General features: G+C 44.7%; 5 protein-coding genes across 8 annotated transcripts; 4 read left to right on the top strand and 1 right to left on the bottom strand.

The window, feature by feature from the left end:
• Positions 1–11,633: 11,633 nt before the first annotated feature.
• On the top strand, positions 11,634–20,195 carry LOC103277495 (oocyte zinc finger protein XlCOF6). Its single transcript, XM_062968783.1, has 2 exons — positions 11,634–11,711; positions 18,193–20,195. Exon 2 carries the CDS (start codon positions 18,208–18,210, stop codon positions 19,822–19,824), a length of 1,617 nt encoding a protein of 538 aa, XP_062824853.1. The 5' UTR covers positions 11,634–11,711; positions 18,193–18,207; the 3' UTR covers positions 19,825–20,195.
• Positions 20,196–28,007: 7,812 nt separating this feature from the next.
• On the top strand, positions 28,008–51,004 carry LOC100552095 (zinc finger and SCAN domain-containing protein 2). The gene is made up of 2 exons (XM_008121320.3): positions 28,008–28,234; positions 41,731–51,004. The coding sequence occupies exon 2, from the start codon at positions 41,913–41,915 to the stop codon at positions 43,236–43,238; it is 1,326 nt and encodes a 441-aa protein (XP_008119527.3). The 5' UTR covers positions 28,008–28,234; positions 41,731–41,912; the 3' UTR covers positions 43,239–51,004.
• Positions 51,005–53,152: 2,148 nt separating this feature from the next.
• LOC134295667 (zinc finger protein 850-like) lies at positions 53,153–127,445 on the top strand. Its single transcript, XM_062968793.1, has 5 exons — positions 53,153–54,269; positions 54,712–56,227; positions 77,106–89,708; positions 108,001–115,903; positions 121,876–127,445. The coding sequence occupies exons 1-3, from the start codon at positions 54,111–54,113 to the stop codon at positions 78,191–78,193; spliced, it is 2,763 nt and encodes a 920-aa protein (XP_062824863.1). The 5' UTR covers positions 53,153–54,110; the 3' UTR covers positions 78,194–89,708; positions 108,001–115,903; positions 121,876–127,445.
• LOC103282701 (zinc finger protein 420) lies at positions 71,807–127,445 on the top strand. Of its 4 annotated transcripts, XM_062968790.1 has the most exons (4): positions 89,593–89,708; positions 99,044–101,443; positions 108,001–115,903; positions 121,876–127,445. In XM_062968790.1, exon 2 carries the CDS (start codon positions 99,226–99,228, stop codon positions 100,588–100,590), a length of 1,365 nt encoding a protein of 454 aa, XP_062824860.1. In that variant the 5' UTR covers positions 89,593–89,708; positions 99,044–99,225; the 3' UTR covers positions 100,591–101,443; positions 108,001–115,903; positions 121,876–127,445. The 4 variants fall into 4 exon arrangements, with proteins under 4 accessions (XP_062824859.1, XP_062824860.1, XP_062824861.1 ...); XM_062968789.1 differs by lacking the exon at positions 89,593–89,708 and adding an exon at positions 71,807–72,014 and having other exon boundaries at positions 99,044–115,903; XM_062968791.1 differs by having other exon boundaries at positions 99,044–108,196.
• Positions 127,446–134,340: 6,895 nt separating this feature from the next.
• Positions 134,341–140,964, bottom strand: LOC100551782 (oocyte zinc finger protein XlCOF6-like). Its single transcript, XM_062968782.1, has 2 exons — positions 140,866–140,964; positions 134,341–136,463 (listed from the first exon to the last, which is right to left on the bottom strand). Exon 2 carries the CDS (start codon positions 136,278–136,280, stop codon positions 134,514–134,516), a length of 1,767 nt encoding a protein of 588 aa, XP_062824852.1. The 5' UTR covers positions 136,281–136,463; positions 140,866–140,964; the 3' UTR covers positions 134,341–134,513.
• Between the last annotated feature and the right edge of the window lie 3,215 nt (positions 140,965–144,179).

Raw genomic sequence — 144,179 nt, 5'->3', positions numbered from 1 at the left:
TTTGGGCTGGGGTCACATAATGAATCTGGAAGTTGAAACGTTCAAAGAATAAAGCCCAACGTTGCTGCCTTTGATTTAGCTTGCGGGCAGTTCTTAGATGTTCTAGATTCCGATGATCAGTGTGGACTTCAATGGGAAATTTGGCCCCTTCTAGCCAATGTCTCCAAGTTTCAAAAGCTGCCTTTATGGCTAATAGTTTTTTTTCCCAAATGGTATAGTTCCTCTCTGGTGCGGTTAGTTGACGAGAATAATAAGCACAAGGATGAAGGTGATCTCCCACCGGTTGTAGGAGCACAGCCCCAATTGCCACATCAGAGGCGTCCGCTTGCACCACAAAAAGGGTTTCAGGATCTGGATGCTGAAGGATTGGCTGGGATGTGAATAATTTCTTTAGTTGCTGGAACCCTTTCTCTGCTTGATCAGTCCAGCGGAAGGGCCGTTTTCCACGGATGCAGCTAGTGATTGGGTCAGACCAGCGGGCAAAATCTGGAATGAACTTGCGGTAGTAGTTCGCGAACCCCAAGAATCGCTGCACCTCCTTCTTGTTAGTTGGCGCCCGCCATTCCAATACTGCGGAAACCTTGGCTGGATCCATGGAGAGCCCTAGAGGCGAGATACGGTATCCAAGGAAATCTACCTCTTGTAGATCAAAAGCGCATTTTTCCAGCTTGGCATAAAGTCCATGATCCCGCAATCGTTGTAACACCATTTTGACGTGGTTCTCATGTTCTGATTGTGATCTAGAAAACACCAAAAAATCGTCCAGGTAGATTATCAAGAACCTATCTAGATAGTCCTGGAAAATGTCATTGACAAAATGCTGGAACGTTGCGGGAGCTCCGCATAATCCATAATTCATAACTCGGGACTCGAATAATCCGAATTTAGTCTGGAAGGCGGTCTTCCACTCGTCCCCTTCTCTGATGCGAACTAAGTTGTAAGCTCCCCGAAGATCCAGCTTGGTGTAAACCTTGGCTCCTCGAAGTCGGTCTAGTAGATCCGAGATTAAGGGCAGGGGGTAGCTGTTCCGCTTGGTGATATTATTCAATGCTCTGTAGTCCACCACCAAGCGTAATTCCCCTGACTTCTTCTTCACAAACATCACTGGGGAGGCGGCTGGGGATTGAGAGGGTCTGATGAATCCCTTGCGAAGGTTTGTCTCTATGAATTCCCTGAGAGCTTCTTGCTCTGGTTCAGTCAGGGAGTAGAGATGCCCTCGCGGGATCGGGGCCCCCTCCACCAAGTCAATGGCACAGTCATAAGGTCTATGTGGGGGTAACCTTTCGGCTTCTTTTTCATTGAATACATCCCAATACTCGGAGTACTTCTTTGGCAAGGTGATAATGGGCTCGGTGTCTGTGGCATGGCAGACCTTGGCTACGAGGCAATGATTTTGGCAGTACTTTGAAGCAAACTGCAGTTCTCTGTTGGACCAGGAGATGCTTGGGTCGTGAAGTGTCAGCCATGGAATCCCCAAAATCACAGGGAAATGGGGAACCTCAGTAACAAAGAAGGAAATCTCTTCCATATGTTCCCTTATCCACATCCTGGTGGGTTCCGACCACTGGCTTACGGGGCCCGTCTTGAGAGGGCGACCATCAATGGCTTGCACCACACGGGCATTCTTGAAGTCATGATATTGTAATCCCAGAGAGTCGGCATACTCTCTATCAATGAAATTGTTGGTAGCTCCTGAGTCTATCATGGCGTGGATCATGACGGGTCCCCTTTTTGCTGACCATAAGGTGACCACTAGAAGGAACAGGACCCCGGTTGGCGGCTCTTGAACGGGTTTCTTGACCGGGTTGGCGAGCCTCTCTACGCCCGGTCGTTGGCTTCCCCCGCCGGCTGTGTGCCAGCCGCCTCAGACGCCTTCGTCTCCGTGGAGGACGCCGCCGCAAGACGGGCGGCGGGCTTCCCTTTGGCTGGGCACTCTCTGGTGAAGTGGCCCCCATTCCCGCAATACCAGCAGAGATTTAGGCGTTGGCGGCGGGCCTTCTCGGCGGCATCTAATCTGGGACGCACATTGCCCAACTGCATCGGCACCTCCTCGCTCCCTCTGGGGTATGGGGATGGTGGTGGGGGTCTCCACACTGGACGCGGCTGAACGCTGGCGGGAGCGGAGGGTTTTGCCCCAGCTCTACCGCTCTGGCCTCGGACCCACTGTTTTCTGTTGGCAATCATGACTTCAGCCCGTAAACATTGATCGATGAGTGCTTCCAGCGTTTGGGGAGGATCCACCTTGGAGATTTCCTCCAGCATTTCAATGTTGAGACCCTCCCGAAATTGTCCTCTGAGGGCAACATCGTTCCAGCCGGTGTTGTGGGCCAGCACTCGGAACTCGGCTATGTACTGAGACATGGGTCTGTCTCCTTGGAAGAGGCGGCGGAGTTTGTGCCCGGCGGCCTCCAAATTGTCCTCGATTCCCCAGGTCGCCTTAAGGTGGTCCAAGAAATGTTGCGCTGACCTTAGATGTGGGGAGGCTTGGTCGAACAGAGCCGTCGCCCAGTTAGCCGCTGGCCCGTCTAGGAGACTGTAAATCCACGCCACCTTGATGTCTTCCTGGGGAAACTCGGCATCACGGGCCTCTAGATAAGCTTGGCATTGGCGACGGAAAACATGAACCTTAGAAGCTTCTCCAGTAAATTTGGTTGGCAACGCCATGGCCGGAAGACGGATTCCGCGTTCCTTCAAACCCTTTATTTCCCCATCCTGTGCATTGAGCTTATCACGGATTCGGTCCACCTCATCCTTGTCGATGGTGTAGGTAATCGGCTGGCCGCCCGGTCCAGGTCCGGCTCCGGTAGACATTCTGGCCGAGGTTAATTGGTGCTTAAGGTGGCGGAGTCAAACTGTCACGACCCAGGCTACAGAGCACCAATAACCATACGCAGAGGCCAGATTCTATCTAATATCTTTATTAAGGAAATATATAAAGTTAGTAAAAGCAAATGTAAAAGTTAGTCCAGAAGCAGACCTTTCAGGAAAGGTCAAAATTAGTCCAAAGAAACAATGTCCAATATGAAATATTAAGGTCCAAAGTTGTAATCCAATAACCGAAACACTCACTTTGCCAGGCAAAGTGAGGGGAGATGACAAGGTCCTTTAGTCCATGAGCTTGAGCAAGGCTAGAAAATAACTTGATACTTGAAACAAGGCTTGAAACGTGGAACAAGGTAACGAGGAACAAGAACAAGGTCCGTGGAATAACTTGGTAAAATCCGTGAAACAAGGCAAGGGTTAGTCCTGGGAACAAGGCAAGATCCGTAGGTAAACAAAGGCTGGGAAACAGGAGCGGAGGCTGGAAACAAGGCAAGGCTTGAGCAGGAACGAGGCTTGAATCGGAGCGCGCTGTCCAGACACAACTCGCTCCGGAGGCTGACGAATTGACTCCGCGAAGTTACTGCGCGGGTAAAACACCTATATAGAGTCTAACTTTCCCGCCGAAGCAGTTCTCTGGGAACCAGAAACGAAAGCTAAACTCTGAGACCAGATGTCTGACTCCTTAAAGATTCTCACGAAAAGCAGACTTAATTGGGTACATTCTTAGCTGCTATCCTCGCACTCCTGCGCGAAGCTGCTTCCAAACCCCTCTGTTGTTTACAAAACTCATGGCGAGAGAACACGGGAGATGTAGGCTCAGGGTTTGTTTGACATACTTCTGGGACACAACTTTCTTGCAGGTGCAAGGTTCCCAGATCTGCCTGGGAAAGATCTGGCTGAGAAGATTCCAGTTCTGACTGGGAAGGTAAAAAACCCAAGTTTTCTTCTTCATCAGGCATTACAATGTCATGAGCAGGACTACAAGGCCCATGAGTCATCACACCACATTCTGGTGGGTTCCGACCACTGGCTTACGGGACCCGTCTTGAGGGGGCGGCCATCGATGGCTTGCACCACACGGGCATTCTTGAAGTCATGGTATTGTAATCCCAGAGAGTCGGCATACTCTCTATCAATGAAATTGTTTGTAGCTCCTGAGTCTATCATGGCATGGACCATGACTGGCCCCTTTTTAGCTGACCACAAGGTGACCACTAGAAGAAATAGGACTCCGGTTGGCGGCTCTTGAGTGGGTTTTTTGACCGGGTTGGCGAGCCTCTCTACGCCCGGTCGCTGGCTTCCCCCGCCGGCTGTGTGCCAGCCGCCTCAGACGTCTTCATCTCCGTGGAGGACGCCGCCTCCAGACGGGCGGGGGGCTTCCCTTTGGCTGGGCACTCTCTAGCGAAGTGGCCCCCGTTTCCGCAGTACCAACAGAGATTTAGGCGTTGGCGGCGGGCCTTCTCGGCGGCATCTAACCTGGGACGCACGTTGCCCAACTGCATCGGCACCTCCTCGTCCCCCCTGGGGTATGGGGCTGGTGGCGGAGGTCTCCATACTGGACGCGGCTGGACGCTGGTGGGAGCGGGAGGTTTCACCCCAGCTCTACCGCTCTGGCCTCGGACCCATTGTTTTCTGTTGGCAAGCATGACTTCAGCTCGTAAACATTGATCAATGAGTGCTTCAAGAGAATGGGGGGGATCCACTTTGGAAATTTCTTCCAACATCTCGATGTTGAGACCCTCCCGAAATTGTCCTCTGAGGGCTATATCATTCCATCCGGTGCTGTGGGCCAGCACTCGGAACTCGGCTATGTACTGGGACAAGGGTCTGTCCCCCTGAGAGAGGCGCCGGAGTTTATGGCCGGCTGCCTCCAAATTGTCTTCGATCCCCCAAGTCGCCTTAATGTGATCCAAGAAATGTTGCGCTGATCTTAGGTGTGGGGAACCTTGGTCGAACAGCGCCGTCGCCCAGTTGGCCGCTGGCCCGTCTAAAAGGCTATAGATCCACGCCACTTTGATGTCTTCTTGGGGAAACTCGGCATTGCGGGCCTCTAGATAAGCTTGGCATTGGCGACGGAAAACATGAACCTTAGAAGCTTCTCCAGAAAACTTGGTTGGCAATGCCAAGGCTGGGAGACGGATTCCGCGTTCCTTCAATCCCTTTATTTCTCCCTCCTGCGCATTGAGCTTATCACGAATGCGGTCCACTTCATCCTTGTCGATGGTGTAACTGAGTGGCTGGCCACCCGGCACGGTTCCGGTAGACATTCTGGCCTAGGTTAATTGGTGCTTAGGGTGGCGGAGTCAAACTGTCAGGACCCAGGCTGCAGGGCACCAATAACCATACACAGAGGCCAGAATCTATCTAATATCTTTATTGAAGGAGTATATAAAGTTAATAAAAACAAGTGTAGAAAATAGTCCAGAGTTAGACCTTTCAGGAAAGGTCAAAATTAGTCCAAAGAAACAATGTCCAATATGAAATATTAAGGTCCAAAGTTGTAATCCAATAACCGAAACACTCACTTGCCAAGCAAGTGAGGGGAGATGACAAGGTCCTTTAGTCCATGAACTTGAGCAAGGCTAGGAAATAACTTGATACTTGGAACACAAGGCTTGATTCAAGACAACAAGGTAACGAGGAGCAGGAACAAGATCCGTGGAATTACTTGGTAAAATCCGGGAAGCAAGCGAGGCTGAATCCTGGAAAACAAGGCAAGGTCCGCGAAGGTAAACAAGGCTGGAAACAGGAGCGAAGGCTTGGAATCAGGGACGAGGCTTGAAACAGGAACGAGGCTTGGAAACGGAGCGCGCTGTCCACACACAACTTACTCCAGTAGCTGACGAATTGACTCCGCAAGATGTCTTTGTGGGTAAAACACCTAAATAGGGTCTAGTTTTCCCACCAAAGAGCAGTTCTCTGGGGAACTAGAAATGAAAGCTAATCTCTGAGTCCAGATGCATGACTCCTTAAGGTTTCCCATGGAAAGCAGGCTTAATCAGCTGAATTCTTAGCAGCTATCCTAGCACTCCTACGAGAGGCCGCTTGAACAGCTCTCTGATGTTTACAAAACTCGTGGCGAGAAAACACAGGAGATTTAGACCCAGGGTTTGTTTGACAGATTTCTGGAAGACAAATCTCTTGCAGGTGCAAGGTTCCCAAATCTGGCTGGGAAGGTTCCAATTCTGACTGAGGCGGTGAAAAACCCAAGTTCTCCTCTTCATCTGGGACTACAGTGCCTTGAACGGGACTACATGGCCCATGACTCATCACAAAGAGAAAATAAATTAGAACATGAAACAATTAAAGGAACAAAAAGTGATATTTATAAATTACTAGCTTGGGTTTCTGGCGATGCCCAGGGTATTTGAAAAGGGCCTTGTTTATTTCGCAGTGTTGGGTCTGTGTGCTAAATTTGGTCCAGATCCATCATTGGTGTAGTTCAGAGGGCACACGGAATACAGGTGAACTATAGCTCTCAGAGATAAAGGTCAATCACCTCCAAAGTGCACCAGTATTCCCAGTTGGCCATGTTGAATTTGTGTGCCAAGTTTGGTCCAGATCCGTCATCAGATGGATTAGTGTTCTCTGAATATGGGTGAACTCCTGGATGTCAAGGTCAATTACACCTAAGTCCTGCCAGTATACAAATTTGGCCAAGTTGGGTCTGTGTGCCAAATGAGTTCCAAGTCCATCGTTGGTGGAGTTCCGAGTGCTCTGACATTGCAGGTGAACTATACATCCCTGTCCCTACAACTCCTATAAATCATGGTGAATTCTCCCCAAACCTCTCCAGTATGTTCAGTTGCTGATCAATTCCTCTGTTTGCTGTGTGCCATAGGAAAGGGTAGAGAAGGGTTAAGGGAGAGGGAGTGGGCAGGGTCATGCAAATAAAAGAGAAAGGAACACTGGGATGTGCTTGCTGTGACCTGCAATGTCATAGGAGGGAGTGACTTGGTGGCTCCTCTCCACTGGGAATTATAACCTGTTTGTGGAGGGAAGAGGCTGTCCGTGTGAGTGGACACCCGTGCCACATGCACACATACACATTGTTCACTTTTATTATGTGTATAGATGGCTAGGAGATTAACAGAATCTGGAACTCTACTGTACTATTATGGGCTGTGAGATAGACAGTTGCAAAGAATTGTAAAGGTAAAAGGGAAATCCATTTAGAACGGTGGTTCTCAACCTGTGGGCTGCAAGAACGAAAATCCAGCCCGCAAACCTCCTTCCCCTTTATTTTTATTTTATTCTCCTTTCCGCAGAGCTGACCCATTGCATAGGATAGACCACATCAGCTCTAGGTTATTAAATATGGTTTTCTGTGGGCAAGCAGATGGTGACTACTGGATGGCATATGCTTGGTAGCAGAAACGAGCTGATATGGTCTATCCAGTGCAGTTTTCTGAATCAGCACCCTAAATAACCAAACCGATCTAAAGTTAACCAAATGCTGATTCGTAACCCTTTTGGTACTAATGTTGGAGAGTGGATCCTGGTCAAAGTGGTCCCTGGTCAAAAAAAAGGTTGGGAACCAATGATTTACAAGAATGGTATAGAAAAATTTGGAATATAGCTGTCAATGATAAACTGACTTGTGAAAATTAAAAAGGGTATAAGGAAACAGATTTCTTGAACATATGGGGTAAATGTATTGAGTTTATATTCATTGAAGGAAAGGGGAACAAACCTGCAACAGAAACAATGAAATTTTGGAATTAAAAGATGAGTTGGTCCGGGTGGAGGTGGCACAAGAAAAGGGTATGGGATAAGGGGGTGGGATATAAAATAATAATGATGACGATGGTGATGATGAATTCACTAAAACAGATAGAAAATTGCAATAGAATTATAAGCATAACATGTTTCAAGCAGGGAAAGTTCAAAACTAGATGGGAAGCATTTTATTATCATGTTTATTGTTATTTTAGATTTGTTACTATGCAAAATGTTAACATGCTCAATGATTTTATGTATAAGCTGTACTAAGACATCAAAAATCTTTTTTTCTTTAAAAATATTCTGTACGTTTCTGATTTAGATACTGTTTTTTATTTTTGAAAAAATTGTTAATTCTATATTCTGATCAATAAATAAATAAAGATTGTTGCCAACAGCAGATGTGTACTCACATAGGTTTATACAAAGCAGTATTTCTCAACCTGAAGCTTGGGACTCCTGGGGGGAGGGGTGTCGCCAAAGACCATTGGAAAACACATGTCTGATGGTCTTAGGAACCCAAATACCTTCCGAATTTTTTGTTCGTAAAGGGGTTCTGTGTGGGAAGTTTGGCACAATTCTATCGTTGGCAGGGTTTGAGGGGCTCAAGTGCATTATAAATCCGAGCAACTACAACTCCCAAATATCAAGGTCTTTTTTCCCCAAACTCCACCAGTGTTCAGATTTGGGCATATTGAGTATTCGTGCCAAGTTTGGTCCAGAACCACCACTGTTTGAGTCCACAGTGCTGTCTGGATGTAGGCGAACTACAACTCCAAAACATAAGGTCAGTGCCCACCAAACCCTTCCAGTATTTTCTGTTGGTCATGGGAGTTCTGTGAGGGAAGTTTGCCGCAATTCTATCGTTGGCGAGGTTTGAGGAGCTCTTTAATTGCCAGTTAACTATAAATCTCAACAACTACAACTCCCAAATGATAAAATCAACCCCTCTCAACCCCACCAGGTATTTGTGCCAAATTTGTTCCAGTGAATGAAAATATATCCTGCATATTAGATATTTACATTACGATTCATAACAGTAGCAACATTATAATTATGAAGTAGCAATAAATAATTTTATGTTTCGGGGTCACCACAACATGAGGAAGTGTATTAAGGGGTCACGGCATTAGGAAGGTTGAGAACCACTGATGTAAAGGGAATAGAATAGTAAGGGATACAAACAACTCAGTGTGAAGTTCACACAATTACACCCAGGTAATTGTTTGTTCGTGTACATTGTAGTTTTGTTTTGTTGGTGTGTTTCTTCTCATTTACAGTAGAGTCTCACTTATCCAACATCTGCTTATCCAACGTTCTGGATTATCCAACGCATTTTTGGAGTCAATGTTTTCAATATATTGTGATATTTTGGTGCTAAATTCATAAATACAGTAATTACTACGTAGCGTTACTGCATATTGAACTACTTTTTCTGTCAAATTTGTTGTATAACATGTTTTGGTGCTTAATTTGTAAAATCATAACCTAATTTGATGTTTAATAGGCTTTTCCTTAATCCCTCCTTATTATCCAACATTTTCGCTTATCCAACGTTCTGCTGGCCCGTTTATGTTGGATAAGTGAGACTCTACTGTATTTTTGTTTGTGGTGGCTACTCAGTGTACTGTACAATTTTAGCATTATATAGATATATATGTTATAAAATTGCTATGTTTCTCTTATACTTAATTTAAAATGTGTTTGCAAAAAGGGAATTAAGAAGGGTCAAAAATATCAAACTGGAAAGGCAGATAGAGCTGGGATTTAACACATAATTTAAGGTCCTTTTGGATGCTGTTTTCCACTATATGTCGGTCACATGGCTCTGGGTTTGATTTTATGCTTCAATTAGAATAATAGAATCATAGAATAGTAGAGTTGGAAGAGACCTCATGGGCCATCCAGTCCAACCCGCTGCCAAGAAGCAGGAAATCGCATTCAAAGCATTCAAACACGTATAAATATTAATAATTTCTATGGAATCATTATTCTCAAAGTATTATTACACTATGTAATAAAATGTGGAAAAAAATCTGTTCCTGCTTTGAAATTGTTATTTCCTCTTTAATTTAGTGGTACTTGCCATACTTAGAAATTAGTTGGTATGCTCCAGAAACTTTGTTTTTGCGGCTGCCACGAACCGTATTGAATTGGTTGAGTCTCAGTGAGATATTCATTGCAAAACTAGCAAAATGTGCTGCAGGATGCCCCTCCCGCAAGAACAAAGGTTTTTCATTTTTTATGATAGAAATAATTAGGAAATGGCAATTATAACCTAGGAACAAAAATAGTGTTACATAGTCTAATAGGTGTGTTTTCATGAACGGATGAACTTACATCCTCTCTAAATACAAAGGAACATGCATGGGAAAACTGATATAATTTCTTGCAGTCTAGTTAGTGTCCTATATATAGAGTTAAGTCTTGGGGGGTCTGCAGCTGTTTGTATACCTGCTCTCAGGGAAGCAGGATGTTTACCTCTGAAGCAGAGACCAAAAAGACTTCAATGGCCCTGTGGCCAAGAAAAGCCAAGAGGGGATCAAAGGGAGGGATAGAAAGAAGGAAGGCGCATTGAACACTCTGCAAACGGCGAAAGTGGCACCGACCAAGAACAACAACGCTGATTTATATCTGCTGAATATCAGCGGCACTGAAGCTTTATTTACACCAATACTTACAGTGCTAATTACCAAAGCGGTCAGGACACATGTTGCATCCACAAGATCAAACATGGCTTCATGAGGGTATGCTGGATACAGCTCAAAAAAAGGACAAAACTGCATTGCTACATCATCAAAGTGGGGTGGAAACTGGCTAGCAGGAGGAGGAAAGACAAAGCCCTTTCTGGATAGGAACGTGTGTCTGTGTGTGGAATCCCTCAGCCTGACCCTATGTCTAGCCTAGCTACTCATTGAGGACTGGAAACCTGATGACACAAATTGCTTGTGGTTTATACTGTTTTAATTGTTTTAATTTGCCTTTTGTTTGTATTACTACATTGTGTGTTGAGGCCTTGGCCTTTGTAAGCCGCATCGAGTCCTTCGGGAGATGCTAGCGGGGTACAAATAAAGTTTAATAATAATAATAATAAAAGAGACTTGTGCAGTTCAGGGATGACACCCAGCAACTTCTAATGCTTAGCAAATATAAAGGTTTTCCCCTGACATCAAGTCTATTTGTGTCCAACTCGGGGTTGACGCTCATCTCCATTTCTAAGTCCAAGAGCCGGCATTGTCCGTAGACACCTCCATGGTCATGTGGCCACTGGCATGTCTGCATGCAGTGCCGTTACCTTCCCGTCAGGGCAGTACCTATTCATCTACTCACATGCACATGCTTCGAACTGCTAGGTTGGCAGAAGCTGGGGCTAACAGCGGGAGCTCACCCCGCTCCCCGGATCTGAACCTCTGGACTTCCGATCAGCAAGGAGGATAAGGGACACTGGGGGCCCTTCTCCGTCTAGAAATACTTAACCTGGGCATTGCGGGACACCTCGGCTAGTTCAGAATACAGTAGAGTTTCACTTATCCAACATAAACGGGCCGGCAGAACGTTGGATAAGTGAATATGTTGGATAATAAGGAGGGATTCAGGAAAAGCCTATTAAACATCAAATTAGGTTATGATTTTACAAATTAAGCACCAAAACATCATGTTATACCACAAATTTGACAGAAAAAGTAGTTCATTACACATTAATGTTATGTAGTAATTTCTGTTTTTACGAATTTAGCACCAAAATATCACGATGTATTGAAAACATTGACTACAAAAATGCGTTGGATAATCCAGAACGTTGGATAAGCGAGACTCTACTGTAATGCCAAAAGCCGCTGTTTGGTCCAAGCCATTCCTCTAGTCATGTTGGAAAGAGCGTTAATCCTATTTTTTAAAAAATCAAACGGCTAACGGTTTCAAAAAAGCATAGACTCTGAGAAACTCTTCTCATGCGCAGGCGCACTGCCTCCCCTGCTCAGTTCTCCCCAGTTGAGGACAGGCCCCGCCCCCTTCCTTCCTCGCGGGCGGGAAAGTCCTTTTGGTAGGCCCTGTGGCCACGCCCCCTTTGCTGACCATTGGGTGGGAGGCGTTACGTCACCAAGGCCCCGCCCCCTTCGCCGCCGCCATTTCTGTGAGGAAGGAAAGAAAGACCAAAGAAGAACGAGGTGAGGAGAGGGTGCCTTTTAATATCTATTTTATGGAAACACGTTTGGATTAGTTATTATTTATTGATTTCACATACAGTAGAGTCTCACTTATCCAAGATAAACGGGCCTGCAGAACATTGGATAAGCGAAGATCTTGGATAATAAGGAGGGATTAAGAAAATAGCCTATTAAACATCAAATTACATTATGATTTTACAAATTAAGCACCAAAGCATCACGTTTTACCAGAATTTGACAAAAAGGCAGTTCAATACACAGTAATGTTATGTAGTAACTAGCTTTGGCCGGCCACGCGTTGCTGTGGCTTATGGGAATTACTTGTTGGCCAGGTGGAATAGCAGTGAATAGCTTTGCAGCCTCAAAGCCTGGCCGTTTTCTGGAGTAGCTAGAGTCAATCAAAGAGCCGCTGTGAAGCCTGGCTACTTCCTTTGTAGGGGAATCATTGTTTGGCCAGATTGAATTGCACTGAATAGTCTTGCAGCTTAAAAGCCTGGCCGCTTTCTACATAGGGCATCCTTGCTAGGCCAGGTTGTATGGGACGGAGTAGCCTCGTGGCTTCAAAGCTTGGGTTTTTTTCACCTAGGGGAAATCTTGGTTGGCCAGATTGAAAAGCACCGAATAGCCTTGTTGCTTGCAAGCCTGGCCGCTTTCTACCTTGCTGAATCCTTGGTTGGCCAGGTTGAATAGCAATAAATAGTCTCGTGTGGCAGGTATGAATGCTGCAATTAGGCACCTTGATTAGCATTTAATGGCCTTGCAGCTTCAAAGCCTGGCTGCTTCCTGCCTGGGGTAATCCTTTGTTGGGAGGTGTTAGCTGGCCCTGGTTGTTTCCTTTCTGGAATGCCCTATTTCCCTGCTTTCAGGGTGTTGCTCCTTATTTACTATCCTGGTTTTAGAGATTATATTGTTCTGTATTATTATACCACAGTAATTAATTCATATTATATTTATAATGTAATATTATCTGCTTAGAAGTGGATTATATGAGGCCCCTTCTACACAGCTGGATAAAATGCACACTGAAGTGGATTATATGGCAGTGTGGACTCAAGACAATCCAGTTCAAAGCAGATAGTATAAGATTATAAATGGATATTACAGCTGTGTGGAAGGACCTTGAGTCTACACTGCCATATAATCCAGTTCAAATCAAATAATCTGTATTTTATAGGTAGTGTGAGTCAGGCCTAAGTGCACTCTGCCTGTGCCCTGGGCGCCATTTTGGCTGAGGGAGTTGCTAGGATATGAAGGAGGTGGTGGGGGGGGGGGGGCTAAAGGCAGCAGAGCCTACCTTTCTAACTGGCAGTTAGGGGGAGAAAGGCTTGTCCTCATCTTCTGTAATTTGGACTACAGACATATTTTGGATGACTGCGTCTTTTGTGGCCAAATTTGGTGTGCTTTAGTTCAGTGGTTTTGTTGTTTACTCCATAGTAAAACGAACATTACATCTATATATATAAAAGAGTGATGGCATCAGGGCAGCGGACAAAACAACAAAACTACTGGCCCCCCAACCTCGAAATTTGACAACACAACCCATCATCCACGGCTCTACGTTTATACAACATAAACAAAAGAAAAATAAAATCCTAATTAGAGGGACAGGAATAACTGTTTTTATCCAATTGCTGCCAGTTACAAGGCTAAGTTCCACCCACTTGGTCTCCTAGCAACCTACTCAGCCAAGGGGACAGGCACAGTTAGGCCTAACTTAGGCCTTTTCCACAGATCATCTGATTTTAACTGGATTATATGGCAGTGTAGACTCAAGGCCCTTCCACAGAGCTATATTACCCGTTTTTAAACTTATCTTATCTCCTTTGAACTGGATTATCTTGACTCCACACTGCCAGATAATTCACTTCAGTGTGCATTTTATACAGCTGTGTAAAAGGGGCCTCATATAATCCAGTTCTAAACAGATAATATAAGATTATAAATATACAGTAGAGTCTCACTTATCCAACATAAACAGGCCGGCAGAATGTTGGATAAGTGAATATGTTGGATAATAAGAAGGGATTCAGAAAAAGCCTATTAAACATCACATTACGTAATGATTATACAAAATATCACAATGAATTTAAAACATTGACTACAAAAACATTGACTACTAAAAGGCAGACTGCGTTGGATAAGCGAATGTTGGGTAAGTGAGATTCTACTGTAATATGAAATAATTACTGTGGTAATCCAGTCCAACCCAATTCTGCCATGGAGGACACAATCCAAGCACACCCAACAGATGGCCACCCAGCCTCTTAATAATAATAATAATAATAATAATAATAATAATAATAATAATAATAATAATAATAATAGTATAATACAATCATAAGGTTAGGAGACACCCCTAAGGATCATCCAGTTCAACTTCCTTCTACCATGCATGACGACACAAACCAAGCACTCCTGACAGATGGCCATCCAAGATCTGCACAGTAATTATACAAATCGAATCATACAACCACACAGTTAGGAAAGACCCTTAAAGGCCATCCAGTCCTACCCAACTCTGCCAATGGACGATACAATCCAAGCACTCCCAACAGATGGCCAGCCAACCTCTCAATAATAATAATAATAATATCATACAATCCTAAGGTTAGCAGATACCCATAAGGATCATCCAGTTCAACTTCCTTATATCATGCAGGAGGACACAATCCAACCACTCCTGACAGATGGCCATCCAATATCTGCACAATAATAATACACATCAAATCATAGCATCAGACACTTAGGAGACACCCCTAAAGGCCATCCAGTCCAACTCAATTCTGCCATGCAGGACACAATCCAAGCACTCCCAACAGATGGCCACCCAGCCTCTCAATACTAATACTACTACTAATAATAATAATAACCTACTCATCATACAATCCTAAGGTTTGGAGTGACGCCTAAGGATCATCCAGATCAAGTTCCTTCTACCATGCAGGAGGACACAATCCAAGCACTCCTGACAGATGGCCATCCAGCCTCTACATAATAATGATGATGAAGATGATAATAATAATGATAGAATCCAAGTTTGGAGAGACCCTTAAGGGCCATCCAGCCCAACACTTTCTACTATGCAGCAGGACACAATCCAAGCATTCACAACACATGGACAACGTATAACTACTATACAATACTACAGAGGGACCTAGACCCCCCCTACCCTCACCACTTTCACAGTACACAAACAACCAAATGCATACTAAACATAAAAACAACCATACAACAGACATTCACTACCACCACTACCTCAACAAGTTCTCACCAACACCACCAGACAACGCCACAGCAACGCGTGGCCGGGCACAGCTAGTACTTTATATAGATGACATAAAAGGGAGATTGGTCGGTAGTTCCTGGCATTGGAGGCATCTTTACCAGGCTTATAATGGCAATGATCTTAGTTTTCCTTCATACTCTGGGAATCTGTGTGCCAAGCATTGATTGTAGAATTTCAAAAGCCAGTTTTCAACTTTGGGCCCCAAGTGTTTGATTTGCTCCATCATTAAGTCATCTAGGCCAGGTGCTTTACCAGTTTTACATTGCTTGATGGCTTCTCTGTTCAATGTATACATTTGCAGCCAAGTTGGCAAGGTGGCACTACCTGGAGGAATCCTCCACCTTGTGTGACTGTGGAGCAGAACAAACAACTCCGCATATGTATGCTTGCCCACAATGTCCTGCCTCATGTACGTAGGAGGAGTTATTTAAAGCTATGGACAGTGCGGTTGCTGTTGCCTGCTTTTGGTCTAAAATTACTTAGCTGCTGGTGATTTCCTTTATTTCATCACTTTTTAAATTTATTTATTATGCAATGCTTTTGACACAAAATAAATAAATAAATTTGCAGTGTATATTGATGTATATAACAACTTCAGACCACCAAAAGAAGGCCTGGAGAAATGTCAGGACGTGATAGCCCAGCATTCATAACAACTGTACTTTCCACGTCCTGCCAGAGCAATAGGGGGTGGGAAATAATCTAAATGATAAGGGCCATCTGGCCCGGGATGGGTTTCATGGCCAGCTCTGGTTTTTGAAGCCGGGGAAAAGGGTCATATAACAGATACGTGTGAATGTGGGGAGGGGGAAATTAGGAAGCGGATATACTCAGGGTTTGGTGGGAACACGTCAGTTTCAGCTTGTTTTCATTTTGAAATAAGGTCCTCAATAAAGCGTTTCCACAGAGCTGCCTGTGTGAACCTGTTTGAATCTGATAGCTTTCAAGAACTGACAAGAAAGGCCGAAACCAGTCGTGGGCGGCTGATTCATGTTCAAGTCGTCATAAGAACACAGTGTCGTTACCATTTCAGAGAGACTGTACAAAACCCATATATTGTTTGGGATTAATGTGAATTCGAACAATATAATAAGTTTAACATTTAACCTATCTGCTTATTTATTTTCTTTTTTGTATATAAGTGGGCTATTTGTGTTAAGCTCTTTGGTGGCCTCCCATCCAAGTCCAAACCAGGGCCAGCCTTTAGGGAAGTGAGGCCAAATATTGAATATTTTTTTCTTTTCCTTTTTTGCATTACAAACAAGATATGTGCATTGTACATGGGGATTTGTTAATGTTTTTTTAATCACTTCACAAAAACATTCTATATCTATCTGCCACTGGATTGGCCCATCTATCAAATTTCAAAAGGCAATGTGGACCCTGTGCCCAGCAGTTTCTTCCTCCAGCAGCCTCCATGGCTCATGGCTCTGGAAATGATAGGAATTGTAGTTTCGCAAGGTGGTTAGCCTTCTCTGAAACACAACGCCAGACATTCTAGAGCAGGGGTCCCCAAACTTTTTAAACAGGGGGCCAGTTCACGATCCTTCAGATTGTTGGAGGGCCGGACTATAGTTGGCCACCGAGCAATAAATAAATAAATAAATAATAACAACAACAATAATAATAATAATAAAAAAGAGGGTTGGAAGAGACCCTTTGGGCCATTGAGTTTAATCCCCTTCTGCCTTTGTGCACCGAAAGCACAAGCAAAGCATCCCTGACAGATGGCCACCCAACCTCAATGTTAATAATAATAATAATAATAATAATAATAATAATAATAATAATAAAGAGGGTTGGAAGAGACCCCTTGGGCCATTTAGTCCTATCCCCTTCTGCCTTTGTGCACCAAAAGCCATTAGTACTGCCCCTGATAGATGTCCACCCAGCCTCAATGTTAATAATAATAATAATAATAATAATAATAATAATAATAATAATAATAATAAAGAGGGTTGGAAGAGACCCCTTGGGCCGTTTAGTTCTATCCCCTTCTGCCTTTGTGCACCAAAAGCCATTAGTATTGCCCCTGATAGATGTCCACCCAGCCTCAATGTTAATAATAATAATAATAATAATAAGGGTTGTAAGAGAAAAAGAGACCCCTTGTGTCATTTAGCCCAACCCCCTTCTGCCCTTGTGCCATGGGGGCCGGATAAATGGCTTCGATGGGCCGCATCCGGCCCCTGGGCCTTAGTTTGGGGACCGCTGTTCTAGAGCATTGGGCCACAGCAGTTGAGGTGTGAGTTTGCATTCATTCTACAGTGAAGATGTGCCCCTTTCGGAAGCAGAGAACATTTGGGGCCTTTGGAGACCACTTGAAGGCGTTTTTCCAAAAGGCATCCAGGGAACACCCCCTCCCTCCACCATCTTAGGATTTCCTTTTGGGAGGCCAGACATATAGGCCCATGTTCTTGCACGGGGGAAGTCTGGCTGACCTGCTTTCCCCCTTTGTCAGGTTGTTTTGCCCATGCTTAGTAAGGCATTTGTGAGGCGGCTTCTATGGGAGAATTGCCCAGAGTAGAGGCCCATTCTTCCAAGGGTCTGGATTTATTGCGTTGGCCGCTGCAAAGACATTCCTAGGACCCTGTATGAAAAACCTGTGTTTCTCTAGCTCTCCTTCAGCTGCTGAAAATCTTTCCCTGGAGAGAGGACAAGGAAGGAGAGGGGGAAGTGGGCAAAGGTCCAAGAGGTTGGCAGGGGGAAAAGCCCATGTGGATGGAGCTGCGCTTGTCTTTGCATCTGAGAGAGTGAGTGGCCAAAGAGGGCTTTCTTCAGCAGAGACTCATTTTGTGAACATCCCAACAAGTCACAATGTGGTTTTGAATTAGACGGATGAGGCTTGGCTGTAGGATTCCTTTGGGAGAAGACAGGAATTTTGATGGCAGCAGGCGTCTAACTTGGGATGCTCAGGAAGCAGACCTGGGACCCCTTCTTTCCCCCTCTTTCCTTCCATCATTCTTTTCTTCCTCTCCCCCCTTTCTTTTTCTTCTTTCTTTCTGGAGTCATTCCCTTCTTTTTTAAGATAAGTGATTGCCTTTGCTGGTATCTGTGTATGCGCTTGAGACCCTGATGTCTGCATTTCTTGGTATTTCCATTTCAACATGACCCAGGAAGGGAAAGGGGGAAAATATTGGAGGTAAAGTAGGTTTCTGGCTTTCATTACTGATCTTTTGTTTCTTTTTTGAATAGGGAAAGGAGAATTCTATGAAGCCACCTCTTGGATGCAATAAGGAAGCCAATCATATAGGAAGAAGAAATCTCCTCGATGTGATGTTCTTGTTGAATCCTTGCTCTTACTTACAGATAAAGAAGGGGGTAAAAGAGCCAAGTGTATGCATTTTTCCAAAGGAATACGACAGCCATATCACTGGTGACATGAAGGGAAAAGCATTTAAATGCCTGGAGTGTGGAAAGAGTTTCAATAGGAAGGATCATCTGCAGCGACATGAAAGGACTCACACTGGGGAGAAGCCCTATGAATGTTTGGAGTGTGGAAAGAGTTTCACTACGAAGGATCAACTGCAGCAGCATCAAAGGACTCACACTGGGGAGAAACCCTATAAATGCTTGGAGTGTGGACAGTGCTTCACTCAGAATGCAAGTCTCCGTTCACATCAAAGAACTCATACTGGGGAGAAACCCTATATGTGCCTGGAGTGTGGACAGAGCTTCACTCGGAGTGCATACCTACGTTCGCATCAATGGACTCACACTGGGGAGAAACCCTATAAATGCCTTGAGTGTGGAAAGAGCTTCACTCAGAATGCAAGTCTGTGTTCACATCAATGGACTCACAATGTGGAAAAACCTTATAAATGCCTGGAATGTGGGAAGAGCTTTATTCGGAGTTCTGCTCTTTATTCACATCAAAGGGCTCACACTGGAGAGAAACCCTATACATGTCTGGATTGTGGACAGAGCTTCACTAATAAATCAAGTCTAGATTCACATCAGTGGACCCACACTGGGGATAAACCTTTTAAATGCCTTGAGTGTGGACAGAGTTTTACTCGTAGTTCAAGTCTACGTTTGCATCAAAGGACTCACACTGGGGAGAAACCCTATACATGCCTGGAGTGTGGGCAGAGCTTCACTCATAGTACAGGTCTACGTTCACATCAAAAGACTCACACTGGAGAGAAACCCTATACATGCCTGGAGTGTGGGCAGAGCTTCACTCATAGTACAAGTCTACGTTCACATCAAAGGACTCACACTGGAGAGAAACCCTATACATGCCTGGAGTGTGGAAAGAGCTTCACTCAGAGTTCAGGTTTACGTTCGCATCAAAGGATTCATACTGGGGAGAAACCCTATACATGCCTGGAGTGTGGACAGAATTTCACTCATAATTCAAGTCTCCGTTTACATCAAAGAACTCACACTGGGGAGAAACCCTATAAGTGCTTGGAGTGTGGAAAGAGATTCACTCGTAGTGGAAAACTACGTTTGCATCAAAGAACTCATACTGGGGAGAAACCCTATAAGTGCCTGGAGTGTGGACTGAACTTCACTACTAGATCAAATCTACGTTCACATCAAAGGACTCACACTGGAGAGAAACCCTATACCTGTCTGGAGTGTGGACAGAATTTCACTCATATTTCAACTCTCCGTTCACATCAAAGAACTCACACTGGGGAGAAACCCTATAAGTGCTTGGAGTGTGGAAAGAGATTCATTCATAGTGGAAATCTACGTTTGCATCAAAGAACTCATACTGGGGAGAAACCCTATAAGTGCCTGGAGTGTGGACGGAAGTTCAGTGTTACTTCATATCTACATAGACACCAAAGGACTCATATTGGGGAGAAAGCCTAGAAACATATGTTGTGTGGAAAGAGCTTCTTTGACTGTTCAAATTTACATAGACATAGAATTCACATAGGAGAAAACAGTGGTATTTGACCCCAAACACTCTCTCTACACAGCCCTTTCACACAGTCTTGTAACCCAGAATATCAAGGTAAAAAATCCCACAATATCTGCCTTGCACTGGGTTATCTGAATCTACACTGCCATGTATTCCAGTTCAAAGCAGATAATGTAGGATTTCATTTAACTGTGTGGAAGGGGCCCAGGATTTCCAAACTTTTCATGTTGGTGACACTTGTTCATCCTTGACATAGTAATTCAGTTTAACTATCATAGCAGAGGTTAAACCCATCTCTTGGAAGATTTTGAATATATATAATATAATATAATATAATATAATGCACCCATATATACTGTAGATTTCACATAATCTTTAATATATAAACAATTCTTTTTTAGTTTCCTTTATAGCCGATCCATGTAGTTCAAGGGTCCTCAAACTTTTGAAGCAGAGGGCCGGTCCACAATCCTTCAGACTGCTGAGGGGCCAAATTATCATTTGGGGGAAAAAACCAAACAAATTCCTATGCACACTGCACATATCTTATTTGTAGTGCAAAACAACAATAACAATGAAAGAACAATACAATATTTAAAAATGAAAATAATTTTAACCAACATAAACCTATCAAGATTTCAACAGGAAGTGTGGGCCTGCTTCTGGCCAATGAGATAGTCAGGTTAATTAGGGTTGTTGTTGTTGTTGTTGTTGTTGTTGTTGTTGTGTGTCTTCAAGTCATTTCAGACTTTGGGCGAGCCTAAGTCCAAAATTATTTATTTATTCATTTACTACATTTATTTACTACATTTATATCCCACCCTTCTCACCCCAAAGGGAACTCAGAGCAGCTGTATGTACATACAATACATTATATTATTAGCATAGCACAATATTAGCATTATACTATATTGAACTATACCACTATACTGTAATATTATATGTAATATATAACATATAATTAATATTATTATATGGTATTATTGTTAGCATTATATTGTATAAAATGATAATATTCTTATTAATATTATATGTATATACAATATATTATATTATTAAAACTGATATAAAAATATTATATTATAAATGAGGGCGGGGGCCAGGTAAATTACCTTGGAGGGCCGCATCCGGCCCCCGGGCCTTAGTTTGGGGACCCCTGATGTAGTTCATCACAAACACCAACAAATTTAATTTTGAAATTAGAAAGTATCCATTTAGTGGCAATTAGTGGAACTCAATTGGCAAAAAACAAAAGTTATAAGAGAACCTACACTTGAACACACCGGCGCTCCCCTTCTGTAGTGATTAAACCCCAGTGGCCGAAGCAGAGTCTGTGGAGGAGGAACAGTTCGACTTCCCCGAGAAGGATACTACTGGCAGGAGCAAGTCTGTGTTGGGGCAGTTGGGTTATGGCAGGATGAGTATCTCCAGGTGAGAGGGCAGGATTTGCCACGCTCTGCCCGGATGCAGATGAGAGGAAACTCTTTCCAGCTGCGCCGGTCAAAGAGATGGGCTCAACGGAGAGAAGACCAGCTGTAGAGAGGCGAGGAAGGCAGCAGAAAAGAAGGACGCTGAGAACAAAACACTGTTAGGAGGAATAGTTGCAGTAGATGCCTTTGGCCAATGACTTGGATCCTTGACCCTTCATTATGCTACAGGGAGCCCAGTTGGATAGGTGTGTTTGACCTGAGACTGAATTCTTGGATGATGTCTTCTGCCTGAGACTGTGTTTGGACTGCCTTTCGTGAATGACTTTGGACTGCTTTTGGATTTGTTGGCGAGTGTCCTGTATCTTGACATCATACGGGTTTTGGCATTCCTTGTTGCTTAAATATCCGAAGAGGATCTTTCTGTGTCTGACTGTACACTGTCTTCCTACTCTGCCAAGTCACTGAAGCAGCATCTCGACAACGGACTAGATACCCTTTGGGGGTCTCTTCTAACCCCTGGGGGTCTGGAGTATGGATTTACGATGAGACCAGAGTTTTGTTGTATAGGAATGCTGGACAGTCATCTAGAAAGAAAGTTTGGAAGATGCCTGGAATATCTGATAACTGCAGCATTTATCCTCAGATTGGAGGAAATCATTATCCCACAGAATGCTTGGTAATAAATCTATCTAAATAATAATTTAGAGATAATCAATCTTATTAAACAAAGAAAGGATAGAAATATGAAATCATTAGAATATGCTACACTTAAATTATCATGATTTGGCTGGATAGCATTGTTCAAAATGAAGATATTACCTATATTAATTAATTGGAGTCATGATGGCGCAATGGGTTAAAACCTTGTGCTGCTGAACTGCTGACCTGAAGGTTGGAAGTTTGAATCTGCAAGATGTGGTGAGCTCCTGCCTGTCAGCTCCATCTCTTGCCAACCTAGGTTGGCAGAAGCTGGGCTGACAGTGGGAGCTCACCCTGCTCCCTAGATCCGAACTGCCAAACTTTCGGTCAGGAAGTTCAGCAGTTTAACCTGCTTCCTCACCAGGGGCTCCCCAATATATGATGAGATGATATTATCACAAGAAGTAAAAGAATAATAATAAAACTTTATGTTTTTGAATCATGTGATTTTAATGCTTATACCAGGATGTTTTAATGTTTAAATGTTGCTTATGTTTAATGGTCTTAATTTATTTTAACTATTATTAATAATAAAACTTTATAGTCCGCTCTCTCTCCCTGAGGGAACTCGGTGGTTTACAGCACAAAAATGCAACCATTCAATTCCCACAAATGCAAAAAAAAACAAAACAAAACAAACCAATTACAATAATGCAATATAATAAGTACTAGCTGTGCCCAGCCACGCGTTGCTGTGGCGAAGTCTGGTGGTCTGGGAAATAAAGCATTGAGGAATTGGTAGTAGTTAAGGTAAAGGGTAAAGGTTTTCCCCTGACATTAAGTCCATTATAAATGGATTATATAGCTGTGTGGAAGGGCCTTGAGTCTACACTGCCATATAATCCAGTTCAAATCTGATAATCTGTATTTTATAGGCAGTGTGGAAGAGGCCTAAGTGAGGCCTAACTCTGCCTGTCCCCTGGGCTGAGTGGGTTGCTAGGAGACCAAGTGGGCGGAGCTTAGCCTTCTAACTGGCAGCAATTGGATAAAAACAATTCTACCTCTCCTTCTAATTATGACTTTATTTTTCTTTTCTTTTTGTTGGATGAACGTAGAGGCATGGGTGAGGGGTTGTGCTGCCAAGTTTAGTGTTTCTGGGATGTGTAGTTTTGTTGTTTTGTCCTAGGCCGAAATTTCATTACCCTTTTATATATATAGAAAGCTTTGAGTCCCCCCCAGGGGTAAGAAAAGAGGCATATAAATACAGTAAGTAAATAATGTTCAAAATTAGATGTGAAGCATTTTATTATGTTGGTTGTTATTTTAGATTACTGTAGTTACTATGCAAAATATTAACATGCTCACTGGTTTTATGTATTAGCTGTATTAAGACATCAAAAATCTTTTTTGTCTTTTTTAAATGTTATGTACTTTCCCAATTTCAATATTGGTTTTTTTTACTTTTGAAAAAATTATTAATTGTATACTCTGCTAAATAAATAAATAAATAGTTTTGTCAAAAGCAGATGTGTCCTCACACAGGATTATTTAAAAGCAGTAGAATACAATCAACTCTGTGTGAAGTTCTTACAATTAGACCCGGGTATGTTTCTTGTTTGTTAAGTGTACGTTGTTGGCTATGTTTTATTGGGATGTTTCTTCTGATGTATTTTTGTTGTTTGTTGTGGTGACGTCTCAGTGAGCTGTACAATTTTAGCCATATATATACATTACTACGTTTCTCTTATACCTAATTAAAAATGTGTTTGCAAAAAGGGAAAGGTGAAAATATCAGAGACTGGAAAGGCAGATAGAATTTGGGTTTAATGCAGCATTGAAAGTCCTTTTGGATATAGTTTTCCACCTTTATTTTGGTCGCATGGCTCTGGGTTTGATTTTTATGCTTCAATTATTAAACTTAGGAGTATAAGGTAAAGGTAAAGGTTTCCTCTGACGTTAAGTCCAGTCGTGACCGACTCTGGGGGTTGGTGCTCATCTCCATTTCTGAGCCAAAGAGCCGCCATTGTCCATAGACATTTCCAGGTCATGTGGCCGGCATGATTGCATGGAGCGCCGTTACCTTCCCGCCGGAGCTGTACGTATTGATCTACTCACATTTGCATGTTTTCAAATTGCTAGGTTGGCAGGAGCTGGAGCTAACAGCGGGCGCTCATTCCACTCCCGGGATTTGAACCTGGGACCTTTCGGTCCACAAGCTCAGCAACTCAGCGCTTTAATGCACTGTGCCACCAGGGTCCCCTACTTAGGAGTATAATAATTATTTCATAGAAATTATTATAACTTAGGAGTATAAATAATAATAATTTCTATGAAATAATTATTATCAAAGTGTTATAACACTGTGTAACAAAATTTGGAAAAAAAATCTGTTCCTGGTTTGAAATTGTTATTTCCTGTTTAATGGTGTGGTACTTACTTTGAAATTAGTGATATACTCCAGAAACTTTGTTTTTGCGGCTGCCACACACTGTGTTAAACTGACTGAGTCTCAATGAGATATTCATTGCAAAACTAACAAAATGTGCTGCAGGATTTCCCTCCCGCATGAACAAAGTTTTTGCCATTTAATAAACTGTTTTCCATGTTTTTATGACAGAACCAATTAGGAAATGACAATTTTAACCCAGGAACAAAAACAGTGTTTCATAGCCTAATGTAACTGCACCCAGTGTGCCCATCACCACTGGGACCACCTTGACTGGCTTGTGTCAGTCTTTGTAGTTCGATCTATAAATCCTCATATCGTGTCAGCTTTTCCAGTTGTTTCTCCTCAATCCTGCTGTCACCTGGGATTGCAACATCAACAATCCATATTTTGTTGGGTTGTTGTATGTTTTCCGGGCTGTATGGCCATGTTCCAGAAGTATTCTCTACTGATGTTTCGCCCACATCTGTTTTATTTATTTGCTACATTTATATTATTATATCATATTATTATATTATATTATATACATATTATATATTAAATAATAATATATTATATATAATAATATATATAATAATATATACAACACATCTATGGCAGGCATACTTTGTTTTTTAACACGATTGTGAGGCCAGGAGTATTGTGCTCCAAAACTATTATTGTTATTTAAATTATTATTTAAATTATTAGTTTTTATTATTGTAAGGCAATTTATCTCAAAAAAGAGTTCTAGCACAGGAGGCAATCAGTCAGAAAATCTAGTCTCGTGAGAGTACAAAAGCAAAGTTTATTTTCATCATAGCTATGAGAAGGCAAAACAGCCGTACACACATCAAAGGGTCTGTACTTGCAAATGGCTGCCGCGAAGCGTGGCGTAGTAAACAAAGAATATATATCTTGGCTTATCTAAACTTGACCAATTGCTGAGGGTCTTCTTCACCTCCCCACCTCTTTGGCACAGAGTGCTGTCTGTGATCTCACTTGTTTACTCGAACTAACTTCTGTCCTTGGAACGTTCTAGAGAAAGGTACCAGGTCGAAGAGAAAGGGAGGGACACAGGTCCTTTGTTACTTTGGCTCATACAAAGAGCTTATTGTCCATATAAAAGCTAATACGATATATGCAGAGGCAAAGCTATATATGCAATATATATTTTCTGGCTTATGGTCCCTTCATCATCATCATCATCATTATTATTATTACTCGGTTGTTGTATGTTTTCCGGGCTGTCTGGCCATGTTCTAGCAGTATTCTCTCCTAACGTTTCGCCCACATCTATGGCAGGCATCCTCAGAGGTTGTGAGGTATGGAGAAAACTAAGCAAGGAAGGTCCAGGGTGAGAGAAGAACGCTTTGTCAGTTGGAGGCCAGTGTGAATGTTGTAGTTAATCACCTCAATTAGCATTGAATAGCTTCATCTCCTGGCTTCTTCCTGCCTGGGGGCATCCTTTGTTCAGAGTCGTTAGCTGTCCTTGGTTCCCATGTCTGGTTTTCAAAGTGTTGCTTCTTATTTACTGTTCTGATTTTTGAGTTTTTTTAATACTGGTAGCCAGATTTTGTTCATTTTCATTGTTTCCTCCTTTCTGTTGAAGTTGTCCACATGCCTGTGAATTTCAATGGCTTCTCTGTGTAGTCTGACATGATAGTTGTTGGAGTGGTCCAGCATTTGTGTGTTCTCAAATAATATACTGTGTCCAGATTGGTTCATCAAGTGAACAAAGGATGCCCCCAGGCAGGAAGGCAGGAGATGAAGCTATTCAATGCTAATTGAGCTGATTAACTCCAACATTCACACTGGCCTCCAACTGACAAAGAGTTCTTCTCTCACCCTGGACTTTCCACAGATATATATATAAACCTTCCTAGTTGAGTTTCTCCATTTACCTCACAACCTCTGAGGATGCCTGCCACAGATGTGGGCGAAACGTCAGGAGAGAATACTTCTAGAACATGGCCATACAGCCCGGAAAACATACAACAACCCTGTGATCCCGGCCATGAAAGCCTTCGACAACACAATATTATTACTATTACTCCAAACCGTTTGGAATGCAAACAAAATAACACATGGCTAATGAGTGGTATAAGTATGGAGGAACACCTGGCACGTGGTGCCCTTTGTGTCCCTCTCTGTGGCGGAGGATTTCCTGGAAAAGGAAGCCGTGGATAAGAGTGAATGTACACCTCCCATGGTTCTGTACCGCGGCAGTTAAAGCAGCATTGAGGTGCATTCATTCTGCAGTGCAGACGCAGCCCGGGAAGCTGAATTCTGCCAACGCTGGGTGTGTGGAGGCCTTGATGGTGCGGAGCTGGCAAGTAGGTGATGACGTCACACAGGCCACGCCCCCTCGCGTCCCACTGGGAGGGAGAGAGGCATCGACGTCACCCAGGCCACGCCCCCTTTGCTTCCCACTGGGAGGGATAGAGGCGTCGACGTCGCCCAGGCCACGCCCCCTTCGCGACCCACTGGGAGGGATAGAGGCGTCGACGTCGCCCAGGCCACGCCCCCTTCGCGACCCACTGGGCGGGATAGAGGCGTCGACGTCGCCCAGGCCACGCCCCCTTGGCTTCCCACTGGGAGGGAGAGAGGCGTAGACGTCACACAGGCCACGCCCCCTTTGCTTCCCACTGGGAGGGATAGAGGCGTCGACGTCACACAGGCCACGCCCCCTTCGCGTCCCACTGGGAGGGAAAGAGGCGTAGACGTCGCCCAGGCCACGCCCCCTTGGCTTCCCACTGGGAGGGAGAGAGGCGTAGACGTCACACGGCCCACGCCCCCTTCGCGTCCCACTGGGAGGGATAGAGGCGTAGACGTCGCCCAGGCCACGCCCCCTTCGCGTTCCACTGTTAGGAAGAGGCGTAGACGTCGCCCAGGCCACGCCCCCTTCGCGTTCCACTGTTAGGAAGAGGCGTAGACGTCGCCCAGGCCACGCCCCCTTCGCGTCCCACTGGGAGGAATAGGCGTAGACGTCGCCCAGGCCACGCCCCCTTCGCGTCCGCCTGGGAGGGAGAGAGGCGTAGACGTCGCCCAGGCCACGCCCCCTTCGCGTCCCACTGGGAGGGATAGAGGCGTAGACGTCGCCCAGGCCACGCCCCCTTCACGTCCCACTGGGAGGGAGAGAGGCGTAGACGTCGCCCAGGCCACGCCCCCTTCGCTCCCCTCTGGGAGGGAGAGAGGCATCGACGTCACCCAGGCCACGCCCCCTTTGCTTCCCACTGGGAGGGATAGAGGCGTCGACGTCGCCCAGGCCACGCCCCCTTCGCGACCCACTGGGAGGGATAGAAGCGTCGACGTCGCCCAGGCCACGCCCCCTTCGCGTCCCACTGGGAGGAAGAGGCGTAGACGTCGCCCAGGCCACGCCCCCTTCGCGTCCCACTGGGAGGAAGAGGCGTAGACGTCGCCCAGGCCACGCCCCCTTCGCGTCCCACTGGGAGGAAGAGGCGTAGACGTCGCCCAGGCCACGCCCCCTTCGCGTCCCACTGGGAGGAATAGGCGTAGACGTCGCCCAGGCCACGCCCCCTTCGCGTCCCACTGGGAGGAATAGGCGTAGACGTCGCCCAGGCCACGCCCCCTTCGCGTCCCACTGGGAGGAATAGGCGTAGACGTCGCCCAGGCCACGCCCCCTTCGCGTCCCACTGGGAGGAATAGAGGCGTAGACGTCACACAGGCCACGCCCCCTTCGCGTCCCACTGGAAGGAATATAGGCGTCGACGTCACACAGGCCACGCCCCCTTCGTGTCCCACTGGGAGGGAGAGGCGTAGACGTCGCCCAGGCCACGCCCCCCTCGCGGCCGCCGCCGCCATTTTGTGAGGAAGGACGAAGGAACAAAGAGGAAGAATGAGGTGAGGGAGGGGCGGCCTTGGGGGTGGGCACGAAGAGGAGGGGGCGAGGCCCAGCCCCGAACACATCTCCACCCGGGACCGGTTTCGGGTCTGGAGCAGGAGGCCCAAAGGGAGCCAGGGAGGGAGTGAGGCCTTTCCCTCAGGCGCGGCCTCCTTTTTCCTGAGGGATTTCCCCACTGAAGGCCAGGCCTGAAGGACGCAGGCCCTTCTGGAGTTACTGACCTGAAAGTTGTGGGTTCGAATCCAACCCGGGGAGAGCGTGGATGAGCTCCCTTTATCAGCTCCAGCTCCCCACGCAGGGACATGAGAGAAGCCTCCCACAAGGATGGTAAAAACATCAAAACATCTGGGCAATGTCCCGTGGGTAACGACCTTACAAACAGCCAATTCTCTCACCAGAAGCGACTTGCTGTTTCTCAAGTCGCTCCTGACATGAAAAAAAATATATGGCCAGAGTCATTGGGTTGCTGTGAGTTTTCCGGGCTGTGTGGCCATGTTCCAGAAGTATTCTCTCCTGACGTTTCGCCCACATCAATGGCAGGCATCCTCCTAGGTTGTGAGGTATATTGGAAACTAGGCAAAGGGAGGTTTATATAACTGGAAGGTCCAGGGTGGGAGAAAGAACTCCTTTCTGTTGGAAACAAGTGTTAGCATTGAAAAGCCTTGCAACTTCCAAGGCCTGGCAGAATCCTGCCTGGGGGAATCCTTTGCTGGGATGTGTCAGCTGGTCCTGATTGTTTCAGATGTGTCGTATGTATTTTAGAGAACAAGTTTTAATGTGCTTCTTTTATAATTTTAGTTATAGGTTTTTTTTTCGTGTCAGGAGCAACCAGAGTTGCTTCTGGAGTGAGAGAATTGGCCGTCTGCAAGGATGTTGCCTAGGGGACGCCCGGATGTTTTTTGATGTTTTTACCATCCTTGCGGGAGGCTTCTCTCATGTCCCCGCATGGAGCTGGAGCTGATAGAGGGAGCTCATCCGCGCTCTCCCTGGGTGGGATTCGAACCTGGCAGCCTTCAGGTCAGCAACCCAACCTTCAAGTCACAAGGCTTTTATCCCCTAGGCCACCGGAGGCTCCTTGTGTTATAGTTATGATGTAACTTGTCTCAAGACACAAGGAGAGGCAGATAAGAAATGAAATTATTATGGTTGTTTTTATTACTGTATTATCAAAGGCTTTCCTGGCCAGAATCACTAGGCTGCTCTGAGTTTTTCGGGCTGTATGGCAAATGTGTTCCAGCAGCATTTACTCCTGATGTTTTCCTGTATCTGTGACTGGCATCTTCAGAGGATCTGATGATCGTCAAGCAAGTGGGCTGTATATAGGAGCCCCCAGTAACGCAGTGGGTTAAACCCTTGTGCTGGCAGGACTGCTGACCTGAAAGGAGGGGTTTGGTTGCTAACCCAAAGGTTGCTGGTTCAAATCCAGGGAGAGCACAGAGCTCCCTCTGTCAGCTCCAGCTCCTCAATGCGGGGACTTAAAAGAAGCCTCCCACAAGCATGGTAAAACATCAAAACATTCGGGCATCCCCTGGGCAACATCCTTGCAGATGGCCAATTCTCCAGAAGCGACTTTCAGTTTCTCAAGTCGCTGCTAACATAGATAAAAAAAACCTGTGGAATATTCCAAGCCCACTCCCCATTCCCAACCCCTCCTTTCCCACTCCTCAGATCCAAGACGCCCTCCCTTCCCACCCCCCATACGCAAGCCCTCTCCTCTTCCACTCCTCACACCCAACCCTCCCTCTCCACATTCTCCCCAGGCCCAAGGCACCCTACATATGCCAAAGTTTGCAAGGCCTCTCCACCAGCATGTTGTAGGTGCATTTACTGCATGGCAATAGCAGATTCAACTGGATGGCCAGCAGCATTGCTTCTGTTGTTGTTGTTATTATAGTTATTATAATTATTTCAAAGGCTGGATGGCCATCTGTTGGGGTGCTTTGATTTGTGCTTTTTCTGTATAGCAGAAGGCGATTGGGTGGCCACTTGGTTTATCCTATTTATTATTATTATCATTATTGGCACAAAGACACAGTATGACACAGCAAATGAGATCTACGAGGGCCCGGGCTGTGGCGCAGGCTGGAGAGCAAGCCAGCTGCAACCAGCTGCAATGAATCACTTTGACCAGGAGGGCATGAGTTCGAGGCCCGCTCGGAGCCTATGTTTGTTTTGTCTTTGTTCTATGTTAAAAGGCATTGAATGTTTGCCTATATGTGTAATGTGATCCGGCCTGAGTCCCCTTCGGGGTGAGAAAGAAGGGCGGAATATAAATGCTGTAAATAAATTAATCTATATGCTGGATTTTGTATCACAAAATCACAAGTCGAACATTTCCCAAGCGTTTAGGACTGTGTGATGTATTTTTGGATGATGCATGCAGATCCCAGTCAGGTGGCCTTTTGCAGTTGGCAGATTGTAATTTTGTCCATGTTTATTGTTTCCAAATGCCAGCTGAGATCATTTGGCACGGCACCCAATGTGCCGATCACCACCGGGACCACCTATACTGGTTTCTGCCAGAGTCTTTTCTGCCAGAGTTTTTTACTGCTGGGAAGGGGTACTTTTGACATAAATTCCAATGAATCATTTGGGTTGTTGTTGTTGTTATTATTTCAAAGACTGGGTGGTCATCTATTAAGGATGCTTTGACTGCTTTCACTGCATGGCAGAAGGGGGTTGGATTGGATGGCCCCTGGGGTCTTCTACTAAAATAAAGTTAAGTTTATTTTGGATAAAAATATTCTTTATTATAAATAATCTCTACTGTATAAGTGATCACTCATGGCCCATTCGTCTGGTTATCTTCCAAGGATAGCATTTTGGTGATTGACTTAGATATCTATTATTCTGAATACGCATCGGGGTTTTTTTCACAAGAGGACATACATTTCTAGATGGAAAGTGATCCCGACAAGGGTTTCTTTAAGGTGCCTTTTTCTTTTCAGGCCTTTTCTTCCTCCATTGGTGCCTCTTTGTAATCCACGGCACTGTTGGCCATGAATCATAGAATCATAGAATAGTAGAGTTGGAAGAGACCACATGGGCCATCCAGTCCAACCCTGTCACGACCCAGGCTGCAGAGCACCAATAACCATACACAGAGGCCAGAATCTATCTAATATCTTTATTAAGGAAATAAGTAAAGGCAATAAAAATAAGTGTAGAATATAGTTCAGAAGATGACCTTTCAGGAAAGGTTAAATATAGTCCAGGAAAACAATGTCCAATATGATATAGTAAGGTCCAAAGTTGTAATCCAGTAACCGAAACACTCACTTGCCAAGCAAGGTGAGGGGAGATGACAAGGTCCTTTAGTCCATGAAACTTAGGCAAGGCAAGGAAATAGCTTGATTCTTGGTACACAAAGCTTGATTCAAGGCAACGAGGAACGGGGACAAGATCCGTGGTAAACACTTGGCAAGGTCCGGGAAGCAAGGCAAGGTCCTGGAAAGCAAGGCTGAGTCCTAGGTAGCAAGGCAAGGTCCGCGAAGCAAAACAAGGCTGGAAACAGGAACGAAGGCTTGGAAACGGGAGTAGCGCTGTCCACACACAACCTACTCCGGTAGCTGACGAATTGACTCCGCAAGATTCCTACGGGGCAAGGAACCTAAATAGGGTCTCGTTTTCCCACCAAAGAACACTTCTCTGGGGAACCAGAACCGAAAGTCAATCTCTGTGTCCAGATGCATGACTCCCTAAAGGTTCTCATGAAAGCAGTCTTAATCAGCTGAATGCCTGGCTGCGATTCTCAGGCTTCTGCGATTAGCCTGTTGAACTCCTTTTTGTTGTTGATAATAACTACGGCGAGAAAATGGGGGAGATTCTGACTCAGGGCTTGTTTGGCAGATTTCTGGAAGGCAAACCTCCTGCAGGTGCAAGGGCTCCAATTCTGGCTGGGAAAATTCCAATTCTGGCTGAAACGGTGGAAAAACCAAGTTTTCCTCTTCATCTGTCTCAACAGCGCTAGGAACGGGACTACATGGCCCATGAGTCATCACACTATCCCCCTCCTCAAGCCCCCTCTCAAATTGGGACTCTCTCCCCGAGGCGCGAGGCCGCGGCTTGGCGGGATAGGTCTGATGGAAGCGGCGGGTTAAATTGGGGGCATGGACAGTGGAAGCGTCTTCCCAAGAGCGTTCCTCGGGACCAAAACCCACCCAGTCAATGAGATATTGCAGGCGGCGGCGGTGAAAGCGAGAGTCCAAAATGTCCTGAACCTCGAACTCCTCCTCTCCGTCCACCAAAACAGGGGCGGGGGCCGGCCGGTCTACATCAGGGCGCACACCATCCGCCGGAAGGAGCAGAGAGCGATGAAACACTGGATGAATGCGCATAGAGCGCGGGAGTTGAAGTTTGAAAGTCACGGGGTTAAGTTGCGCCACCACTGGATAGGGGCCAATGAAACGAGCATCTAGCTTCCGGCAAGGGCAATGGGAGGGCAAAAAACGAGTGGACAGAAGAACCCGGTCTCCTACCTTGATTTCGGGGCCCGGCTGGCGATGATTGTCAGCGTGGCGTTTATAGTCCTCCTTGGCTTGGTCTAGTTGCTGGAGTAAAAGTTGTTGCACCGCTGTGAGTTCCTGCAGCCAGTCCTCTGCTGCGGGAACTTCTGAGGTTTCAATGACAGAAGGAAAGAAACGTGGATGGAAGCCGTAGTTTGCAAAGAACGGGGTTTCTTTAGTTGAAGCCTGGACACCATTGTTATAGGCGAACTCCGACAGCGGTAACAGGGAAGCCCAATTGTCCTGCTGGTAGTTCACATAACAGCGAAGGTATTGTTCCAAAGTGGCATTGGTGCGCTCAGTTTGCCCATCCGTTTGGGGATGGTGCGCCGAAGATAAACGAGAGTCTATGCCCAATAGTTTTTGTAGTGCTTTCCAGAAACGAGAGGTGAATTGGGACCCATGGTCTGTGACCAAACTCTTGGGCAACCCATGCAATCTGAAAATATGTTGAAGGAATAAATCTGCAGTCTCTTTGGCCGTGGGGAGGCCATCGCAGGGAATGAAATGGGCTAACTTGGTAAAAAGGTCCACCACCACTAGGATCGTGGTGAATCCACAGGAAGGTGGTAGATCAGTGATAAAATCTGCAGAGATTATTTCCCACGGGCGAGATGGGGTAGGAAGGGGATGCAGAAGCCCTGAGGGCTTTTCCCTTCTTGTCTTGGAGCGCTGGCATACTGGGCAGGTATTGACATATTTTTCCACATCCTTGCGGATCTTGGGCCACCAGAAATCTCTTAGGATCAAATGCATGGTTTTAAATAGTCCGAAATGCCCTGCTGGCTTGCAGTCATGACACAGACGAAGTGCTTTTTCCCTGCCCGGTCCTGGAGGGATGTAGACATGATTTCTATAGCAAAGTAACCCATCCTTAAGCGAAAAGGGGAAATGTAGTCCTTGGCGAAGTTGGTCCTGAGCCCAGGCATCTGCTTGCTGACTAGCCCTGATTTCCTGAGCACAAAGGGGTCCTGGAGTAGAGGGAGTTGATTCAATTGGAGTGGATTTGGTGTTTCCCACTGTGAGCGTGGCAAAGTTCTCGGGCTGCAGCAGTTGGGACTCAAAGGTCTCTTTGCGCCCTGCAGCATATTCCGGTTTCCGTGACAGAGCATCTGCTTGCTTGGTCTGGGCTGGGGTTACATAATGGATTTGGAAGTTAAAATGTTCAAAGAATAAAGCCCAGCGTTGTTGCCTCTGATTTAGCTTGCGGGCAGTTCTTAGATGCTCTAGATTCCGATGATCAGTATGGACCTCAATGGGAAATTTGGCCCCTTCTAACCAATGTCTCCAAGTTTCAAAGGCTGCCTTTATGGCCAAAAGTTCCTTTTCCCAAATAGTGTAATTTCTCTCTGGTGCGGTCAGTTGACGGGAGTAGAAGGCACAAGGGTGAAGGTGATCTCCCACTGGTTGTAGGAGTACAGCCCCAATCGCCACATCTGAGGCGTCCGCCTGCACGACAAAAGGGGTTTCAGGATCTGGGTGCTGAAGGATTGGCTGGGACGTGAATAATTTCTTTAGTTGCTGGAATCCTTTCTCTGCTTGTTCTGTCCAGCGGAAAGGCTGTTTCCCACGGATGCAGCTGGTGATTGGATCAGACCAGCGGGCAAAGTCTGGAATGAACTTGCGGTAGTAGTTCGCGAACCCCAAGAAACGTTGCACCTCTTTCTTGTTGGTTGGCGCCCGCCATTCCAATACTGCTGAAACCTTCGCCGGGTCCATGGTGAGCCCTAGTGGCGAGACACGGTATCCCAGGAAGTCTACCTCTTGTAGATCAAAAGCGCATTTTTCCAGCTTGGCATAAAGTCCGTGATCCCGCAATCGTTGTAACACCATTCTGACGTGGTTCTCATGTTCTGATTGTAATCTAGAAAACACCAAAAAATCGTCCAAGTAGATAATCAAGAACCGGTCTAGATAATCCTGAAAGATGTCATTGACAAAATGCTGGAACGTTGCGGGAGCTCCACATAAACCGTAATTCATGACCCGGGACTCGAATAAACCGAATTTAGTCTGGAAGGCGGTCTTCCACTCGTCCCCTTCCCTGATGCGAACTAGATTGTAAGCTCCTCGAAGATCCAGTTTGGTATAAACCTTGGCCCCTCGAAGCCGGTCTAAGAGATCCGAGATCAAAGGCAGGGGATATCGATTTCGCTTAGTGATATTGTTCAATGCCCTATAGTCCACCACCAAGCGTAGGTCCCCTGACTTCTTTTTCACAAACATCACTAGGGAAGCGGCTGGGGATTGAGAGGGTCTGATGAACCCCTTGCGGAGGTTTGTCTCTAAGAACTCCCTGAGAGCTTCTTGCTCTGGTTCAGTCAGGGAGTAGAGGTGCCCTCGCGGGATCGGGGCCCCCTCCACCAAGTCAATGGCACAGTCATAAGGTCTATGCGGGGGTAGTCTCTCGGCTTCTTTTTCACTGAATACATCCCAAAAGTCTGAGTATTTCTTGGGCAAAGTGATGATGGGTTCAGCGTCTGTGGTATGGCAGACCTTGGCTACCAGACAATGGTTTTGGCAATATTTTGAAGCAAACTGCAGTTCTCTGTTGGACCAGGAGATGTTTGGGTCGTGAAGGGTCAGCCATGGAATTCCCAAAATCACTGGGAAATGGGGAACCTCGGTAACAAAGAAGGAAATCTCTTCCATGTGTTCCCTTATCCACATTCTGGTGGGTTCTGACCATTGGCTTACTGGACCTGTCTTGAGGGGGCGGCCATCTATGGCCTGCACCACACGGGCATTCTTGAAGTCGTGATATTGTAATCCCAGAGAGTCGGCATACTCTCTATCAATGAAATTGTTTGTGGCTCCTGAGTCTATCATGGCATGGATCATGACGGGTCCTTTTTTCGCTGACCACAAGGTGACCACTAGGAGAAATAGGACCCCGGTTGGCGGCTCTTGAGTGGGGTTTTTGACCGGGTTGGCGAGCCTCTCTACGCCCGGTCGCTGGCTTCCCCCGCCGGCTTCGCGCCAGCCGCCTCAGACGTCTTCGCCTCCGTGGAGGACGCCGCCGCCAGACGGGCGGCGGGCTTTCCTTTGGCTGGGCACTCTCTGGCAAAGTGGCCCCCGTTTCCGCAGTACCAACAGAGATTCAGGCGTTGGCGGCGGGCCTTCTCGGCAGTGTCCAACCTGGGACGCACATTGCCCAGCTGCATCGGCACCTCCTCGCTTCCTCTGGGGTATGGGGCTGGTGGCGGGGGTCTCCACACTGGACGCGGCTGGATGCCGGTGGGAGAGGGAGGTCTCGCTCCAGCCCTACCGCTCTGGCCTCGGATCCATTGCTTTCTGTTGGCCAGCATGACTTCAGCTCGTAAACATTGATCAATGAGTCCTTCAAGAGAGTGTGGAGGATCCACCTTGGAGATTTCCTCCAGCATCTCGATGTTGAGACCCTCCCGAAATTGTCCTCTGAGGGCTATGTCGTTCCAGCCGGTGTTATGGGCCAGCACTCGGAACTCGGCTATGTACTGGGATAAAGGTCTGTCCCCTTGGGAGAGGCGCCGGAGTTTGTGGCCGGCCGCCTCCAAATTGTCCTCGATTCCCCAAGTCGCCTTAAGGTGATCCAGGAAGTGTTGCGCTGACCTCAGATGTGGGGAGACTTGGTCGAACAGTGCCGTCGCCCAGTTGGCCGCTGGCCCGTCTAGGAGACTGTAAATCCACGCCACCTTGATGTCTTCTTGGGGAAACTCGGCATTACGGGCCTCTAGATAAGCCTGGCATTGGCGATGGAAAACATGAACCTTAGAAGCTTCTCCAGAAAACTTGGTTGGCAACGCCATGGCCGGGAGACGGACCCCGCGTTCCTTCAATCCCCTTATTTCTCCGTCCTGCGCATTGAGCTTATCTCGGATGCGGTCCACTTCATCCTTGTCGATGGTGTAACTGAGTGGCTGGTCACCCGGTCCGGCTCCGGTAGACATTCTGGCCTAGGTTAATTGGTGCTTAGGGTGGCGGAGTCAAACTGTCACGACCCAGGCTGCAGAGCACCAATAACCATACACAGAGGCCAGAATCTATCTAATATCTTTATTAAGGAAATAAGTAAAGGCAATAAAAATAAGTGTAGAATATAGATCAGAAGATGACCTTTCAGGAAAGGTCAAATATAGTCCAGGAAAACAATGTCCAATATGATATAGTAAGGTCCAAAGTTGTAATCCAGTAACCGAAACACTCACTTGCCAAGCAAGGTGAGGGGAGATGACAAGGTCCTTTAGTCCATGAAACTTAGGCAAGGCAAGGAAATAGCTTGATTCTTGGTACACAAAGCTTGATTCAAGGCAACAAGGAACGAGGAACAGGGACAAGATCCGTGGTAAACACTTGGCAAGGTCCGGGAAGCAAGGCAAGGTCCTGGAAAGCAAGGCTGAGTCCTAGGTAGCAAGGCAAGGTCCGCGAAGCAAAACAAGGCTGGAAACAGGAACGAAGGCTTGGAAACGGGAGTAGCGCTGTCCACACACAACCTACTCCGGTAGCTGACGAATTGACTCCGCAAGATTCCTACGGGGCAAGGAACCTAAATAGGGTCTCGTTTTCCCACCAAAGAACACTTCTCTGGGGAACCAGAACCGAAAGTCAATCTCTGTGTCCAGATGCATGACTCCCTAAAGGTTCTCATGAAAGCAGTCTTAATCAGCTGAATGCCTGGCTGCGATTCTCAGGCTTCTGCGATTAGCCTGTTGAACTCCTTTTTGTTGTTGATAATAACTACGGCGAGAAAATGGGGGAGATTCTGACTCAGGGCTTGTTTGGCAGATTTCTGGAAGGCAAACCTCCTGCAGGTGCAAGGGCTCCAATTCTGGCTGGGAAAATTCCAATTCTGGCTGAAACGGTGGAAAAACCAAGTTTTCCTCTTCATCTGTCTCAACAGCGCTAGGAACGGGACTACATGGCCCATGAGTCATCACAAACCCCCTGCTAAGAAGCAGGAAATCGCATTCAAAGCACCCCCGACAGATGGCCATCCAGCCTCTGCTTAAAAGCCTCCAAAGAAGGAGCCTCCACCACGGCCCCGGGGAGAGAGTTCCACTGTCGAACAGCTCTCACAGTGAGGAAGTTCTTCCTGATGTTCAGGTGGAATCTCCTTTCCTGTAGTTTGAAGCCATTGTTCCATGTCCTAGTCTGCAGGGCAGCAGAAAACAAACTTGCTCCCTCCTCCCTATGACTTCCCTTCACGTATTTGTACATGGCTATCATGTCTCCTCTCAGCCTTCTCTTCTGCAGGCTAAACATGCCCAGCTCTTTAAGCCGCTCCTCATAGGGCTTGTTCTCCAGACCCTTAATCATTTTAGTCGCCCTCCTCTGGACGCTTTCCAGCTTGTCAACATCTCCCTTCAACTGTGGTGCCCAAAATTGGACACAGTGTGATTCCAGGTGTGGTCTGACCAAGGCAGAATAGAGGGGGAGCATAACTTCCCTGGATCTAGACGCTATTCCCCTATTGATGCAGACCAGAATCCCATTGGCTTTTTTAGCAGCCGCATCACATTGTTGGCTCATGTTTAACTTGTTGTCCACGAGGACTCCAAGGTCTTTTTCGCACACACTGCTGTCAAGCCAGGCGTCCCCCATTCTGTATCTTTGATTTCCATTTTTTCTGCCGAAGTGAAGTATCTTGCATTTGTCCCTGTTGAACTTCATTTTGTTAGTTTTGGCCCATCTCTCTAGTCTGTCAAGATCGTTTTGAATTCTGCTCCTGTCTTCTGGAGTGTTAGCTATCCCTCCCAGTTTTGTGTCGTCTGCAAACTTGATGATCGTGCCTTCTAACCCTTCGTCTAAGTCGTTAATAAAGATGTTGAACAGAACCGGGCCCAGGACGGAGCCCTGCGGCACTCCACTTGTCACTTCTTTCCATGATGAAGACGACGCATTGGTGAGCACCCTTTGGGTTCGTTCGCTTAGCCAATTACAGATCCACCTCACCGTAGTTTTGTCTAGCCCACATTTTACTAGTTTGTTTGCCAGAAGGTTGTGGGGGACTTTGTCGAAGGCCTTACTGAAATCCAGGTATGCTACATCCACAGCATTCCCTGTATCGACCCAACTCGTAACTCTATCGAAAAAAGAGATCAGATTAGTCTGGCATGACTTGTTTTTGGTAAATCCGTGTTGACTATTAGCAATGACCGCATTTGTTTCTAAGTGTTCGCAGACCACTTCCTTAATGATCTTTTCCAGAATTTTGCCTGGTATTGATGTGAGGCTGACCGGACGGTAATTGTTTGGGTCGTTCTTTTTTCCCTTCTTGAAGATAGGGACCACATTCGCCCTCCTCCAATCTGCTGGGACTTCTCCCGTTCTCCAAGATCTCTCGAAGATAATTGCCAGTGGTTCTGAAATAACTTCCGCTAGTTCCTTCAGTACTCTTGGATGTAGCTGATCTGGCCCTGGGGGCTTGAATACGTTTAGAGTGGCCAGGTGTTCCTGGACAACTTGTTTCCCTATTTGGGGTTGGATTTCCCCCAATCCTTCGTCCATTCCATGTTTCTGAGGTTGAAGATGGCTTTCTTTTTGTGAGAAGACTGAGGCAAAGAAGGCATTAAGTAGTTCTGCCTTTTCCCTGTCCCCTGTCGCCATCACCCCATCTTCTCCTTGCAATGGCCCTATCGCCTCCTTTTTCTTCCTTTTTCTACCAACGTAAGCAAAAAAGCCTTTTTTGTTGTTTTTTATGTCCCTGGCAAGCCTGAGCTCATTTTGCGCTTTAGCCTTGCGAACCTTTTCCCTACAGGTGTTGGCTATACGTTTGAATTCTTCTTTGGTGATTTCTCCCCTTTTCCACTTCTTGTGCATGTCACTTTTGAGCTTTAGCTCGGTTAGAAGTTCTTTGGACATCCATTCTGGCTTCTTTGCACTTGTCTTATTTTTCTTCTTTGTTGGCACTGTTTGCATTTGCGCCTTGAGTATTTCACTTTTGAAAAACTCCCATCCATCCTTAACTCCCTTGTTTTTTAATATCGGCGTCCATGGAATGCCGCTCAGTAATTCCTTCATTCCTTCATGGTTGATTTCCAGTTGCAGGGCCAGAGCTTCCTAGTTGTCTCTCTGTGTTTATACCACCTTTTAAAATATTAGCTTCGAACCCATCTTTAAATCTCTTTTTGAGTTCACCAACATCATTTCAAAATGTGCCTTGTTAAAATAAAGATATATTTCTAGCCCAACTGCTGGTTAAAGGTCTGCTAAACAGTGAAAATTTGAAAGGTGAAGCTGTTAAAAGCATGGGCAAATTTCAGCCTTTCCTCCAGGTGTTTTGGACTTCCAACTCCCACAATTCCTGGTTGCCTAAGGTGTGTTTGATACCACGTTAACCTTTTGGGAGGTCATGGTTTTATTTAATTCATGGGGGAAGGCAGTCTGATCTGCTTCCCCCCTTTCCAGGCTGTTTTGCTCATGCTTATTAAAGCATTAATGAGCCGGCTTCATTGCAGAGACATTCCTAGGAAGGACCCTGTATGAAAAGCCTTTGTTTCTCTAGCTCTCCTTCAGCCACTGGAAATCTTTCCCTGGGCAGAGAACAAGGAAGGAAAGGGGGGAGTGGGCAAAGGTCAAAGAAGTTGGCAAGGGAAAAAAAGGCCATGTTGATGGAGCTGCGCTTGTCTTTCCATCTGTGGGAGTGAATGGCCCAAAGGGATCTTTCTTCAGCCGAGACTCATTTTGTGAATATCCAAACAACTCACAATGTGGTTTTGAATTAGATGGATGAGGAGGCAGGGTCATGGTTGGGTTTAGAATTCCTTTGGAAAAAGACAAGAATTTTGGTGGCAGCAAGCGTCTAATTTGGGATGCTCAGGAAGCAGAGCTGGGACCACCCTGGGATGGGAAGGATAGGAGTCAGCCCAGCAATCTTTGTGTCCCTCAGCATTTAGCACAGGGGTCCCCAAACTTTTTAAGCAGAGGGCCGGTCCACAATCCTTCAGACTGTTGAGGGGCCGAATTATCATTTGAAAAAAAATACAAACAAATTCCTATTCATACTGCACATGTCTTATTTATAGTGCAACAACAACAACAACCAAAGAATACAATATTTAAAAATGAAAACAATTTTAACCAACCTAAACCTATTAGGATTTCAATGGAAAGTGTGGGCCTGCTACTGGCCAATGAGATAGTCAAGTTAATTAGGATTGTTGTTGTTGTTGTTGTGTGCCTTCAAGTCATGTCAGACTTTGGCCGAGCCTAAGTCTAAAATTAATTATTTATTTACTGCATTTATTTACTACATTTATATCCCACCCTTCTCACCCCGAAGGGGACTCAGAGCAGCTGTAGGTACATACAATATATTATATGATTAGCATAACACAATATTAGCATTATATATTACTATATTGAACTATACCACTATACTATTATATAATATGTAATATATAACATATAATTAATATTATTATATGGTATTACTATTAGTATTATATTGTATAACATAAGATTATTATCAATATTATATGTATCTACAATATATTATATTATTAAAACTGATATAAAAATATTATATTATAAAACTGAGGGTGGGGGCCAGGTAAATGACCTTGGAGGGCCGCATCCGGCCCCCGGGCCTTAGTTTGGGGACCCCTGATTTAGCACATCCTGGTAATTCGGGGAAACCCATTATTCAGTGAGTGACACCCTTTAACATTTGAAAGGACCGTTAGTTTCTGCCTGTCTTCGATTCTTCAGTGTTTGACCCAATGACATCAATGTGATGCTCCAGTATTAGAAGGAATTCCCCTTCTTTTCTTCCATCATTCATTCTTTTCTTCTTCCCCCCTTCTTCCTTTCTCTTTCTTTCTAAGTACATTTCCTTCTTTAAAAAAAAAGCAATGATTACCATTTCTGGCATCTGTGTATATGCTTGAGACCTTGATTTCTGCAATTCCTGGTAGATTTCATTTTCAACATGACTCATGAATGAAAAAGGGGAGATCTTGAAGGTAAAGAAATGGCTTTCATTCTTAGTCTTTTCCTTCTTTCTTCACCAGGGAAATGAGGACTCTATGGAGCTACTTCTTGGGTACAGAAAAGAAACCAATAATACAGGAAGACAATGCATTCTTTTCTAGGTCATGATCTTGCTCAATTCTTCAGGTCACCTACATAGAAGAAAGAAAAAAAGAAAAGCCAAGTATCTGTATTGCAATTCAACGCCCATATCACTATTGATATGGAGGGGAAAGAATTTAATTGCCTGGGAGGTGCAAAGAGTTTCACTCAGAAACATCATCTACAACAACATGCACTGACTCTCACTGGGGAGAAGCCCTATGAATGCCTGGAGTGCGGAAAGAGATTCACTCACAGTAAAAATCTACGTTCACATCAAAGGACTCACACTGGGGAAAAACCCTATAAATGCTTGGAGTGTGGACAGAACTTCACTCATAGTTCGGGTCTATGTTCGCATCAAAGGACTCATACTGGGGAGAAACCCTATAAATGCTTGGAGTGTGGACAGAGCTTCGCTCAGAATGCACATCTACGTTCGCATCAAAGCACTCACACTGGGGAGAAACCCTATACATGCCTGGAGTGTGGACAGAGGTTTACTCGTAATTCAAGTCTACGTACGCATCAGAAAACTCACAGGGCAGAGAAGCCCTATATATGCCTGGAGTGTGGACAGAACTTCACTCATAGTTCAAGTCTACGTTCACATCAAAGGACTCACACTGGGGAGAAACCCTATAAATGCTTGGAGTGTGGACAGAGCTTCACTCATAATTCAAGTCTCTGTTCACATCAAAGAACTCATACTGGGGAGAAACCCTATACATGCCTGGAGTGTGGACAGAGGTTCAGTCATAATTCAAGTCTCCATTCACATCAAAGAACTCATACTGGGGAGAAACCCTATACGTGCCTGGAGTGTGGACAGAACTTCACTCATAGTTCAAGTCTACGTACACATCAAAGGACTCACACTGGGGAGAAACCCTATAAATGCTTGGAGTGTGGACAGAGCTTCATTCAGAATTCAAGTCTCAGTTCACATCAAAGAACTCATACTGGGGAGAAACCCTATACGTGCCTGGAGTGTGGACAGAGCTTCACTCAGAATACACATCTACGTTCGCATCAAAGCATTCACACTGGGGAGAAACCCTATACGTGCCTGGAGTGTGGACAGAACTTCACTCAGAATACACATCTACGTTCACATCAAAGGACTCACACTGGGGAGAAACCTTATAAATGCCTGGAGTGTGGGCAGTGCTTCAGTTATAATGGAAGTCTACGTTCACATCAAAGGACTCACACTGGGGAGAAACCCTATAAATGCTTGGAGTGTGGACAGAGCTTCACTCATAATTCAAGTCTACGTAGGCATCAGAGAACTCATACTGGGGAGAAACCCTTTACATGCCTGGAATGTGGACAGAGTTTCACTCATAATTCAGGTCTACGTTCACATTTAAGGACTCATGATTTTGAGGTCAGGAGTATTGTGCTCCAAAACTCTGTCAGTCTGAATTCGGAAGTCCCAGAGTAGCTTGACATGTTCATTCTCTGTAACTTTTTCCGGCTTGTGGTCCCACCAGTTCTTTGTCGCAGGCAGATGGTATTTGTGGCACAAGTTCCAATGAATCACCTGAGCAACGGTGTTATGCCTCTGCTTGTAGTCTGTCTGTGCAATCGTCTTGCAGCAGCTGAGGATGTGATCTATAGTTTAATCTGCAGGGTCTACATTTGGGATCTCTCGTCGACTTTTCAGTTTTGGCTTGGTGGCATTGGCTCTAAGGGCTTGTTCTTGGGCTGCCAGAATCAGACCCTCCATCTCCTTTTTCAAAGTTCCATTTGTGAGCCACAGTCATGTTTTTTCTTTGTCAATTTGGCTCTCAATTTTCCCCCCGCAGAGGATGTAATCCATCCATTTTTCCTTCTCTTCTGCCTTTTGTCTCCTGTTTAGAGTAGATATAAAAGAATGTATGGATGCAGCTACATTTTGCCATTCTCCAGGCAAGATGTAGCTGCATGCATACATTCTTGGATATCTTTACCTTTTACTTTCCTTAGAATATGAGATTTAGAAAGTTAGTTAGCTGCTAGAGCTTTCCTATCCAGAATGTATTTCTTTTCTTTCAGTAAATCCTTTTGAACTTATATTTTTGGCTCTGCAGTCCTGTGCCTTCCTAAGCAACAGAGGCTTATCCCAGCTCACCACACGTAAGTTTCTGCTGGTTGTGAAGTGTCCTTCTGGCACTCTGCTATATTTTTGGTGAAATCACCCCAAGAGAGGGTTGAGTTTAACTGCTCAATAGATTCCCAACAAAATTAAAGAGAAAGAAAGCCAAATTAGATCTCTCCCTGTGAATACCGAACTAAAACAACTAATAATATAAGCATCCATTCTCCTTACAGATCTGGCATCTCAAGGTTTGGGCGCAGCTGGCACACAAGTTTTAATTGTGCAAAGGTGCTCCTGGCCACTGCCAACATCTGGGTTCCAGGGTCAACAATAATGAGTACAGGAACACCCCCAGACTGTGGACCTGTGTCTTCAGGCTGTAATTTCACTCCCTGTTCTGCCTTCCGCCTGACCAGGAGGGCCGTTCAGTGAGCTGTATAATTTTAGCAGTGTATATAAATTTAAATTACTATGTTTATCATTTTCTTAATAAAAAACATGTTAGCAAAAAGGAATTTAGAAGAGACTGGAAAGGCAGATACAGCTGGGATTTAATACATAATTTAAGGTCCTTTGGGATATTGTTTTCCATCTATATGTTGATCACATGCCTCTGGGTTTGATTTTGATGCTTCAGTTATTAAAGTATAGTAGTCTCACTTATCCAACATAAGCAGGCCAGCCTGTCTGTCCTATCTTGTGGGATTCGTTTCAGCTTGTTCACCTGGATGACGTGGACAAGATTCTTGGAGCTGTGAGGGCGACCACTTGTGCCAAGGATCCTTGCCCTTCTTGGCTTATAAAATCGGCCAGAGGAGGATTGGGAGATTGGTTTGTGAGTATAATTAATGCCTCTCTGGTTCAAGGCAAATTTCCATCTGCCCTAAAACAGGCTATAGTGAGGCCAATTTTGAAGAAAGCCTCCCTTGATTCGACCATCCTAAATAACTACAGACCAATCTCGAATCTTCCTTTTTTGGGGAAGGTCCTGGAGCGGGTGGTTGCCTCTCAGCTCCAGGGGTTCTTGGATGACACTGATTTTCTGGATCAATCGCAGTCCGGCTTTAGACCTGGGCACAGTACCGAGACGGCTTTGGTCGCCTTGGTGGATGACCTCCCTAGGGAACTGGACAGGGGGAGTGTGACCCTGCTGGTTCTCTTGGACATCTCAGCGGCTTTCGATACCATCAACCATGGTATCCTTCTGGGACAGCTCTCCGGGATGGGCCTTGGGGGTACTGCTCTGCAGTGGCTCCAGTCCTTCCTGGAGGGCCGATCCCAGTTGGTGAAGCTGGGGGACACCTGCTCGGACCCCTGGCCATTGACCTGTGGGGTCCCGCAAGGTTCCATTCTGTCCCCCATGCTTTTTAACATCTACATGAAACTGTTGGGAGAGGTCATCCGGAGTTTTGGAGTTCGGTGCCATCTCTAAGCAGATGACACCCAACTCTACTACTACTTTCCACCAAACTCCAAGGAAGCCCCTCGGATACTGGACCAGTGCTTGGTGGCTGTGATGGGCTGGATGAGCGCGAACAAGCTGAAGCTTAATCCTGACAAGACAGAGGTCCTCCAGGTCAGTCGCATGTCTGATGGGGGTATTGGGTGGCAACCTGTGCTTGACGGGGTCGCACTCCCCCTGAAGGCGCAGGTCCGCAGCTTGGGGGTCCTCCTGGACTCATCACTGACACTTGAGGCTCATGTGTCGGCGGTGGCCAGGAGGGCCTTTGCACAACTAAAACTTGTGCGCCAGCTGCGACCATATCTCATGATGTCTGATCTGGCTACGGTGGTCCATGCCTTAGTTACCTCTAGATTGGATTATTGCAACGCACTTTACATGGGGCTGCCTTTGAAGACGGCCCGGAAACTCCCAACTAGTTCAACGGGCGGCAGCCAGGTTCCTAACAGGAGCGAATTACAGGGAGCGGTCTACGCCCCTGTTCAAGGAGCTCCACTGGCTGCCGTTCACCTTCCGGACCCAATTCAAGGTGCAGGTGCTGACCTACAAAGCCCTGAACGGTTTGGGACCCACTTACCTTTCTGACCGCATCTCGCCCTACGAACCCGCATGATCTCTTCGTTCGTCGGGGGAGGCCCTCCTCTCGCTTCCGCCTTTGTCATAAGCGCGGTTGGTGAGGACAAGGGAGAGGGCCTTCTCCGTGGCGGCCCCCCGACCCTGGAACGAGCTCCCCAGGGAAATTAGGCAAGGTGCCACCTTGGAAGTGTTCAGGAAGAGCCTGAAAACCTGGCTCTTCAAACAGGCCTTTGAAGAAGTACCGCCCACTGTTCGCTAAACCCTGGTACTAGCGGGTTCTTCTGACCACTTGTTGGTTAGCTCCTTGACATAGCCTCAGTGTTCACCCCAGTTTAAGGTTCTTCCCATGATGTAGCACCTTAATCTTCCTTCTTGTTTACAAGTTCCACTCAGTGCACTTTGCCCAGCTCATTTTAAGTTTTTATTGCTGTGTTTGTCATGTGTTTTATAATGGTCGTGATTTTTAATGCCTTTTAAATTTACTTGTGTGTTTTTGTAAAACCGTATACTGTATGCTGGTTTTATATCTGTAAGCCGCCCCGAGTCCCTCTGGGGAGATGGTGGCGGGGTACAAAAATGAAATTATTATTATTATTATTATTATTATTATTATTATTATTATTATTATTATGTTGGATAATAGGGAGAGATGAAGGAGAAGCCTATTCAACATCAAATTAGGTTATGATTTTACAAATTAAGCACCAAAACATCATGTTATACAACAAATTTGACACAAAAAGTAGTTCAATATGCAGTAATGCTACATAGTAATTACTGTAGTTATGAATTTAGCACCAAAAATCACGATATATTGAAAACATTGACTAAAAAAATGCGTTGGATAATCCAGAACATTGGATAAGCGAATGTTGGATAAGTGAGATGCTACTGTAATAGTGTTTTGATCATCTATTGCATTTTCTGGTATGACTTTGGTTTTCATTGCTGCACATTTGAATCCAGCATTTCAGTACAACTGTCCCTCCATATTTAGAGGTGTAGTTTTCACGGATGATGATGATACAGTAATAACAATATTCTTATTTCTTATCGTCCTTTCCTCAAGGCTGGTTACAACATAGCTAAAATTATTTAAAATATTCTATAAAATGCAATAATTATTATTTATAAGGAATCATTATAATCCAGGTGTGATATTATAATAGGGGAGTGTGCATTAACAGATTAACTTTGGGGTATTAATAATAATAAGAATAATAATTATTATTATTATAAGGATTCATAAGCCCGGGTCAGGGTAAGCTTCTGACCATTAATAGTCCAGCTTCTATTGACCTATGCAGTTTCATCTGTCAAGTAGGAATTTAGGTACCGCTTATGCGGGGAGGCTAATTTAACTAATTTACGATGCCAGCAGTGTGCAGAAGTACTCCATCAAGGACCCAAGTCACAGTGGATGATAAAGCAGCAGCTCCTCCTGTGACCGGAATCGAGCATACCCTCATGAAGCCAGAAGCTGGAAAATGTTAAATTGCCTCGGTGTCTGTCTATATGTGGTTGTCTATAAATGTTGTTTGTCTAATGGCATTGAATGTTTGCTATGTATATGTACATTGTGATCCGCCCTGAGTCCCCTTTGGGGTGAGAAGGGTGGAAAATAAATACTGTAAATGAATAAATAAATAATAACTAAAGTATTAAAAAAACCTGTTTTCCCAATAATAAGATATCACCTGAGAATAAGACCTTATCTTTGGGAGCAAAAGGTACTATGAAACGAAATTTGGAAAAGAAATTCTGTTCCTGGTTTGAAAGTGCTATTTCCCATTTAATTGTGTAGTCCTTCCTTTGAAAGTACAGAAGTTGTTAAGCTTGTCCAATTGATTAAAAAATGTTTCTGTAGTCATTACAAAATGGGAGCATGGGCGTTTCATTTCTAAAGTGTTTCTAAAGTATCATTAGTGAATAATTTGTTACTATAACGAGAGAAACCCTATTTTGTTACTATTTTGTTATAGTTATTGTGCACCTGGGGGGCTTCTGGGACTGTTCAGAATTTTCAACTGGTCCAACGAGCAGCAGCCAGGTTGCTCACCGGAGTGGCGTACAGGGAGCACACAACTATTTACCTATTTATTTACAGTATTTATATTCTGTCTTTCTTTCTTACCCCGAAGGGGACTCAGGGTGGATCACAATGTACATATACATGGCAAGCATTCAATGCCATATGAACATACAGACAAAGACAGAGATGCTGAGACAATTTAACCTTCTCCAGCTTCCTGAAGGTATGCTCGATTCCAGCCACAGGGGGAGCAGCTGCTTCATCATCCACGGTGATGGCGAGTCCTTGATGGAGTACTTTCTCATTCCAGACACTGATGGACGATTTTTATGGTGTCGTAAATTAGTTAAATTAGCCTCCCCACATAAGTGGTACCTAAATTTCCTACTTGATAGATGCAACTATCTTTCGGGTTGCTTAGGTCAACACCGAGCAGGTCTATTTTTTATTTTAATGGTTGGGTGCTCACTCCGACACGGGCTGGCCTCAAACTCAAAGTGATTTATTTCAGCTGGCTACAAAGCCCCAAGTGGTTCCGGCCTAGCTTACCTGTCTGAATGTACCCAATCACCTCGGAGATTAATATCGTCTGGGGAGGCCCTGGTTTTGGTCGCGCCATCTTCGCAAGCGTGACTGATGGGAACGAGAGACAGGGCCTTCTCAGTGGCGGCCTCCAGGCTGTGGAACGTCCTCCCTCGTGACATCCGATCAGCTCCCTCCCTCCTCGCCTTCAGAAGGAAAGTAAAAACCTGGCTCTGTGACCAGGCTTTGGGAGACCAGATTATGTGCAATGATTATGGAACGGGCGTGGATGACAATCTTTGGATGGCGTGAGTTTAACACTGAATGTCATTTTAAAAGCTTAATCTATATTAATTTTTTAACTCAACTGTTTTTAAATTTAATCTATATATATAAAAGAGTGATGGAATCGCGGCACCGAGCAAAACAACTAAACTACGGGGGCCCCAACCTCAAAATTGGACAACACAACCCATCATCCACGCCTCTAAGTTGATACAATTAAAAATCCCGTCAAAAACCTCCACGGGGCCTTAAAACCCCAGCCGTCAGCCTGGCTGGAAGGCCCCATGGTGGTCGGAGCACACCCAACAGATGGCCACCCAGCCTCTTAATAATAATAATAATAATAATAATAATAATAATAATAATAATAATAATAATAATATAATACAATCATATGGTTAGGAGACACCCCTAAGGATCATCCAGTTCAACTTCCTTCTACCATGCAGGACGACACAAACCAAGCACTCCTGACAGATGGCCATCCAAGATCTGCACAGTAATTATACAAATCGAATCATACAACCACACAGTTAGGAAAGACCCTTAAAGGCCATCCAGTCCTACCCAACTCTGCCAATGGACGATACAATCCAAGCACTCCCAACAGATGGCCAGCCAACCTCTCAATAATAATAATAATAATAATAATATCATACAATCCTAAGGTAAGCAGATACCCATAAGGATCATCCAGTTCAACTTCCATATATCATGCAGGAGGACACAATCCAACCACTCCCGACAGATGGCCATCCAATATCTGCACAATAATAATACACATCAAATCATAGCATCAGACACTTAGGAGACACCCCTAAAGGCCATCCAGTCCAACTCAATTCTGCCATGCAGGACACAATCCAAGCACTCCCAACAGATGGCCACCCAGCCTCTCAATACTAATACTACTACTACTAATAATAATAATAACATACTCATCATACAATCCTAAGGTTCGGAGTGACGCCTAAGGATCATCCAGATCAAGTTCCTTCTACCATGCAGGAGGACACAATCCAAGCACTCCTGACAGATGGCCATCCAGCCCCTACATAATAATGATGATGAAGATGATAATAATAATGATAGAATCCAAGTTTGGAGAGACCCTTAAGGGCCTTCCAGCCCAACACTTTCTACTATGCAGCAGGACACAATCCAAGCATTCACAACACATGGACAACGTAGAAATACTATACAATACTACAGAGGGACCTAGACCCCCTCTACCCTCACCACTTTCACAGTACACAAACAACCAAATGCATACTAAACATAAAAACAACCATACAACAGACATTCACTACCACCACTACCTCAACAAGTTCTCACCAACACCACCAGACAACGCCACAGCAACGCGTGGCCGGGCACAGCTAGTACTTTATATAGATGACATAAAAGGGAGATTGGTCGGTAGTTCCTGGCATTGGAGGCATCTTTACCAGGCTTATAATGGCAATGATCTTAGTTTTCCTTCATACTCTGGGAATCTGTGTGCCAAGCATTGATTGTAGAATTTCAAAAGCCAGTTTTCAACTTTGGGCCCCAAGTGTTTGATTTGCTCCATCATTAAGTCATCTAGGCCAGGTGCTTTACCAGTTTTACATTGCTTGATGGCTTCTCTGTTCAATGTATACATTTGCAGCCAAGTTGGCAAGGTGGCACTACCTGGAGGAATCCTCCACCTTGTGTGACTGTGGAGCAGAACAAACAACTCCGCATATGTATGCTTGCCCACAATGTCCTGCCTCATGTACGTAGGAGGAGTTATTTAAAGCTATGGACAGTGCGGTCGCTGTTGCCTGCTTTTGGTCTAAAATTACTTAGCTGCTGGTGATTTCCTTTATTTCATCACTTTTTAAATTTATTTATTATGCAATGCTTTTGACACAAAATAAATAAATAAATTTGCAGTGTATATTGATGTATATAACAACTTCAGACCACCAAAAGAAGGCCTGGAGAAATGACGTGATAGCCCAGCATTCATAACAACTGTACTTTCCACGTCCTGCCAGAGCAATAGGGGGTGGGAAATAATCTAAATGATAAGGGCCATCTGGCCCGGGATGGGTTTCATGGCCAGCTCTGGTTTTTGAAGCCGGGGAAAAGGGTCATATAACAGATACGTGTGAATGTGGGGAGGGGGAAATTAGGAAGCGGATATACTCAGGGTTTGGTGGGAACACGTCAGTTTCAGCTTGTTTTCATTTTGAAATAAGGTCCTCAATAAAGCGTTTCCACGGAGCTGCCTGTGTGAGCCTGTTTGAATCTGATAGCTTTCAAGAACTGACAAGAAAGGCCGAAACAGTTCACGATCCTTCGGATTGTTGGAGGGCCGGACTATAGTTGGCCACCGAGCAATAAATAAATAAATAAATAAATAAATAAATAAATAAATAATAACAACAATAATAATAATAATAAAAAAGAGGGTTGGAAGAGACCCTTTGGGCCATTGAGTTTAATCCCCTTCTGCCTTTGTGCACCGAAAGCACAAGCAAAGCATCCCTGACAGATGGCCACCCAACCTCAATGTTAATAATACTAATAATAATTAATAATAATAATAATAATAAAGAGGGTTGGAAGAGACCCCTTGGGCCATTTAGTCCTATCCCCTTTCTTTTGTGCACCAAAAGCCATTAGTATTGCCTCTGACAGATGTCCACCCAGCCTCAATGTTAAAAATAATAATAATAATAATAATAATAATAATAATAATAATAATAATAATAATAATAAGAGGGTTGGAAGAGACCCCTTGGGCCATTTAGTCCTATCCCCTTCTGCCTTTGTGCACCAAAAGCCATTAGTATTGCCTCTGACAGATGTCCACCCAGCCTCAATGTTAATAATAATCATAATAATAATAATAATCATAATAATAAAGAGGGTTGGAAGAGACCCCTTGGGCCGTTTAGTTCTATCCCCTTCTGCCTTTGTGCACCAAAAGCCATTAGTATTGCCCCTGATAGATGTCCACCCAGCCTCAATGTTAATAATAATAATAATAATAAAGAGGGTTGGAAGAGACCCCTTGGGCCGTTTAGTTCTATCCCCTTCTGCCTTTGTGCACCAAAAGCCATTAGTATTGCCCCTGATAGATGTCCACCCAGCCTCAATGTTAATAATAATATTAATAATAATAATAATAATAAAGAGGGTTGGAAGAGACCCCTTGGGCCGTTTAGTTCTATCCCCTTCTGCCTTTGTGCACCAAAAGCCATTAGTATTGCCCCTGATAGATGTCCACCCAGCCTCAATGTTAATAATCATAATAATAATAATAATAATAATAATAATAATAATAATAATAATAAAGAGGGTTGGAAGAGACCCCTTGGGCCGTTTAGTTCTATCCCCTTCTGCCTTTGTGCACCAAAAGCCATTAGTATTGCCCCTGATAGATGTCCACCCAGCCTCAATGTTAATAATAATAATAATAATAATAATAATAATAATAATAATAATAATAATAAAGAGGGTTGGAAGAGACCCCTTGGGCCATTTAGTTCTATCCCCTTCTGCCTTTGTGCACCAAAAGCCATTAGTATTGCCCCTGATAGATGTCCACCCAGCCTCAATGTTAATAATAATAATAATAATAATAATAATAATAATAAAGAGGGTTGGAAGAGACCCCTTGGGCCGTTTAGTTCTATCCCCTTCTGCCTTTGTGCACCAAAAGCCATTAGTATTGCCCCTGATAGATGTCCACCCAGCCTCAATGTTAATAATAATAATAATAATAATAATAATAATAATAAAGAGGGTTGGAAGAGACCCCTTGGGCCGTTTAGTTCTATCCCCTTCTGCCTTTGTGCACCAAAAGCCATTAGTATTGCCCCTGATAGATGTCCACCCAGCCTCAATGTTAATAATAATAATAATAATAATAATAATAATAATAATAATAAGGAGGGTTGGAAGAGACCCCTTGGGCCGTTTAGTTCTATCCCCTTCTGCCTTTGTGCACCAAAAGCCATTACTATTGCCCCTGATAGATGTCCACCCAGCCTCAATGTTAATAATAATAATAATAATAATAATAATAATAATAATAATAATAAGGAGGGTTGGAAGAGACCCCTTGGGCCGTTTAGTTCTATCCCCTTCTGCCTTTGTGCACCAAAAGCCATTACTATTGCCCCTGATAGATGTCCACCCAGCCTCAATGTTAATAATAATAATAATAATAATAATAATAATAATAATAATAATAATAAAGAGGGTTGGAAGAGACCCCTTGGGCCGTTTAGTTCTATCCCCTTCTGCCTTTGTGCACCAAAAGCCATTAGTATTGCCCCTGATAGATGTCCACCCAGCCTCAATGTTAATAATAATAATAATAATAATAATAATAATAATAATAATAATAATAATAATAAGAGGGTTGGAAGAGACCCCTTGGGCCGTTTAGTTCTATCTCCTTCTGCCTTTGTGCACCAAAAGCCATTAGTATTGCCCCTGATAGATGTCCACCCAGCCTCAATGTTAATAATAATAATAATCATAATCATAATCATAATCATAATAATAAAGAGGGTTGGAAGAGACCCCTTGGGCCGTTTAGTTCTATCTCCTTCTGCCTTTGTGCACCAAAAGCCATTAATATTGCCCCTGATAGATGTCCACCCAGCCTCAATGTTAATAATAATAATAATAATAATAATAATAATAATAATAATAATAAAGAGGGTTGGAAGAGACCCCTTGGGCCGTTTAGTTCTATCTCCTTCTGCCTTTGTGCACCAAAAGCCATTAATATTGCCCCTGATAGATGTCCACCCAGCCTCAATGTTAATAATAATAATAATAATAATAATAATAATAATAATAAGGGTTGTAAGAGAAAAAGAGACCCCTTGTGTCATTTAGCCCAACCCCCTTCTGCCCTTGTGCCATGGGGGCCGGATAAATGGCTTCGATGGGCCGCATCCGGCCCCCGGGCCTTAGTTTGGGGACCGCTGTTCTAGAGCATTGGGCCACAGCAGTTGAGGTGTGAGTTTGCATTCATTCTACAGTGAAGATGTGCCCCTTTCGGAAGCAGAGAACATTTGGGGCCTTTGGAGACCACTTGAAGGCGTTTTTCCAAAAGGCATCCAGGGAACACCCCCTCCCTCCACCATCTTAGGATTTCCTTTTGGGAGGCCAGACATATAGGCCCATGTTCTTGCACGGGGGAAGTCTGGCTGACCTGCTTTCCCCCTTTGTCAGGTTGTTTTGCCCATGCTTAGTAAGGCATTTGTGAGGCGGCTTCTATGGGAGAATTGCCCAGAGTAGAGGCCCATTCTTCCAAGGGTCTGGATTTATTGCGTTGGCCGCTGCAAAGACATTCCTAGGACCCTGTATGAAAAACCTGTGTTTCTCTAGCTCTCCTTCAGCTGCTGAAAATCTTTCCCTGGAGAGAGGACAAGGAAGGAGAGGGGGAAGTGGGCAAAGGTCCAAGAGGTTGGCAGGGGGAAAAGCCCATGTGGATGGAGCTGCGCTTGTCTTTGCATCTGAGAGAGTGAGTGGCCAAAGAGGGCTTTCTTCAGCAGAGACTCATTTTGTGAACATCCCAACAAGTCACAATGTGGTTTTGAATTAGACGGATGAGGCTTGGCTGTAGGATTCCTTTGGGAGAAGACAGGAATTTTGATGGCAGCAGGCGTCTAACTTGGGATGCTCAGGAAGCAGACCTGGGACCCCTTCTTTCCCCCTCTTTCCTTCCATCATTCTTTTCTTCCTCTCCCCCCTTTCTTTTTCTTCTTTCTTTCTGGAGTCATTCCCTTCTTTTTTAAGATAAGTGATTGCCTTTGCTGGTATCTGTGTATGCGCTTGAGACCCTGATGTCTGCATTTCTTGGTATTTCCATTTCAACATGACCCAGGAAGGGAAAGGGGGAAAATATTGGAGGTAAAGTAGGTTTCTGGCTTTCATTACTGATCTTTTGTTTCTTTTTTGAATAGGGAAAGGAGAATTCTATGAAGCCACCTCTTGGATGCAATAAGGAAGCCAATCATATAGGAAGAAGAAATCTCCTCGATGTGATGTTCTTGTTGAATCCTTGCTCTTACTTACAGATAAAGAAGGGGGTAAAAGAGCCAAGTGTATGCATTTTTCCAAAGGAATACGACAGCCATATCACTGGTGACATGAAGGGAAAAGCATTTAAATGCCTGGAGTGTGGAAAGAGTTTCAATAGGAAGGATTATCTGCAGCGACATAAAAGGACTCACACTGGGGAGAAGCCCTATGAATGTTTGGAGTGTGGAAAGAGTTTCACTACGAAGGATCAACTGCAGCAGCATCAAAGGACTCACACTGGGGAGAAACCCTATAAATGCTTGGAGTGTGGACAGAACTTCCCTCATAGTTCAGGCCTACGTTCGCATCAAAGGACTCACACTGGGGAAAAACCCTATAAATGCTTGGAGTGTGGACAGAGCTTCGCTCAGAATGCACATCTACGTTCGCATCAAAGCACTCACACTGGGGAGAAACCCTATACGTGCCTGGAATGTGGACAGAGGTTCACTCGTAATTCAAGTCTATGTACGCATCAGAGAACTCATACTGGGGAAAAACCCTATACGTGCCTGGAGTGTGGCCAGAACTTCACTCATAGTTCAAGTCTACGTTCTCATCAAAGGACTCACACTGGGGAGAAACCCTATAAATGCTTGGAGTGTGGACAGAGCTTCGCTCAGAATGCACATCTACGTTCGCATCAAAGCACTCACACTGGGGAGAAACCCTATACGTGCCTGGAATGTGGACAGAGGTTCACTCGTAATTCAAGTCTACGTACGCATCAGAGAACTCATACTGGGGAAAAACCCTATACGTGCCTGGAGTGTGGACAGAACTTCACTCATAGTTCAAGTCTACGTTCTCATCAAAGGACTCACACTGGGGAGAAACCCTATAAATGCTTGGAGTGTGGACAGAGCTTCATTCAGAATTCAAGTCTCCGTTCACATCAAAGAACTCATACTAGGGAGAAACCCTATACATGCCTGGAGTGCGGACAGAGCTTCATTCGGAATTCAGATCTATGTTTACATCGAAGGACTCACACTGGGGAGAAACCCTATACATGCCTGGAGTGTGGACAGAGCTTCACTAAGAATTCAAATCTACGTTCGCATCAAAGGACTCACACTGGGGAGAAACCCTATACGTGCCTGGAGTGTGGACAGAGCTTCACTAAGAATTCAAATCTACATTCGCATCAAAGGACTCACACTGGGGAGAAACCTTATAAATGCCTGGAGTGTGGGCAGTGCTTCAGTTATAATGGAAGTCTACGTTCACATCAAATGACTCACACTGGGGAGAAACCCTATAAATGCTTGGAGTGTGGACAGAGCTTCACTCATAATTCAAGTCTCCGTTCGCATCAAAGAACTCACACTGGGGAGAAACCTTTTGAATGCTCGGAATGTGGACGGAGTTTCACTCATAATTCAGGTCTACGTTCACATTTAAGGACTCACGATCGTGAAGTCAGGAGTCTTGTGCTCCAAAACTCTGTCAGTCTGAATTCGGAAGTCCCAGAGTAGCTTGACATGTTCATTCTCTCTAACTTTTTCCAGCTTGTGATCCCACCAGTTCTTTGTCGCAGGCAGATGGTATTTGTGGCACAAGTTCGAATGAATCATCTGAGCAACGGTGTTATGCCTCTGCTTGTAGTCTGTCTGTGCAATCGTCTTGCAGCAGCTGAGGATGTGATCTATAGTTTAATCTGCAGGGTCTACATTTGGGATCTCTCGTCGACTTTTCATTTTTGGCTTGGTGGCATTGGCTCTAAGGGCTTGTTCTTGGGCTGCCAGAATCAGACCCTCCATCTCCTTTTTCAAAGTTCCATTTGTGAGCCACAGCCATGTTTTTTCTTTGTCAATTTGGCTCTCAATTTTCCCCCCGCAGAGGATGTAATCCATCCATTTTTCCTTCTCTTCTGCCTTTTGTCTCCTGTTTAGAGTAGATATAAAAGAATGTATGGATGCAGCTACATTTTGCCATTCTCCAGGCAAGATGTAGCTGCATGCATACATTCTTGGATATCTTTACCTTTTAATTTCCTTAGAATATGAGATTTAGAAAGTTAGTTAGCTGCTAGAGCTTTCCTATCCAGAATGTATTTCTTTTCTTTCAGTAAATCCTTTTGAACTTATATTTTTGGCTCTGCAGTCCTGTGCCTTCCTAAGCAACAGAGGCTTATCCCAGCTCACCACACGTAAGTTTCTGCTGGTTGTGAAGTGTCCTTCTGGCACTCTGCTATATTTTTGGTGAAATCACCCCAAGAGAGGGTTGAGTTTAACTGCTCAATAGATTCCCAACAAAATTAAAGAGAAAGAAAGCCAAATTAGATCTCTCCCTGTGAATACCGAACTAAAACAACTAATAATATAAGCATCCATTCTCCTTACAGATCTGGCATCTCAAGGTTTGGGCGCAGCTGGCACACAAGTTTTAATTGTGCAAAGGTGCTCCTGGCCACTGCCAACATCTGGGTTCCAGGGTCAACAATAATGAGTACAGGAACACCCCCAGACTGTGGACCTGTGTCTTCAGGCTGTAATTTCACTCCCTGTTCTGCCTTCCGCCTGACCAGGAGGGCCGTTCAGTGAGCTGTATAATTTTAGCAGTGTATATAAATTACTATGTTTATCATTTTCTTAATAAAAAACATGTTAGCAAAAAGGAATTTAGAAGAGACTGGAAAGGCAGATACAGCTGGGATTTAATACATAATTTAAGGTCCTTTGGGATATTGTTTTCCATCTATATGTTGATTACATGCCTCTGGGTTTGATTTTGATACTTCAGTTATTAAAGTACAGTAGAGTTTCACTTATCCAACATAAGCGGGCCAGCAGAACGTTGGATAAGCGAATATGTTGGATAATAAGGAGAGATGAAGGAGAAGCCTATTCAACATCAAATTAGGTTATGGTTTTACAAATTAAGCACCGAAACATCATGTTATACAACAAATTTGACAGAAAAAGTAGTTCAATATGCAGTAATGCTACATAGTAATTACTGTATTCATGAATTTAGCACCAAAAAATCACGATATATTGAAAACCTTGACTAAAAAAATGCGTTGGATAATCCAGAACGTTGGATAAGCGAATGTTGGATAAGTGAGATGATACTGTAATAGTGTTTTGATCATCTATTGCATTTTCTGGTATGACTTTGGTTTTCATTGCTGCACATTTGAATCCAGCATTTCAGTTCAACTGTCCCTCCATATTTAGAGGTATAGTTTTCACGGATGATGATGATACAGTAATAACAATATTCTTATTTCTTGTCGTCCTTTCCTCAAGGCTGGTTACAACATAGCTAAAATTATTTAAAATATTCTATAAAATGCAATAATAATTATTATTTATAAGGAATCATTATAATCCAGGTGTGATATTATAATAGGGGAGTGTGCATTAACAGATTAACTTTGGGGTATTAATAATAATAATTATTATTATTATTATTGTTATAAGGATTCATAAGCCCGGGTCAGGGTAAGCTTCTGACCATTAATAGTCCAGCTTCTGTTGACCTATGCAGTTTCATCTGTCAAGTAGGAATTTAGGTACCGCTTATGCGGGGAGGCTAATTTAACTAATTTACGACGCCAGCAGTGTGCAGAAGTACTCCATCAAGGACCCAAGTCACAGTGGATGATAAAGCAGCAGCTCCTCCTGTGACCGGAATCGAGCATACCCTCATGAAGCCAGAAGCTGGAAAACGTTAAATTGCCTCTGTGTCTGTCTATATGTGGTTGTCTATAAATGTTGTTTGTCTAATGGCATTGAATGTTTGCTATGTATATGTACATTGTGATCCGCCCTGAGTCCCCTTTGGGGTGAGAAGGGCGGAAAATAAATACTGTAAATAAATAAATAAATAATAACTAAAGTATTAAAGAAACCTGTTTTCCCAATAATAAGATATCACCTGAGAATAAGACCTTATCTTTGGGAGCAAAAGGTACTATGAAACGAAATTTGGAAAAGAAATTCTGTTCCTGGTTTGAAAGTGCTATTTCCCATTTAATTGTGTAGTCCTTCCTTTGAAAGTACAGAAGTTGTTAGGCTTGTCCAATTGATTAAAAAATGTTTCTGTAATCATTACAAAATGGGAGCATGGGCGTTTCATTTCTAAAGTGTTTCTAAAGTATCATTAGTGAATAATTTGTTACTATAACGAGAGAAACCCTATTTTGTTACTATTTTGTTATAGTTATTGTGCACCTGGGGGGCTTCTGGGACTGTTCAGAATTTTCAACTGGTCCAACGAGCAGCAGCCAGGTTGCTCACCGGAGTGGCGTACAGGGAGCACACAACTATTTACCTATTTATTTACAGTATTTATATTCTGTCTTTCTTTCTTACCCCGAAGGGGACTCAGGGCGGATCACAATGTACATATACATGGCAAGCATTCAATGCCATATGAACATACAGACAAAGACAGAGATGCTGAGACAATTTAACCTTCTCCAGCTTCCTGAAGGTATGCTCGATTCCAGCCACAGGGGGAGCAGCTGCTTCATCATCCACGGTGATGGCGAGTCCTTGATGGAGTACTTTCTCATTCCAGACACTGATGGACGATTTTTATGGTGTCGTAAATTAGTTAAATTAGCCTCCCCACATAAGTGGTACCTAAATTTCCTACTTGATAGATGCAACTATCTTTCGGGTTGCTTAGGTCAACACCGAGCAGGTCTATTTTTTATTTTAATGGTTGGGTGCTCACTCCGACACGGGCTGGCCTCAAACTCAAAGTGATTTATTTCAGCTGGCTACAAAGCCCCAAGTGGTTCCGGCCTAGCTTACCTGTCTGAATGTACCCAATCACCTCGGAGATTAATATCGTCTGGGGAGGCCCTGGTTTTGGTCCCGCCATCTTCACAAGCGTGACTGATGGGAACGAGAGACAGGGCCTTCTCAGTGGCGGCCCCCAGGCTGTGGAACGTCCTCCCTCGTGACATCCGATCAGCTCCCTCCCTCCTCGCCTTCAGAAGGAAAGTAAAAACCTGGCTCTGTGACCAGGCTTTGGGAGACCAGATTATGTGCAATGATTATGGAACGGGCATGGATGACAATCTTTGGATGGCGTGAGTTTAACACTGAATGTCATTTTAAATGCTTAATCTATATTAATTTTTTAACTCAACTGTTTTTAAATTTAATCTATATATATAAAAGAGTGATGGAATCGCGGCACCGAGCAAAACAACTAAACTACGGGGCCCCCAACCTCAAAACTGGACAACACAACCCATCATCCACGCCTCTAGGTTGATACAATTAAAAATCCCGTCAAAAACCTCCACGGGGCCTTAAAACCCCAGCCGTCAGCCTGGCTGGAAGGCCCCATGGTGGTCGGAGGAGGAGGGGCCTCCACGCATTGGGGCCTGTGACGCCCGCTGAAGAGGAGGGCCGTGAGGCCCCAAGGTTTCTTTTTTCTTTTCTTTTTTTGATGTTGAGGCCTGCAGAGGCGAATGCGGGGGGGGGGGGGGCTTCCAGAAAGCCCCCCCCCCCCCACGAAGAGCACCGCAGCCTCCTCCGTGCCCCGCAGGCCTCAGGGCGGCCCCAGCCAGGAGAGAGCCAGAGCCGGAACCTTTCCCCCCGAAGAGCCAGGCTGGAGGGAGGCCGCTAGGACCAAGGTTTCTTTTCTTTTAACAATTTATTTTCTTTTGGAGATAGAGGCCTGAAGGAGTGGCCTCAAGGTCGGGAACAGACCCCCCCCCCCGTGTCTTAAAGGGTCCTAGACCCTCCCTCCCCTTTTCCCCTCTTCGGACGAAGGACCTCCCTTCCCAGCCTCACCTGCCTGGGCCTCTGTCTCTCTTCCGCCTGCCTGTGCTCTCAGGCAACAAATATCATATCTACAATTACTGTGGTGTAATAATACAGAACAATATAATCTCTAAAATCAGAACATTCAATAAAGAGGAACACTCTGAAAATGTGAATTCCAGAAAGGAAACCAACAGGGCCAGCTAACACCTCCCAACAAAGGATTCCCCCAGACAGGAAGCAACAATATAATCTCTAAAATCAGGACATTACATAAAGAAAACTCTGAAAATGGGAAGTCCAGACAGGAAACCAACAGGGCCAGCTAACACCTCCCAACAAAGGATTCCCGCAGGCAGGAAACAACCAGGCTTCCAAACAGCAAGGCTATTCAGTGTTGTTCAACCTAACCAACCAACGTTTCCCCATCATAGTACACCCTCAGGGTTTCAAGCCATGAGGCTACTCCATCTCATTCAGCCTGCCCAAGAAAGGATGCCCCTATGTAGAAAGCAGTCAGTCTTTGAAACAGCGAGGCTATTCAGTGCCATTCAAATTGGCTAAAAAACCATTTCCCTACAATGCAACTACCCAGCCTTCCAAGCAGCAAACCTATTCCATTGTATTCCAGCTCACCAAACAAGGATTCACGTAAGGAGAAAACACCCAGACTTTAAGACTGCAAGGCTATTCACTGCTATTCCAACTGGTCAACAAATGATTCCCATCAGCCACAGCAACGCGTGGCCGGGCACAGCTAGTAGCTGTATGTAATGCAAGGCATTGAATAATTGCAATATGTAAGCCGCCTTGAGTCCCTTTCAGGGTAGAGAAAGGTGGGGAATAAATAGGGTAAATTAAATAAGACCTTCCAGGATTTTATACCCAGCGTCTATTTCACAGAACTTTAGAGAAGGAGACTCCATCAGACCCCAGACAGTCTCTATTACATTTGGAAGAGACTTCAAAGGTCATGCCAGGCAGGAAGACACACCATCCAAGCCTGTCCAACAGATGGCCATTCAGCTCTGGTTAAGGAAGTCTAGACGAGAGATTCCACCAGATTCCCAGTCTGCCTATTTTAGATTTGGAAGGGGCTTCAAAGGTCATCTAGTCTGACGGCGCTTTTTTACCATTCAAGACAATACAATTTAAGCCATCCCAAAAATGGCCACCCAGCCACTGTTTCACCGAACTCTAGAGAAGGAGACTATCGGACTCGCAGGCAGTATATATTAGATTTGGAAGGGACCTCAAAAGTCATCTAGTCTGGCCACCTTTTGTCAGGCAGGAAGACACTTCCCAAAGAATGGCCATTCAGCTTCTGTTTAAAGGCCTCTAGAGAGGGAAAAATATTCTGCTCCTGGTTTGAAAGTGCAATTTCCTGTTTAATTGTGTGGTCCTTCCTTTGAAAGTAGTTGTTAGGCTTGTCCAATTGATTAAAAAAATGTTTCACTGTTTCCACCAGATTCCTAGGCTGTCTATATTAGATTTGGCTGGGATTTCAAAGGTGATCTAGTCTGACCCCCCCTGGCAATGCAGGAATATACACTTTAAGCCTACCCAGCATCTATTTATGGAATTGTAGTGAAGGAGACTCCGTCAGACACCCAGTCAGTATGTATGTGTATATACTGTATATACCGTGTTTCCCCGAAAATAAGACAGTGTCTTATATTAATTTTTGCTCCCAAAGATGCTCTAGGTCTTATTTTCAGGGGATGTCTCATTTTTCCATGAAGAAGAATTCACATTTATTGTTGAACAAAAAAATGAACATTTATTATATACTGTACAGTAGTTGTCATTATAAACCAGCATAACCAGACAAACTGAATCCTATCAAGAATTTCTTGTTACTACCAATATTTCCATGTACAACACTTTATGGTACGTACATTTAGCAATCCCGCATACTCTGGTGTTCTGTTTGGCAGGAATGCTTCCAAACAAAAACTTTGCTAGGTCTTATTTTTGGGGGAGGCCTTATATTTAGCAATTCAGCAAAACCTCTACTAGGTCTTATCTTCTGGGGATGTCTTATTTTAGGGGAAACAGGGTATAAATATATATACACACTTACACACCCATACACACACATACTACATTTATATTTATTTATTTATTTATTTACAGTATTTATATTCCACCCTTCTCACCCCGAAGGGGACTCAGGGCGGATCACATTATAACACACATAGGGCAAACATTCAATGCCCATAAACACATCAAACAGAGACCGAGACAGACAGACGCAGAGGCAATTTAACCTTCTCCTGAGGGGATGTTCGATTCTGGCCACAGGGGGGAGCAGCTGCTTCATCATCCACACTGACGGCACTTCCTCATTCCAGGTTGTAAATTAGTTAATCTTGCCTCCCCACTTTATAAGTGGTACCTTATCTCCTACTTGATAGATGCAACTATCTTTTGGGTTGCTAGGTCAGCAACGAGCAGGGGCTATTTTTTATTTTTAATTGACGGGTGCTCACCCCGCCACGGGCTGGCCTCGAACTCATGACCTCATGGTCAGAGTGATTTAAGGCAGCTGCTCAACAGCTGCGCCACAGCCCGGCCCCTTTTCTTCTATTAAGGGAACCCAAAGTGGTATATTAGATTTGGAAGCGACTTCAATGGTCATCTAGCTTGACCCTCCCACCCTTCTTGCCATGCAGAACTATACAATTTAAGCCATTCTAACAAATGGCCACCTGGCCTCTGTTTCACAGAACTTTAGAGGTGGAGACTTCATCACTCTCCCAGGCAGTATATATTAGATGTGAAGGTCATCTACTCTGACCCCCCCTTCCTGCAATGCTGGAGTATATAATTTAAGCCTTCCCAACAAACGGCCACTCCGAGGTACTGATGTCAGTTCCTGGAAGGTGTAGGACACAAAGATAGGCTCACACAGTTTGGAGCTATGGAAAACGTTATTGAAACCGCCTTGCCAAGATGACTGCAAAGCTTTGTCAGGACCCAGGCTGCAGAGCACCAATAACCATGCACAGAGACCAGAATCTATCTAATATCTTTATTAAAGGAATATATAAAGTCAATAAAAACAAGTGAAGAATATAGTTCAGAGGTAGACCTTACAGGAAAGGTCAAATTTAGTCCAGGAAATCAATGTCCAATATGTGATATTAGAGTCCAAAGTTATAATCCAATAACCGAAACACACACTTTGCCGAGCAAAGTGTGGGGAAATGACAAGGTCCTTTAGTCCAATGGAGCTTGACAACAAGGCTGGAAAACAAACTAGATTCTTGGCAAACAAGACTTGATTCGAGGCAACAAGAAGCAAGAAGCAAGAACAGGGTCCGTGGCGAGGTCCGGGGAACAAGGCAGGCTTGGAACTAGAACAAGGTCCTGGAAACAAGGAACTGGAGTAGCGTAGTCCACACACGATCTCACTCCCGAAGCTGACGAATTGACTCCGCAAGGATCTCCTTGCGGGTAAACACCTATATAGGATCTTGCTTTCCCGCCAAGGAACACTTTCCCTGGGGAACAAGAAGTGAAACCCAAACTGTGTCCAGATGCATGACTCCTTAAGATTTCCCAAGGGAAACAGACTTAATCAGCTAAAATTGTCTGGCAGCGATTCTGGCGCTTCGGCGATTCGCCTCCCTAGCGCCTCTATCTCTATTATAATTATCCCGGCGAGAGAACGGGGGAGAATTCTACCCAAGGCTTGTTTGGCTGACTTCTTGAGGGCAAACATCCTGCAGGTGCAGGGGCTCCAATTCTGGCTGAATCGGTGGGAAACCCAAGTTTTCCTCTTCGTCTGCCACAATAGTACTAGGAACGGGACTACATGGCCCATGAGACATCACAAGCTTCTACTGCCCCTCTTCCGCTCTTTCCCCCCGGTATATTGGGTTGTTGCCTCCCTCCTCCCTTCACATCTCTTCTTCTCCATTCACACCTCCCTTTCCTTTTGTCCTTTCCCACCCTGTCATAAATCAGCCTTCCCAGCTAAATGGTCTTCTTCATCCGGCTTGTTGTGGTCAGGTGTAAAAAGAGCAGCTTGGAGAATGCTAATCTTTTTGCATCCTGACAACTGAGTCTTGTTCTCCTGCAAAAGTTGAGTACATTGGAGAGCTCCTTTGAAAGGAAAGCTATATTAATAAAAGTCAAAATATTTGTCCATTCATGAAACCCAATATCAAACAATGCGTACAGTACTTCCAATGCTTATCCTCCAGAGATAATTAACCTGGGCCTTCCAGAGTACCTAAGCTAATTCAGAAGAATACTAAAAAGTCATGTAGTGCATACTGGTGAGGTTTGCAGGTGATTGACCTTGACACCCAGGAGTTATAGTTCACCTTTATTCAGAGAACAATGAACCCATCTGATGACAGATCTGGACCAAACTTGGCACACAAATTCAACATGTCCAACTGGGAATACTGCTGGGCTTTTGGAGTGATTGACCTTTATCTCTGGGAGTTATAGTTCACCTGTATTTTGTGAGCCCTCTGAACCCCACCAGTGACGGATGTGGACCAAACGTGACACACAGACACAACGCTGCCAACTTGGGGTGATTGACGTTGGCATCAGAGAGTTATAGTTCACCCATATCCAGAGAAGACTGAACCCAGCAAGTGAGAGATGTGGGCCAAACTTGCTACACAGATCTAACATGACAAACTGTGAATACTGGCATGGTTTCAGGGTTATTGACCTGGGAATCTGGGAGTTGTAGTTCACCCGTATCCAGAGAACAATGAACACAGCAGATGACGGATCTGGACCAAACTTGGCACACAGACCCAACATTGTTGCCAGGTGAGAGTGTAGCGGAATCAGTAGCGTCCAGTTAACACCATGTGCAAAAGACTCAGACCAGGCAGAGGAATTTGAAATGAACAAAGAAAACTTTACTCTTGCTTGTAGAGTTGAAATACAAAACAGTTCTGCAATCATACAATGTCCATGTAGTTGCATAAGATCAATAACTAATCAATCAGCATCAATATATACACAGCATAGCATATTAATCAGCTACTTGACTGTAGCTATTAGGGAGCCTTCTTTTTCCTGTGCTCTCCCAGCAAGCTCAAATCCCAACTGACATTTCTCAGCCACCTGCCAGAAACAGATACATTGTTTTAGGCGTGGCCTTGCCTCTGCAAAAAGAGCTCCTCTGCAGAGTTCCCTTGCAAACTAACTTTTGCAAGGATTTCTTTACACACACACTTAGCAATTTGGCGCAATAAACATGGCCAACTGTGAATATTGGGGGAGTTTGGGGGGGGATTGACCCAAGACATTTGGGAATTGTAGTCCACCCACATCCTTGTGCATTTCCTAATGGGAGTATTCACACACACAAAAAGCAAAGGCTGAGGTATTTTTCTAAGACATAGAGTAACATAGGACCAAACTGATGTTACCTAACATCCACAAACAAACAAGTAACCCGGGCACAACCGGATACCCAAGCGTGTGTGTGTGTGTGTGTGTGTGTATATATATTACTAGCTGTGCCCGGCCACGCGTTGCTGTGGCAAAGTATGGTGGTATGGGAAATAAAGTATTGAGGAATTGGTGGTAATTAAGGTGAAGGGTCCCCTGGGCTGAGTGGGTTGCTAGGAGACCAAGTGAGCGGAGCTTTACCTTCTAACTGGCAGCAATTGGATAAAAACAATTATTCCTCTCCCTCTAATTAGGACTTTATTTTTCTTTTCTTTTTGTTGTATCAACCTAGAGGCATGGATGAGGGGTTGTGCTGTCAATTTTCGAGGTTGTGGGGTGTTTACTTTTGTTGTTTTGTCCGCTGCCGTGATGCCATCACTCTTTTATATATATAGATATATATACACACACACACATATACACACATAAACATATATATATAGTGATTGTGAAACTACTGCTGCTTAATCGCATAGTCGTTTCCTACTCTGTGACCTCATGGACCAGTCCAGGCCAGAGCTCCCTGTCGGCCGTCACCGCCCCCAGTTCCTTCAAGGTCAGTCCAGTCACTTCAAGGATACCATCCATCCATCTCGCCCTTGGTCAGCCTCTCTTCCTTTTTCCTTCCCTTTTCCCCAGCATCGTGATCTTTTCCAAGCTTTCCTGTCTCCTCATGATGTGGCCAAAATACTTCAGCTTTGCCTCTCATCTCCTTCCCTCCAGTGAGCAGCCACTGGGCGTGATTTCCTGGAGGATGGACTGGTTGGACCTTCTTGCCCAGGTCCAAGGCACGCTCAGGGTTTTCCTCCAGCACCAGAGTTCAAAAGTGTCTCTCTTCCTTCGCTCAGCCTTCCTTATGGTCCAGCTCTCACATCCATAGGTTACTATGGGGAATACCATGGTTTTGACTATGCGGACCTTTGTTGCCAGTGTGATGTGAAACTACAACTCCCATGATTTCGTAGCACTGTGAGCCATGGCAGTTAAAGCAGCATTAAAGTGTATTGATTCTGTAGTTCAGATGTATCCTGGGAAGCCAGATCATCCAAATGCTGGGTCTCTGGAGGCTTTGGAGCAGAGGCTGGTTGGCCATCTGTGGAAAGGGCTTTGATTGTGCTTTTCCTGCATGGCAAGAATAGGGTCAGACTGGATGTCTCTTCGATGTTTATAGATTTTAAACTCCTGTCCTCCTGTGTTTCCTGCACTTTGCTTTGTTCTGTGTATTTCAATATATGTTTTGTGTAATATCATATACTAGCTGTGCCCGGCTATGCGTTGCTGTGGCGAAGTCTGGTGGTCTGGGAAATAAAGTATTGAGGAATTGGTGGTAGTTAAGGTAAAGGGTAAAGGTTTTCTCCTGGCATTAAGTCCATTATAAATGGGTTATATAGCTGTGTGGAAGGGCCTTGAGTCTACACTGCCATATAATCCAGTTAAAATAAGATAATCTGTATTTTATAGGCAGTGTGGAAGAGGCCTAAGTGAGGCCTAACTGCCTGTCCCCTGGGCTGAGTGGGTTGCTAGGAGACCAAGTGGGCGGAGCTTAGCCTTCTAACTGGCAGCAATCGGATAAAAACAATTATTCCTCTCCCTCTAATTAGGACTTTATTTTTCTTTTCTTTTTGTTGTATGAACGTAGAGGCATGGATGAGGGGTTGTGCTGGCAAATTTAGTGTTTCTGGGATGTGTAGTTTTGTTGTTTTGTCCTAGGCCGAAATTTCATTACCCTTTTATATATATACTAGCTATGCCCGGCCATGCGTTGCTGTGGCGAAGCCTGGTGATATGGGAAATAAAGTATTGAGCAATTGGTGGTAGTTGGTATATGTCATTTCCAAAAGGTTGTGAATATGCAGTATTTGTGGTTATTCCTTTTTTTTTTTTTTGTCGTTTGGACGGAAGTATGAATGGTTCAATTAGCTGGAATGATTGGCATGTAATGGCCTTTCAGCCTCAAAGCCTGGGTGATTCCTGAGTGGGGGAATCGTTTGTTGGGATGTGTTAGGTGGCTGTGTTTGTTTCTTGTGTGGAATTCATCTGTTTTCAGAGTGTTGTTCTTTACCTCTTGATGTGGAGGAGTGTGGTGGTGTTGAAAATAAAGTAATGAGGAAGTCGTGGTATATGTGTTATGGTTGTATATATGTAGAGAATGGATAAGATTGTGTGTGATCTTGAGCTCACATCATGTCTAGTGAACTTCCAGTAAGTCCATTAGTAGTTAAAGTCTGAAGGAAGTACGGTTTGATGGTGTAAAGGTATTGAATGGTATTAAAAGTGGTCAAGAAAGGTTTAGCTTAGGTAGGAAGGAGCGAGGGTTAGAAGGTGAAAGGATATTCAATTGTATTTAAGCTGGGTAACAAAGGGTTGCCCTTGGTAGGAAGTAGTCATATGTTGTACGTTGAGCATCTGTTGTACGTTGTATCCATATACAAATGTGTGTATATGTATATAGATTGTTTCTCATATAGAAATAATCTGAAGTTGCCTATATATATTCCATATATGTATGTATCCCACACCTATATATGGTGTATGGTGAGTATGGGTTATCCATATATACCAGTGTGTGTGTGTGTGTGTATATACAACCTGCTGTATTATATTATATTATATTATATTATATTATTATTATTATTATATTCCAAAGGTTTATTATTATGATTTAATATTATTATTATATTTGAAAGGTTTATTTTCATTATTACTATGTAATATTATTATATTTAAAAGGTTTATTATTATGATGTAATATTATTATTATATTCCAAAGGATTATTATTATTATTATTATTATTCCTCCCAAGAAAGGATTCCCCTAAGTAGGAAGCAGGCAGGGTTTGAAGTTGTAAGGTCATTCAATGGTAATTAATCTGATGAGATTTGGTTTGAAGATCCAATGATGGTTAAGTGTTATTATTATTATTATTATTATTATTATTATTATTATTATTATTATTATTATTATAGTATGGAGTATTAAAAAGCCTTATTATTATGATAGCATTATAATATTATGGGGTATTTAAAAGCCACCCCTTATACACAATAGAGAGAACAGAATGGCAGAGAAAAGAAACTTTGCACATCCTCAGAGGTTCGCTTTTTGGAAACTGTTGGGAGAAAAACAGGAGGAAAGTATATTGCCTATTTATTGACTGATTAATGTATTGTTTTATGATTGTTATTTAATATCGATTGGAGTGAAGTCACTTGAGCCACGAGGTGCTGGTTTTGTATAACCCAAGGTTGTCTGTTGTATAACCAAAGGAGGAAGAATGGAAGTTTTCCATCCAGTAGCTAAGGAAACGTTGTAAACTCTCCCTGCCATTGGGGAAGAGGCATGGCAAAGCATGATGGGAACTGTAGTTTCCCCAGAATAGAGGCTGGCTCTTAAAGGAGCCTTTGAGATTCACAGCAGTTGAGAACATTTGAAAGTTTTGGAAAGGAGTACTAAAAGGAAGACAGTAAGGCAGAAGGAAGGGAGAGAGGGAGGGGGTGTGCGGAGAAAAGGGAGAAGAAAATGATTTTGAGGCGGAAGGTGCTGCTGGTGGTGGTTCTTCCCTTCTTCCCTCAGGAATCTCGCCTCGAATCGGGAGGTAGGCGGAGGAAGGAGAGAGGGGGAGAGAAAGGAAGCCATAGTGTCTGGAAGAGGAAAAGGTGGCTGACGAAGAAGCCGCTGAATGGAGGCTCTCCGTTTTTCGGTTTTTTTACCTCGGAGGCCTGGAGAGAAGGAGGAGGATGGAGTGTTCCGTTGGGGGGAAGGTGGTGGAGGGAAGGATTGGCGAGGAGGAGGTGCCGGAGGAGGGAGAAGTTGAGCGTGTGGGCGAGGGGAATGTGTGTGTGCGCGCGCGGGGGAAGCGTTTCTAGGATTGTGTGTTGGCGCAGGCGCACATGGTCTGTTGTGGTTTTTGGCCCTGTGATTGTTGTTTGTGTGATATTTTGTTGTTTCGTACTGGAGGCGGGGATGATGGATTGCGTTGCCAATTTTCGAGTTTGGGGGGCCTGTAGATTTGTTGTTTTGTGCATCGCCGTGATGCCATCACTCTTTTATATATATAGATGGATATAGATTTCATAGAAATACATGTTAACATATGGATTTTATGTAATTGTTTTATGAAGTGTTTTAACTCTGTTGGGCTCTGCATCCAGTCGTGAGAGGTGGGGAAGAAATAATAATAATAATAATAATAATAATAATAGTAATAATAATCTATATATATAAAAGGGTAATGAAATTTCCCTTTTACTGGGAGGGAGAGAGGCGCCGACGTCACCCAGGCCACGCCCCCTTCGCGTCCCACTGGGAGGGAGCGCAGCGCCGACGTCGCCCAGGCCACGCCCCCTTCGCGTCTCACTGGGAGGGAGCGCAGCGCCGACGTCGCCCAGGCCACGCCCCCTTCGCGTCCCACTGGGAGGGAGCGCAGCGCCGACGTCGCCCAGGCCACGCCCCCTTCGCGTCCCACTGGGAGGGAGCGCAGCGCCGACGTCGCCCAGGCCACGCCCCCTTCGCGTCTCACTGGGAGGGAGCGCAGCGCCGACGTCGCCCAGGCCACGCCCCCTTCGCGTCCCACTGGGAGGGAGCGCAGCGCCGACGTCGCCCAGGCCACGCCCCCTTCGCGTCCCACTGGGAGGGAGCGCAGCGCCGACGTCGCCCAGGCCACGCCCCCTTCGCGTCCCACTGGGAGGGAGCGCAGCGCCGACGTCGCCCAGGCCACGCCCCCTTCGCGTCTCACTGGGAGGGAGCGAAGCGCCGACGTCGCCCAGGCCACGCCCCCTTCGCGTCCCACTGGGAGGGAGCGAAGCGCCGACGTCGCCCAGGCCACGCCCCCTTCGCGTCCCACTGGGAGGGAGCGAAGCGCCGACGTCGCCCAGGCCACGCCCCCTTCGCGTCCCACTGGGAGGGAGCGAAGCGCCGACGTCGCCCAGGCCACGCCCCCTTCGCGTCCCACTGGGAGGGAGCGAAGCGCCGACGTCGCCCAGGCCACGCCCCCTTCGCGTCCCACTGGGAGGGAGCGAAGCGCCGACGTCGCCCAGGCCACGCCCCCTTCGCGTCCCACTGGGAGGGAGCGAAGCGCCGACGTCGCCCAGGCCACGCCCCCTTCGCGTCCCACTGGGAGGGAGAGAGGCGCCGACGTCACCCAGGCCACGCCCCCTTCGCGTCCCACTGGGAGGGAGAGAGGCGCCGACGTCGCCCAGGCCACGCCCCCTTCGCGTCCCACTGGGAGGGAGCGAAGCGCCGACGTCGCCCAGGCCACGCCCCCTTCGCGTCCCACTGGGAGGGAGCGCAGCGCCGACGTCTCCCAGGCCACGCCCCCTTCGCGTCCCACTGGGAGGGAGCGAAGCGCCGACGTCGCCCAAGCCACGCCCCCTTCGCGTCCCACTGGGAGGGAGCGCAGCGCCGACGTCGCCCAGGCCACGCCCCCTTCGCGTCCCACTGGGAGGGAGCGAAGCGCCGACGTCGCCCAGGCCACGCCCCCTTCGCGTCCCACTGGGAGGGAGCGAAGCGCCGACGTCACCCAGGCCACGCCCCCTTCGCGTCCCACTGGGAGGGAGAGAGGCGCCGACGTCACCCAGGCCACGCCCCCTTCGCGTCCCACTGGGAGGGAGCGAAGCGCCGACGTCGCCCAGGCCACGCCCCCTTCGCGTCCTACTGGGAGGGAGAGAGGCGCCGACGTCACCCAGGCCACGCCCCCTTCGCGTCCCACTGGGAGGGAGCGCAGCGCCGACGTCGCCCAGGCCACGCCCCCTTCGCGTCCCACTGGGAGGGAGCGCAGCGCCGACGTCGCCCAGGCCACGCCCCCTTCGCGTCCCACTGGGAGGAATAGAGGCGTAGACGTCACACAGGCCACGCCCCCTTCGCGTCCCACTGGAAGGAATATAGGCGTCGACGTCACACAGGCCACGCCCCCTTCGTGTCCCACTGGGAGGGAGAGGCGTAGACGTCGCCCAGGCCACGCCGCCCTCGCGGCCGCCGCCGCCATTTTGTGAGGAAGGACGAAGGAACAAAGAGGAAGAATGAGGTGAGGGAGGGGCGGCCTTGGGGGTGGGCACGAAGAGGAGGGGGCGAGGCCCAGCCCCGAACACATCTCCACCCGGGACCGGTTTCGGGTCTGGAGCAGGAGGCCCAAAGGGAGCCAGGGAGGGAGGGAGGGAGGCCTTTCCCTCAGGCGCGGCCTCCTCTTTCCTGAGGGATTTCTCCACAGGAGGCCAGGCCTCGGGGGAGAGAGAGACCCAGGCCCGACTAGAGTTACTGACCTGAAAGTTACGGGTTCGAATCCAACCTGGGGAGAGCGCGGATGAGCTCCCTCTGTCAGCTCCAGCTCCCCACACAGGGACATGAGAGAAACCTCCCACAAGGATCGTAAAAACATCAAAACATCTGGCAACGTCCCCTGGGTAACGCCCTCCCTTCCCACCCCCCATACGCAAGCCCCCTCCTCTCCCACTTCTCACACCCAGCCCTCCCTCTCCGCATTCTCCCCAAGCCCAAGGCACCCGACACATGCCAAGGCTGCCATGGTTTGCAAGGCCTCCCCACCAGCATTTTGAATGTGCATTTACTGCATGGCAATAGCAGATTCAACTGGATGGCCAGTAGCATTGCTTCTGTTGTTGTTGTTATTATAGTTATTATAATTATTTCAAAGGCTGGATGGCCATCTGTTGGGGTGCTTTGATTTGTGCTTTTCCTGTATGGCAGAAGGAGATTGAGTGGCCACTTGGTTTCTCATTATTATTATTATTATTATTATTATTATTGACACAGTATGACACAGCAAATGAGATCTATATGCTGGATTTCGTATCACAAAATCACAAGTCGAACAATTCCCAAGCGTTTAGGACTGTGTGATGTATTTTTGGATGATGCATGCAGATCCCAGTCAGGTGGCCTTTTGCAGTTGGCAGATTGTAATTTTGTCAATTTTTATGGTTTCCTAATGCCAGCCGAGATCTTTTGGCACGGCACCCAATGTGCTGATCACTACCGGGACCACCTGTACTGGTTTCTGCCAGAGCCTTTGCAGTTCAATCTTGAGATCCTGATAACGGCTGAGTTTTCCTGTTTTTTTTTTTTGTCAATTCGACTGTCACCTGGTACGGCGACATCTTTTTTATTTTCCACAACCATGAGGTCTGGTGTATTGTGTTCCAAAACTTTGTCAGTCTGGATTCGAAAGTCCCACAGTGTTTTTGCATGCTCATTTTCCATTCCCTTTGCAGGTTTGTGATCCCACCAGTTTTTTACTGCTGGGAGGTGGTACTTGTGACAAAAATTCCAATGAATCATTTGAATTGTTGTTGTTGTTATTATTTCAAAGACTGGGTGGTCATCTATTAAGGATGCTTTCACTGCTTTCACTGCATGGCCGAAGGGGGTTGGACTGGTTGGCCCCTGGGGTCTTCTACTGAAATAAAGTTAAGTTTATTTTTGATAAAAATATTCTTTGTTATAAATAATCTTTCTTTCTTTCTATCTTTCTCTCTGCATTACAAACAAGATATGTGTAGTGAACATAGGAATTTGTTCATGTTTTTTTCAATTAGTTCACACAAACATTCCCCATCTGCCACTGGCCCGGTCCCTTTATCACATTTTAAAATGCAATGTGGCCCCTGTGTCCGCAAGTTTCTTGGGGCTGCATGAGAAACATTTCTTTCAAAAAGGGCTTCACAGCTTTAAACATTTGAGAACCCTGGGTTAAAGGATCCCAATTATCAACATAGCATTTGTTGAATTATCTTGGTGGGTCTGTAGATTGTTTGTAGGTTGTGTTTCTTCATCAGCTTCCCTATGCAGTCAGTGGTTCCCTTGGTATGTGGTAAGAACACTTTTCCTTTAGGTGGGTCTTTGTCTTTACGCTTGTGGCTTGTTCTTGGTCTTTCAGCTCTTCTGGTGTCTGTCATAGAATACATATCCATTGGCCGGGAGGGATTCGAACCTGGCAGCTTTCAGGTCAGCAACCCAACCTTCAAGTCATGAGGCTTTTATCCCCTAGGCCATTGGAGGCTCCATCTTACACTAATAGATACCTACATAAAAACTCCAACCATTATGCATACTGTAAACTGCATAGCCAAATTGTTGATTTTGTTTGCGGATGACTAGGACGCCCAGAATTGGTAGATTTCCCAGGTAGTTTTCCTGAGAAATTGGCTGTTGATGTGGTCCAGGAACTTATTTAGTTCTTCTTCTCCATGGTTTTGAATGTGACTTTCCTGCTTCTTGGCAGGGGGTTGTCGTAGATGGCCCATGAGGTCCAGGGCCAATCCAACATGGAAGCCAATTACGTCCCCACTTGGAGCGCATGGTCCCCAGGGGTGCTGTTGAGCCCCCCCCCCCCCCCCCCCCCCGGGGCGGGGACCATCAGCTCGCTCGCCGCCGAACAGGAAGGCCTTGCTCGGCGAGCGAGCTCTCCAGGAAGGCCTAGCTCTTCTCGGGAGACCTTGCAAGGTCTTCCGAGAAGAGCCTGGCCTTCCTCGTTCTGCTGTTTGGCAAGCGATGGTCCCCGCTGCCGCTGCTGGGGACCTTCACTCGCCAAACGGCTGAACAAGGAAGGCCAGGCTCCAGGAAGGCCTAGCTGTTCTAGGGAGACCCATTCATCAGGTTGTCTTCCAAGGATAGCATTTTGGTGATTGGTCCGTAAATGACTTAGAGATCTATTATTCTGAATCCACATGCTTTTTTTTTCACAAGAGGACATACATTTCTAGGTGGAAAGTGATCCCGACAAGGGTTTGCACCTTTTTCTTTTCAGGCCTTTTCTCCCTCCATTGGTGCCTCTTTGAAATCCACGGCACTGTTGGCCACGGCTGATTTCCCGTTGCAGGGCCAGAGCTTCCTAGTTGTCTCTCAGTGTTTATACCACCTTTTAAAATATTAGCTTTGAACCCATCTTTAAATGAGTTTTGAGTTCACCAACATCATTTCAAAATGTGCCTTGTTAAAATAAAGATATATTTCTAGCCCAGCTGCTGGTTAAAGGTCTGCTAAATAATGAAAATTTGAAAGGTGAAGCTGTTAAAAAGCATGGGCAAATTTCAGCCTTTCCTCCAGGTGTTTTGGACTTCCAACTCCCACAATTCCTGATTGCCTAAGGTGTGTTTGATACCACGTTAACCTTTTGGGAGGTCATGGTTTTATTTAATTCATGGGGGAAGGCAGGCTGTTCTGCTTCCCCCCTTTCCAGGCTGTTTTGCTCATGCTTAGTAAAGCACTAGCTGTGCCCGGCCACGCGTTGCTGTGGCAAAGTGGTGGTGGTATTGGTTAAAAATTGTTGTGTAATTTTTAGACTTTATTTGCATTTTTTATTAATTTTATTGTAAGTTATATTTTTATTTATTATATTTTATTATTTTCTTGTATTATTTTAAGTTATTTTCTGTTATTATAGTATTTTATTGTATTAACTTTTTAGTGTTTTTTATTATTATTTATTGGGTTGCTAGGAGACCAAGTTGGAGGAGCTTAGCCTTCTAACTGGCAGCAATTGGATAAAAGCAATTATTCCTCTCTCTCTAATTAGGACTTTATTTTTCTTTTCTTTTTGTTGTATCAACCTAGAGGCGTGGATGATGGGTTGTGTTGTCAAATTTCGAGGTTGGGGGGCCTGTAGTTTTGTTGTTTTGTGGGTTGCCGTGATGCCATCACTCTTTTATATATATAGATTCATGAGCCGGCTTCATTGCAGAGACATTCCTAGGAAGGACCCTGTATGAAAAGCCTTTGTTTCTCTAGCTCTCCTTCAGCCACTGGAAATCTTTCCATGGGCAGAGAACAAGGAAGGTAAGGGGGGAGTGGGCAAAGGAAAAAAAGGCCATGTTGATGGAGCTGCGCTTGTCTTTGCATCTGTGGGAGTGAATGGCCCAAAGGGAGCTTTCTTCAGCCGAGACTCATTTTGTGAATATCCAAACAACTCACAATGTGGTTTTGAATTAGATGGATGAGGAGGTAGGGTCATGGTTGGGTTTAGAATTCCTTTGGAAAAAGACAAGAATTTTGGTGGCAGCAGGTGTCAATTTGGGATGCTCAGGAAGCAGAGCTGGGACCACCCTGGCATGGGAAGGATAGGGGTCAGCCCAGTAATCTTTGTGTCCCTCAGCATTTAGCACATCCTGGTAATTCGGGGAAACCCATTATTCAGTGAGTGACACCCTTTAACATTTGAAAGGACCATTAGTTTCTGCCTGTCTTTGATTCTTTAGTGTTTGACCCAATGACATCAATGTGATGCTCCAGTATTAGAAGGAATTCCCCTTCTTTTCTTCCATCATTCATTCTTTTCTTCTTCCCTCCCTCCTTCCTTTCTCTTTCTTTCTAAATACATTTCCTTATTTTATTTTATTTTTTAAAAAAAAACAGTGATTGCCTTTTCTGGCATCTGTGAGACCTTGATTTCTGCAATTCTTGGTATATTTCATTTTCAACATAACCCATGAAGGGAAAGTGGGGGGGGGGGAATCTTGGAGGTAAAGAAATGGTATTCATTGTTAGTCTTTTCTTTCTTTCTTTTTTTTTTTTGAATAGTTTTTATTAGATTTCCAAATAAAATAAAACATACAGTGAAAGTGTGAGAACAAATGAAGTTTTTAGAAGAGAAAGTGTGGAAAGTAGACATGAAAAGAAAAAACATAAGACAGAAAGAGGAAAAAGAAAAAAGTGGGTATTCAAACCCCATACCAGGTAGGGGAAAAAACAAAAAACAAAAACCCGCTAATAATAATGAAGATAAGATATAAAATGAATGACACCAAAAGAAAAGCAAAAAACAAGAGAAAGAAAGAAAAAACTTTTTAAAGTATCTGTGTAAGAGATGGAAGTCTTTCATTTTATATCTTATCGTCTTTTCCTTCTTTCTTCACCAGGGAGATGACTCTATGGAGCTACTTCTTGGGTACCATAAAGAAACCAATAATACAGGAAGACGAAGCATTCTTTTCTAGGTCATGATCTTTCTCAATTCTTCAGGTCACCTACATAGAAGAAAAAAAGGAAAGCCAAGTGTCTGTTTTGCAATTCAACACCCATATCACTATTGATATGGAGGGGAAAGAATTTAATTGCTCGGGGTGTGCAAAGAGTTTCACTCAGAAACATCATCTACAGCAACATGCAACGACTCACACTGGGGAGAAGCCCTATGAATGCCTGGAGTGCGGAAAGAGATTCACTCACAGTAAAAATCTACGTTCCCATCAAAGGACTCACACTGGGGAGAAGCCCTATGAATGCCTGGAGTGCGGAAAGAGATTCACTCGCAGTAGAAATCTACATTCCCATCAAATGACTCACACTGGGGAAAAACCCTATACATGCCTGGAGTGTGGACAGAGGTTCATTTATAATTCAAGCCTACGTTCACATCAAAGGACTCACACTGGGGAGAAACCCTATACATGCCTGGAGTGCGGACAGAGCTTCATTCGGAATTCAGATCTATGTTTACATCGAAGGACTCACACTGGGGAGAAACCCTATACATGCCTGGAGTGTGGACAAAGCTTCACTCAGAATGCAAATCTACGTTCGCATCAAAGGACTCACACTGGGGAGAAACCCTATACGTGCCTGGAGTGTGGACAGAGCTTCACTCAGAATTCACATCTACATTCGCATCAAAGGACTCACACTGGGGAGAAACCCTATACATGCCTGGAGTGTGGACAGAGGTTCACTCGTAATTCAAGTCTACGTACGCATCAGAGAACTCACAGGGCAGAGAAGCCCTATATATGCCTGGAGTGTGGACAGAACTTCACTCATAGATCAGGTCTACGTTTACATCAAAGGACTCACACTGGGGAAAAACCCTATAAATGCTTGGAGTGTGGACAGAGCTTCACTCAGAGTTCAGGTCTACGTTCACATCAAAGGACTCACACTGGGGAGAAACCCTATAAATGCTTGGAGTGTGGACAAAGCTTCACTCATAAATCAACTCTCCGTTCACATCAAAGAACTCATACTGGGGAGAAACCCTATACATGCCTGGAGTGTGGACAGAGGTTCACTCGTAATTCAAGCCTACGTTCGCATCAGAGAACTCACACTGGGGAGAAACCTTTTGAATGCTCGGAATGTGGACAGAGTTTCACTCATAATTCAGGTCTACGTTCACATTTAAGGACTCACGATCGTGAAGTCAGGAGTCTTGTGCTCCAAAACTCTGTCAGTCTGAATTCGGAAGTCCCAGAGTAGCTTGACATGTTCATTCTCTCTAACTTTTTCCAGCTTGTGATCCCACCAGTTCTTTGTCGCAGGCAGATGGTATTTGTGGCACAAGTTCGAATTAATCATCTGAGCAACGGTGTTCTGCCTCTGCTTGTAGTCTGTCTGTGCAATCGTCTTGCAGCTGCTGAGGATGTGATCTATTGTTTCATCTGCTTCCTTGCATAGTCTACATTTGGGATCTGTTGTCGACTTTTCAATTTTGGCTTTGATGGCATTGGTTCTAATGGCTTGTTCTTGGGCTGCCAGAATCAGACCCTCCATCTCCTTTTTCAAAGTTCCATTTGTGAGCCACAGCCATGTTTTTTCTTTGTCAATTTGGCTCTCAATTTTTCCCCCGCAGAGGATGTAATCCATCCATTTTTCCTTCTCTTCTGCCTTTTGTCTCCTGTGAGGAGGAGATATCAAAGATATCAAAGAATGTATGGATGCAGCTACAATTTTCCATTCTCCAGGCAAGATGTAGCTGCATGCATACATTCTTGGATATCTTTACCTTTTACTTTCCTTAGAATATGAGATTTAGAAAGTTAGTTAGCTGCAAGAGCTTTCCTATCCAAAATGCATTTCTTTTCTTTCAGTAAATCCTTTTGAACTTATATTTTTGGCTCTGCAGTCCTGTGCCTTCCTAAGCAACAGAGGCTTATCCCAGCTCACCACACGTAAGTTTCTGCTGGTTGTGAAGTGTCCTTCTGGCACTCTGCTATATTTTTGGTGAAATCACCCCAAGAGAGGGTTGAGTTTAACCGCTCAATAGATTCCCAACAAAATTAAAGAGAAAGAAAGCCAAATTAGATCTCTCCCTGTGAATACCGAACTAAAACAACTAATAATATAAGCATCCATTCTCCTTACAGATCTGGCATCTCAAGGTATGGGCGCAGCTGGTACACAAGTTTTAATGGTGCAAAGGTGCTCCTGGCCACTGCCAACATCTGGGTTCCAGGGTCAACAATAATGAGTACAGGAACACCCCCAGACTGTGGACCTGTGTCTTCAGGCTGTAATTTCACTCCCTCTTCTGCCTTCCGCCTGACCAGGAGTGCCATTCAGTGAGCTGTATAATTTTAGCTATTTAACTTTACCAATAAATTTAAATTACTATGTCTATCATTTTCTTAATAAAAACATGTTAGCAAAAAGGAATTTAGAAGAGACTGGAAAGGCAGATAGAGCTGGGATTTAATACATAATTTAAGGTCCTTTTGGATATTGTTTTCCATCTATATGGATAAGTGAGACTCTACTGTAATAACAATATTCTTCTTCCGTTTCATCCTTTCCTCAAGGCTGGTTACAATATAGCTAAAATCATCTAAAATATTCTATAAAATGCAATAATTATTATTATTTATAAGGAATCATTATAATCCAGGTGTGATATTATAATAGGAGTGTGTGCATTAACAGATTAACTTTGGGGTAATAATAATAATAATAATAATAATAATAATAATAATAATAATAATGATTCATAAGCCCGGGTCAGGGTAAGCTCCTGACCATTAATAGTCCAGCTTGCTGTTGACCTATGCAGTTTCATCTGTCAAGTAGGAATTTAGGTACCGCCTATGCGGGGAGGCTAATTTAACTGTGCGGAAGTACTCCATCAAGGACCCAAGTCACAGTGGATGATGAAGCAGCAGCTCCCCCTGTGGCTGGAATCGAGCATACCCTCATGAAGCCAGTAGCTGGAATGTCAAATTGCCTCTGTGTCTGTCTATATGTGGTTGTCTATAAATGTCATTTGTCTAATGGCATTGATTGTTTGCTATGTATATGTACATTGTGATCCGCCCTAAGTCCCCTTTGGGGTGAGAAGGGCGGAAAATAAATACTGTAAATAAATCTATATATATAAAAGGAGAATGGTGTCGCTCCACTAGGCAAAACAACAAAACTAAAGGCCCCCCAACCTAGAAAATTGACAACACAACCCCTCATCCACGTCTCTACCTTCTTAGAAACAAACTAGACATCACCAACCTCCATGGGGCCAAAAAACCCCCCAAAACTGGAACGCACCATCTATGCATGCCCAATAGGCCAGCCCACGCGCACACAGAACAATCCACACCCCTCCCTCCAACAGCCGCTCCCGCGCACACTCCTTTTCCCTCCTCAGACACCGTCTCCATCTTCCCCACCATTCCACAGCCTAATACTTCTCAGGAGGAGCAAGGTGTGTTCAAAATGCCGCCCCTCAGGGGCCTACCCAATGAAAAAACTACTCAAACCCCACGGAACATCCCCTTTAAACTCCCCCGCCACCGGACTCACCAAACAGGTTAAGGCCCATTTTGTTTCCTCCCCTCACAACTACAAGACCTGGCTGCTCAACAAAGGATCCCCCCCCCCCAACCTCAAACAGGGAAGCACCCACCCTTTGAAGGTCCAAGGCCATTCCGTAATAATAATAATAATAATAATAATAATAATAATAATAATAACAACTTTATTTTTATACCCCGCCTCTATCTCCCCAAAGGGGACTCAGGGCAGCTTACATGGGGCCAAGCCCAAATAAAAACAATAATAATATAAAACACAACAATAGACAAGAGACATGCACAATTAAAAATTTAAACATTAACCAATAAAGTAAATGACAAAAACTTAATAAAAACATGGATTAAAATGGAGAGGTTGTAAAAATAGACTGGATAAAGTGCACCATATAAATATTGTAAACATGAGGTAACTGATAAAATGCTGCAAATTCTATGAGTAGTGGCTTATGGAGATGGAAATGTTTATCTTGGAGAAAAGGAGGCTGAGAGAAGAGGACACAGGTTATCAATGTCATTTCCTAATTGGTTCTATCATAGAAAAAAGGAAAAAGTTTATTAAACTGCAAACACTATGTTTTTGCAGGACATTGTCCGTACTCATCACTCTCTCATCTCAGGACAGAAAATAAAGATCAACACTCTGAAAACACACAAATTCCATCCAGGAAACAATCAGGGCCAGTTAACACCTCCCAACAAAGGATTCCCCCCATCCACCCACCCCCAGGCAGGGAAGCAGCCAGGCTTTCAAAGTGCAAGGCCATTCCGTACTCGTCACTCTCTCATCTCAGGACACTAAATAAAGGCCAACACTTCGAAAACACACAAATTCCAACCAGGAAACAATCAGGACCAGCTAACACCTCCTACCAAAGGATTCCTCCCCCCCCGCCCCTCAGACAGGGAAGCACCCAGGCTGAAGGACCACCTGATACATCAGCAAAAGTGGCACCAACACAACGACAGCTTAGTCGTTATTTACTGCTGATCCCAGCAGGTCTAATTACTTTATTATACAAAGATATTTATAATTACTCAGAGCCATAACTCTCCAGAGACATGGCACATCTTCTCCGCTAGGCTCGGCTGTTATCTGTACAAAGCTGTCACCTCCCGCATTCCTGAGTTCATGAGTTCCGGCCAGACAGTTCAAACGGAAGCCCTGACCTATTGGTCCTGTGGGCAATCCATCAAGCAGGCTTGTGCTTAACCCTTGTGCTGCTGGAATGCTTTGCTGGAAACACACTGTTGCAACAGCAAAAACTTGATATAACATTTCACTTTGACAACAGAAACACACTAACATGTATCCCAGTCGCTGATTGGCTCAGTAACTGTCACATCATGTTTTCTTTAGTTTGTGCGCAGCTACCCCTCTCTGGGAATGGGTAAGGGTTATGTAGTGTAAAGTGTGTGGAGAGGGTTTATAAAGACTTAGTGTATGACTACTAAAATAATGTAGAAATATTAAAATAAATATAGCGTCCCTACTTCATGGATTTTCACATTTCGCGGGTGGTCCTGGAACGGAACACCAGCGATAAGTGAGGGAACACTGTATAGTATAAAGTCCCAACATGACTGGATTCTATGTATCTCTAAACCAACTTTAATACAGTACCGACATCTATATATATAAAAGAGTGATGGCATCACGGCGACCCACAAAACAACAAAACTACAGGCCCACCAACCTTGAAATTTGACAACACAACCCATCATCCACGCCTCTAGGTTGATACAACAAAAAGAAAAGAAAAATAAAGTCCTAATTAGAGAGAGAGGAATAATTGCTTTTATCCAATTGCTGCCAGTTAGAAGGCTAAACTCCTCCAACTTGGTCTTTTAGAGTAATTAAAAACACTAAAAAATTAATACAATAAAATACTATAATAACAGAAAATAACTAAAAATAATACAAGAAAATAATAAAATATAATAAAAAGATAACATACAATAAAATTAATAAAAAATATAACGTCAAATCAAAATTACACAACAATTTTTAACCAATACCACCACCACTTTGCCACAGCAACGCGTGGCCGGGCACAGCTAGTGACTTTATATATCACTGTATTATATGGCTCTTTAATCTAACTTAAATACAATTCTGACATGAATGAATACAGTTCCGACATGACTTCAGTTAATACAGTACTGATGTGAGTTAAATTAATACAGTTCCGACGTGACCTGAATTTAATACAGTTCCAACATTACGTGAATTTCTGTACACCTTCTACCTTCTTATGCTTCTTTCCAGTACTAAACACTAACGGACAAATCTTAACTGACAAAAATAACTGCCATTTCAAAGCTAACAGGAGCCGAGGCTAAGTATGCAAATGTATTTATACCAGCTAACCAGAAATCCAAAGGTGAACCCAAATGGCACAGGATGCGTTTTCTAGGATACCACTATGATAAATTAAAATTCCACAGTTCATATAGAAAAGTGAGATTCTCAAAAATTGCATATTTCGACAAAGATGCTGATTGGGATAGACTGCCCTTGAATAAGGAGGTTCTGAAGGATGTCAGAGAAAGGACAGAAATAGGAGAATGTTCTACAATTGGAGGGGTGAAAAGAAACCTTAAACTCCTGAGAAAGGAAAGACACAAACACACACAAAACAGGTGACACCACAGAAGACACAGCAAGGTACAACACCCAAGTCTTCAATTAAGAAAGAGCAAGAAATGGAGTGGGCTAGCTGGACTGTCCACAATGGTGACTCAGCAGATTTGCCACTAGTGTACTTAAAATCCCTAGACAGGTTCAGAAGAAGAGACAGCCTAAATATCATTTTGCAACACAAGCAATTTGTCTTGCAGTGAAGAATAAAAGGGGATGAGTTCTCAGAGGGAGAATGCCTGTGTGTCACAGTGTGAAACAGAGTGAAAATGATAGTTTCAACAAGAACAAAAGTGAATGTGTAAAAAAGGAACCTATAGACCAAGTTGTTCCATGAGCAAAAAGACTGCAAAAGTTTACATGTTCGGAAAACATAGCAACCGGAAACTATCAGACTCCCAGACAGTATATATTAGATTTGGAAGAGACTTCAAAGACCATCTTGTCTGGCCACTTTCTGCCAGGAAGGAAGACACTTCCCAAGGAATTTATTTCTTGTGTCCGAAGCGAACTGAGGATACAAGTTGTAATGGATTTGCAACCGTAGAGATTTTTTTAAAAGAAAAAAAAAAACGAGACATGCCGCATTATCACAGAATATCTATATCCTACAGCACTGGAGAAATTATACTGCTTAGCCGGCATTGCACCACCTGACATCCGCCAGGAAGTACCGTGTTTCCCCGAAAATAAGACAGTGTCTTATATTAATTTTTGCTCCCAAAGATGTTCTAGGTCTTATTTTCAGGGGGTGTCTTATTTTTCCATGAAGAAGAATTCACATTTATTGTTGAACAAAAAATGACCATTTATTATATACTGTACAGTAGTTGTCATCACAAACCAGCATAACCAGACAAACTGAATCCTATCAAAAATTTCGTGTTACTACCAATATTTCCATGTACAACACTCTATGGTACATACATTTACCGATCCTACATGCTCTGGTGTCCTGTTTGGCGGTCATGCTTCCAAACAAAACCTTTGCTAGGTCTTACTTCGGGGGAGGCCTTATATTTAGCAATTCAGCAAAACCTCTACTAGGTCTTATTTTATGGGGATGTCTTATTTTAGGGGAAACAGGGTAGTAGCCAGCAATGAAAGGACCAAGGCATTGACTTCTCCGGCCCATCCCCTGTTCAGATATCAGCCAGCCAATGCCTTAAATCAAGAAATAGCTTCCTAAGATGTACAGAGATAATTGCAGGAACACCTCAGCAAGCGAGAGTCCAAAAGTGGCAGGCTAAAACCCGGAACCTTAATCAGTGGCTGAGACCGGATGAGGATGCAGAGCCAACCTTAAGAAATGGGGCTACAAAGCGGAGTCCGCGACATGCGAGTGTGGAGAAGAGCACACCACAGACCACCTGCTGCAATGCAGCCTGAGCCCTGCCACATGCACAACGGGGGACCTTCTCACAGCAACACAAGAGGCACTCCAAGTGGCCAGCTACTGGGCAAAAGACATTTAGTATTAATGCCAAGTTTTTGTCTTCTTTCCCAAGGAATGGCCATTCATCTTCTGTTTAAAGGACTCTAGAGAGGAAAAATCCACCAGACTCCTTGGCTGACTATATTGGATTTGGATGGGACTTCAAAGGTCATCTAGTCTGACACCCCCCCCCTTCTTGCGGTGCAGGAATATACAGTTTAAGCCTAGGGTGGTTGTATGTTTTCCGGGATGTATGGCTATGCTCCAGAAGTATTCTCTCCTGATGTTTCGCCCACATCTATGGCAGGAATCCTCAGAGGTTGTGAGGTGAGGATGCCTGCTATAGATGTGGGCGAAACGTCAGGAGAGAATACTTCTGCAACATGGCTATACAGCCCGGAAAACACACAACAACCCTGTGATCCTGGCCATGAAAGCCTTCAACAACACAATTTAAGCCTACCCAACAAATGGCTACCAAGACTCTGTTTACGGAATTCTGGTGAAGGAAACACCATCAGACACCTAGGCACTGCCATATATATAAATGTATATAAATGAGTGATGGCATCACGGCGACCCACAAAACAACAAAACTACAGGCCCCCCAACCTCGAAATTTGACAACACAACCCATCATCCACGCCTCTAGGTTGATACAACAAAAAGAAAAGAAAAATAAAGTCCTAATTAGAGAGAGAGCAATAATTGTTTTTATCCAATTGCTACCAGTTTAGAGGGCTAATCTCTGCCCACTTGGTCTCCTAGCAACCTACTCAGCCAAGGGACAGCCAGGGTTTAGTTAGGGGACAGGCAGATTCCACAGATTATCTAATTTGTACTGGATTATATGGCAGTGTAGACTCAAGGCCCTTCCACACAGCTATATAAGCCATTTATAATCTTATATTATCTGCTTTGCACTGGATTATCTTGACTCCACACTGCCATATAATCCACTTCAGTGTGAATTTTATACAGCTGTGAAGAAGGGGCCTCATATAATCCAGTTCTAAGCAGATAATATAAGATTATCAATATACAGTAGAGTCTTACTTATCCAAGATAAACAGGCCGGCAGTATAAGTGAATATGTTGGATAATAAGAAGGGATTCAGGAAAAGCGGATTAAACATCAAATTAGGTAATCGTTATACAAATTAAGCACCAAAACATCATATTATACAACAAATTTGACAGAAAAAGTAGTTCCATGCGCAGTAATGCTACGTAGTAATTACAGTAGAGTCTCACTTATCCAACACTCGCTTATCCAAAGTTCTGGATTATCCAACGCATTTTTGTAGTCAATGTTTTCAATATATCGTGATATTTTGGTGCTAAATTCATAAATATAGTAATTACTACATAGCATTACTGCGTATTGAACTACTTTTTCTGCCAAATTTGTTGTCTAACATGATGTTTTGGTGCTTCATTTGTAAAATCATAACCTAATTTGATATTTAATAGGCTTTTCCTTAACACCTCCTTATTATCCAACATATTTGCTTATCCAACATTCTGCCGGCCCGTTTATGTTGGATAAGTGAGACTCTACTGTACTGTATTTACAAATTTACCACTAAAATATCACAATGAATTTAAAACACTGACTACAAAAACATTTATTATGGAAAGGCAGACTGCGTTGGATAATCCAGAACATTGCATAAGCGAATTTTGGATAAGTGAGATTCAACTTTAATATGAAATAATTACTGGGATAGAATAATGCAGAACAATATAATCTCTAAAACCAGGACAGTAAATAAAGACCAACAGTCTGAAAGCAGGGAAGTTGGAAATTCCACAAAGGAAACAATCAGGGCCAGCTAACACCTCTCAAGAAAGGATTCTTCCAGAAAGGAAGCTGAGAAGGGAGTGAAGCACTGTGTATTACCAAAGTCATTATTATTACTATCATTACTATTATTGTTGTTGTTGTTGTGTTGCGGTCAACCGTGAAAATGAATACAATCTGGCTCCAAGTATTCAAAAACACTAAAATCAGAATATAAAAAACTTAATGTGGTATAATAAAACAGAACAATACAATCTCTAAAATCAGAACACTAAATAAAGAACAACACTCTGAAAACGGGAATTCCACACAGGAAACAATCAGGGCCAGCTAACACCTCCCAACAAAGAATTCCCATCATCAAAGTCTGGCAAATCCTCTGTTTTCTCAGGGCCACAGACAGTAGAAGCACATAAAATATCGCAAAGAACACCACTCTGAAAACAAGGGAATTCCAGACAAGAAACAATCAGGGCCAGCTAACACCTCCCAACAAAAAATTCACTCAGGGAGGAAACAGCCAGGCTTTAAAGCTGCAAAACCATTACATCCTAATAATTTTTCCTAATTGCAGCATTCATACATGCCTCCAACAGACAAAAAAAATCAATCAGAAATATTGTATATTCACAACCTTTAGGAAACAATATCCCCTGAAGGCGCAGCGTGTTAAAGTGCTGAGCTGCTGAACTTCTGGACTGAAAGGCCGCAGGTTTGAATTGGGGGAGTGGAGAGAGCCCCCACTGTTAGCCCCAGCTTCTGCCAACCTAGCAGTTCGAAAACATGCCAATGTGAGTAGATGAATAAGTACCTCTCCAGCGGGAAGGTAACGGCGCTCCATGCAGTCATGCCAGTGGCCACATGACTTTGGAGGAGTCTACGGACAATGCCTGCTCTGGACTTAATGTCGGGGGGGGGGGGGAAATGTTTACCCTTGACCTTAACTACCACCAATTCCTCAATACTTTATTTCCCATACCACCAGACTTCGCCACAGCAACGCGTGGCCGGGCACAGCTAGTATTTTAGATTTGGAAGCAACTTCAATGGTCATCTAGTTTGACCCTCCTGCCCTTCCTGCAATGCTGGAATATATAATGTAAACCTTCCCAACAAACGGCCACTCTAAGGAAACAAGTCCTGTTTTTCTGTAAAGGTTGAATACATTGGAGAGCTCCTTTGAATAGAAATCTATATGAATAAAAGTCAACATATTTATCCATTCATGAAACACAAAATCAAACCATGAGTACTTCCAATGCTTATCCTTCAGAGATAATTAACTTGGGGAACTAAGCTAGTTCAGAATAATACCAAAAAAGCCACTGTTTCCTCCTAACCATTTTGGAATTTAAAAAAATCACACGGCTAAATAAATTCTAGAAGTATAGACTTTGTGAAAGTCTTCCTCCTGAAATGTGGTGCCATCTCCCCATCTGTGGCGGATAATTCCCTGGAAAAGAAAACCATGGGTGACAGTGAAACTACAACTCCCATGATTATGTAGCATTGTAAGCCATAGCAGTTAAAGCAGCATGGAAGTGCATTGATTCTGGGAAGCCAGGTTCTGCAAATGCTGGGTCTCTGGAGGCATTGGAGCAGGGGGTGGATGTCCATCTGTCAAGAGGGATTTGATTGTGCTTTTCCTGCATGGCAAGAATAGAGTCGGACTGGATGCCTCTTTAATGTTTAACTATAGGGGGTTTTTTATTCGTTTTTATTGATACTTTACAAGCAATCTTGTTCAACTTATTTTTTTTCTCCAATATTGTTTTATACCTTACATTAAAAGTGGGTGAACAATGCATAGTAGCGAAAGTAGGAAAGAAAGAGAAGCAAAAACAAACAAACAAAAACAAAACAAAACAAAAAAAAACACAAAAAAAGGCAAAAGAAAAAAAAAGGGGATGGTAGATCCACCCACCACACATGAAGTCGTGCAAATAATAGAATGTTTAACCATAGGTTTTAAACTCATGTCCTCCTGTGTTTCCTGCATTTTGCTTTGTTCTGTGTGTTTTAATATATGTTCTGTGTCATATAATATATTTCATAGAAATACATGTTAATGTATGTATTTTATATTATCTTTTATGAAGTGTTTTAACAGACCTCACCACCTCTGAGGATGCCTGTCATAGATGTGGGCGAAATGTCAGGAGAGAATGCTTCTAGAACATGGCCATACAGCCCGGAAAATGCACAGCAACCCACGCTTTTAACTCTGTTGTGCTCTGCGGGGAAGAAATACAATAAAATAATAATAATAATAATAATAATAATAATAATAATTGTGCGGTTTTCTGGCATTGTATATTTTTGCCGCTTCTGTGACTGTTCATTTGGGTTTTGATGATTTCGTAGCCCACTTGTTGATGGATGTCCAGAATCAGCAGCATCCACCGCGGTCCTTTTTATCCTGGGCGACGACCGAGCCAGTATAGACTTCGTTTGGGTTTGATTCTCCATAATGCTAATGGGTTAGGTGCTCTTGGTTGTGCTCCTCAGCTGAGGCCTCTCTGGCTTGGTTGGACCTGCCGGTAGTTACACTACCGCCAGCACAGCCCTCAGTCATCACTGGAGCAGTTAAGCCCCCCCACCACGTCAAGGTGGCACCTGTCCAGGGAGGTACACAACACACCAGACATCACAGTTGTGGAAAAGAACAAGGTTTGGATCATTGATGTTGCCATCCCAGGTGACAGTCGCATAGATGAAAAACAACAGGAAAAACTCAGCCGCTATCAGGACCTCAAGATTGAACTTCAAAGACTCTGGCAGAAACCAGTACAGGTGGTCCCGGTGGTGATGGGCACACTGGGTGCTGTGCCAAAAGATCTCAGCCGGCATTTGGAAACAAGAGACATTGACAAAATCACCATCTGCCAACTGCAAAAGGCCACCCTACTGGGATCTGCACACATCATCCGAAAATACATCACACAGTCCTAGACACTTGGGAAGTGTTCGACTTGTGGTTTTGCGAAACGAAATCCAGCATATCTATCTTGTTTGCTGTGCCATACAACGTCGTTGTGTTGATAATAATAATAATAATATCCAATAAAATTTGGAGAAACCCAGGCCACGCCCCCTTCGCTTCCAATTGAAAGGGGGGAGGGAGGCGCCGACGTCACCCAGGCCACGCCCCCTTCGCTCCCAATTGGGAGGGAGGGAGGCGCCGACGTCACTTAGGCCACGCCCCCTTCGCTGCCGTCGCCATTTTTGTGAGGAAAGAAGAAAAGACAAGAAGGCGGTGAGGAAAGAGAAGGCGGCGAGGGAGCCATTTCGGTCTCTTCCAACTCGACAAAGACAGGGTGAGATGGATCGGGAATCCCTCCGCTGCCTCTCTGGCTCCTTTGCGCTGCAGGCAGGTCTGGACCACGGCGCCGAAAGGCACCCAGGGGAGAGAGCGGGGAGGGAGGCCTTTCCCTCAGGCGAAGCCTCCGCTTTCCTGAGGGATTTTCCCCCTGAAGGCCAGGCCTCGAGGGAGAGAGAGATCCGGGCCCTTCTGGGGTCTTCTTGCAGAGGCTGCATTCCGCTTCAGTTTTCAGCGTGGATTTCAAACTCTGTGCCTTGTGTTGTTGTATGTTTTCCGGGCTGTATGGCCATGTTCTAGAAGTATTCTCTCCTGACGTTTCGCCCACATCTGTGGCAGGCATCCTCAGAGGTTGTGAGGTATGGAGAAACTAAGCAAGGAAGGTTTATGTATATCTGTGGGAAGTCCAGGGTGGGGGAAGAACTCTTGTCAGTTGGAGGCCAGCGTGAATGTTGCAGTTAACGATACAGTAGAGCAGGGGTCCTCAAACTTTTTAAGCAGAGTCCACAGTCCCTCAGAGTGTTGGGAGGCCGGACTATAGTTTGAAAACAAATACAGTAGAGTCTCACTTATCCAAGCTAAACGGGCCAGCAGAAGCTTAAGTGAATATCTTGGATAATAAGGAGGGATTAAGGAAAAGCCTGTTAAACATCAAATTAGGTTATGATTTTACAAATTAAGCACCAAAACATCATGTGATACAACAAATTTGACAGAAAAAGTAGTTCAATACGCAGTAATGTTATGTTGTAATTACTGTATTAACGAATTTAGCACCAAAATATCACGATATATTGAAAACATTGACTACAAAAATGGCTTGGATAATCCAGAAGCTTGGATAAGCGAGACTCTACTGTACGAACAAATTCCAATGCACACTGCATATGTCTTATTTGTAGTGCAAAAAAAAAAAAGCCAACTAAATGTTATGGTTTGCAAAGGTACTGTGCTATATTTGAGTGTTAACTGGAAAATGAAGTGCATGACGCTGGTTGGCTGAGCCTGCAAAGACCTGGGAATTTGATTTGAAACTGTTTCTGTTCTGCTGCTGGAGAACCAGTCTGACCAGGTTTTTGTTCAGTGTGAGTCTGTGTGCTGACTGAGTACTGCCTGGGGAAGATGGCTCTGTACTCAGAGAGTCCTTGCTATTTCTGAGGCCTTGTTTGCTGCTGGGAAAAGAGGATGAAGAAGCAGGACTGTATTTATTATTTATTTATTTGTTTATTTATTTATTATTTACAACATTTATATCCCGCCCTTCTCACCCGAAGGGACTCAGGGCGGCGTACAAATTGGCAACAATTCAATGCCTGCACATAATTAAAACAGCAATGAAAATCCAATAAAACAATATAAAAATATAAAACATATGATTACAATCCATTCCTCCAAAATCCTCGTGCTGTAGCCGTAAATCAGTCCGGGGTCGTCTTTTATCATTTAATCTTTGAAAGCCTGGGCACATAGCCATGTTTTCAGGGCTTTTCTAAAACTCAGAAGGGTTGGGGCGTGCCGTATTTCTCTGGGGAAGGTGTTCCACAGCCGGGGAGCCACCACCGAGAAGGCCCTGTCCCTCGTCCCTCGTCCCCACCAGCCGTGCCTGTGAGGCAGGCGGGACCGAGAGCAGGGCCTCTCCAGATGACCTTAGGGATCTTCCTGGCTCATAGGAGGAGATACGTTCGGACAAGTAGATTGGGCCAGAACCGTTTAGGGCTTTATAGGTCAAGACCAGCACTTTGAATTGGGCTCGGTAGCATATCAGCAGCCAGTGGAGCTGGCTTAACAAGGGGGTGGTATGCTCCCTGTAAGCTGCCCCAGTTATTAATCTGGCTGCCGCCCATTGTACTAGTTGGAGCTTCCGGGCCGTCTTCAAAGGCAACCCCACATAGAGAGCGTTGCAGTAGTCCAAACGAGCTGTAACCAGAGCGTGGACCACCGTGGCCAAGTCAGACCTCCCAAGGAACGGGCGCAGCTGGCGCACAAGTCTTAGTTGTGCGAAGGCTCCCCTGGCCACCGCCGAGACCTGGGGCTCCAGGCTCAGTGATGAGTCCAGGAGAACCCCCAGACTGTGAACCTGTGTCTTCAGGGGGAGTGTTGTAACCCTATTCCCTGTTCGACCCTACGACTGACCAGGAGGACCTCTGTCTTGTCTGGATTCAGTTTCAATTTGTTCACCCTCATCCAGTCCGACACAGCAGCCAGTCACCGGTTCAGGACCTGGACAGCCTCCTTGATGTTGAACAATATGGGGGACAGTACTGAACCCTGCGGGACCCCACAAGTCAATGAAATTATTATTGTTGTGTTTATTATTGTATTGTTGAAGGCTTTCATGGTGGAATCACTGGATTGCTGTGAGTTTTTTCAGCTATATGAACAAAGTGTTTCAAGCAGCATTTTCTCCTGATGTTTTGCCTGCATCTGCGGTTAGCATCTTAAGAGATCTGATGATAGTCAAGCATGTGGATATATCTATATATATAAAAGAGTGATGGAATCGCGGCACCGAGCAAAGCAACTAAACTACGGGGCCCCCAATCTCGAAATTGGACAACACAACCCATCATCCACGCCTTAAGGTTGAAACAACACAAAATCACTTTACGCACCTCCACATGGAGAGAACCCACAACGCCCCATCGGGAGCCGTGCCCGGGAGGGAAAAGAGAAGCCCTCATGGCCGCCGGCAACAGGGAAGGCAGGCAATGGGAAAAAGCTGTCCCCCGGGTCCTAGAGCCCACCCATCATCCGAATCATTTATCTCCACTCCAACCTTCTACAATATCCAACCCATTTTAATACTCTATATTTTAAATATATGCTATGAACCATGACAATCAACACAATCTCTCTCCTAATATTTTAACAAGCTTAAAATCACAACACCAAATAAAAAACAACACTCTTAAAACACGGGAATGCCAGGCACTAAACAATCAGGGCCAGCTAACACCTCCCACGATCTGCCATGCAGGACACAATCCAAGCACTCCCAACAGATGGCCACCCAGCCTCTCAATAATAATAATAATAATAACAACAACAACATCATCATACAATCCTAAGGTTTGCACAGGCTGACTATTTCTGTGGCCCTTACATGTCACATCTCTTTTTATGTTTGGAACCTTTAGAGCAGGGGTCCTCAAACTTTTTAAGTGGAGGGCCAGTTCATGGTCCCTCAGATTGTTGAGGGGCTGAATTATCATTTTAAAAAAACCGAACAAATTCCTATGCACACTGCACATATCTTATTTGTAGTGTAATCCTCCCCCCAAAAAACAACAATTATTTATTTATTTATATGTTACATTTATACCCCACCCTCTCTCACCCCAAAGGGAACTCAGAGCGGCTTACAAGTTGTATGTACATACAATATATTATATTATTAGCATAGTACAATATTAGCATTATATATTAATATATTGTACTATATCACTATACCGTAATATTATTAGTAATATTACAGTACATTTAATATATAATATACAATTTATATTATTATATTATACAATACTATTATATTGTATTATTATTATTAGCCACCCTGAGTCCCCTATTGGATGAGAACGACGGGGGTAGAAATACTGCAATAAATAAATAAATAAATACGTTATTATCAATATTATATGTATACACAATATATTACATTATTACCATAGAACAATATTAGTAAATGAAAGAACAATACAATATTTAAAAATAAAAACAATTTTAACCAACATACTGTAAATCTTTCAGGATTTCAATGGGAAGTGTGAGCCTGCTTCTGGCCAATGAGATAGTCAAGTTAAGTAGGACTGTTGTGTTGTTGTTGTGAGCCTTCAAGTCATTTCAGACTTTGGGCGAGCCTAAGTCTAAAACTTAGGGCGGGGGCCAGGTAAATGACCTTGGAGGGCCACATCCGGCCCCCAGGCCTTAGTTTGGGGACCCCTGCTTTAGAGTGTTTCCTTATCTTTTTCACATAGAAAGAAGATAGCTGTATACTCAGAGAAGCCTGACTATTTCTTTGGCCCTGACATGTCACATCTCTTTTTATGTTTGGAACCTTTAGAGTGTTTCCTTATCTTTTTCACATAGAAAGAAGATAGCTGTATACTCAGAGAGGCCTGACTATTTCCGTGGCCCTGACATGTCACATCTCTTTTTATGTTTGGAACCTTTACAGTGTTTGCTTATCTTTTTCACATAGAAAGAAGATAGCTGTATACTCAGAGAGGCCTGACTCTACTGTACATACTAAACATAAAGACAACCATACAACAGACATTCAATACCACCACTAACTCAAATTTCTCACCAACACCACCAGACAACGCCACAGCAACGCGTGGCCAGGCACAGCTAGTGTGTATGTATGTGTATATATATATATGTGTGTGTGTGTGTGTGTGTGTGTATATATATATATATATATACACATACATACATACAGTAGAGTCTCACTTATCCAACATAAACAGGCCGGCAGAATGTTGGATAAGGGAATATGTTGGATAATAAGGAGGCATTAAGGAAAAGCCTATTAAATATCAAATTAGGTTATGGTTTTACAAATTAAGCACCAAAACATCATGGTAGACAACAAATTTGGCAGAAAAAGTAGTTCAATACGCAGTAATGCTATGTAGTAATTACTGTATTTATGAATTTAGCGCCAAAATATCACGATATATTGAAAACATTGACTACAAAAATGTGTTGGATAATCCAGAACGTTGGATAAGCGAGTGTTGGATAAGTGAGACTCTACTGTATATATACACACACACACACACACATACGTACATAGCATACATACCCTTTGGCCTTTAGAACTCAGTTTAGATGGTTCAATTCACAATACCTGTCAGCATGATCTACCAGGGCTTTAATTGTACTTTTTTTTGACCTGGGTGATGGTTGGAGATTTTACATAGGTATTTATGAATGTGTCTAGGTTTTCTGTAAACTATGTAGCTCAAATATTGATTTGGTTCTTCTTCTCAATGGCTCCAAATGGTGAAAGTGTCATCCACATATCGGAACCAAATTGTGGGCTTTTTTGGTGCTAGTTTCTCAAAGTGTTCCATGTTAATACACACACACACACACAGAGGTAAAAATGAAATTATTGTTTGTTTATTTCCCGTGTTAGAAGCGAACCAAGGGTACAAGTTGTACTGGATTTGCAAACATAGAGATTTTTAAAGAAAAAAACCTTGGTATTAATACTAAATGTCTTTTGCCCAGTAGCTGGCCACTTGGAGTGCCTGTGGTGTTGCTGTGAGAAGGCCCTCCATTATGCATGTAGCAGGGCTCAGAATGCATTGCAGTAGGTGGTCTGTGGTTTGCTCTTCTCCACTTTGTAGCCCCATTTCTTAAGTCTGTTCAGTGCCTTCCAAGTCGCCCAGTCTTCTATGTGCCTAGGGGGGTCTATCATCTGGCGTCAGCCACTGATTAAGGTTCCGGGTTTTAGCCGGCCACTTTTGGACTCTTGCTTGCTGAGGTGTTCCTGCGAGTATCTCTGTAGATCTTAGAAAGCTATTTGTTGATTTAAGACGTTGTCGTGCTGGCTGATATCCGAACAGGGGATGGGCCGGATATGTCAGTTGTTATTGTTGTTATTATTATATATAGTATGACACAGCAAACGAGAGATATATGCTGGATTTCGTATTACAAAATCACAAGTCGAACACTACCCAAGTGTTTAGGACTGTGTGATGTATTTTCGGATGATGCGTGCAGATCCCAATAAGGTGGCCATTTGCAGTTGACATTTTGTCAATGTTTATTGTTTCCAAATGTCAGCTGAGATCTTTTGAATAGCGCCCAGCGTGCTGATTACTACCAGAACCACCTATATTGGTTTATGCCAGAGCCTTTGCAGTTCGATTTTGAGGTCCCGATAGCGGCTGAGTTTTTCCTGTTGTTTTTCATCAATTTGACTGTCACCTAGTATGGCGACATCAATAATCCAAACTTTTTTTCTTTTCCACAACCGTGAGGTCTGGTGTGTTGTGTTCCAAAACTTTGTCAGTCTGGATTCGGAAGTCCCATAGTATTTTTGCGTGTCCATTTTTCATTACCTTTGCAGGTTTGTGATCCCGCCAGTTCTTTATTGCAGGGAGGTGGTACTTGTGGCATAAGTTCTCGTGAATCATTTGGGCCACATACCCTGTTTCCCTGAAAATAAGACTTTCCCAGAAAATAAGACCTAGTAGAGGTTTTGCTGAATTGCTAAATATAAGGCCTCCTCCGAAAGTAAGACCTAGCAAAGTTTTTGTTTGGAAGCATGCAGGATTGGTAAATGTACATACCATAGATTGTTGTACATGGAAATAAAGGTAGCAACAAGAAATAATATTAATAATAATAATAATATAATCACTTTATTCTTGTATCCCACCTCCAGCTCCCAGAAGGGACTCAGGGCAGCTTACACAGGGACAAGCCCAACAACAACATGAATTTACATACGAACAGAAATTTAAAACAGTAATTTAAAAACAGTATAGCAATAAAATATAATATAGAAATTCTTGAAAGGATTCACAGTTTGGTAATGCTGGTTTGTGATGACAACTACTGTACAGTAGATAATACATTTTCATTTTTTTTTAATTCAACCATGAATGTGAATTTGTCTTTGTGGAAAAATAATACATCCACTGAAAATAAGACCTAGTGCCTCTTTGGGAGCAAAAATTAATATAAGACACTGTCTTATTTTCGGGGAAACAGGGTAGTTGTGTCTCTGTTTGTAGTCAGTCTGTGCGATTTTCTTACAGCAGCTGAGGATATGATCCATGGTTTCGTCAGCTTCCTTGCACAGTCTGCATTTTGGGTCATCGGATGATTTTTCGACCTTGGCCTTAATTGCATTTGTTCTGATGGCTTGCTCCTGGGCTGCAAGAATCAGGCCTGGCCGGAATGTCCCAAGCTCCCTCCCAGCCCTTTCCTCACATCCAATCTGCCCACCCTGCCCACTCGTCAAGCCAACTCCCACTCCCAATACCCAAACCCTCTCCTCTACCACTCACCACACCCTAACCCTCCCTGCCCACTGCCTGAACCCAAGAGCCCAAGACCCAAACGAAAATGAAATGCAAAGATACAAAACAGGGGAGGCCTGGCTCAACAGCCTCCCCCATACATATGAAAAAGATGTTGGAGTCCTCATGGACAACAAGTTAAACATGAGCCAACAATGTGATGTGGCAGCTAAAAAAGCCAATGGGATTTTGGCCTGCATAAATAGGAGTCTAGTGTCTAGATCCAGGGAAGTTGTGCTATTCTGCCTTGGTCAGACCACACCTGGAATACTGTGTCCAATTCTGGGCACTGCAATTTAAAGGGGATGTTGACAAGCTGGAATGTGTCCAGAGGAGGGTGACTAAAATGTTCCAAGGTTCCGGAAAACAAGACCTATGAGGAGTGGCTTAAAGAACTGGGCATGTTTAGCCTGCAGAAGAGAAGGCTGAGAGGAGACATGGTGAGAGCCATGTATAAATATGTGAGGGGAAGTCATAGGGAGGAGGGAGCAAGAATGTTTTCTGCTGTCCTGGAGACAAGGATGTGGAACAATGGCTTTAAATTACAGGAAAGGAGATTCCACTTGAACATTAGGAAGAACTTCCTAACTGTGAGAGCTGTTCAGCAGTGGAATTCTGTGGTGGAGGCTCTTTCTTTCAAAGTTTTTAAGCAGAGGCTGGATGGCCATCTGTCAGGGGTGCTTTGAATACAATTTCCTGCTTCTTGGCAGAATGGGGTAGCCCATGAGGTCTCTTCCCATTTTATGATTCTATGATTCTAAGACCCCTCCCTGCCAGATCCCCACACCCAACCTCCTCCGTGCCAATTCCCACTAACCATGGCCAAGCCCCCTCCCTGCCAATTGTCCAAGCCCAAGTCACCCTCCCTGCCCAATCTGCATGCCCAAGCTCCTTTCCTGCGCCCAATCATCCTCTCTGCCCACTCCCAACACCCAAAACCTCTCCCTGCATACTCCCCATGATCAAGCCCCCTCCCTTCCTGCTTCCCACACCCAAACCTCCTTACTGCCTGCTCCCCATGCCCAAGGCGCTCCCCACGCCCAAGCCCCCTCCTGCCCATTACGCATTCCCAAGCCCCCTCCCTGTCTACTCCCTGCGCCCAAGCCACACTTCCTGCCCACTCCCCATGCCTAAGCCCCCTCCCTAGCTACTCCCCAAACTGAAGCCCCATCCCTTATGGCTCCCAACATCCAAGCCCCTTCCCAGCCCACTTGCCATTCCAAGCCCCCTCCCTTCTGACTCCCAGTTACCAAGTTCTCTCCATTCCCACTCCCCATGCCCAAGCCCCCTCCATTGCCACGCCCAAGCCCTCTCCCTTCCAGTGCCCATACCCAAGCCTCCTCCCTTCCTACTCCTCATGCCCAAGCTCCCTCCCTGCCCCCTCCCCACGCTGAGCCCCCTCCTTGCCCATTCTCCGCACCCAAGCCAACTGCCCTGCCCAATCCCCATGCCCTAGCTCCCTTCATGCCCACTCCCCACGCCTAAACCCCCTCTCTTGCCATTCCCCACACCCAAGCCTACTCCCTGCACTCAAGTCACCCTCCCTGCCCAGGCCTCACATCCAAGACCCCTCACTTACCATGCCTAGTCCTGTCCCTGCCATAATCCCTTACCCACTCCCCAAGCCCCCTCCCTTCGCACTCCCATGCCCAAGCCCCCTCCCTGCCTATTCCCTGGGCTGAAGTTGCCTTCCCTGCCTAGTCACCACCTCCAAGCCCCCTCCCTGACCACTTCTCATGCCCAAGCCCCGACTGTGCCCACTTTGCATACGTAAGCCCCCTGCCTTCCTCCTCCCCATGCTGAAGCTCCCCACATCCAAGCCCTCTTCCTGCCCCATGTGTACATTTTAGCCCCTTCCCCTCCGCGCACTCCCCCCCCCTTTCCTCACGTGCCCCTTGGCATTTAGCACATCCTGGTAATTCAGGGAAACCCATTATCTATTGAGTGATGCTCTTAAACAGTGGAAAGTAAAATTCCTTTTTGCCTGTTTGCCTGCCTTCACTTCTTCAGTGTTCAACCCAATGATATCAGTGTGATGCTCCAGTATTAGAAGGACTTCCCTCCCTCCTTCTTTCCCTCCATCATTCATTCTTTTGTTCTTCCCTCTTTCTTTTCTTTTTTTTCTTTCTGAATTCATTCCTTTCTTTTTAAGAATCTGTGTGTGCGCTTGAAACCCTGATGTCTGCATTTTTTGGTATTCTCACCTTACCCATCGGGGAAAGGGGGACAGCTTGTAGGTAAAGAAGATTTCTGACTTGCATCCTTGATCTTTTCTTTCTTTTTTCACCAGGGAAATGAGGAGTCTATAGAGTCACCTATTGGGTGCAGTAAGGACTCCAATAATATAGGAAGAAGAAGAAACCCTCTCAAGGTGATGGCCCTGCTGAATTCTTGACCTCACTTACAAATAAGAAAGGAAAAAGGAAGAACTAAGTATCTGTATTGCAATTCAACACCCATATTATTATCAAAATGGAGAAAGCTTCTAAAGGACTGGAGTGTGAAAAGTATTTCACACAGAGGGATCATCTACAGCAACATGAAAGGATTCCTACTGGAGAGGAGCACTATGAATGCACGGAGTGCGGAAAGAACTTCACTCAAAAATCAAATCTACATATACATCAAAGGACTCACACTGGGGAGAAACCGTATAAATGCCTGGAGTGTGGACACAGCTTCATTCAGAGTTCAGATCTACGTTCACATCAAAGGACTCACACTGGGGAGAAACCCTATATATGCCTGGAATGTGGACAGAACTTCACTCAGAATGCACACCTACGTTCTCATCAAAGGATTCACACTGGGGAGAAACCCTATAAATGCTTGGAGTGTGAACAGAGCTTTAGTCATAGTTCAGGTCTGCGTTGGCATCAAAGGGCTCACACTGGGGAGAAACCCTATCAATGCCTGGAGTGTGGAAAGAGCTTCAGTCAGAGTTCAGAGCTACGTGCACATGAAAGGATTCACACTGGGGAGAAACCCTATCTGTGCCTGGAATGTGGACAGAGCTTCACTCAGAATGCACACCTACGTTCACATCAAAGGATTCACACTGGGGAAAAACCCTATAAATGCCTGGAGTGTGGACAGAGCTTCAGTCATAGTTCAGGTCTACGTTTGCATCAAAGGGCTCACACTGGGGAGAAACCCTTTAAATGCCTGGAGTGTGGACAGAGCTTCACTCGGAGTTCAGATCTACTTTCACATGAAAGGACTCATACTGGAGAAAAACCCTATACATGCCTGGAATGTGGGCAGAGCTTTACTCAGAATGCATACCTACGTTCGCATCAAAGGATTCACACTGGGGAGAAACCCTATAAATGCTTGGAGTGTGGACAGAACTTCACTCATAGTTCAGGTCTACGTTCACATCAAAAGACTCACACTGGGGAGAAACCCTATAAATGCCTTGATTGTGGGAAGAGCTTCACTTATAGTTCAGGTCTACGTTTGCATCAAAGGACTCACACTGGGGAAAAACCATATACATGCCTGGAGTGTGGAAAGAGTTTCACTCAGAGTTCAGCTCTACATTTACATCAAAGGACTCATACTGGAGAGAAACCCTATAAATGCTTGGAGTGTGGACAGTGCTTCATTCGGAGTGCAAATCTACATTCACATGAAAGGACTCACACTGGGGAGAAACCTTATACATGCCTGGAATGTGGACAGAGCTTCACTCAGAATGCACGCCTACGTTCGCATCAAGGGATTCACACTGGGGAGAAGCCCTATAAATGTTTGGAGTGTGGAAAGAGCTTCTCTTATAGTTCAGGTCTACGTTCACATGAAAGGACTCACACTGTGGAGAAAACCTATACATGAGTGGAATGTGGACAGAGCTTCTCTCAGAATTCACACCTACGTTCACATCAAAGGACTCACACTAGGGAGAAACCCTATAAGTGCTTGGAGTACTTCACTTGTAGTGCAAGTCTACATTTGCATCAAAGTACTCACACAGGGGAGAAACTCTAAATAATTGGAGTGGACAGAGCTTCAATCTTAATTCAGATCTACATTCACATTTCATCATTAAAATAGTTTATTGCATATTCACATCAAAGGACTCTGTGGAGAAACTATGCATATGCATGGCTGCGCTCATCGGAACTATCAACAGCCTCCAGACAGGTCATTGAGGAGCTTCCCTCCAATGCCCTTGACCTGTTCAACTCAGGTATGGATGACAAGCCAAAGTCCAACCACAAGTTCAAGATCCTGGCAGCGAAATACAACGCCCAACCCTGACAGTTGTCCCAGAGGACCAAGTGATACGAACTCCGGTACAGGAACCAAACCAGTCTTAGTATTGCCAGCAACAAAGGCCGTTTCCAGCCCCATCAACACAACATCAACCTTCCTCTGTTTAAGAGCCTCCAAAGAAGGCGACTCCACTACACTCTGGGGCAAAGAGTTCCATTGCTGAACAGCTCTCACAGGAAGTTCTTCTTAATATTCAGATGGAACAAAGATACATGAAGATCTCAAAATGATAAAGATGTACTTATTACTCTAATTGTCACCAATCTTACGGCAGAATAAACATGATTTGGGCCTCCAGTCAAATTTATAATTGGATAAAAAACTATGATCCATCCGACACATATCTGAGACCCCAACCCAATATTTGTGGAAATAAAATTAACACCAAGAAAATTTATATGGAGACTCAATGGTAATCTATTAAGAGAAGAAAACATTGTTAAAACAATGCAACGATATGATTAGGGAATTTTAAAACACAATTTGACCCCAAGAATGTCATTAAGATCTATTTGAGACACACTGAAGGCCTATATGAGGGACATTTTGATTCCCAAAAAAATTGAACAGAAAAAGAAGAAGCAACATCAAATAAACAAAATCCAAGATAAAAGTAAAGACAAAGAAATCCAAATTGGATCTCTCCCAGTGAATACTAAATTAAAAGAACTAAAACAACTAAAAATACAAATATCCATTCTCCTTATGGATAAAATGGAAAAAATTATAATTTGAAAAACAAAATAGTTTTGAGTATGCAAATACACTAGGAAGATGGCTGCCCAACAAACTTAAAAGAGAAAAAGAGAATTACAACAATTGAAGAAAATGGTCAGGACATCACAGGAGATACAAAAAAAATCTTTATAAATAATTATCAAAACTTATATAAACTACTTTCTGTTCATCAAGATGAATTATGTAACTATCTTAAGAAGTCCAACTTAACTACCATTACAAAAGAATATCAAGAGGTGTTAAATAGCTCTAAAACTACTTCAGTAATATTACTTCAGTCTTCTACCAAAAAATGGAAGATGTTTTAACTCCTCAACAATATGAAATAATGAATGGGGTTTTACAAAAATAGATTGATCCGCGAGTAATGGAAATAAGCTAATATTACTTTAATCCCAAAGGAAGGCCATAATACGAAAAAGACTCAAAACTATAGACCCATCTCTTTGTTAAACACGGATTACATATTATTTACAGCCATTTACAGCTAACAGGTTAAAAAAGTGCTAAGAACTTGGACAAATAGGGACCAGGCAGGTGTTTTGCCTTGTAGACAAATTAAAGACAATATGAGAAGAATAATTAATCTAATTGAATTTTTACATTCCAATAGAAACAGGCAGGCAGCCTTTATATGTTTGGATGCAGAAAGAAGCATTCAATAAGACTTATTGGCTTTAAAAATGATAAATAGCGATAACAAATTTCTTTATGCATTAAAGAGCATTTATTCCAATCAAAGGGCTACAGAAAAAGTCAGTGATGAGTATTCGAACTCCTTTCCCATCCAGAGGGGAGTTAGGCAAGGCTACCTGCTCGCCCACCCCCTTGGTGTTTTTTATTCTAGCAATAGAAATCTTGGCTAATAAAATAAGAGATTCTGAAGAAATTCTGAAGGCATGGTTGTCAAACAAGAAACATTCAAAATAAGCAGAATAAACCACAATCAAGGAATTGACAATTGATAACTATGAGCTGGCAAAAATAACTATGAAAAAATTTGGGCCATTATAAGATTAATTTGACCAGATGGTCAAAACAAGAACTATCATTAATGGGCCGCATAGCGACAATAAAAATGAATGTTCTCCCAAAAATGATATACTTTGTCCAAAATATGCCAATTCCACTAAAGGATAACTTTTTAAAAAATTTGGAATTGAGACATTTAAAAGTTTATCTGGAATGGGAGAAAACCACGAATAAAATTAAAATATCTACAGTATGCTAAAGAAGGTGGGGGTTTGGCACTTCCCAATTTGAAACTTTATTACGAAGCTGCAACATTATCCTAGATGAAAGAGTGGATCAAACTAGAAAACAAAAAACTACTAAAACTAGAAAGATATGACCTGAAATTTGGATGGCCACCTATTAGTATACAGAAAATTTAAAAATGGACACGAACTTTTAAAAAAATCATAAGAAACAATCTCATCAGAATATGGATTAAACCTTTAAATACATCTCAAAAATTCCAAATTGGACATCACCACAGTAAGCATTTCACAAACAACAATATAAATACACAACTTGGCCAACATACAAAAACTTATTGAAAATAGACAATACAGTAGAGTCTCACTTATCCAACATAAACGGGCCAGCAGAATGTTGGACAAGTGAATATGTTGGATAATAAGGAGGCATTAAGGAAAAGCCTATTAAACATCAAATTAGGTTATGGTTTTACAAATGAAGCACCAAAACATCATGTTAGACAACAAATTTGGCAGAAAAAGTAGTTCAATACGCAGTAATGCTATGTAGTAATTACTGTATTTATGAATTTAGCACCAAAATATCACGATATATTGAAAACATTGACTACAAAAATGCGTTGGATAATCCAGAACGTTGGATAAGCGAGTGTTGGATAAGTGAGACTCTACTGTAATAAGAAACAATTAAAATCCCTATTGGAACTCCTATTTTAATAATTTTTAATTACATTTCTATTCATTTCGTTACAAAAAAAATCTCTACAATTCATATAGTTATTTCATCTCCTTTTCCCCATTGTGCTCCCCATCTCCAGAGTCCTCCTTTTCCTTATGATCCCACCAGAACTTCATTTCTTCTGGTGGAGGTTGATTCCCATCTTTTTTCCTTAATGTTTCTTCAATAAATTTTTCCATATACTTTCAAAATCATTGTTTTTTCTTAGGCCTTTTAAAAAATTCAGATTGCATGTTAATTTATTATTTATTGCTAATTTCCAGATTTCCTTATACCATTCTTAATTTTCACCTCTCCTTTCCAATTTTTTTTTGCTATTAATAGCCTTGCAGCTGTCATTATCAAATTCTTTTCTTTTTCTTTCCATTCATCCATATTATAAATAGATAACAGTACAGTTGCCGGGTTTATGTTAATTTTTTTCTTCATAATACTTTCTATCTCTACCATAACTTTTCCCCAAAACCTCTATATGTATTTACATTGTCACCACATGTGAATATACACTCCCCTTTCTTGGCAGTCCCTCCAACAGCTCTTGTCATGTTTTGTATCTTTCTCGGGATCAAGTTGTAGTAGTTTTCTTTTATTCTAATTGATCAATTTTTGAGATGTCTAGCTCTCCATAGTTTTTCTGAATTTCTTTCTCCTATTTCTATTCTTGATTCTTCCTCCCATAGTTCCCTTATTTGTATCCCTTTTCTCCCCCCCTTTAATCATTGTTGACAAAGTTTTTGCAGTTCAATAATCCTTCCCCAGTTTTTTATGATAGAAACCATTCAGAAATGACATTTATAACCCAGGAACTCTTCCAGGGCAGAAATACACAATCAAAGCACTCTTGACAGATGGGCATCCAGCCTCTGGATAATATAATAATCCTAGTTTGAAAGTTATTTCCTGTTTAATGATGTAGTTCTTACTTTGAAAGTAGTTTGCCTCTGAAGCAGCGCCCTGAAAGACATCAGTGGCTCCGTGGCCCAGAAAAGCAAAGACGGGATCAAAAGGGAGGGGGCTAGAAAGAATGTATGAAGGAAGGAAGGAAGGAAGGAAGGAAGGAAGGAAGGAAGGAAGGAAGGAAGGAAGGAAATCTGAAAGGAGAATAGTCAAGATTGAAAGGAAAAGATGGGAAGGAAAAGAAAAGCGAGAGGTGCAGATGTGGGAACAAGGAAAGAAGAAAGAAAAAGGGAGGACCAAAGGAAGGAAAAGACAGATCCAAGGTGGATGGAAGGAAGCAAAAGACAGGTAAAGGAAGGAAGGAGAAAAAAGGACGAAAAGGAAGATGTAGATGGAAGGGAATAAAAAACAAGGAAGGATGGAGACAGAAAAGGACTAAAAGGGAAATAATAGTTATGAGAGCAAGCCAGAGATTCCACCTAAACAGTTTTTTCAACCATGGAATTCACTGTTGCCTGTGAATCCAGTAATTCTCTGGATTTCTCTGGAGGTTTAAAGAAGAGGCTAAAGGCCATCTGTCGGGAGGGCTTTAATTGTGTATTCCTGTATGACAGGAACATCTGGTAAGTGCTGATTGAGAAATGATGTTGGATGTTGAGTTGAAGAATGTGAGAGGGACAGACAGTTTACTGCCACTGCTGAACTGTGGGTGTACACAATGTCCCATCGCTCCTGCGGTGGCCGAACAGTTTGCTATGGTTGGAACTCTTAGACCCATCACATTTACATAACTGGATGTGACTCCAGCAAGAGCCGCTGTAAAATACAAAACTGAGTTTGTAAATATGGGTGTGGGGTCTCACCAAGAGTTACTACAATTTGTATTGACCCCTGTAAATCAATATCCAGTGATTTTGTGGATGGCCTGGTTGAGGAGCAGGAATCCCCAGGTTGACTGGACTTGGGGGTGCTACAATTTTCCAGTGGAATTTACTTTCCCCCACCCGGGTTCCAGGGAAGCACAAAGGAAGAAATTGTGGGAGCGGTAGGAAGGGCCAGCCCTAGGTAAATTTCAAGTGCAAGCAAGCAGTATTTTTGCCACCCCCCCAAAAAAACCAATCACTGAAAAATAAAAGGTAAAGGTGAATAGAATATATATGTGTGTGTGTAACACTCTCTCTCTCTCTATCTATCTATCTATCTATATATATATGGTCCCTGCATATGTTTGTGTGTGTGTGTGTGTGTATATCTATCTAATATATACATAAACATACAATGTGGAGAATATGTGGCAAGGTAGATAGATAGGTTGGGAGCCACGGCGGAGGAACCTTCCCGGGAGCAACAAACGATTCCCCCTGGCAGGAAGCAGCCAAGTTTTGAAGCTGCAAAGCTATTCAGTGCTAATCAAGGTGGGCAATTGAAACATTCACACCTGCCTCCAACAGACAAGAGTTCATTCTTTCTCTCACCCTGGACCTTCCACAGATATATAAACTTTGTTTGTTTGTTTGCAGTATTTATTTTCCACCCTTCTCACTCCGAAGAGGACTCGGGACGGATCACAATGTACATACAGTAGAGTCTCACTTATCCAACATAAACGGGCCAGCAGAATGTTGGATAAGCGAATGTGTTGGATAATAAGGAGGCATTAAGGAAAAGCCTATTAAACCTCAAATTAGGTTATGATTTTACAAAAACATCATGTTAGACAACAAATTTGGCTGAAAAAGTAGTTCAATACGCAGTAATGCTATGTAGTAATTACTGTATTTATGAATATAGCACCAAAATATCACGATATATTGAAAACATTGACTACAAAAATGCATTGGATAATCCAGAACGTTGGATAAGCGAGTGTTGGATAAGTGAGACTCTACTGTATTTGCAGTATTTATTTTCCACCCTTCTCACCCCAAAGGGGACTCAGGGCAGATCACAATGTACACATATATGGCAAACATTCAATGCCATTAAACAAACAACACACAGACAGACACAGAGGGTATTTAACTTGACTAGTTTCCAACCTCTGAGGATGCCTGCCATAGATGCGGGCGAAACGTCAGGGGAGAATACTTTTGGAACATGGCCATACAGCCCAGAAAATTCATAGCAACCCATTCCCCTGTGTTTTGAGCGTTGCTCTTTATTTACTATCCTGGTGTTATGGTTTTTTTTAATACTCAGTCTGTTTAGGGCTGTAAATTGAAGCTTGAGCTGCCCCTGAAGACCTCCTTTCCTCAGATGGGGCGAAAGGAGGTCACGGGGTCCCTCTTTGCAGAGCAGAAGGGCGATGCAGGGCTCTTCTGAGGATGCCATTAATCCCAAGGGGGGAATGAAGATGCAGAGAGGCAGGGAAAAGGTTTGGAGGGTGCAGAGACCCTGAGTGAGGATCTTTGCAGGGAGATCTCCAGGCTCTGGGTTGCTGTGAGTTTTCTGGGCTGTATGGCCATGTTCCAGAAGCATTATCTCCTGACGGTATGGTAGGCATCCTCAGAGGTGTGAGGTGTTGAGAACTAGGCAAATGGGGTTTATACATCATTCTATATAATGTCCAGGGTGGAAGAAAGAACTCTTATCTGTTGAAGGTAAGTGTGAATGTTGCCATTGGCCAGCTTGACTTGTCTTGTACCTTCAAAGCTTGGCTGCTTCCTGCCTGGGGGAATCTGTTGTTGGGAGGTGTTACCTGGCCCTGATTGTTTCCTGTCTGGAACTCCCCTGGTTTTTTTTAGTGTTGTTCTTTATTTGCTGTCCTGATTCTAGAGTTTTTAAATACTGGTGGCCAGATTTTGTTCATTCTTACGATTTCCACATTTCTGTTGAAATTGTCCACATGCTTGTGGATTTCAATGGCTTCTCTGTGTCGTCTGACATGGCGGTTACTAGAGTGGTCCAGCATTTTTATGTTCTCAAATAATATTCTGTATACAGGTTGGTTCATCAAATGCTCTGCTATGGCTGGCTTCTCTGGTGGAATTAGTCTGCAGTGCCTTTCATGTGCCTTTGTTTGTGTCAGACTACACAGAGAAGGCACTGAAATCCACAAGGATGTGGACAATTTCAACAGAAAGGAGGAAACAATAAAAATGAACAAAATCTGGTTCCCATTATTAAAAATCTCTAACAATCAGGACAGTAAATAAAGAACAACACTAAAAAACGGGAATTCCAGACATGAATCATCCAGGGCCAGGTAACACCTCTAAACAAAGGATTCCCCAGGCAGCAAGCAGGCAGGGCTTGAAGCTGCAAGGTTTTGCAATAGCAGCATCCACACTTGCATCAAACAGATAGGAGTTCTTTTTTCCCACCCTGGACATCATTCCACGGATACCTAAACCCCACTTGCCTTGTTTCCAACAGACTTCACAACCTCTAAGGATGCCTGCCATAGATGTGGATGAAACGTCAGGAGAGAATGCTTCAGGAACATGACCAGACAGCCCGGGAAAACTCCCAGCAACCCTGTGATTCCGGCCATGAAAGCCTTCGACAACACATTTTTCAAACCAATTTATTTTGCCTCTGCCTAACAGCCCAAGGTCTTTTCCATTTCAAGGTAAACATCCAATAAGGACTCCTTGGAGGGGGACTCTAGAGGCCATCCAGTCCCACCTGGCAGGGTGCGGCCTGCTCGGATCCCTTTCCACCACAGGCCCCGGACCTTCCCTCCCTCCCGCCCGCCCTTCCGTCGGACTGACAGACCTGAGCACCAGGGGTTGAAGAGCAGGACGAACTGGCTGAGGAGGTGGGCGTTGCCCTGCTGGACCTGGAGGCTGAGCTTCCACCGCTTGACGGGGCCGAGGACGGGCTGGTCAGCGTGAATGTGAGCTGGTTGCCATCCCGGCCCTCCAGCGACGCATCCCACTATCTGCTGCCCAGCAGCCCGCCTGAGACCGCCAATGAGGCCTGCGTCCTGTGGGACTCTGACAGGGACGAACCTAGGGGGAGAGGGGTAAGCAAGCAGGGGGCTTCTCCAATGGCAGGCAAGGGGAGATAGATAGATAGATAGATGGCTTTGCTGCTATATCGCATGCACACACACACACATATTTATGACATGAATTTATGGTATGAACCGGACATGCCTCAACTGCGCCCCCTAGAGGATTGCGCCCTCAGAAAATGTGTAGTTTGCCTAATGCTTGAGTCGCCCCTGGCGGTAGACCAAGCGTCATTGCCAGAGATGGCAGAGCCACCATGTAGTGGGGTATCAGAAGTTTACCATGAGTATTTGGATGTTTTTGAAGGAAAAGACTTAGACCAGTGATTCCCAAAGTGGGCACTACCGCCCCCTGGTGCGATCCAGGGGGGTGGTGATGGCACCTATTAGGAGACGGGGCGGAGCTAGAGGAGTGGGCATGGCTTCTTCCCAAGAGCCCAAGACAGAGCTGAGAATCTATACCTCTCCTGAGGCTCTTGTTGGGACACAGAGGACGGAGCTAGGGAAGGGGGCGGGGCCTCCTTCCAAGAGCCTGAGACAGGGCTGAGCCTCTATACCTCTCCTGAGAGACCTTTTAGGACTTAGGGGTGGGGCCTCTTCCCAAGAGCCTGAGACAGGGCTGAGCCTCTGTATACCCTGAGGCGCTTGTTAGAACGTGGGGCGAGGTATAGAGGTTCAGCCCCGTCGGGCATTTGGGAAGAGGCTCCGCCCCCTCCTCTAGCCCCTCCCCCTCTGTCCTGGCAGGCGCCGCAGGACAGGGGTAGAAGCTCAGCCCTGCCTCAGAGCTCGTAACTGCGCATCCCAGTCCTGGCCGCCCATTTGTCCCACCCCCCCCCCCCCAGCCCAGCATCTTGGATTAGGGGAGAAGCTCAGCCCTGCCCCCTTGAGCAGGAGCCACGCCCACCCCTCTAAGCCATGCCCCCCTTTCCAGGAGGGGCTGAGTAATATTTTTTCTGGGAAGGGGGCGGCAGGCCAAATAAGTTTGGGAACCACTGAATTAGACCACCTGCCCCCTTATAAAAAGACTGACTGTGCTATAAATGTAGACCTGCAAGCCAAATTGCCAAAGCCTAAAATGAATGCTTGTAGAAAAACTACTTATAGGGAGTTCATTGATACACATCTAGTAAGAGGTTTTCTAGACCCAGCCAATTCCCCTCTGACTGCTCTTGTACTGTTCAGGTCAAAAAAGGATGACACTGTAAGACTTTGTACTGATTATGGGGGCCTGAATGCCATATACGCCACCCTGAGTCCCTTCGGGTGAGAAGGGCGGGATATAAGTGTTGGAAATAAATTAATATGCACCTCCAATCAATATCCTGTGCGTCTAGTAAAAGATATGCTGGGCCACTATTGAAGGGAAAAATCTTTACAAAGTTGGACTTGTGAGTAGCATATTTTTAAATCGGGACTAAAGAGTGGAAGACAGTATTCAACTGCAATGGGATCTTCCCATATAGGGTGTTACCATTTGGAATTACCAGGGCTTTCCAGTGTTCATGCAAAGGATAAATAAATTAGTATGTCCTTTGCTTTATAAGGGAGTTCTAGTTTTCCTGAACAACATATTAATTTATTCAAAAATGCTGGAGGAACATATAGCAGTGGTAAAGCAAGTGCTACAAAGACTTAAGAGAGAGAGACAGCTATACGCTAAATTCTCAAAGTGGAAGTTTCACAAAAAGAGATTGGATTACCTGGGGTAATTTGAATTGGAGGCACCACATATCAGAAGACACCTACAAAGTTGCTTATATTTGCCAATTTCTACAGGCAATTTATGAAAGACTTTGCTAAAATAACCCCACTGATAGATTTATTGAGAACCAGGTGGAAAGGAGAGTCAGTTAAAGTGAAATCTCGGGGAGCAAAAGTGCAGTGGAGTAGGGAGTGCCAATTAGCTTTCGATAAATTGAAAACCTTGCTCACCCAACAACTTATCTTGAAACGTCCAGACCCCAAACTGCCTTTTGCTGTCCATTGCGACGCCTCGGACACTGCCTACGGGGCAGTATTGTTTCAGAAACCCCTAGGGAAGGGACTGATACTGTAAATAAATGGATAATAAATAACTTTATTTATATTCTGCCCTATTTCCCTGAGGGGACTCAGAGCGGATTCCAACAACAGAAGGCAAACATTCAAAGCCTATACAACAAAAAGTACAAATACATTGACAGATCACCCAAAATAAACTGACATACCACATTAGGCTCACATATATCAAATTAATCCGACATGTAAAATCAAATTAAACAAAACAAACATCCTGGAATTAAATTATATGTGATATAAAAGCATGGGACTGAGAGTAGGGCCTCCTCCTACTGACTGCAATGGAGACTCCATCAGACTCCCAGGCACTATATATTAGATTTGGAGAGGATTCCAAGGCCATCTAGTCTGATCCCTACTTCTTGCCTTGCTGTAATATACGTTCTTCTACGTGGTCCCTGTGAAATGCACACATATGGAAGTGTGGATTTCACAGGTGACTACTCAAAGAAACATGGTTACAGGTAAGTAACCCATCCATTTAAGCTTTCCAAAGTACTGGAAAGCGTTCCTACACATGGTAGGAACAGAGTAACAACAATTTGCAGGCAGGCTATATGAGATCTGGAAGGGACTTGAAAGGTCATCTAGTCTGACCCTCCTTCCTGCCATTCAGAATATAGAATTTGAGCCTTCCCCCCAAGATTGGCCACCCAGCCTCTGTTTCACAGAACTCTAGAGGTAGAGATTTCACCACTCTCCCAAGCAATCTATATTAGATTTGAAGGTCATCCAGTCTGACCCCCCTTCCTGCAATGCTGGAATATATAATTTAAGCCTTCCCAACAAATGGCCACTCCAAGGTACTGAGTCTTATTCTTTTGCAAAGGTCGAATACATTGGAAAACTCCCTTGAAAAGATATCTATATGAATAAAACTCAAAATATCAGTTCATGAAACCCAAACTCAAACAATGAATACTTCCAATGCTTATCCTCCAAAGATATTTAACTTGGGCATTGCAGGGGAGCTAAGCTAGTTCACAATCATACCAAAACGCCACTGTTTGCTCGTATCCATTTTGAAGTACAAAAAAATCACGGCCTAATAAATTACAAAAATATAGACTTTGTGAAATTTCCTCCTGGAGGAATACCTCAAATGTGGTGCCATATCCCAATCTGTGGTGAATAATTTCCTGTGATTGTGAAACTACAACTTCCATGATTTCGTAGCACCGTGAGCCATGGCAATTAAAGCAGCATGGAAGTGTATTAATTCTACAGTTCAGATGCACCCTGGGAGGCCAGGTTCTGCAAACACTGTGTCTCTAGAGTAGTGGTTCTCATCCTGTGGGTCCCCAGGTGTTTTGGCATACTACTCCCAGAAATCCCAGGCAATTTACCAGCTGATAGGTTGTCAGGGAGTTGAGGGCCAAAACATCTGGGGACCCACAGGTGGAGAACCACTGCTCTAGAGACTTTGGAGCAGAGGCTGGATGGTCATCTGTTGAGAGAGCTTTGATTGTATGTTCCTGCATAGCAAGAATAGGGTCGAACTGGATGGCCTCTTCAATGTTTAACTAGGGGTTTTAAACTCATGCCCTTCTGTGTTTCCTGCATTTTGATTTGTTTTGTGTATTTCAATATATGTTCTATGTAATGTAATATAGTTTATAGAAATACATTTCAATATATCTGCAATGAGAAGATGGGGTGATAGGACAGAGAAAAGGCAGGACTACTTAATGCCTTTGCCTCAGTCTTCTCACAAAAAGAAGGCCATCTTCAACCTCAGCAAAATGGAGTGGACATGAACATTAGGAAAAATGTCCAAACTGAGCTGTTCAGCAGTGGAACTCTTTTCTTCGGACTGTGGTGGAGGCTCCTTTGGAGGCTTTTTAGCAGAGGCTGGATGGCCATCTGTCAAGGGTGCTTTGAATGCAATTTCCTGCTTATTGGCAGAATGGCGTTGGACTGGATGGCCCACCAGATCTCTTCCAACTCTAGGATTCTATATGTATTTTATAAAATGTTTTATGAAGTGTTTTAACTCTGTTGTGTTTTGTGTCGAGCCAAGGAGAGGTGGGGAAGAAATACAATAAAATAATAATACAATTGCTATCGAATCTAGACTGCAATAATTTGAGGATTCTGCCCCGCAAGGAATGCTAGCAATTAATTCAGTTCCCAGATTAGATTAGATAGCTAACCACATACGGTATTATCCAGTATGTATTAGGTCCGTATTTTATTATCTATGCATTTTATCTCATCATTGTATTTTTGCATAGATGTTTCAGTTCCTCCACCTATGTAGACGAGAGAATTGTATTTGGTGGTTGACTGATATTTATTAGGTCCCTATTTTATTATCTACATTTTATCTCATCATTGTATTCTTGCATAGATGTTTCAGTTCCTCCACCTATGTAGACAACAGAATTGTATTTGATGGTTGACTGATATTATCAACTATACCTTGGTTTTATATTGTATTTTGTTTTTATCTTGTTATATTGTGTATTGTATGTATGTTGGTTTTTATGTGATTATGCTGTCCGGGCTCTGCCCCATGTAAGCTGCTCAAGTCCCCTTGGGGAGATGGTGGTGGGGTATAAATAAAATTATTTTTATCTCACTAATGGTAGTTGAAGACATAAGGCAGAGACAGATTTATTGATCCATGGCCATAGGAAGGAGACCTGTGGGCTCAGGCCCAAGGCACAAGTCTGAGCAACATGTGCTCCTTCCTGCAAGGAGCTAAATAGTCTGTTTCATTGCTACAGTTTGAATCCTCCCTCCCTCGCTTAAGATTGGCTGAGCCTTCGATGATGCATCTACCCTGTTTCCCCTAAAATAAGACATCCCCAGAAAATAAGACCTAGTAGAGGTTTTGCTGAATTGCTAAATATAAGGCCTCCCCTGAAAGTAAGACCTAGACAAGTTTTTGTTTGGAAGCATGACCGCCGAACAGAACACCAGAGCATGCAGGATTGGGAAATGTACGTACCATAGAGTGTTGTACATGGAAATATTGGTAGTAACAAGAAATTCTTGATAGGATTCACAGTTTGTCTGGTTATGCTGGTTTGTGATGACAACTACTGTACAGTATATAATAAATGTTCATTTTTTTTGTTCAACAATAAATTTGAACATAAATTTCCATTTCTTCATGGAAAAATAAGACATCCCCTGAAAATAAGACCTAGCGCATCTTTGGGAGCAAAAATTAATATAAGACACTGTCTTATTTTCAGGGAAACACAATAGAAATCCTCTAGTTTCAGGGGGTGGGGAAAAGTCCAGAGGGGAGGTTGGCATGTACCCAGGAGGAGATGATGGGATTATGAAATCCAGGACCAGGAGAACCTTGGAGATTCTCCTCAGGAGGAAGCTTGACTTGACAAACCAGTTTGGAGAGTATATGAATGCCTCACCCTGGCATTGTAGTTCCTTTGTTTGTGAGTTATTGCCTGGGATTAGTTCACAGTAGCAGGGTCGTTTAACATGGATTACATAGATTTAACATGGGAAGGGGATCCTTGCTGCTGCTACTCCTTTTGCAAGGTGGCCTTAATCCCTTAATCCCTTTTATGCCATTTCAACTTGATGCCCTTTAGCAAACTACAGATCCTTTTTTATTTGGGGGAGGGGGGTTGTGGTGTTTGATAACACTATCTAATATAGGGTTGTATGTTTTCCGGGCTATATGGCCATGTTCTAGAAATATTCTCTCCTGACGTTTCACCCACATCTATGGCAGGCATCCTCAGAGGTTGTGAGGTATGGAGAAACTCGGCAAGGAGGAAACCATGAAAATGAACAAAATCTGGCTACCAGTATTTAAAAACTCAAAAATCAGAACAGTAATTAAGAAGCAACACCCTGAGACATGGAAACTAGGGGCAGCTAACAAAGGATGCCCCCAGGCAGAAAGTAGCCAGTAGATGAAGCCATTCAATGCAAATTAGGGTGATTAACTGCAACATTCACGCTGGCCTCCAACTGACAAGAGTTCTTCCCCCACCCTGGACTTCCCACAGATATATATAAACCTTCCTTGCTGAGTTTCTCCATACCTCACAACCTCTGAGGATGCCTGCCATAGATGTGGAACTCAATCAACAGACCCAGTCTTTTAAAATTGAACACGCCTATCTGTATTTTAGAATGTGTTTTATGAATGTCTGATGCAAGTTGATAATTTTTAACTGTTTTATAGTGCATTGTACAATATGTGTTTTGTTGTAAGCCGCCCTGAGTCCCCTGTTGGGTGAGAAGGGCGGGATATAAATATTGTAATAAATAAATAAATAAACAAACAAACATCAGGAGATAATACTTCTGGAACATGGCCATACAGCCTGGAAAACATACAACAACCCTGTGATCCCGGCCATGAAAGCCTTTGACAACACATTAAGCAAGGAAGGTTTATATATATCTGTGGAAAGTCCAGGGTGAGAGAAGAACTCTTTGTCAATTGGAGGCCAGTGTGAATGTTGTAGTTAATCACCTTGATGATCATTGAAAAGCTTCATCTCCTGCCTTTTTCTGCATCCTTCGTTCAGAGTCATTAGCTGCCACTGGTTCCCATGTCTGGAACTCCTCTGTTTTCAGAGTGTTGCTTCTTATTTACTGTTCTGATTTTTTAGTTTTTTTTAAATACTGGTAGCCAGATTTTGTTCATTTTCGTGGTTTCCTTCTTTATGTTGAAGTTGTCCACATGCTTGTGGATGTCAGTGGCTTCTCTGTGTAGTCTGACATGATAGTTGTTGGAGTGGTCCAGCATTTCTATGTTCTCAAGTAATATACTTGGTTGGTTCATCAGGTGCTCTGCTATGGCTGATTTCTCTGATTTACTTAGTCTGCAGTGCCTTTGATGTTTTTTTGACTCTTGTTTGGACAATGCTGCTGCGTTTGGTGGTCCCTCTGTAGACTTGTCCATAGCTGCATGGGATAAGGTAGACTCCTGCAGAGGAGAGAGGATCCCTCTTGTCCTTCCCTGGCCGTAGCATTGGTTGGATTTCCTTTGTGGTTCTGTAGATAGTTGGGACGAACTTCTCTTCCTGATCTGAAAGGGTTGTTTCCTGTGTCAGGAGCTTCTCTCCCTCCTGGCGCTGCTTGGCAAAGGCTGCGGCCACGCCCCCTTCGCTTCCCATTGGCCGGGAGGGAAGGGGGCGTTACGTCACTCAGACCACACCCCCTTTGCTGTAACCGCCGCCGCCGCCGCCATTTCTGTGAGGAAGAAAGAAAAGGAAGAAGGCGAAGGCGGCGAGGCGGGAGCCATTTCGGTCTCTTCCAACTGGGCAAATACAGGTGAGGATGGGCCGGGAATCCCTCCGCTGCCTCTCGGCCTCCTTAGTGCTTCAGGCAGGCCTGGACCAGGAGGAGGCACCCGGGGAAGATAGGAGTGAGGCCTTTCTTTCTTTCCCTCAGGCGAAGCCTCTTCTTTCCTGAGGAATTTCCCCACAGGAGGCCAGGCCTCGAGGGAGAGAGAGAGAGAGGGGGGGACCCAGGCCCTTCTGGAGTCTTCTTTCAGAGCCTGCCTTCATTTAGCTTCCCACCCAATTTTCAGCATGGATTTCGAACTCTCTCTTTTGTGTTTAATCTCTGTGAACATGAGGGTGGGGGGAGGGGGGGAAATAACGGAAACGGGGGGAAATTGTTCGTTTGTTTATTTCCAATATTTCTAACCCGCCCTTCTCCCCGAGGGCACTCAGGGCGGCTTACACGGCTGGCAGGATCACTACCACTACATCACAATACAATAAATAAGAATTAAAATAGTTAAATAACATATTAATATACAATACAGTAGTCTCACTTATCCAACATAAACGGGCCGGCAGAATGTTGGATAAGTGAATATGTTGGATAATAAGGAGGCATTAAGGAAAATCCTATTAAATATCAAATTAGGTTATGATTTTACAAATGAAGCACCAAAACATCATGTTAGACAACAAATTTGGCAGAAAAAGTAGTTCAATACGCAGTAATGCTATGTAGTAATTACTGTATTTATGAATTTAGCACCAAAATATCACGATATATTGAAAACATTGACTACAAAAATGCGTTGGATAATCCAGAACGTTGGATAAGCGAGTGTTGGATAAGTGAGACTCTACTGTATATAAAAGATTTAACACAGTGCAGCACAAAGTATTTGTGCCAGTTGTTTCCCTCCTTGGAACCCCTCCCCCCTGTAAAATGAACTCCTTCTCTGGCGCCCCCTTTTGGCATCTGCCCACATCATGGAATACAGTAGTCTCACTTATCCAAAATAAATGGATCGGCAGAACGTTGGATAAGCAAATATATTGGATAATAAGTAGAGATTAAGAAAAAGCCTGTTAAACATCAAAATAGGTTATGATTTTACAAATTAAGCACCAAAACATCATGTTATACCACAAATTTGACAGAAAAAGTAGTTCAGTACACATTAATGCTATGTAGTAATTACTGTATTTACGAATTTAGCACCAAAATATCACAATGCATTGAAAACATTGACTACAAAAATGCATTGGATAATCCAGAACGTTGAATAAGCGAGTCTTGGATAAGTGAGACTACTGTATATACAGTAGAGTCTCACTTATCCAACGTGTTCCAGCAGCATTTTCTCCATCTGCGGCTACCATCTTAAGAGGATCTGATGATGGTCAAGCAAGTGGATTTATGGATATATTCTCGTGGAATCTCCCAAGCCCCCTCCCTACCCACTCATAGAATCAGAGAATAGTAGAGTTGGAAGAGACCTCATGGGCCATCCAGTCCCCTGCCAAGAAGCAGGAAATCGCACTCAAGGCACCCCTGACATCCAGCCTCTGCTTAAAAGCCTCCAAAGAAGCCTCCACCACAGATGTATAGATAGGTACAGATGTATAGACTCCCCATACCCAACCTCTCCTTTCCCACTCCCCCTACCCAAGCTGCCCCTCCCTTCCCACTCCTCACAGCCAAGACTCCCTCCCCGCACTCTCTTGCAGACCAAGGCCTCCATGTATTTCAAAGGCTAGAACTCTAGAGATGGAGACTTCATCACTCTCCCAGGCAGTCTATATGAAATTTGAAGGTTATCTAGCCCGACCCACTCCCTGCACCCAAGCACCTCCCTACCCACTCCCTGCACCTTCCTTAACACCACAACTAAGCCCACTCCCTGCATCCAAGCCCCCTCCTTTCCTATTTCCCACAAACCCAAGTCCCCCCTTCCTTTTCCCCCACACCCAAGCTGCCTCCATTCCCAATCCCAGCACCCAAACCCACTCCTAGCACCAAGCACCCTCCCTCCTACTCTCAGCACCCAAGCCCACTCCCCGCACCCAAGCACCCTCTCTTCTCACTGCACCTCAGCCCCCTCCCTGCCCATTCCATTCACCAGAGCGCCCTCTCTTCCCACTCCCAGGACCCAAGCCCCCTCTCTAACCACTCCCTGCACCCAAGCCCCCTCCATACCCACTCCCAGCACCCAATCCTCCATTCCCACTCCCAACACACAAGCCCCCTCCCTTCCTACTCCCTGCACCAGAAAACCAACCCTCCCCACTCCCAGCACAGAAGCACATTCCCACTCCCAACACACAAGCCCATGCATTACCACTTCCAGCACCCAAGCCCCCTCCCTTCCTATTCCCTGCACCAGAAAATCCTCCCTTCCCACTACCCACACCCAAGCCCCCTGGCTTCCTAATCCTAGAAACAAAGCCTTCCCTTCCCACTACCCGCAACCAGGCTCCCTTCCTTCCCACTCCCAGCACCCAAGCTCCCTCCCTTCCCACTCTAGTACCCAAGCATCCTCCTTTCTCACTCCCAGCACCCAAGCTCCCTCCCTTCCCACTCTAGTACCCAAGCATCCTCCTTTCTCACTCCCAGCACCCAAGCTCCCTCCATTCCTATTCTCCGCACCCAACCCCACTCCCTTCTCCCAACACCCAAGCCCCCTCCCTTCCCACTCCCAGTACCCAAGCAATCTCCTTTCTCGCTCTCAGCACCCAAACCCCTTCCCTACCCACTCACAGCACCCAAACTCCCCTCCCACTGCTTACACCAGGGGTCCTCAAACTTTTAAAGCAGAGGGCCGGTCCACAATCCTTCAGACTGCTGAATTATCATTTGAAGAAGAAAAAACCGAACAAATTCTTATGCACACTGCACATATCTTATTTGTATTGCAAAACAATAACAATGAAAGAACAATAAAATATTTAAAAATGAAAACAATTTTAACCAACATAAACCTACCAGGATTTCAATAGGAAGTGTGGGTCTGCTTCTGGCCAATGAGATAGTCAGGTTAATTAATATTGTTGTTGTTGTGTGCCTTTAAGTCATTTCAGACTCTGGGCGAGCCTAAGTATAACATTATTTATTTATTCATTTGCTACATGTTTTTTACTACATTTATATCCCACCCTTCTCACCCCGAGCAGCTCTATGTACATACAATATATTATATTATTAGCATAGTGCAATATTACCATTATATATTACTATATTGAACTATACCACTATACTGTATTATATGTAACATATATAATTAATATAGTATTATATGGTATTATTAGTATTATATTGTATAAAATGATAATATCAATATCATATGTATATACAATATATTATATTAAAACTGATATACAAATATATTATAAATGAGGGCGGGGGACAGGTAAATGACCTTGGAGGGCCGCATCCGGCCCCTGGGCCTTAGTTTGGGAACCCCTGGCTTACACCCAAGTACTCTCCCTTCTTGCTCCCTATGCCAAGCCCCCTCCTTGACAACTCCCCATGCTAAAGCCCCTCCCTGCACACGGCCCTCCCTTCCCATTCCCCTCACCGAAGCCCACTCCCTTCTCACTTCCCAAGCCCCCTCGCTTCCCATTTCCCATGACCAAACTTCCTCTGTCCCCACTCCCCTCTCTCACGCTCACTTCCTTTCTACTCCCCACTCAAGCCTCTCTTAATTTCCATGTGGAAACCCGCCCTTCCAGTGACCAAACTCAAGACACCTCCCTTTCTACTCCCCATGATCAAGCCCCCTCCCTTCTTGCTCACACACACAACCCCCCTCCATTCAAACTCCCCATACCCAAGCCCCCTCACATCCAATTTCTCACACCCAAGCCCCCTCGCTATCTATTCCCTGCACTAACGGCTCCTCCCTTCCCACTCCCCATGCCAAAGACCCTTCCCTTCACATTCCCCATGACCAAGCTCTCAACATTCCCACTCCCCAAGCCCCCTCCATTGCCATGCCCAAGACCTCTCCCAATGTCCCACACCCAAGCCTCGCCCATCCTAATGGGCATATCCGAGCCTCCTAACTGACTACTCCCCATGCCCAAGCTTCCTTCCCTGCCCAAAACCCAAGCCCCTTCCTGCCTACTCCCCATGCCCAGGCTCCCTCCCTGCTGACTGCCCAAGCCCCCTCCCTGCCTCTTCCCAGCACCCAAGCCTCCTCCCTGCCCACTCCCTGAACCAAAGCCCCCTCCCTGCCCAGTGCCCATGCCTATGCTCCCTCACTTCCTCCTCCCTATGTCCAAGTCACCTCCCTGCCCATCCCCCACACCCAAGCCCCTGCTCTTCCCCCAAGACCCCCCCCTTACCACGCCTAACCCTTCTCCCTTCCAACACCCCTTACCCACTCCCCAAGCCCCCTCCCTGCCTTTTCCCTGGGCCCAAGATGCCTTCCCTGCCCTCTCACCACCCCCAAGCCCCCCTATTCCCTCTCATGACCAAGCCCCTTTCTTGCCTCCTCCACACATCCAAGTCCCTTTCCTTACCACTCCACACACTCAAGCTTTTCCCCCATGCCCAAGGCTTCTCCTCTCTGCCCACACCCCAAACCCAAGCCCTCTCCCCCATGCTCAAGCCCCCTCCTTTCAAACTCCACACGCCCAAGCCCCTCCCTTAACATGCCCAGCCCCCTCCCTTCCAACACCCCTTTCCCAAGCCCCCTCCCTTCCCACTCCCCATATCTCAGCCTCCTCTCTTCCCATTCCCTGAACCCAAGCCCCCTCCCTGCCGGTTTCCCACACTGTATGAAAATCTGGTGTTTCTCTAGCTGTCCTTCAGCTTGTGAAAAGAAGAAAGGAAAGGAGGGAGGGGGCAAATGTCAAAGAGGTTAGCAGGGAAAAAGGGCATTGTGTATGGAGCTGTACTTGTTATTTGTATCACAGGGAGTGAATGGCCCGAAGGGAGCTTTGTTCAGCAGAGATTCGTTTTGTGAACATCCCAGCAAGTTATAATGTGGTTTTGAATTAAATGAGTGGGGAGGCAAGGTCATGGTTGGCTGTAGGATTCTCTGTGGGATGTTCAAGAAGCAGTCCTGGGACCGTGTATTGTCGAAGGCTTTCATGACCGGGATCACAGGGTTGTTGTATGTCTTTCGGGCTGTGTGGCCATGTTCCAGATGTATTCTCTCCTGACGTTTCACCTACATCTATGACAGGCATCCTCAGAGGTTGTGAGGTATGGAGAAAAACTATTTACTGCTCTGATTTTTGAGTTTTTTTTAATACTGGTAACCAGATTTTGTTCATTTTCATGGTTTCCTCCTTTATGTTGAAATTGTCCACATGCTTGTGGATTTCAATGGCTTCTCTATGTAGTTTGACATGATAGTTGTTGGAGTGGTCAAGCATTTCTGTGTTCTCAAATAATATACTGTGTCCAGGTTGGTTCATCAAGTGCTCTGCTATGGCTGATTTCTCTGGTTGCAGTGCCTTTCATGTTCTTTGACTCGTGTTTGGGCGCTGCGTTTGGTGGTCCCTATGTAGACTTGTCCACAGGTGCATGGTATACGGTAGACTCTTGCAAAGGAGAGAGGATCCCTCTTGTTTTTCGCTGACCGTAGCATTTGTTGGATTTTCTTTGTGGGTCTGTAGATGGTATGTAGGTTGTACTTCTTCATCAGTTTTCCTATGCGGTCAGTGGTTCCCTTGATGTATGGTAAGAACACCTTTCCTCTGGGACCCATTGTGAGATAGAGGGCAGCCCAGTAATCTTTGTGTCCCTTAGCATTTAGCACATCCTGGTAATTCAGGGAAACCGATTATCTATTGAATGATGCTCCAGTATTAGAAGGACTCCCCCCCTTTCTTTTTCTTTCTTTCTGAATTTATTCCCTTGCTGTTTAGAATCAGTTATTGCCTTTGCTGGCATCTGTGTATGCGCTTGAGACCCTGATGTCTGCATTCACCAGGGGAAAGGGGGGATAGCTTGCAGATAAAGAAGGTTTCTGACTTTCATGCTTGATCTTTTGTTTCTTTCTTCACCAGGGAAATGAGGATTCTGAGTCACCTTTTGGGTACAGCAAGGAAACCAATAATATAGGAAGAAGAAGAAAAATCCTCCCAATGTGATGGTCCCGCTGAAAACTTGGTCTCACAGATAAGAAAGGAAAAAAGAAGAGCCAAGTATCTGTATTGCAATTCAATACTCACAACATTGTTGACATGGAGGACAAAGCTTCTAAAGCCCTGCAGTGTGGAAAGTGTTTCACACAGAGGGCTCATCTGCAGCAACATGAAAAGATTCATACTGGAGATGAGCAGTATGAATGCATGGAGTGTGGAAATAACTTTACTCATAATTCAAATCTACATAAACATCAAAGGAGTCACACTGGGGAGAAACGCTATACATGTTTGGAGTGTGGACAGAGCTACACTCGGATTGCAAATCTACATTCACATGAAAGAACCCACACTGGGGAGAAACCCTATACCTGCCTGGAGTGTGGAAAGAGCTTCACTCACAGTTCAGGTCTACGTTCACATCAGAAGACTCACACTGGGGAGAAACCATATCCATGCCTGCAATGTGGACAGAGCTTCAGTCAGAATGCACACCTTCGTTCACATCAGAGGACTCACACTGGGGAGAAACCCTATACATGCTTGGAGTGTGGACAGAGCTTCACTTTTAATGGAAATCTACGTAGACATCAAAAGATTCACACTGGGGAGAAGCCCTATAAATGCTTGGAGTGTGGCCAGAGCTTCATTGAAAGTTCAACTCTAAATTCACATCAAAGGACTCACACTGGGGAGAAACCCTATAAATGCTTGGAGTGTGGACTGAGCTTCATTGATAGTTCAAATCTAAGTTCACATCAGAGGACCCACACTGAGGAGAAACCCTATAAATGCTTGGAGTGTGGACTGAGCTACAAGCGGAGTGCAGATCTACACTCACATTTAAGGACTCACACTGGGGAGAAACCTTACACATGCCTGGAGTGTGGACAGAGCTTCACTTGGAGTTCAGGTCTACGATCACATCAAAAGACTCACACTGGGGAGAAAGCCTATACATGCCTGGAGTGTGGACAGAGCTTCAATCATAGTTCAAACCTTCGTTCACATCAAAGGATTCACAGTGGGGAGAAACCCTGTAAACCCTATAAATGCTCAGAGTGCGGAAAAAGCTACGCCCGGAGTTCAGATCTACATTTGCATCAATGGATTCACACTGGGGAGAAACCATATAAATGCTTGGAGTGTGGACAATGCTTCACTCGGAGTGAAAATCTACGTTTACATAAAAGGATTCACACAGGGGAGAAACCTTATAAATGCCTGGAGTGTGGAAAGAGCTTCTCTATTAAAGGAAGTCTACGTAGACATCAGAGGACTCACACTATCCAAGCAGGCACATCAGATGTCCTCAGAGACATGTTCCCGCCTCTCCTATCCAATCCAGCTGGCACAGGCCCAGCAGATCCCGTCTTTCTCGGAATCTCACCAGGAGATAATGTTGGACAGAGAGCTTCAGGATTTGCCACTTAGTTCCACCCATACCGTGATCCAGGTGCGAGAACAGCAGCTGCTGTCACTGATCCCTCTAACTGTTGGTCGTCAACAACAAGAAAGGCAGACAAACGGCAGGACTGGTCAAAGCAGCACCCGGAGGGATAACCAAACCCCCTCCACAACATTCCCGACCAGAGCAGAGACTGGAAAAACACAAACCACTACCACTATCCCTCCCTTCAGACCATCATCGTAGGTCGGAGGAAGATGACCCAGACATGAGAATACCGGCTTCATCCACTCAGTCAGCCTCAACCTCTCACCCAACGTGGACAATTACCTGATTGATCACCTACAGATAAAATGTGAGACGATGAGGGCCTCAAACAGCTAAAGCACCTCTGAGCTCAACTTCATCGTAGTCAAGTCATTGCAGCCTTCCGAGAAACGATGCCACGCCATCAGAGTGGTTTGACTTAGTTGGTCACAAGCTTTACTCACCAGTATGGCCATTTACGGAGCCTGCATGAGAGCGTACCAGGAGCTCCTTTGGGACAAGGTCCAAGCCTTCCACACAAAGCTCCCAGAGGAAGACCGGGTGGTCCTCAGCACCCTAAGATAAGCAAACCTGATCCAGAAGGTGAAGCACTCAGGTGACACTGAAGGCAAGATGCCCATGCATGTGATAGCCATATATACGGCTGTGCTCATCACGACTATTAACAGCCTCCAGACAGGTCATTGAGTGTCTTCCCTTCAATGCCCTTGGCCTGTTCAACTCGGGATGAATGACAAAGCAAAGTCCAACCACGAGTTCAAGAGTTCAAGCCCAACCCCAACAGCAGCCCCAGAGGACCAAGTGGTACGAACCCTGGTACAGGAGACCAAACCAGCCAGCAGCAAAGGCCATCTCCAGCCCCGCCAGCACAACATCAGTGCAATATCCTCTGTTTAAAAGCCTCCAAAGAAGAAGACTCCACCACACTCTGGGGCAAAGAGTTCCATTGCTGAACAGCTCTCACAGAAAGTTATTCTTCATGTTCACGTGGAACAAAGATATATGGAGATCTCAAAATTCAAACAATAAAGATATACTTTTTACTCTGTCACCAATCCTACTGCAAAATAGACATGTGAAATTTATAATGGGATAAAATACTCTTATGATACATCCAACACATATCTCACACCACAACCCAATATTTATGGAAATAAAATTAACACCAAGAAAATTTATATACTCAATGGAAATATGTTAAGAAAAGAAAACATTGTTGAAAAATGCAAAAAGAAGATTAGGGAATTTTAAAAAACAATTTGACCCTGGGAGTGTCACTAAGATCTATTTAGGACACAATGAAAGTCTATATGAGTGGCTTGAATCTCGTGTTTTTTTCATTCAAAAATATTGTGAACATAAAAAGAAGCATTGTCAAATATACAAAATCCAACATAAAATTCAAGAGTAAAAAAACCAAATTAGATATCTCTTAGTAAATACCAAATTAAAAGAAAAACTTAAGCAACTAAAAGTACAAGTATCCATGCTCCTGACAGATAAAATGGAAAAAACTGTAATTTGCAAAACAAAATAGTTTTGAGCACACATATAAACTAGATGGCTGTCCAACAAACTAAAAAAAAGCAGAAAAAAATAATTAAAACAATTGAAATCACGAGAGATGCAAATATACAAAAAAATGAGGTATTACCAAAACTTATATAAACTACAACTTAACCAACATTATAAAAAAAAGATCAAGAGGTGTTAAATAGCCCTTTAACTACTTCAATAACAATTCAATCTTCTACCAAAAAATGGAAGATGTTCTAACTCAACTATATAAAAAAATGAATGAGGCTTTACAAAATGGATTGCTCTGCGATTCATTGAAAGAAGTTAATAGTACTTTAATCTCAAGAAAAGGCCAGAATACAAAAAAACCTCAAAACTATAGACCCATCTCTTGGTAAAACACGGATTACAACATATTTACAGCCATATTGGCTAACAGGTTAAAAAAGTACAAAGAACTTGGACAAATATGGACCAGGCAGTTTTTTTTTTTGCCTTGTAGACTAACTAAAGACAATATGAGAACGATAATTAACCTAATTGAATTTTTACATTCCAGTAGAAATAAGCAGGCAGCCTTTGTATTTTTAGATGCAGAAAAAGCATTTGATAAGATTCGCTGGCTTTAAAAATGACAGCCAGTAAGTTTGCTGGGATTTCTGGAAGTTTAAGTCCAAAATACCTGGAGAGCTGAAGTTTGCTCATGCCTGCTAGAGATTCATATCTCCATTTCCTTAACCCTTCAGTGTAATGTGCTGTGACCACATGTCAATTAGAACTGTATTTTTCACACATTGGAGTTACAAACAGTGTATTGGGTTGTGTGTCTTCCGGGCTGTATGGCCAGGTTCCCGAAGCATTCTCTCCTGACGTTTCGCCCACATCTATGGCAGGCATCCTCACTGGTCAGTCTCAGGTCATTACCGGGAAAGATTCTGGAACATATCATTAAGGAAATGGTCTGCAAACACTTTAAAACAAATGCGGTCATCACTAATAGTCAACACGGATTTATTAAAAACAAGTCATGCCAGATTAATCTGATCTCTTTTCGATAAAGTTACAAGCTGAGTAGATGCGAGGAACACCATGGATGTAGCCTATCTCGATTTCAGTAAGGCCTTCAACAAGGTCCCCCATGACCTTCTGGCAAACAAACTAGTCAAATGTGGGCTAGACATAACTACGGTTAGGTGGATCTCTAATTGGCTAAGTGGGACTCCACTTGTCACTTCTTTCCAGGATGAAGAGAAAACAAATGTTTCCTCTTCATCCTGGAAAGAAGTGACAAGTGGAGTGCCTCAAGGTTCCGTCGTGGGCCCAGTTCTGTTTACCATCTTTATTAATGACTTAGATCAGTGATTCCCAAAGTGGTCGCTGCCACCCCCTGGTGGGCGCTGCAGCAATCCAAGGGAGCGGTGATGGCCACAGGTACATATAACTTTCTGTTTAATTACTATTAAAATTAAAAAAAACAATTTCCAGGGCACTGAGTAATAGTTTTTCTGGAAAGGGGGTGGTAAGCCAAATAAGTTTGTGAACCTATGATGTAGATGAAGGGTTAGAAGGCATGATCATCAAGTTTGCAGGCAACACCAAACGGAGGGATAGCTAATACTCCAGAAGACAGGAGCAGAATCCAAAACAATCTTAACAGATTAGAGAGATGGCTGAAACTAACAAAATTAAGTTAAACTGGGCCAAATGCAAGATACTCCAGTTAGGCAGAAATAATGAAATGCAAAGATACAGTATGGGGGACGATGCCTAGCTCGACAGTAGTACATGTGAAAAAGATCTTGGAGTTCCCGTGGACAACAATTTAAACATGAGCCAACAATGTGATGCGGTGGCTAAGAAAGCCAAGGAAGAGTCTAGTGTCTAGATCCAGGGAAGTCATGCTACCTGTCTATTCCACTGTTAGTGAAGGAGGATTTGGGTTTATGCAGGCTGACCATGTTGATGAGGGAAATGTTGAAGGCTCTGAATTGTTAGAGAGGCCACAGACTAGCAGTGAAACAGAAGCCAGTGGTAAGGGTGACCTTTCACAGGATTCAGAATATCAACAGTCGAGAACAACAAGTTGCAGGTGCCTAGCAGCGAGTCAGAGGAGTCTTCATTAGATAGGGATACTAGGTTAAGGTTAAAAGTTCAAAGTCCCAGACGTTCTCTTAGGATAGCTGGTAAAGGTGTGGGAACCCAAGGACAAAGGGATGCTTTTTTGGCCTTTAAGCATGGTTAAATAGGGGAGAAACAAGGAAAGATTTCAGATGAAGCAACATTGGTTTTGGAAGCAGAGTTCCTGCCTTGTCTATGCTCTTGGAAAAGTATTCTTGCTTTTGTTCATGCCTTGATCTTGTATTTTGGATTGCGTTTTGCAGTTCATGCTGCATTCAGGATTGATTTGCTAGAGACTTTGAACTATATTCTACTGACTGCCTTTACATTTGGATTATTGCTTTCTTTACTGCTTTTTATTCAGACTTTGCTATCTTTTATCAATAAACTTTAAACCAAGTCTTCTGTGGTGGTGTGTGTGTTAAAAGCAAAGTGAACCAGCGCTGAGGTACAACATCCGCCTGGGTCAGACCAAATCTGGAATACTGTGTCCAATTCTGGGCGCCACAATTTAAGGGAGATGTTGACAAGCTGGAAAGCGTCCAGAGGAGGGCGACTAAAATAATCAAAGGTCTGGAGAACAAGCCCTATGAGGAGTGGCTTAAAGATCTGGGCATGTTTAGCCTGCAGAAGAGAAGGCTGAGAGGAGACAATAGTCATGTATAAAATATGTGCGGGAAGTCATAGGGAGGAGGGAGGGAGCTTGTTTTCTGCTGCCCTGGAGACTAGGACGCAATGGAACAATGGCTTCAAACTACAGGAAAGGAGATTCCACCTGAACATCTGGACGAGAGAGAGGGCCTTCTCCGCGGCGGCCCCCGGCTCTGGAACTCACTCCCCAGGGAAATCAGGCAAGCCCCCACCCTGGTAGCATTCAGGAAGAGCTGGAAAACCTGGCTCTTCACTCAGGCCTTTGGATAAAGATTGCTCATCCCCATAACAATCCTGTGTCCGTGACCATTCTCGTACTGGTTTGCACTTTTTACTTTTGTCAACTTGATATAGGCACAGGGTCTATTCCCATCCCAATTTGCACTTCCAAGAATTTGCAGCACTTTATCAGTCACCTCTTGTTTACAATACTTATATGGTGCACTTTACCCAGTCTGCTTTTACAACCTCTCCGTTTGAATCCATGTTTTTATTAAGTTTTTGTCATTTATTTTTATTGGGTAATGTTTAAATGTTTATAATTATGCATGTCTCTTGTCTATTGTCGTCGGCTGAGTTTTTCCTGTTGTTTTTCGTCAATGTGACTGTCACCTGGGATGGCAATAATAATATAGTAGAGTCTCACTTATCCAACATAAATGGGCCGGCAGAATGTTGGATAAGTGAATATGTTGGATAATAAGGAGAGATTAAGGAGAAGCCTATTAAACATCAAAATAGGTTATGATTTTACAAATTAATCACCAAAACATCATGTTATACAACAAATTTCACAGAAAAAGTAGTTCAATATGCAGTAATGCTATGTAGTGCAGTAGAGTCTCACTTATTCAACATAAACGGGCCGGCAGAACGTTGGATAAGCGAATATGTTGGATAATAAGGAGGGATTAAGGAAAAGCCTATTAAACATCAAATTAGGTTATGATTTTACAAATGAAGCACCAAAACATCATGATAGACAACAAATTTGGCAGCAAAAGTAGTTCATAGTAATGCTATGTAGTAATTACTGTATTTATGAATTTAGCACCAAAATATCAAGATATATTGAAAACATTGACTACAAAAATGCGTTGGATAATCCAGAACGTTGCATAAGCGAGTGTTGGATAAGTGAGACTCTACTGTAATTACTACATAGCATTACTGCACATGATGTTTTGGTGCTTAATTTGTATAACGATTACCTAATTTGATGTTTCATCGGCTTTTCTTGAATCCCTTCTTATTATCCAACAAATTCACTTATCCTGCCGGCCTATTTATGTTGGATAAGTGAGACTCTACTGTATATTGATAATCTTATATTATCTGCTTAGAACTGGATGATATGAGGCCCCTTCTTCACAGCTGTATAAAATGCACACTGAAGTGGATTATATGGTAGTGTGGAGTCAAGATAATCCAGTGTAAAGCAGATAATATAAGATTATAAATGGGTTATATAGCTGTGTGGAAGGGCCTTGAGTCTACACTGCCATATAATCCAGTGTAAATTAGATAATCTGTGGAAGAAGCCTAAGTGAAGTCTAAATCTGCCTGTCCCGTAACTAAACCCTGGCTGTCCTTTGGCTGAGTGGGTTGCTAGGAGACCAAGTGGGCAGAGATTAGCCCTCTAAACTGGCAGCAATTGGATAAAAACAATTATTGCTCTCTCTCTAATTAGGACTTTATTTTTCTTTTCTTTTTGTTGTATCAACCTAGAGGCGTGGATGATGGGTTGTGTTGTCAAATTTCAAGGTTGGGGGGCCTGTAGTTTTGTTGTTTTGTCCAGTGCCCAAATTCCATCACTCTTTTATATATATAGAATAGAATGTTGTGGTGACCTTGGTTTTGGCTCGCAGTCTGCTGAGGTTAAATAGCTTGCCATCTGTCCGATAGATGATTTCCACTCCGGTGGGAAGCTTCCCATCAGCAAGGTGAAGTATCATAGCGATGAAGATGGAAAATAAGGTGGGGGCAATAACACATCCCTGCTTGACACCTGATTCCACCTTAAATGGGTCACTTTGGGAGCCGTTGCTTTCCAAGACTGTTGCCATCATGTCATCATGGAGGAGCCGCAAGATGTTCACAAATTTGTCAGGGCACCCGATTTTTTGGAGGATGGTCCAGAGAGCGCTGCGATTCACTGTGTTGAATGCCTTTGCAAGGTCAATGAATGCCATGTACAGAGGTTGGTTTTGTTCCCTGCATTTTTCTTGGAGCTGTCGTGCAGTGAAGATCATGTCCACTGTTCCTCTGGAGGGACGGACGCCATTCTGGGATTCTGGGAGGGTGTCTTTGGAAACAGGCAGAAGGCAGTTTGCAAGGATTCTTGCGAGGATTTTCCCGGCAGAGGTTAGAAGGGAGATACCACGATAGTTATCGCAGTCTGTTCTGTCCCCTTTCTTGAAAAGGGTGATGATGGTGGCATCCTTGAAGTCAGCTGGGATTTTCTCAGTCACCCACACCTTTTCAATGAGCTGGTGGAGTTGTTGTATCAGCTCAGGCCTACCCGTTTTGAAGATTTCAGCAGGGATCCCATCAGGTCCGCTGGCTTTGTTGTTTTTTTGTTGGCTGATGGCATTGCTGACTTCTTCCAAACTAGGCAGTGCTGCAAGCTCATCCCTGGTTTGTTGTTGCGGGATTTGTGAGAGGGTCTCTTCAGCCACATTGGAGCTGCGATTCAGCAGGTTCTGGTAGTGCTCTTTCCAACGTAGTGCAATTGATATTTTGTCCTTTAGAATTTTGGTTCCATCTAATGAGTGTAGAGGCTGTATGCCATGGTTTCTTGGTCCATAAATGATCTTTGTGGCTTTGAAAAATCCCTGAGCGTCATGGGTATCTGCAAAGTGTTGGATTTCTTCTGCCTTCTTTGTCCACCAGATGTTCTTGAGTTCTCTAGTCCTTCTTTGGACCTCAGCTTTTGCACTGGCATAGATCTTTTTCTTGGCAGCACAGTTGGTGTCTCTCTCTGCCATGTTTGGAAGGCTTTCCTTTTGTTATCAATTAGCTGTTGGATCTCTTTGTCGTTGTCATCAAACCAGTCTTGATGTTTCTTAGTTTGGTATCCAATGGTTTCTTCGCAGGCTGTGATGATGGAGGTCTTCAGTTTGTTCCAATGTTCCTCAACATTTTCGGGGTGTTCTGTGGGTAGATGATCTTTGAGTGTTGTTTGGAGAAGGGCTCGTTTGGAGGGCTCCTGAAGGGCTTGGGTGTTCATTTTGCGCCTTGTTTTTCTTCCTTGGAGTCTGCGTTTGGGGACGATCTTGATAGCCATCGTAAATCGGATTAACCTGTGGTCCGTCCAGCAGTCATCAGCACCTGTCATGGCTCTTGTGAGAAGCACATCGCGGCGGTCTCTGGCACGTGTAATAACATAGTCCAAGAGGTGCCAATGCTTTGACCGGGGGTGCTTCCATGATGTCTTGAGCTTGTTTTTCTGGCGGAAGAGCGTGTTGGCGATGACAAGGTTGTGCTCTCCACATTTGGTGAGAAGCAAGATGCCATTTGAGTTGCTGTTTCCGACCCCGTCTTTTCCTATGATCCCTGGCCACAGGTCGGAGTCCCTTCCGACTCTTGCATTAAAGTCCCCCAGGAGGATGATTTTGTCCTCCTTAGGTATCTCCGATAGGATGGTGTCCAGCTGACAATAAAAATTTTCCTTGATGTCTTCGTCAGCATCTAGAGTTGGTGCATAGACACATATGATGGTTGCCTGTTGGTTTTTAGCAAGATTAATTCGGAGGGCTGAAAGTGGTTCGTTGATGCCAGTGGGTGCTTCAGTCAGGTGCTTCACCAGGTCGTTTCTGATGGCAAAGCCAACTCTGTGTATTCTTCGCTCTTCTTCAGGCAGTCCCTTCCAGAAGGTGTAGCCTCCCTTTTCTTCCTTCAGCTGCCCCTCTCCTGCTCTCCAGGTCTCCTGAAGGGCTGCTATGTCGATCTTAAAGCGTCCCAGCTCCCTTGCAATGATAGCAGTCCTGCATTCGGGGCGTTCGCTGTCAGTGTTATCTAACAGTGTCCGTACGTTCCATGTTCCAAAGTTCATTTCTCTTTTTTGGCCGCAGAGTGGTGACCCCTCTGGACGCAGCAGTCCAGTCAGGGTAGGAGAGGCAGACTATGTTTAGGGCACCTTTTCTAGCCCCTTCCCCGTGTGGGGTGAGCAGAGCGGATCCTAAAAAGGGCTGCTCAGTCATGGATACAGCTGCCGGACTACTCAACTGCCTTAGTCCTGAGGTAGAACGACTGAGTCCATATCCACCGCCCATGTGCCAGTCTGTGACTAGGGGCTTCCAGATTTCACAGTCATGCCCCCATCGCCACTCGCTGATCGCCAGGGGACTTTTGTAGGTTTGTTTTTATTTTTGTTGGAAGACGCCTGTGTGTTATTTTTTTTTTAATGTGTGGAGATTGGTGCACGGCCGGTCAACACACAGTCTTCACAGAGTGAGGTTCTAGCAGTGGTGTGGTTAACACAACGAGAGTGGCTTCTCAGTCTGTTGAAGCCTTCTTCCGCCTTCACAGCTGTTGTAACATGTACCATGTTATCCTTCGCCTGCTCCGCTGTTGAGGTCTTTGGGTCTTCGGATTGTGCTTGGTCTGGAACCTCCCCTGCAGCCACTTCTAAGAGTGCATGACTCCAGTGGTTCTGCCCGCAGGTTCATCGGACAGCCCCCTCACGGGACAAGGTGACAATCCATCGAGGGGGACTGCTCTAGAGCGTTTGCAGAACTTGGATTCCCAGGGTGCATCTGAATTGCAGAATGACTGCACTTCCATGCTGCTTTAATTGCCATGGCTCAGGGTGCTACGAAATCATGGAAGTTGTAGTTTCACTATCACCCAGTTATATACACACACACACACGCATATATATATATATATATATGTTTTCCAGGAAATTATTCACCATAGATGGGGACATGACAATGCATTTCAGGCATTCCTTCAGGAAGAAGAGTTTCACAAAGTCTATGCTTTTAGAATTTATTTAGCCATGTGATTTTTTTTTGTATTCCAAAATGGTTAGGAGCAAACAGTGGCTTTCTGAGGAGAGTCTCACTTATTCAACAGAAACGGGCTGAAAGAACAATGGATAAATGAAAATATTGGATAATAAGGAGGGATTAAGGAAAAGTCTATTAAACATCAAATTACATTATGATTTTACAAATTAAGCACCGAAAACATCATATTTTACAAGTCTGCCACTTGTTAGGGAGTGTGACTGCACTTGTGTTGTTGGGCGTGTTGGCCTGCTGTGCGCTGCTGCCTAGAGAAACAGCTGTGGATCCGGGCGGGAGGTAGACTACGTTGGATAATACAGAACGTTGGGTCAGCAAAGGTTGGATAAGCAGACTCTACTGTATTCTTACTAGATAAGGTCCCCTGCAATACCCAGGTTACATATCTTTAAAGGATAAGCATTGTCTGAGTTTGTGTTTCATGAATGGATAAATATTTTGACTTTTATTCATACAGATTTCCTTCCAAAGGAGCTCTCCCATGGAAAACAGGACTCAGTGCCTGGGAGTGGCCATTTGTTGGGAGGGGGGGTCAGACTAGATGACTTTCAAATCTAATATATATTATTTGGGAGAATGATGAAGTCTCCACCTCTAGAGTTCTGTGAAACAGAGGCTGGGTGGCCATTTGTTGGAAAGGCTAAAATTGTATATTCCTGCAAAGCAAAGCATCTAGTCAAACTAGATGACCACTGGTGGATTTTCCCTCTCTAGAGGCCTTTAAACAGAAACTGAATGGCCATTGGTTGGGAAGAATCTTCCTGCCTGACAGACAGTGGCCAGACTAGATGACCTTTGATGTCCCTTCCAAATCTAATACGGTATATACTGCCAGGGAGTCTATAAACTTACACCTCCCCACCCCCAACCACGTTTCATTTCAACATCTTCAGTACTCTAGTTCCCATAATGACTTATCCAGATGGCCGTATCTCTGTTGCAACTCTGAGCTCTTTCCTCTCCCTCCTCCCTCGTCAGTCGATTCACGCCTGAGTTTGGCTTCTTGGCACTGGGTGGCAATTTCTTGGAAAGGTTTTGACTGTGAAACAGAGACTGGGTGGCCATTTTTTGGGGGGAAGGCTCAAATTGTATATTCTGGATGGCAGGAAGGAGGGTCAGACTAGATTAACGTTGAAGTCCCTTCCAGATCTCATATAGCCTGCCTGCAAATTGTTGTTCCTCTGTTCTCACCATGTGTAGGAATGCCTTCTAGTACTTTGCTGTGAACTGGGGACCCCTATCAAGTCCTCTCATGACACCTATGAAGGTGATAGACATGTTGTATTAACGGCTTCGCCAGTCGCGGTGCACTTGGGATCTGTTTCAGCGGCACAAAGTATGATCAACCAGGTAATTGTCTGAGTCGGGTGAGAGGTAGAGGCCGACTGTGAGTGGATGAAGTCAGCATTGTCAATGTCTGGGTCATCTTCCTCCGACCTATGATGATGGTCTGAAGGGAGGGATAATGGTGGCAGTTTGCATTTCTCCAGTCTCTGCTCCATTTGGGCAGGTTGTACAGGGGGCTTGGTTATCCCTACGGCTGCCGCTCTGGCCAGTCCTGCGGTTTGTCTGCTCTTCTCGTTGTTGACGAGCCACAGTTAGAGGGATCAGTGATGGCTGTTTGTTTATTTATTTATTTACAGCATTTATATTCCGCCCTTCTCACCCCGAAGGGGAATCAGGGCGGATCACATTACACATATAGGCAAACATTCAATGCCTTTAACATAGAACAAAGACAAGACAAACATAGGCTCCGAGCGGGCCTCGAACTCATGACCTCCTGGTCAGAGTGATTCATTGCAGCTGGCTGCAACTGTCTGCTCTCCAGCCTGCGCCACAGCCCAGGCCTGTGTCGCACCTGATTCATGTCGCACTTGGTTCATGGTATGAGTGTCAAATCCTGAAGCTCTCTGTCCAACATTATCTCCTGGTGAGATTCCAAGAAGGATGGGATCTGCTGGGCCTGTGCCGGCTGGATTGGATAGGAGAGGCGGGAAGATGTCTCTGAGGACATCTGATGTGCCTGCTTGGACAGTGTGAGTCCTCTGATGTCTACGTAGACTTCCTTTAATAGAGAAGCTCTTTCCACACTCCAGGCATTTATAAGGTTTCTCCCCTGTGTGAATCCTTTGATGTAAACGTAGATTTTCACTCCGGGCGTAGCTTTTTCCGCACTCTGAGCATTTATAGGGTTTACAGGGTTTCTCCCCAGTGTGAGTCCTTTGATGTGAATGAAGGTTTGAACTATGAGTGAAGCTCTGTCCACACTCCAGGCATGTATAGGATTTCTCTCCAGTGTGAGTCCTTTGATGTGATCGTAGACCTGAACTCCAAGTGAAGCTCTGTCCACACTCCAGGCATGTGTAAGGTTTCTCTCCAGTGTGAGTCCTTAAATGTGAGAGTAGATCTGAACTCCGCTTGTAGCTCAGTCCACACTCCAAGCATTTATAGGGTTTCTCCTCAGTGTGAGTCCTCTGATGTGAACTTAGAGTTGAACTATCAATGAAGCTCTGTCCACACTCCAAGCATTTATAGGGTTTCTCCCCAGTGTGAGTCCTTTGATGTGAACTTAGAGTTGAACTTTCAATGAAGCTCTGTCCACACTCCAAGCATTTATAGGGCTTCTCCCCAGTGTGAATCTTTTGATGTCTACGTAGATTTCCATTAAAAGTGAAGCTCTGTCCACACTCCAAGCATGTATAGGGTTTCTCCCCAGTGTGAGTTCTTTGATGTTTACGTAGAGTTGAACTATGAGTGAAGCTCTGTCCACACTCCAGGCAGTTATAGGGTTTCTCCCCAGTGTGAGTCCTTTGATGTGAATATAGACTTGAACTGAGAATGAAGCTCTGTCCACACTCCAGGCATGTATAAGGTTTCTCCCCAGTGTGAGTCCTTAAATGTGAATATAGACTTGCACTCCGAGTGTAACTCAGTCCACACTCCAAGCATTTATAGGGTTTCTCCCCAGTGTGAGTCCTCTGATGTAAACGTAGACTTGAACTATCAGTGAAACTCTGTCCACACTCCAAGCATTTATAGGGTTTCTCCCCAGTGTGAGTCCTCTGATGTGAACGTAGACTTGAACTATCAGTGAAACTCTGTCCACACTCCAAGCATTTATAGGGTTTCTCCCCAGTGTGAGTCCTTTGATGTCTACGTAGATTTCCATTATTAGTGAAGTTCTGTCCACACTCTAAGCATTTATAGGGTTTCTTTCCAGTGTGGGTCCTCTGATGTGAACGTAGATGCACACTCTGAGCAAAGCTTTTTCCACACTCCAGGCATGTATAGGGTTTCTCTCCAGTGTGAGTCCTTTCATGTGAATGTAGATTTGCAATCCGAGTGTAGCTCTGTCCACACTCCAGGCATGTATAGGGTTTCTCCCCAGTGTGACTATTTTGATGCAGATTTGAATTATGAGTGAAGTTGTTTCCACACTCCATGCATTCATAGTGTTCATCTCCAGTATGAATCTTTTCATGTTGCTGCAGATGAGCCCTCCGTGTGAAACACTTTCCACACTGCAGGGCTTTAGAAGCTTTGTCCTCCATGTCAACAATATTGTGGGTATTGAATTGCAATATAGATACTTGGCTCTTCTTTTTTTCTTTCTTATCTGTAAGTGAGGTCAAGTATTCAGCGGAACCATCACCTTGAGAGGATTTTCTTCTTCTTCCTATATTACTGATTTCCTTACTGTACCCAAAAGGTAACTCCACAGAATCCTCATTTCCCTGGTGAAGAAAGAAACAAAAGATCAAGAATGAAAGCCAGAAACCATCTATACCTGCAAGCTATCTCCCCTTTCCCCAGATGGGTATGCTGAAAAAGGGAATACCAAGAAATGCAGACATAATAATAATAATAAATATTAAAACTTTATTTATATACCGCCCTATCTCCCGGATGGGACTCAGGGCGGTTTACAGTCATAAAAGTAACACAAACATTACATAACAACATAATACACATTATTAAACAAAGTAAAATAATACAATTATAACAATAAATCACACTTACATGACCAGATCAAGGGGACGGGAACCATAAAGGGAAATCTTATGCAATATATTCAGGCTCAGAAGTTGGCGGTAGTCCAATATAATTACTCAAAAACCTGCCGACACCACCAGGTCTTCAGTTCCTTACGGAAATTGGATAATGTAGGGGATTGCCTGATCTCTTTCGGCAATGCATTCCAGAGCCGGGGGGCCACTGCCGAGAAGGCTCGTTCCCTCGTCCCCACCAGCCGCACTTGAGACGGTGGTGGGAGCGCGAGAAGAGCCTCCCCGGAAGATCTCAAGGTCCGCACTGGCTCATAGGAGGAGATGCGATCACGGAGATAGGTAGGGCCCAAGCCGTGTAGGGCTTTATAGGTCAAAACCTGCACCTTGAATTGGGCCCGGCAGTTTATCGGCAGCCAGTGGAGCTGCTTTAATAGGGGCATTGTGTGCTCCCTATAGCCGGCTCCCGTTAGAAATCTGGCTGCCAATCTTTGAACCAGTTGGAGTTTCCGGGCCGTCTTCAGGGGCAGCCCCACGTAGAGAGCATTGCAGTAATCCAGTCTGGATGTAACTAAGGCATGGACCACCGTGGCCAAATCAGACTTCTCGAGGTATGGTCGCAGCTGGCGCACAAGTTTTAAATGTGCAAAGGCCCTCCCAGCCACCGCCGACACCTGGGCATCAAGCGCCAGAGATGAATCCAGGAGGACCCCCAGACTGCGGACCTGCGCCTTCAGGGGGAGTGCAACCCCGTCGAGCACAGGTTGCCACCCAATACCCCGATTGGTCCCACGACTGACCAGGAGAGCCTCTGTCTTGTCTGGATTAAGCTTCAACTTGTTAGCCCTCATCCAGTTCGACACAGCTGCCAGGCACCGGTTTAGGGTCTGAGCGGCTTCCTTGGAGTTTGGTGGAAAAGAGTAGTAGAGTTGAGTGTCATCTGCGTAGAGATGGCACCGAACTCCAAAACCCCGGATGACCTCTCCCAGCGGTTTCATGTAGATGTTGAAAAGCATGGGGGAGAGAATGGAACCTTGCGGGACCCCACAGGTCAAAGGCCAGGAGTCCGAGCAGGTGTCCCCCAGCTTCACCATCTGGGAACGACCCTCCAGGAAGGAGCGGAGCCACTGCAAAGCAATGCCCCCAAGACCCATTCCCGAGAGCCGCCCCAGAAGGATACCATGGTCGATGGTATCGAAAGCCGCTGAGATGTCCAGGAGAACCAGAAGGGATGCACTCCCCCTGTCTAGTTCTCTGCGGAGGTCATCCACCAAGGCGACCAAAGCCGTTTCAGTCCCATGACCAGGCCTGAAGCCAGACTGTGACGAATCCAGATAATTGGTCTCAACCAAGAATTCCTGGAGCTGAGAATTCTTGGTTGAGACCGATTATCTGGAGGGGAGTGGGTAAGGGGTGTTGGTAGGGAGAGGGGTTAGGCATGGTGGGGAGGGGTCTTGGGGTGGGGAGTAGGCTTGGGCATGGGGAGAACAAGGGAGGGGCTCAGGCATGGGTAGGGGGGCAGGGAATGAGCTTGGGCAAAAGGAGTGGGAAGGGAGGGGATTTGTATATGGGGAGTGGGAAGAGAATGGGCTTGGATATCAGACATTGGAGGGGAGGGGCCATGGGCATGGCAATTGAGGGGGCTTGGGAATGGAGATAACTTGGTCATGGGGAGTGGGCTTGGGCATGGGCAGAGGGAAGGGAGGAGCCGTGGGCGCAAGGAGTAGGCAGGGAGGGGGCTTGGGCATGGGAAGCAGCCAGGGAGGTGACTTGGGTATGGGGAGCAGGAATTGAAGGGCATGGGGATTAGTCAGGGAGGAGGTTTGGGTTTACGGAGTGGGCAGGGAGGAGGCTTGGGTACAGGGAGTGGACAAGAAGAGGGCTTGGATGTGGGGATTGGGAAATGAGGTCGGCTTGAGTGTGGGCACGGAGGGGGTTCAGGCATGGGTATGAGGCAGGAAGGGGCTTGGGCATGGGGAACAGGAAAGGAGGGGGCTTCGGTATGGGGAGTGGGCAGGGAGGTGACTTGGGCATGGGGAGCAGGAAGTGAGGGGGCATAGGCAAGGGGACAGAGTAGGGAGGGGGCTTAGCTCCAGGGAGTGGGCAGGGAGGAGGCTTGGGTGCTGGGAAGTCAGCAGGGAGGGGACTTGGGCATGGGCAGTGGGCAGGAAGGGGCTTGGTGTGGAGTGGGCCGGGAAGGCAGCTTGGGCATGGGAGTAGGCAGTGAGGGGGCTTGGACATGTGCAGGGACATGTGAAGGGAGAGGGATTGAGTACGAGACATTGGAAGGGAGAGGGCTTGGGTGTGGCAATGGGACTTGGCCATGGGGAGTGGGAATGGAGAGAGCTTGGACATGGGGAGTGTGAAGGGAGGGGTCTTTGGCATGAGAAGTGGGAAGGGAGGAGCTGTGGGTGAAGGGAGTAGGGAGGGAGGGGGCTTGGGTGTGAGGAATGGGATGGGAGGGGGCTTGGGTACGGGAGCCAGACAAAGGGCTTGGCTATGGAGAGTGGGAAGGGAGGATGCTTGGAAGCAGGGAGTTGGCAGGGAGGGGGCTTGGGTGTGATGACTGGGGCAGGAAGCAGCTATGGGGAGTGGAGAGGAGTCATAGAATCATAGAATAGTAGAGTTGGAAGAGACCTCATGGGCCATCCAGTCCAACCCCCTGCTAAGAAGCAGGAAATCGCATTCAAAGCACCCCCGACAGATGGCCATCCAGCCTCTGTTTAAAAGCCTCCAAAGAAGGAGCCTCTACCACGGCCCGGCCCGGGAGTCTTGGGTGTTGGGAGTTTGAATGGAGGGGAGGTGTGTGTGGAGCGAGAAAGGAGGGGACTTTATCATGGAGTGGGCAGAAAGAGGGTGTGAGGGTGGGGAGTGAGAAGGAAGGGGTCTTGGGTATGGGCCCTGGAAGGGCGGGGGATTCTGCATGGAAATAAACGGGGGGGGGGGGGGTTGGAGGGTGAGGAGTAGAAAAGGAGGGGGCTTGGGAGAGGGGGGTGGGGACAGAGGAAGCTTGGTCATGGGGAATGGGAAGGGAGGGGAAGTTGGCAAGGGGAATGAGAAGGGAGGGGGCTATAGCATGGGAGTGGGCTTGGGTGCTGGGAGGCTTGGTGCTGGAAGTTGGTAGCGAGCGGGTTTGGGCGCCGTGCGTGGGTAGGGAGGGGGCTTGGGCACTGGGAGTGGGAAGGGAGGGGACTTGGGTGTGGGGAATAGAAAAGGGGGGGCTTGGGTGCAGGGAGTAGGAAGGGATGGGGATTGGATGCTGGGAGTGGGAAGGGGAAGGGCTTGGGTGGGGGAAGTGGTGCGTGCTGGGAGTGGGAAGCAGGGTACTCTGGTGCAGGGAGCGAGCTTGGGTGCTGGGAATGGGTAGGGAGAGGGGTTGGGTGCAGGAAGTGGGGCGGGAGCAGGCTGGGGTGCTGGGAGTGGGACGGGAGCGAGCTTAGGTGCTGAGAGTGGTAAAGGGGGGGCTTGGGTGCGGGGAGTGATAAGGGAGGGGGATTGGGTGCAGGGAGTGGGCAGGAAGGGGGCTTTTCTGCGGGGAGTGGGAGGAGAGGGTGCTTCGGTGCTGGGAGAGGGAAGGATGGGGGCTTGGGTGTGGGGAGGGGGTCAGGGAGGAGGCTTGGGACATTCCACAGGTAGGCTTGTTGTATGTTATCCAGGCTGTGTGGCCATGTACCAGAAATATTCTCTCCTGACGTTTCGCCCACATCTATGACAGGCATCCTCAGAGGTTGTGAGGAAGGGGGCGGCAGACAGGGAAGGAGAGTTCATTTTACGGGGGTGGGGGAGGGGTCGAAGGAGGGAAACCATTTTCCTTATTTTCCTGTTATTCCCTTCCTCCTCTCCTCCCCCCCGCCCATGTTCTCTGAAGAGAGATTAAACACAAGGCACAGAGTTTAAAATCCACGGGGAGCTGAACGCAGCCTCTGCAAGAAGACTCCAGACGGGCCTGGATCTCTCTCTCCTCAGGGAAGGAATTCCCTCAGGAAAGAGGAGGCCGCGCCTGAGGGAAAGAAAGAAAGGCCTCCCTCCTCCCTCCCTCCCTTCCGTGGGTGCCTTTGGGCCTCGTGGTCCAGGCCTGCCTGAAGCACAAAGGAGCCAGAGAGGCAGCGAGGGATTCCCGGCCCATCCTCACCGGTATTTCGCCAGTTGGAAGAGACCAAAATGGCTCCCTCGCCGCCTTCTTCCTTCTCTTCTTCCTTCCTCGCAGAAATGGCGGCGAAGGCGAAGGCGAAGGGGGCGTGGCCTGTGTGACGTCACACACCCCTTCCTCCCTCCCACTGGGAAGTGAAGGGGGCGTGGCCTCAGGCTTTATAATTTATATCTTCCCCGCCTCTCCTTGGCTCGAGGCAAAGCACAACAGTTACAAAATTTTATGAAATACGTATAGAATCCCTAGAGTTGGAAGAGACCTCATGGACCATCCACTCCAACCTCATTCTCCCAAGAAGCAGGAAAATTAAATTCAAAGCACCCCCGACAGATGGCCATCCAGGCTCTGTTTCAATGGTTCTCAAGAAGGAACCTCCACCACACTCCACATGGGGCAGAGAGAGAGTTTCACTGCTGAACAGCTCCCACAGTGAAGAAGTTCTTATAATAATAATAATAATAACTTATTACAGTAGTTTCACTTATCCAACACTCACTTATTCAACGTTCTGGATTATCCAACGCATTCTTGTAGTCTATGTTTTCAATACATCGTGATATTTTGGTGCTAAATTCGTAAATACAGTAATTACAATAGAGTCTCACTTATCCAAGCCTCGCTTATCCCAACTTCTGGATTATCCAAGCCATTTTTGTAGTCAATGTTTTCAATATATAGTGATATTTTGGTGCTAAATTCGTAAGTACAGTAATTACTACATAGCATTACTGTGAATTGAACTACTTTTTCTGTCAAATTTGTTGTATAACATAATGTTTTGGTGCTTAATTTGTAAAATCATAACCTATGTTGATGTTTAATAGGCTTTTCCTTAATCTTTCCTTATTATCCAACATATTCGCTTATCCAACGTTCTGCTGGGCGTTTATGTTGGATAAGTGAAACTCTACTGTATTATTATTATCAAACTACAGGAAAGGAAATTCCACCTGAACATCAGGAAGAACTTCCTCACTGTGAGGGCTGTTCGGCAGTGGAACCCTCTCCCCCGGGCCGTGGTGGAGGCTCCTTCTTTGGAGGCTTTTAAGCAGAGGCTGGATGGCCATCTGTCGGGGGTGCTTTGAATGCGATTTCCTGCTTCTTGGCAGAATGGGGTTGGACTGGATGACCCATGAGGTCTCTTCCAACTCTACTATTCTATGATTCTATGATTATTATTATTATTGCCATCCCAGGTGACAGTCGCATTGACAAAAAATAACAGGAAAAACTCATCCGCTATCAGGACCTCAAGATTGAACTTCAAAGACTCTGGCAGAAACCAGTGCAGGTGGTCCCAGTGGTGATGGGCACACTGGGTGCCGTGCCAAAAGATCTCAGCCGGCATTTGGAAACAACAGACATTGACAAAATTACGATCTGTCAACTGCAAAAGGCCACCCTGCTGGGATCTGCACGCATCATCCGAAAATACATCACACAGTCCTAGACGCTTGGGAAGTGTTCGAATTGAGATTTTATGATACGAAATCCAGCATATCTATCTTGTTTGCTGTGTCATACAACATTAATAACTTTATTTTTATATCCCGCCTCTATCTCCCCAAAGGGGACTCAGGGCGGCTTACATGGGGCCAAGCCCGAATAAAAAACAATAAAAATATAAAATACGACAATAGACAAGAGACATGCACAATTATAAGAATTTAAACATTACCCAATAAAAATAAATGAGAAAAACTTAATAAAAACGTGGATTCAAATGGAGAGGTTGTAAAAGCAGACTGGGTAAAGTGCACCATATAAATATTGTAAACACAAGGTGACTGATAAAGTGCTGCAAATTCTTGGAAGTGCAAATTGGGATGGGAATAGACCCTGTGCCTATATCAAGTTGACAAAAGTAAAAAGTGCAAACTGGTACGAGAATGGTCACGGACACAGGATTGTTATGGGGATGAGCAATCTTTATCCAAAGGCCTGAGTGAAGAGCCAGGTTTTCCAGCTCTTCCTGAATGCTACCAGGGTGGGGGCTTGCCTGATTTCCCTGGGGAGTGAGTTCCAGAGCCGGGGGCCGCCGCGGAGAAGGCCCTCTCTCTCGTCCTGATGTTCAGGTGGAATCTCCTTTCCTGTAGTTTGAAGCCATTGTTCCATTGCGTCCTAGTCTCCAGGGCAGCAGAAAACAAGCTCCCTCCCTCCTCCCTATGACTTTCCCTCACATATGTGTACATGGCTATTATGTCTCCTCTCAGCCTTCTCTTCTGCAGGCTAAACATCCCCAGTTCTTTAAGCCGCTCCTCATAGGGCTTGTTCTCCAGACCGTTGATCATTTTAGTTGCCCTCCTCTGGACGCTTTCCAGCTTGTCAACATCTCCCTTCAACTGTGGTGCCCAGAATTGGACGCAGTGTGATTCCAGGTGTGGTCTGACCAAGGCAGAATAGAGGGGAGCATGACTTCCCTGGATCTAGACACTATTCCCCTATTGATGCAGGACAGAATCCCGTTGGCTTTTTTAGCTGCTGCATCACATTGCTGGCTCATGTTTAACTTGTTCCCCACGAGGACTCCAAGGTCTTTTTCGCACACACTGCTGTCAAGCCAGGCATCGTCCCCCATTCTGTATCTTTGCATTCCATTTTTTCTGCCGAAGTGAAGTATCTTGCATTTGTCCCTGTTGAACTTCATTTTGTTAGTTTCGGCCCATCTCTCTAGTCTGTCAAGATCGTTTTGAATTCTGCTCCTGTCTTCTGGAGTGTTATCTATCCCTCCCAGTTTTGTGTCATCTGCAAACTTGATGATCGTACCTTCTAACCAGATAAGCTTTTCAATGCTAATTAAGGAGATTAGCATCTATGATTCTATGATTAACTGCAACATTCACACTGGCTTCCAGCTGACAACAGTTTCTTCTCTCAGATATATATAAACTTTCCTTGCTTAGTTTTTCTCCATACCTCACAACCTCTGAGGATGCCTGCCATAGATGTGGGCGAAACGTCGGGAGAGAATACATCTGGAACATGGCCATGTAAGGGGTGATTTGGGCGTCCCCCAAACACTTATACATACCGGGCGTGCCAAGCCGCTTTGAGACCACTCGGAGACCAAAGAGTTGAGGACAAAACACCTTTTATTAGGAAGCTTCCGACAGACAAAGCACACAGGCCGTGGTGCTGGCAAAAATTGTCTGCCCCGAGCCCATCGGCTCAGGGTCTTTTATACACATTTCTAGTTCCCCATTCTGAACTTCTAGTTCCCCATTCTGAACTGGGCTTTACTGGAAAAACCACAAGCACTTCCTGAGTTGTAAACAACTTCGGGATATTGCCCAATC

Source organism: Anolis carolinensis, chromosome 1 (assembly GCF_035594765.1).
Source record: "Anolis carolinensis isolate JA03-04 chromosome 1, rAnoCar3.1.pri, whole genome shotgun sequence".
NCBI classification, from domain to species: Eukaryota; Metazoa; Chordata; class Lepidosauria; order Squamata; family Dactyloidae; genus Anolis; species Anolis carolinensis.
The sequence above is the reverse complement of the archived record's forward strand: the minus strand, read 5'-3'. Positions and strand labels throughout refer to the sequence as shown.

Excerpts from the sequence above, each read along its gene's own strand:
- LOC103277495 (XM_062968783.1), top strand. The coding sequence starts at position 18,208 with ATGAAGCCACCTCTTGGATGCAATAAGGAAGCCAATCATATAGGAAGA.
- LOC100552095 (XM_008121320.3), top strand. The coding sequence starts at position 41,913 with ATGGAGGGGAAAGAATTTAATTGCCTGGGAGGTGCAAAGAGTTTCACT.
- LOC134295667 (XM_062968793.1), top strand. The coding sequence starts at position 54,111 with ATGAAAAACCTGTGTTTCTCTAGCTCTCCTTCAGCTGCTGAAAATCTT. Across the intron at positions 54,270-54,711 it reads TTGTCTTTGCATCTGAGAGA|GGAAAGGAGAATTCTATGAA; the intron begins GTGAGTGGCCAA and ends TTTTTTGAATAG. Across the intron at positions 56,228-77,105 it reads TAATTCAGGTCTACGTTCAC|ATGCAACGACTCACACTGGG; the intron begins ATTTAAGGACTC and ends ATCTACAGCAAC.
- LOC103282701 (XM_062968789.1), top strand. The coding sequence starts at position 99,226 with ATGGAGAAAGCTTCTAAAGGACTGGAGTGTGAAAAGTATTTCACACAG.
- LOC100551782 (XM_062968782.1), bottom strand. The coding sequence starts at position 136,280 with ATGGAGGACAAAGCTTCTAAAGCCCTGCAGTGTGGAAAGTGTTTCACA.